General features: G+C 33.4%; 12 protein-coding genes and 1 non-coding gene across 17 annotated transcripts; 7 read left to right on the top strand and 6 right to left on the bottom strand.

Moving 5' to 3' along the window:
* Window positions 1–19,250: 19,250 nt before the first annotated feature.
* On the bottom strand, window positions 19,251–19,402 carry LOC123919150. Its single transcript, XR_006813068.1, has one exon. It is a non-coding gene; the product is annotated as a U4 spliceosomal RNA (small nuclear RNA).
* A 22,703-nt stretch (window positions 19,403–42,105) lies between these two features.
* LOC123913440 (adenine/guanine permease AZG1) lies at window positions 42,106–44,610 on the bottom strand. The gene has a single exon (XM_045964186.1). The coding sequence runs from the start codon at window positions 44,112–44,114 to the stop codon at window positions 42,324–42,326; it is 1,791 nt and encodes a 596-aa protein (XP_045820142.1). The 5' UTR covers window positions 44,115–44,610; the 3' UTR covers window positions 42,106–42,323.
* Window positions 44,611–49,826: 5,216 nt separating this feature from the next.
* LOC123913439 (phosphoglucan phosphatase LSF2, chloroplastic) lies at window positions 49,827–52,637 on the top strand. Its single transcript, XM_045964185.1, has 5 exons — window positions 49,827–50,585; window positions 50,752–50,957; window positions 51,269–51,439; window positions 51,670–51,881; window positions 52,334–52,637. Exons 1-4 carry the CDS (start codon window positions 50,306–50,308, stop codon window positions 51,871–51,873), a joined length of 861 nt encoding a protein of 286 aa, XP_045820141.1. The 5' UTR covers window positions 49,827–50,305; the 3' UTR covers window positions 51,874–51,881; window positions 52,334–52,637.
* A 1,163-nt stretch (window positions 52,638–53,800) lies between these two features.
* On the top strand, window positions 53,801–63,373 carry LOC123913438 (UDP-xylose transporter 3-like). The gene is made up of 8 exons (XM_045964184.1): window positions 53,801–53,839; window positions 60,789–60,915; window positions 61,223–61,407; window positions 61,508–61,575; window positions 61,879–62,011; window positions 62,377–62,538; window positions 62,630–62,902; window positions 63,278–63,373. Exons 2-8 carry the CDS (start codon window positions 60,795–60,797, stop codon window positions 63,371–63,373), a joined length of 1,038 nt encoding a protein of 345 aa, XP_045820140.1. The 5' UTR covers window positions 53,801–53,839; window positions 60,789–60,794.
* On the bottom strand, window positions 54,126–58,770 carry LOC123913436 (pentatricopeptide repeat-containing protein At1g79540-like). Of its 2 annotated transcripts, none has more exons than XM_045964183.1 (3): window positions 56,173–58,770; window positions 55,240–55,445; window positions 54,126–54,901 (listed from the first exon to the last, which is right to left on the bottom strand). In XM_045964183.1, exon 1 carries the CDS (start codon window positions 58,468–58,470, stop codon window positions 56,281–56,283), a length of 2,190 nt encoding a protein of 729 aa, XP_045820139.1. In that variant the 5' UTR covers window positions 58,471–58,770; the 3' UTR covers window positions 54,126–54,901; window positions 55,240–55,445; window positions 56,173–56,280. The 2 variants fall into 2 exon arrangements, with proteins under 2 accessions (XP_045820139.1, XP_045820138.1); XM_045964182.1 differs by having other exon boundaries at window positions 55,282–55,445; window positions 56,173–58,758.
* An 8,775-nt stretch (window positions 63,374–72,148) lies between the features above and the next one.
* On the top strand, window positions 72,149–76,046 carry LOC123913435 (UDP-xylose transporter 2-like). 2 transcript variants are annotated; one of them, XM_045964181.1, is made up of 8 exons: window positions 72,149–72,544; window positions 72,686–72,817; window positions 73,670–73,854; window positions 73,942–74,009; window positions 74,412–74,544; window positions 75,003–75,164; window positions 75,268–75,540; window positions 75,645–76,046. In XM_045964181.1, exons 2-8 carry the CDS (start codon window positions 72,700–72,702, stop codon window positions 75,750–75,752), a joined length of 1,047 nt encoding a protein of 348 aa, XP_045820137.1. In that variant the 5' UTR covers window positions 72,149–72,544; window positions 72,686–72,699; the 3' UTR covers window positions 75,753–76,046. The 2 variants fall into 2 exon arrangements, with proteins under 2 accessions (XP_045820137.1, XP_045820136.1); XM_045964180.1 differs by having other exon boundaries at window positions 72,220–72,553.
* Window positions 76,047–78,037: 1,991 nt separating this feature from the next.
* LOC123913434 (superoxide dismutase [Mn], mitochondrial) lies at window positions 78,038–81,448 on the top strand. The gene is made up of 6 exons (XM_045964179.1): window positions 78,038–78,467; window positions 78,586–78,632; window positions 78,723–78,848; window positions 78,967–79,023; window positions 80,248–80,325; window positions 81,091–81,448. Exons 1-6 carry the CDS (start codon window positions 78,146–78,148, stop codon window positions 81,181–81,183), a joined length of 723 nt encoding a protein of 240 aa, XP_045820135.1. The 5' UTR covers window positions 78,038–78,145; the 3' UTR covers window positions 81,184–81,448.
* Window positions 81,449–89,990: 8,542 nt separating this feature from the next.
* On the top strand, window positions 89,991–91,703 carry LOC123913433 (40S ribosomal protein S26-2). The gene is made up of 5 exons (XM_045964178.1): window positions 89,991–90,129; window positions 90,208–90,300; window positions 90,396–90,480; window positions 90,603–90,736; window positions 91,458–91,703. The coding sequence occupies exons 1-5, from the start codon at window positions 90,127–90,129 to the stop codon at window positions 91,533–91,535; spliced, it is 393 nt and encodes a 130-aa protein (XP_045820134.1). The 5' UTR covers window positions 89,991–90,126; the 3' UTR covers window positions 91,536–91,703.
* A 4,183-nt stretch (window positions 91,704–95,886) lies between these two features.
* Window positions 95,887–102,534, bottom strand: LOC123913432. Of its 3 annotated transcripts, XM_045964177.1 has the most exons (10): window positions 101,963–102,534; window positions 101,642–101,694; window positions 100,611–100,841; window positions 99,996–100,172; window positions 99,265–99,357; window positions 98,567–98,749; window positions 98,368–98,470; window positions 98,107–98,286; window positions 97,011–97,570; window positions 95,887–96,916 (listed from the first exon to the last, which is right to left on the bottom strand). In XM_045964177.1, the coding sequence occupies exons 3-10, from the start codon at window positions 100,812–100,814 to the stop codon at window positions 96,389–96,391; spliced, it is 2,028 nt and encodes a 675-aa protein (XP_045820133.1). In that variant the 5' UTR covers window positions 100,815–100,841; window positions 101,642–101,694; window positions 101,963–102,534; the 3' UTR covers window positions 95,887–96,388. The 3 variants fall into 3 exon arrangements, with proteins under 3 accessions (XP_045820133.1, XP_045820130.1, XP_045820132.1); XM_045964174.1 differs by lacking the exon at window positions 101,642–101,694 and having other exon boundaries at window positions 101,963–102,474; XM_045964176.1 differs by lacking the exon at window positions 101,963–102,534 and having other exon boundaries at window positions 101,642–101,887.
* A 21,232-nt stretch (window positions 102,535–123,766) lies between these two features.
* On the top strand, window positions 123,767–127,230 carry LOC123913431 (tRNA (guanine(26)-N(2)/guanine(27)-N(2))-dimethyltransferase). Its single transcript, XM_045964173.1, has 6 exons — window positions 123,767–124,685; window positions 125,272–125,472; window positions 125,566–125,665; window positions 126,129–126,329; window positions 126,420–126,482; window positions 126,879–127,230. Exons 1-6 carry the CDS (start codon window positions 124,135–124,137, stop codon window positions 126,987–126,989), a joined length of 1,227 nt encoding a protein of 408 aa, XP_045820129.1. The 5' UTR covers window positions 123,767–124,134; the 3' UTR covers window positions 126,990–127,230.
* A 3,112-nt stretch (window positions 127,231–130,342) lies between these two features.
* LOC123914977 lies at window positions 130,343–131,772 on the top strand. Its single transcript, XM_045966137.1, has 6 exons — window positions 130,343–130,346; window positions 130,748–130,797; window positions 130,874–131,224; window positions 131,327–131,459; window positions 131,557–131,639; window positions 131,746–131,772. Exons 1-6 carry the CDS (start codon window positions 130,343–130,345, stop codon window positions 131,770–131,772), a joined length of 648 nt encoding a protein of 215 aa, XP_045822093.1.
* Window positions 131,773–132,149: 377 nt separating this feature from the next.
* On the bottom strand, window positions 132,150–133,048 carry LOC123914976. The gene is made up of 3 exons (XM_045966136.1): window positions 132,977–133,048; window positions 132,498–132,848; window positions 132,150–132,398 (listed from the first exon to the last, which is right to left on the bottom strand). Exons 1-3 carry the CDS (start codon window positions 133,046–133,048, stop codon window positions 132,150–132,152), a joined length of 672 nt encoding a protein of 223 aa, XP_045822092.1.
* Window positions 133,049–134,474: 1,426 nt separating this feature from the next.
* Window positions 134,475–139,571, bottom strand: LOC123913430 (alpha-galactosidase 3). The gene is made up of 15 exons (XM_045964172.1): window positions 139,215–139,571; window positions 138,963–139,021; window positions 138,737–138,793; window positions 138,489–138,523; window positions 137,934–138,037; window positions 137,752–137,824; window positions 137,085–137,143; window positions 136,932–136,997; window positions 136,762–136,845; window positions 136,602–136,666; window positions 136,440–136,522; window positions 136,226–136,316; window positions 136,023–136,081; window positions 134,973–135,113; window positions 134,475–134,846 (listed from the first exon to the last, which is right to left on the bottom strand). The coding sequence occupies exons 1-15, from the start codon at window positions 139,421–139,423 to the stop codon at window positions 134,739–134,741; spliced, it is 1,293 nt and encodes a 430-aa protein (XP_045820128.1). The 5' UTR covers window positions 139,424–139,571; the 3' UTR covers window positions 134,475–134,738.
* Window positions 139,572–144,179: the final 4,608 nt, after the last annotated feature.

The raw sequence follows: 144,179 nt of genomic DNA, 5'->3' as shown, positions 1-144,179 counted from the left end.
AACCTCTCATCAAGTGTTTTTGCACTTTAGCCAAATACTCTGTACTTTTTGTATTTGCTCTCTTTAGGTTCATCTAAGAGCACTTGTATATTTTTATATACTTTTCTATTACTTAAGGAAACTTAAGCTTGTGTGCTTAAGTGTGAAGTCTCTTGCTTGTGTGCTTGAGCATTGTTGAGAAGTCTCTTGCTTGTGTGCTTGAGCAGGTGTAATCTTGTGTGATTATAGTGAACTCCCTTGGAAGTGCAAGGGGACTGGACTACTCTCGTTTTGTGAGAGGAACCAGTATAAACTGCTTGTGTGTTTTCTCTCTCTCTCTCTTGTTATTATTTGTGTTATTTATCCGCTGCTAACGTAGTTGAGTTAAGAACTTGAAAAAGTTTTAACTTAGCTAAAACACAATTCAACCCCCCCTTCTTGTGTTTTCACACCTTCAATTGGCATCAGAGCACCTGGTCTGTTACTTTCACTTAACAGTGAGACAGTAAAGATCTTGTGAGAACACTATGTCTGGAGGAGATGATAGTAGTACTAGAACAACCGGTGAAGCCGGTGAGGCCAGTGGAGCTGGTGGTGGTCCTAGAAATGCTTTTGGTTTTGACTACTTGAGTAATGAATCACATGAACATAGTGGCAACAGAAAAGCCCCTATATTCAATGGTGATGCATCATTATTTGAGTGGTGGAAAGAGAGATTGTATAGCAATATTACTGCTATTGATCATGAGTTGTGGGATTTGGTTGAGTTGGGAGTAACTTTTGAAAACTTAAATGAACATGGAAGGTTGTCCATTGAGCATAGAAAGTTACTCACACCAGCTAACTTAAAAACCTACACTAAGCATCATAGAGTAAAGGACATTGTTGTTGGTGCTATTAGACATGAGGATTATGTCAGAATAGAGAACAAGTCTACTGCTAAATCTATCTTTGATTCTATGTGTGCTACCTATGATGGTAATGAAAAGGTTCAAGAGGCTAAAGCTAGTCTTTTGATAAGGCAATATGAACTATTCACTATGCAACAAGATGAAAACATTGAGACTATGTTTACAAGGTTTCAAATCCTTGTATCTGGTCTTAAAGCTCTTAAGAGAAGTTATTCAACCTATGACCATGTTCAGAAGATTCTGAGGAGTCTTCCTATTGCTTGGAGACCTAAGGTCACTGCAATAGAGGAAGCTCAAAATCTCAAGACTCTGAGTCTTGAAGCCCTGATAAGCAATCTCAGAAGCCATGAGATGGTTCTGGATGCTGACTCAGAAACTAAGAAAAAGTCTAAGTCAGTGGCTTTACAGTCAACTAAGACTATTTCTAAGGCTTTTAAGACTCAGCTTCTTGATATTGAAGAAGAATCTTCTGCTGATGGTCAAGAGGATGAGATGAATGAGGATGAGTTTGCTTTATTCACCAAGTTTCAGCAATGGAACAGATTTAACAAAAGAAATTTCAGAGGTAACAGCTCCAGAAATTTTGTCAGCAAAAAGGATGATCAGAAGAACTGCTTCAACTGTAAGAAGCCTGGACACTTTATTGCTGATTGTCCAGAAATGTCTGCTAAAGACAAAAGCAAAAGATACAGCTCAAAGAAGCAACAATTCAAGAGTAAGTTGAGAAAGAGTCTGATGGCTACCTTTGAAGAGCTATCATCTGAAGAAGAAGCTGAGGAAGAAGAAGAGGCAAATCTAGCCCTGATGGCTTCAACTGACTCAGATGCAGACTCAGACGATGAATCAGAATCAGATTCAGAAGTAACTGATGAGGTATTTTCTGACTGCTCTAAATCTCAACTTATAACTGCACTTAACAAGGTCATTGAGAAACATCTCAGAGTGTTGAGTAAACAAAAAGTTTTTCAAGAAAAGCTTAACACTCTGACTGAACAAGCAGAACATTTTCAAGGTCTATATCAAGAAACTCTGAATAGAGTAAATGACTTTGAAAAGGGTTGTGCTGTTTGTCACAAACCTATTGATGAGCAGGAAATAGCTCTTCAACAGTTTGTGCATCTCAACCTTGGTAAGAGCAAAGCTGCTAATCTTGTTTATAATGTCATGAGACATAGAGGAGAGGGACTTGGCTATGAATATGGTAGAACATATTCAAAGCTGAAAACCTCTGCCAAAAAGGTTGGAAAATCTTGGGTTTACTATGTTGTACCTCAGAGTGAAGAAGGAAAGAAATTTGGTACTCTGGAAGATGAGGATAATAATCTGAGAGATTTGGGAAATGACAACTCAGAGGAACCAAGTTCCTCAGGATCTGGGAAGAAAAGCTCAGAAGATAAAAGCTATTCAGAACTTGACAGTATTAGTTCAGATGTTCTGAAGGTTTCAAAATCTGAGGCTTCAACTTCTGGAACCAGAGGAATTCTAGTTCATGAGAAAAGTCAACCTAAAGGCTCAGAAGTTTTTAAAAGAAAGTCAAACCTCAAACCTCAGAGGCAACATAGGACTAAGGATATTTATGATTCTAGAGTCAGTAAATATAACCAGTCAAATCAATGGACTGGTGATAAATACAAATTCTGGAATCATAAACAATCCAAGTCCTGGAATAATAACAAAACTCATACTAAGAAATATTTTCAAAAGAGTTATTATTCCAAACCAAAAACTTTCTCTCACACTCAACAACACAGTAAGCATTTGTGGACTAACAAGCGTGGACCCAGAAGATGGGTACCAAAAGCTGAAATTATGTATCATTCAGATTTACCAACTAGGAAAGGATATGTCCTACCTAAAGTATGGAAACAAGTCCTATGCAAAGGAAGAAGGGCTTATGTCCTTGACCAATGGCTGACAAGTTCTCAAGTTAACAATCAGAACTTGATAAATGAAGAGGAAGAATATTGGGATGACTTTATCATTAACTGTGATAAAGAGTTCCACCGTAGTGATTAAAGTTGTTTCTCATACAGCCTGCCACTAAAAGAAATATCATGAAACACTCATGGTATCTGGATAGTGGATGTTCAAGGCATATGACTGGTGACAAACAACTATTTTCCAAGCTGACTATGAAAGAAGGAGGATCTGTTGGCTTTGGAGGCAATCAAAAAGGAAAGATAATAGATACAGGTACAGTAGGTAATTCTTCCCTATCTATTAATGATGTTTGGTTAGTTGATGGACTTAAGCATAATCTATTGAGCATAAGTCAATTTTGCGACAATGGTTATGTAGTCATTTTTAATAAGGAATCATGTACTGTAACTAAACAATCTGATAACTCCATTATATTCAAAGGTCTGAGAAAGAACAATGTTTATAAAATTAATCTTTCTGATTTGAATGAACAAAAAGTGATGTGTCTTTTGACCTTGAGTGAAGAAAAATGGATCTGGCATAAGAGGTTAGGCCATGCTAACTGGAGGTTAATCTCTAAGCTTAGTAAGCTTGACCTTGTCAGAGGTTTACCTAAAATCAAATATCACTCAAACACACTTTGTGGTTCATGTCAAAAAGGAAAGATTACAAAATCTTCTTTTAAACCTAAGAACATTGTCTCTACCTCAAGACCATTGGAACTTCTTCACATTGATCTTTTTGGGCCAGTTCAAACTGCCTCTATCAATGGAAAGAAGTATGGATTAGTAATTGTTGATGATTACAGTAGATGGACTTGGGTAAAATTCCTAAGAACAAAAGATGAAGCTTATGATGAGTTTAGCATCTTCTGCAAACAAATTCAAAATGAAAAAGGCTACACTATTTTAAAAGTCAGAAGTGATCATGGTGGAGAATTTGAAAATGAACCTTTTGAAAACTTTTGTGAAAAATATGGCATTCTGCATGAATTCTCTTCTCCTAGAACTCCTCAACAAAATGGGGTTGTAGAAAGGAAGAATAGAACTCTGCAAGAAATGGCCAGAACCATGATGCATGAAACTAATGTAGCAAAGTTTTTATGGGTAGAAGCTGTAAACACAGCATGTTATGTTCAAAATAGAATCTATATCAGATCTAAGTTGAACAAAACTGCTTATGAATTGTTCAAAGGAAGGAAGCCTGATATTTCTTATTTTCATCAGTTTGGATGTACATGTTATATCTTGAACAATAAAGTCCATCTAAAGAAATTTGATGCTAGAGGTTATAAGGGTATTTTTATAGGATACTCTGAACGCTCAAAAGCATACAGACTGTATATTTCTGAAACACATACTGTGGAAGAAACTATGCATGTCAAATTTGATGACAAAGAGCCTGACCAAGTGTCAGAGCTTGTGGAAGGTTTGTCTAGATTTCAGGTATCAGAGGATCAATACTCAGATATTCCAAACTACTCAGAACATCCTTTCTCTGAAGAACCTCTGAATACAACAGTTCCTACAGACTCTGATCAACAAAGAACTGAAGCAACTGCTGAACCTGATGTTGATGAGTCTGAAGATGATGAGCCCCCAAGAAATACTTTCAAATACAAATCATCACATCCAGAGGAACTGATATTAGGCAACAAGGATAGTCCAAGGAAAACAAGATCTCAACTGAGAAATGAGGAATCATTAGTTGGTCTTATCTCAATGATGGAACCTTCAAAGATTGATGAAGCTCTGAAAGATGATGCTTGGATTGTAGCAATGCAAGAAGAGCTGAATCAATTTCAAAGGAATGATGTGTGGACTCTAGTGCCTAAGCCTTCACACAAGAACATTATTGGAACAAAATGGGTATTCAGAAACAAGCTGAATGAACAAGGTGAAGTGGTAAGAAACAAGGCTAGATTGGTTGCACAAGGTTATAGTCAACAAGAGGGGATTGACTATACTGAAACCTTTGCACCAGTTGCTAGACTTGAAGCAATCAGGTTACTTCTATCTTATGCTGTTAATCATGGAATAACCTTGTATCAGATGGATGTTAAAAGTGCCTTCTTAAATGGTTTTATTTCTGAAGAAGTGTATGTTAAGCAACCTCCTGGTTTTGAAGATGTCTCAAACCCAGAACATGTTTTTAAACTAAAGAAATCACTGTATGGTCTGAAACAAGCTCCAAGAGCTTGGTATGATAGACTCAGTAATTTTCTTCTTGAAAAGGGCTTTGAGAAAGGAAAGGTTGATTGCACACTCTTTAGAAAAACAACCAAAGAAGACATTTTAATTATTCAAATTTATGTTGATGATATTATTTTTGGTTCAACTAATGCTGCTTTGTGCAAGAATTTTTCTAAGATAATGCAGGATGAATTTGAAATGAGCATGATGGGAGAGTTGAAGTTCTTTCTTGGAATTCAAATCAATCAGAAGAAGGAAGGAACTTATGTTCATCAATCAAAATACACTAAAGAACTTCTGAAGAAATTCAATCTAGATGACTGCAAGATAATGAATACTCCTATGCATCCAACTACCAACATGGGCAAGTCAGATGATGAAGGAAAGGTAGATCAAAAGGTCTACAGAGGTATGATTGGTTCCTTACTCTATCTGACAGCCTCTAGACCAGATATTTTATTCAGTGTTTGCTTATGTGCAAGATTCCAGTCAGATCCTAGAGAATCTCATCTTACAGCTGTAAAGAGAATCTTTAGGTATCTGAAAGGAACAACTAATCTTGGACTTCTCTATAAGAAATCCAATGATTATGTGCTAAATGGATTCTGTGATGCTGACTATGCTGGAGATAAACTTGAAAGAAAATCCACAAGTGGCAATTGTCAATTTGTTGGTGAAAACCTTATCTCCTGGGCTAGTAAAAGACAAACTACTATAGCTTTGTCTACAGCAGAAGCAGAATACATTTCAGCAGCTAAGTGTTGCACACAACTACTCTGGCTAAAATATCAGTTAGAAGATTATCAGGTAAGCAGTAACAATATTCCTTTATATTGTGATAATACTGCAGCCATTCATTTATCTAAAAATCCTATCCTACACTCTAGAGCCAAACATATTGAAATTAAACACCATTTTATCAGAGATTATGTTCAGAGAGGCATTATAGATATTAAGTTTGTTGATACTGAAAATCAATGGGCTGATATATTTACTAAAGCTTTATCTGTTGAAAGATTTGAGTTTATAAAGAAACATCTGAACATGTTTTCAATCTCTGAATGAAAAATTGTTTTTGGCAATTAAAGTGTAAGAGGTTATGTATATCAGAACTTATGATTCAGAACATCTGAAACACAAGCTCTGAAGTACTTAACTCTGATAGAGAATTTTAAATAACTCAGAGGCTCTGAACTACTTAAGTGGGAAACGTTCAGTATTCACTGCTGAACAGTTGTCTATTAAAATAGCAGTTACCGAGTAATTTTCTGCTCGTGGTCTACGTGTGTCAGGTAGTGGGTGGTTAATGATGATTTTTGGTATTCAACTTTCTGTCAATTAGCGTAACTTCCCAAATTTGCTATTCTCATGTTAACTGTACTCATTTAAATAAACTTACACAATACACTTGCACACTTCTCACTTTCACAACCTACACCTTCTTTTCTCTCTAAACCTTCAACAAAAATTTCTTTCTCTCTCATTAGTTCCTACCCTTACCTAAACTTCATCATGGCTGGTTCTTCGTCTTCATCAAAGATTCCACCGTTCATGTTTAGACATCTTCAGATTGTTGGGAATGAGATGGAATTCCCAGAATCGCAACTAACGTTATTACCTGAGAAGATGGTCGACTTTGACAGTTTGAAAGAAAATGGGTATGATGTGAAACCGTACTTCTCTGCTCAAGGATGGAACAAGTACTTCGACATGTTGAATGGTCCTATCTATCCAGATCTTTTGAAGAAATTCTGGATGAAAGCAAGAGTTTTCTCTAAGTATGAAGCTAAGCAAGAAGAACTTGCCGCAATCGAAAGAAATCCTAGTCTGAAAGGAAAAACTAGGAAGGAGATGGGTCTTTTGGAGTTCACTGGTACACAGATTAGGTCTAACATCTGTGGTATCAATCTTACTTTTTCTCCAATTCACTTCAATGCGTTGTTGGGTTTGGACAACTCTGGTTTGGTGCTGGATGATTTCGAAAAGGATACAAGATTCAGAGAAGAACTTCTGCACAGGATGTGCATTGATATGAAGTTGAAGGGAAAGGTTAAAGGTTTGACAGATGAGTGCAGGGTTTTATTCAAGATTATCTTGTCAACTATCAGTCCAAGAGTTGGTGGTACTGATACTATCTCGTGGCCTCATCGTCATCTGATTTACTTTCTTCTGACTGAAAGGAAAGTAAATCTGGGTAAATACTTCTTTGAGAGGATCTGTGAAGCCATCTTCCAAAGCAAGTCTCAGAGGAAAACAACCATTGTTTATCCTAGATTGCTTTCAGATCTTCTGTTCCAAGGTCACATTGTTCAGAATCTGAAGAAGTTCTATCCAGAACTTATGGCTCAGAAGCTCTCGCCAGAAGTTCTGAATGCAAGCTTCTTAACAAAGATGCACTTAATCAACACCAAGCTGGTTCAACCTAAACAAGAATTTAGAGTTAGTCTGGAAGATCGCCTATATGTGGATGGATATCCAGTAATCTCTGAAATGGATGCTGAACACATCATTCAAGATTATCTGAAAGTCCTTAAGGATGAAGGTTATAATGTTGATAGGAGTATGGTCCCAAAGGCTCCAGTAAACATGTATAAGCCTAAGAGGAAACCAAAGAGGAAAGCTGATTCTCAGGATGAACAAGTTAAGCCAGATCTTCTTGTTCAGAAGAAGGTTAAGGTTGAGCAATCTTTGGCTGAACAGAGAACCAAGAAGAAACATGAGGATGCTGCTAACAAGGCTGCTGTAGCATCATCTAAAATGCCAATAAATATTGAGGAGGACAGCTCATCTGAAGAGTCTGAGTCTGAAGATGAGACTGAGTCTGATGAAGAGACACTTGCTGAAAGACTTCGTAGAAGACCTGCTCCTATTTCCAAAGATAAAGGTAAGTCTACTAAGTATGTCTTTAATGAAAATGAGATTGGAATAGGTTACACCAAACCTCTCAGAACTGTTTTACCAACCTCTGATATTCCAACATCTGATAACCCTCTATCTGAACTAGAAAAACATCTTGTCCAGACCCTCTTAACAATCAAACTTTCACCCAGAAGCCTTCATCACCTCCCAAACCTAAATCACCTCAACCTCAACCCCAAAACGAAACACCTACCATTCCATCATCTGAACCAAAATCACCTATTCCTGACACTAAACCAATCTCTCCCACAAAACAACCCTCTCCACACAAATCTCCTGAACCAACAGCTGAACACAAATCTCCTGAACCATCTCCTGAACATATTTACCCTGAATCAACTTCTGACATCTCATCATCTGAACCAACCCCTGAACCTCAACCTCAACCAAGTGCTGAATATGCTTCTCCTGAGCGTATTCATACTTGTGCCCCCAAGCCTTCAGAGGCAGAAGTTGTTCTTATTGACAACCCTGCTAATGACACACCCAACCTCTCTACCTTTCCCAATCCTTCACCCTCATCATCTAACCCTTTTTGTAATCTATCCACTCAGTTTCATGATAACTTATGTAGATTATCTAAGATAAAGGACAGGTTCTTAGTTTGTCCTTCTGATGTGGACCTAGAAGTATCAAGCATTAAGGCAAGGATTTGCAATGCTTTGGATGATGCTGCTGAAGAAATTAAGGCTGTTGTTGGTAAGAGGGATCTGGATGTGATAAGCTTCATGAGGGAGAGTATGGCTAGGGCTGCATTGAAAAGGTTAACCACTTTTAATCATGCTGAATCTGAACGTGCTAAGCTGGAAGCACTTGCTGATGCTGAACATCGTCTGAATGCTTTCAAAGTCATCTGGATAGACTCCAAGCTTTTTCAGAGTCTTGAAGATCAGAGGTCTGAGTCTGAAAGGTTAGAAGAAGCTGCTGCAAGAGTTGCCCAGTTGGCAAATGAGTTGCAACAAGAGGATATCTCAGAAGATGATGTGCTGGCTTCTCAGAATCAAGAGGATGTGCTGATGATTGACTATCCAGAGGAAGGTGAACCCTCTGATAAAGGCAAGGCACCTTTGGTTGAAGAACAAGCACCTGTGATTGAAGATCAAGCTCCTGTGCTGGCTAATCAGTTGCAGATATTTCAAGAAGCCCTGAGGGAACAGCAAGAAGGTTTAGAACGTCAAAGAGCTGCTCACGAGACATTGGAAACCAAGGTGGATGGTTTAGTTTCCAATGTGGGATCCTTGAATGACAAATTCGACCAACTCTTAGCTTTTCTTAAGAAACCCTAGGATTCTATGCACATTTTCTTCATATTTTTATGTTTTGCTTGCTTATTTTGTGATGCTTGTTTTCTCGATTATTTTCTGAACAATCTTTTGTCTGGTTTATATATTTCATGTTATTGCATTTATGTTTTGCTTATACTAATCTGTCTTTGATAAATAAGAACACACGATGCTTTTAAACGAAAATTTTCATTAATGCTTTGACAATGTTGAGTACATTGGTAAAAAGAAAAAGAAAAAGACAACCTAATCCTAATCAGATGGATAAAACTCAGAAGAAATCTCTGATTTCTCCTCAGCATCATCTGATGAAATTTCTATGGGATCTGGGTTTTGCTCTTGTTCTTCTTCTTCTTGTTCCTCTTCTGGAACATAGCTAGCTAAGAACTCAACATAGTCAGCATCATCTTCATTCTCTTCAGCTTCAGAATCTGATGAGATGATTATAATCTCAGCATCTTGTGGTATCTTGTTGTCTTCTTTATCTTTTTCTTCGTTTTCGCGTTTCTCTTCGTCTTTCTTTCTCTTAAACTCTGCGATGCGTAAACTAAATCTTTTCATTATTCCCAATCTCTCGTGCTTCACTTGTTTATTCTTGTTTTTACGTGAAGCAGGCATGTTAACTCGTTCACCTTTTTATAACCTTTTAAGCGCGTTGTTTTCTGTCTTTGATATTAATTCACCTTTGTAACAACCACTCTTCTTTCTTTGACTGTCTTGGTTATATAATTCTTTTTTACTTTTTGATAATGACAAAAGGGGGAGTAGTTACGCATTAATTGATAAGTGATAAGTTCAAAACTGAAACCACTCCTTTATCTCGCTTTTATCCGTTATGTTAAAAGTTGTTACTTTTAAGTTGTTTTACATATTTTAATGCGGAGACTAAGTTAGTTGAAACTAAAATAAATTTCATAAGTAAGGATAAGTTAAGAGTGCAATTTTAACTTAGCCTTATGAGACTTAGGGGGAGAGCTTGCAAACCTCTCACTTTGAAGAAAGATATGAAACTTGTTTTAATTTCAAACCATCTTAATCTTATACTAAATTAAAATATCATGGATAAAACATAAAGTTCAGACTTTATGAAGTATCAATCTTAGGGGGAGCTTGCAAACCTCATAAACCTAAGAGAAACATGATAAGTTAATTTAACAACAATTGTCAATTAATACTGATGTTTGTCATCATCAAAAAGGGGGAGATTGTTGGAACAAAATTGATTTAAAAATATTTGCCCCTAAATCTATAAAGGTTTTGATGATAACAAAGTATTAATTAACAATTGGAAGGACTAAAAATTTATTTTAAGTGCGCAGATATAAGCATCATATAAGCTCTGAGTGAAGTTCAGAGGATGTGAATTCAGAAGTTCACAAGCGCTCAGAAGATGTTGGACTTCAGAAGTTACAACATTCAGAGGATGAAGACTTCAGAACTTCTTGTCTGTCTAACAAGCTTCATCAACCTCTGAAGATCTCTTTGAAAGCTGTGAAGATTCCCTTTGCTAGTCAACTCTTCTACCAATGAAGAAAAGGACCTTTCAAGTCTGATCAGTTCAGCTACCTCTGTTTTGTCTGTCCTAACTTGAGAACGTGGGTCTTCAGTTTTGTTAGCTGAATAAGGAAAGTCTACTCTGCAGTAGTCAAAGTACCTGAAACTCTTTCTTAGTTTTGGATACAACCAAACTGCATCAAGACAGATTGCTTGAAGACAAAAGGTTATCAACTCCAACGGCTCCTTTTGCAACGACTCTTTTCTAGTGGTATATATACTAGAAGATTCAGCTACAACAAAAATAATTTTATCAAGAATTGAATGTGCGCTAAACAAACTCTGAACTCTGTGATATACAAGCTCTGAACCTCTCATCAAGTGTTTTTGCACTTTAGCCAAATACTCTGTACTTTTTGTATTTGCTCTCTTTAGGTTCATCTAAGAGCACTTGTATATTTTTATATACTTTTCTATTACTTAAGGAAACTTAAGCTTGTGTGCTTAAGTGTGAAGTCTCTTGCTTGTGTGCTTGAGCATTGTTGAGAAGTCTCTTGCTTGTGTGCTTGAGCAGGTGTAATCTTGTGTGATTATAGTGAACTCCCTTGGAAGTGCAAGGGGACTGGACTACTCTCGTTTTGTGAGAGGAACCAGTATAAACTGCTTGTGTGTTTTCTCTCTCTCTCTCTCTCTCTTGTTATTATTTGTGTTATTTATCCGCTGCTAACGTAGTTGAGTTAAGAACTTGAAAAAGTTTTAACTTAGCTAAAACACAATTCAACCCCCCCTTCTTGTGTTTTCACACCTTCAAGTAACTGTTGTGTTCAAAGATAATATGTGCAAAGGTTATCATGATGAAAATGGTTTGATATTCTCTACTCAAATGACTGCAAATAGAATGTTTCTAATTTCAGCACCAGTCATAATGCCAATGTGTATGCAATTTTCCAAACAAGAAAGAACTCAGTTGTGGCACAATAGATATGGACATTTGAGTGTGAATGGCCTGAAATTACTAACCAAACTTGAAATGGTCAATGGTTTGCCTGAATTAGAAGATATGGAAGGAAGATGCACGGATTGCTTGTCAGGCAAGCAACAAAGAGAAGCAATTCCAAAGCATGCAAAATGGAGAGCCACTGAAAAACTTCAACTGATACATTCTGATATCTGTGGACCTATAAATCCAAGCTCTAATGGAGGAAAAAGGTACTTTATAACCTTTACAGATGATTATAGTAGAAAGACTTGGGTTTATTTGCTGAAAGAAAAATCAGAAGCTTTTGAAAATTTCAAAAATTTTAAAGCATTAGTTGAAAATGAGAGTGGTAACAAGATACAATGCTTGAGGACTGACAGAGGAGGTGAATATACCTCCAATGCTTTTGATGAATTTTGCACCTCTCATGGCATTAAAAGACAACTCACTGCAGCCTACACTCCACAGCAAAATGGAGTGTCTGAAAGAAAAAATAGAACACTCTTGAACATAGTTAGAAGCATGCTAGCTAGTAGAAATGTACCAAAAAGGTTTTGGCCTGAAGCAGTAAAATGGAGTACACATATTATGAATAGAAGCCCAACTGTGTCAGTCAAGAATATGACTCCTGAAGAATGTTGGAGTGGTGTTAAACCATCTGTTGCACATTTCAGGGTATTTGGATGCATTGCTTTTGCTCATGTACCAGACAGTCAAAGGAAGAAATTGGACAACAAAAGCATCAAATGTGTTCATTTAGGCATAAGTGATGAATCAAAGGCCTACAAGCTGTACAATCCAGTTGATAAAAAGGTAATAATAAGCAGAGATGTTGTATTTGATGAATCAAAAGCATGGAATTGGGACAATAAGCTGAAAGAAAGTGATGGAAATGAAGTCCTAGTTGACTCTGATGAAATCACAGCTACTATTGATGAACCTGTTGAGCCTCAGGTTACTCATGATCCTCCCTTGTCCAGCTCAGATATGGACATTGGATATGAGAGCACAGATGCAGAAGATGAAAGTTCAGATGAAAATGGTAATCAACTGGAGCCTAGAGTAAGGAAGTTTCCAAGTCACTTCAAAGACTTTGTGATGGATGCAGAGATTGACAATGAGCAAGAATTGCAGAATTTGGCTGTCTATAGCAGTAGTGAAGATCCATGCACTTATGATGAGGCTTGTAAGCATCAAGTGTGGAAAGATGCTATGGATGCTGAGATAAAAGCTATAGAAGACAATAACACTTGGGAGTTGTCAGTCTTACCTGAAGGGATGAAAGCAATTGGAGTGAAATGGATTTATAAAACAAAGTATAATGAAATGGGCCAAATTGACAAACACAAGGCAAGATTAGTAGCTAAAGGCTACACTCAAAAGTATGGTATAGACTATAGTGAGGTCTTTGCACCTGTTGCCATATGGGAAACCATTAGAACAGTGCTAGCTTTGGCTGCAAGCAAGGGATGATGTGTCTATCAGCTAGATGTAAAGAGTGCATTCTTACATGGTGAGTTGACTGAAGACATCTATGTAGAACAACCAGCAGGTTATCTAAAGGGTGACAGTAAGCAGGTGTATAAGTTGAGAAAAGCTTTGTATGGACTTAAACAAGCCCCTAGAGCCTGGTATAGCAAGATTGAAGCTCATTTTTTAAGTGAAAAATTTGAAAAGTGTCATGTTGAACACACTTTGTTTGTCAAGAAGGTAGATAACAATGATGGTATTCTCATTGTTAGTATATATGTAGATGATCTGATTGTCACTGGTAACAATCTAGTTCACATCAATACCTTCAAGCAATCAATGATGAATAGATTTGCAATGTCAGATTTGGGAAAAATGAAGTACTTTTTAGGAGTGGAGGTTTGTCAAACTGATGATGGGATTTTCATCCATCAGATGAAATATGCTTCTGAGATACTAAGCAAGTTTGGCATGGAGAACTGTAATGCAGTAAGTAGTCCAATTGTGCCTGGTTGCAAGTTAGTGAAAAATGAAACAGGAAAAGCAAGTGATGAGAAAAGATACAAGCAGATAGTTGGTAGCCTGATGTATTTGCTAGCAACAAGACCTGATTTGGCCTTCTCAGTGTGTCTTGTAGCTAGATTTATGGATAGACCAACAGAGATTCATGAAGCTGCATTGAAAAGAATCCTGAGATATGTTAAAGGGACAGCTGGTTATGGAGTGTTGTACAAGAAAACTAGTGATGAACTGCAGTTAAGTGCTTGGACTGACTCAGATTATGCTGGAGATCTAGATGATAGGAAGAGTACATCTGGATATTTGTTTATGCTTGGAAGTGGTGCCATTTCTTGGTCTTCAAGAAAGCAGCCTATAGTAACTCTATCCACTACTGAAGCAGAATTTGTTGCAGCAGCCTCCTGCTCATGCCAGTGTGTTTGGCTTGGTAATGTGTTGAAGCATCTAAGGATAAGTCAGAAGAATACAACCATCATCAACTGTGATAACAGTTCTTCAATCAAGCTTTCAAAAAACCCTATTTTACATGGCAGATGTAAACATATTGATGTCAGATTTCACTTCCTTAGAGATCTTGCAAAGGATGGCATCATTGAGCTGGTTCACTGCAGAACTCAAGACCAGCTAGCTGACATTATGACAAAACCATTGAAGCTTGATACATTCTGTGACCTTAGAAGCAAAATGGGAATGGCAGATCTTGTGTGCTTAACCTGATGTTTAGTATTTTGTGTATAAACTGATTTTTAGTATTTGTGTTTGTAGAAATCAGTTTAAGGGAGAGTATGTTGATAGTTGTATATGTGTCCTTGGGCTTAGCTTGCATTGGGCCTAGTATGTGTCAAGCCCATTTGTGTTGCTTGTGTGCCAAGCTATATAAGTCAAGCTTTGTAATCACTTGTAATCATTTTTTGCTAATCAATGAGAAACAATAGAGTTGGTTACAACAAATTCTTTCAGTTACAACAAAATAAATGTCAAAGTTAACATTGAAGAAACAATTTTGCCTAAATCTAAAGAGTAAATTAATCGCCATTTTCCATTTTAATATTAAAATATTGATCTATTCAATAAAGATTGATTAGCTATAGGATGAACTTTATCTTGTTTGATCAAATTTCAAAGGTTCAAGGGAGCATCTCACCAAACTGATTGGATTCACATTGACAATTATTTGAAGATGAAATAGTCAAAATTCACAATTATCTCGCCCGTAATAGTTAAAGCATAACGGTATTGTAGATCGTTGTCACGCATTGCCACAACAAAATAAAGGCATTATATACTATATACTATTAGTTCTGCCTAAACACATAAGTAATTAAAATTGTTCTTCTTTTCTTCACTCCTCTCATAGTGTCATTAAAATCATTTTCTTCTTCTTCGTTTTCATGAACTTAGATCAATTGATAGGAACATCGTACTATATATACAAGAATCGATGTTCGAACTCTGACACTCCACTTATATATTTTTAGGTGGAATTTCTAACCTACTTATAAAAAATCTTTATCCTCTTCTTTTCTCCCTTCATTGAACCAAACGGATTCTACGTAGTACTATCACAAATCGTAAAATAACAAGTAAAGGATTATCATTAGTGCATAATAATTCAACTAAATCGGTTGTATGCACTATGCAGTAGTATTTTTCAAAAGAGAGTTATTGGCCGAGTAGATTTCTAGAAATAGAAGTTTGACTTGGTAAACTGCTTTAGAGTGTCGGTTTGTCACCTTCCTATTTTGGTGCGGAAGATAATATTTTATATTTCATTAATACTGGATAGCTTTTGAGAACATGGTCCAAAAGTACTTTTCAACTTTTAATACAGTAAAATTTTAAATTAATTTTTTCTGTGAGCATAATTCAATTGATAGGAGTATTGTATTTTCTTTTCTAATTTCTACTAGTGTCAATGGGCCAAAGTAATATATGATTTTACCCATGAACAGTGGCAGAGCTTGGATGAATTTTTCATTTGACTTCTTATTTTCATGCCCCGAATCTTTCACGCGCCCCCAATTTGCCAATTCTATCTCTCGCAACGTAAGATGCGAGTGTGTAAATAGAAAAAACCAGTTTGCATCTTAGAATGTGAACCTTATAAAATATAATTTTTTTTTCACCCTTCTTTCACCCCTACTTTATAAGATAGCGAACTCAATTCGCATCCCACAATGCGAACTGTTATTTTTTCTCTCATATTTTATGCCCCTAAATTTGCTACTTAAGTAGCAAGGGATGTATTTTTAAAATTTCCAAAGGCACGCGAAAACTGTCATCATGCAAAAAGAATAACTCTTCATTTTTGGGTGGACTAAAGAGCTATAACATATGGTATAAATAGTTATGCAATTTGTATTTTTAATTCATTCAAAAGAAAACTTTTTGCAAGTCTTAAGTTTCTTTTTTAATAGCAAACTAAGATACCGTTAATTTTTTTCTCTTTTTCTTTGGAAGTAGGAAGGTAGGCCAAATAATAATTTTTAAAAGCTAACAGTTTCTATATTTTAAGAAAAATTATAATATATTATCAAACATATTTTTTAACCCTGTTATAATTTTTGGTTGATATATTGATATTGATATTATATATTTTCAAAATAATTACACATGAGTGAAAGGCAAAAGGGCAACAAGCTGCGCCACTAATTCTTTTTGGATGGAAGAAATAATCCTTTTAAAACTACATCCATAGACCTAGGAGAGACAATATTGTTATGCATGATCCTTTGAACTCTTTTTAAAAAATCAGCAGCATCTGGTGCTAGGAAACCAAAGGAGTCAAACGCGAATGGTATAAAAGCGTGTTAATTGTCAGAACACTCTTTCTCGTGTTTGGCCACTTTGCTTGAAGCGGCTTTAAGGGCTGCTTGTCCCACGCTAAAATCCCCTGGTCTCAATCCCACAAGTGGGCAAACTCTAGTCAAGTCCACACAAACATGCTTCCCTCCTGTCCAACCGTCACTAGAACTCCGTCAGTCTAAGCGTCGATCTCCCTTCTTGTGGATCAGTCAAAAAGTTCACAGGTACCTTTTTCTTATACTAAAATAAAATAAAAACAATTTTTAACCTTTTTTTTATAAAAAATAAGATTTACCAAACAACTTTAATTTTAGTTTTAAAGCTATTATTTCTAATTTTATGGTTAAAATAGTTTTTACAACCATATAGTTCATAGGCCTGAAATCGATGTTGAAGGACCTTTAGGTAGGATCAAATAGTACTTTTTTTTTTTTAAGGAAGGATCAAAATACTTAATTATATTAGAAAAAGGACAAAGATATACAATGAGTACAAAACCCACCAAAGTTGAGAAACGTATAAAGGAGAAAGCATCCTCTCAAAAAAATTTCCTCAATTTATACATCTTAATCATTATCAATTTTTTTTCATATTTTTATAATTAAAATATTAACATATATTTTTGATCCAATAGTTTATATACAAACATTATTTCCTCAATTTCTTTTTCAAATGGAGAGAATCCATTCTCATCTCGTATAAAGGGTACTCAACTCATCCACCAGGGTAAAAAAATAAAGGATTAATTACAATTTTAGTCCTTTATCTTTATTTTATGTTTTAAGTTGATCATTTATCTTTTAAAAGTTTTAAGTTGTTCCTTATCTTTTCTGCAGGTTTCAAGTTGGTTCCTTCCATCAAATTTTTTACTATTACTGTTAAATTTGGACACGTGTCATCTTTCCAAGTGTGATTTCTGTTTGCCACGTATCCAAATTTAACGGTAATAGTAAAATAATTGACGGGAGAGACCAAAATGAAATCTGCAGAAAATATAAGGGACCAACTTGAAACTTTAAAAAGATAAGGGACCAACTTGAAATCTAAAATAAAGATAAGGGATCAAAAGTATAATTAAATCAAAAATAAAAGGAACTTATGTACTAATATAAAATTGATAGAAACCATTCACAAAAGATGGACCTTAGATGAAAAGATAAAACTATTTATAGCCTCTCAAATTTTCTAGACGATAGTATGTGCCAAATCAAAGTAAGTCCAGCCAAAATTTCTACCACCATACCCTCCACAACTAAATTGTATCACCAAAATTTTATGAGATAGCCAGGTTTTATGCAGAGCCAGCCTAAAATAATAAATAAGACAAGGCTTATAAAATAAATTTTTGTTGAGTTTAAGGTTTGGACCCATATAGGGAGGATACGATAAGAGGTCCTCATTTTAACTAACTAAGCTAGATAAAGATTTATAATTAACTTATCCTATTATATATTTAATTATTTATAGTTAAACTGAACTTTTTTTTTCTCGAAATAGAATACTAAATTTAGCTTTTCTAGTTATTTATTTGATCCAAAATTTTGACACAAATGCTTGATATTTTCTCTCCCCACCCTCCATGAATCTTTTATCCCCCCTGAATTTCCAATTTTGCCTTTGAAAAAACTTCGGTTCGTAGAAATCGAAGTTTTTTTTTGCCTTGAAAACAAATTTCGGTTTCTAAAAACCGAAATTTACTCTGAATTTGCGCTAAAAAAAATTCGGTTTCTGCGAACCGAATTTTTCTGCAAGGGCAAAATTGGAATATTGGGGGTATAAAAGATTCATGGAAGAGGGGAAGAGAAAACATCCAAATGCTTAGCTTGGGGTAACCAAAGAGAAAAATTATCTTCCTACGACTCTTTTTTCCCTCTCAAATTTTCATCTTTGTCCTTGAATAAAAATTTGGAACGCGTTTTTTGAAGTATTCCTAGTTCAAAAATTATTTTTAACTGTAAAAAAAAATTCAAAAACCACGTTCCGAAGTTTTTATTCAAGGACAAAAATGCAAATTTTGGAGGGTGGAGAAGAGTGTCATGGGGGGGGGATAGAATTCTTCAGCCAAAGAAGTGCTTTTAGGCCTAATAATATTGGGTTGGGCTAACTCATTCTGGACGTTTCAGTTTCCTTCTAAAACATTACTATTCACGCTCTCCTTTTCTATAATATACCCCTACGTAGTCTTTTCATATTGTTTTTCTAAAATATTTTTGTTTGAAAATTAGCTTCTGAAAGGACTTGATCGTTATTTTGTAAAAAAAAAAAAACTTGATCCTCATTCATTTTAACTATGATTGTTAAATTGGCCCAAAATTATTGGTTATAAGTTAGTTGTGGATGCCGCATACAAATCTATTTATGTGATTTGTTTTAATTGGTTGTCAAGTAAACACCTCAAATTATCAAGTGGTACGTAGGCCTTACCAATTTTTTTTTTATGTTACTTTTTTGTTTTTTTTTTATTCTAGTTTCGGTTTGTTACGTTTTTGTTTGAGTTAAATCTTGTAAATTCAAAAATTATTTTTTGAAAACTAATTCAAAAATTATTGATTTTACTCCTGCTATCACTTTATTGGGTTACATATTTTATGGGCTTATATATGATATCAGAGACTAAAAAAAAAATTAAAATTTACAGAGACTGGTTTAAACAAAATAACACTATATTTGTAAGATTAAAATCATATCTAAACCTTAAAATCATATTTTTTAAATTTTTGAACACGATTTATTTCTTTTTTTTAAGTTACGACCATATAAGACTTTTATTTTTTTATAGGGCTTTACCCAAAAAGGGAGCCCTTTCATAAATTCTCATAGGCCTAGGTATTACACTAGGCCCAAAGGGGGTTTGGAAATAGTTTTCAACCAGCAATAGACGCGCCTAGATTATTATCTCATTAGCTGCGTCATTATCCCAAGCGCAAAGATAACCATATAAGACTTTGAGCCTATTTGAATTTGCCTTATCTTTTAACTTATGAAAATAGTTTATACAAATAAATAAATTTTTATGTTAATTTATAAGTTTTTACTAATAAAAATTATTAATTATATCTTTATAAACATTTTTTTTTTCCATAAATTATCTTGAAAAACCTATAATAATACATAAAAATTTATTTATTTGCATAAATTATTTCCCATAAAAACTTATTTATAATAATATGCATCTAGATACTTGTGATCAACCCAGATTTTTTCCTTTGGTAAAAAAAAAAAAACATTATTTCTATTATTAAAGTTCCCAACAACGACATTAACTTATATGAGGTACGTACATATGTATTTTCCTAACCACATATATATGATAAAAAGCTCTTTTTTTTTTATCAATCGTGATAAAAAGCTCTGATTTGATACTTATCTGTATCAGATTATCATGTGCATGTTAAGCTTTTCCTACCAACAAATAATAGTTCATTCTACTGTTCTCGAATGTCAATATCATCACGTATGAGATACATGTATTTTCTTCAATTTTGAACATATCCATACATGATGTGATATTCATAAGTCATAAAGTCATAATAATATGGCAAAACTAAGCACAGATTATATATGATAAAAAGCAAAGCATAATAGTAATCTATAGGTGTCTGTCATTCAGGTTGTTCCCAATTCATGCTCTTATTACCACTTATCTTCTTTTAAGCTTATATACATATGTCATAGTCACTGGAAAGGCTTTAAAGTAGTCTTTCCCAGCATGCAGCTAGTTTATCGTGCTCGTGCAAAAGGTTTGTCCCAAGGACTTTTATGTAACTATTTTGTAATCCATAAGTTTTTTTACATTCAAAATTTGGTACTTGTATCAAGCACTTATTGGATCCACTAAAGAAAAAGTAAACACTTATTGGTTATAATATATGAGCACACATGCATGTGCTTTCTATAGTGGTAGACCAGTACTAACGGTTGTCGATGAAGAGTATAGGAAGTAAATACGGGAAAAGATTTTCGTCATTGACATGAGACTGTAGTAGAAACAAGCTTGTGAGTTGGAGTCTAATTTAAAGATGACTCCCGGGATAATTTAAAGCTTGTAAGATATTATGGACAATGTTACGTTCAATTGTGTTTAACATCTGTATTTCTAAAAGATGATTCGTCGTTGAAGTTTTAAACATTTTCAAATGTTGACTCAAACATTTTTAATTAAATATTGGTTAACGGTGACCAATGACCATAGTCCACGTTAAGATTTGCCTTATAAGCACTAGTCTATAACATGATCAAAATAGATTATTTATGCATGGTTTTGATGAGGATCAAATTTTAATTAGTCCATAGAGGTACTAAGATGTTATAAGTCCCACATTGACTAGAGATATGGTAATAGGTTTTAAATAAAGGTCCGTTACCGTGAAAACGGCCGCGACAAAAAGGTATTGGCGGCTACCGTTACCGTTTTTCACCGTTTTTATATGGTGAAAAAAAATCACGCCGAAACACCGTTACGGCCGCGACGAAACACCGATACAGCCGCAAAGAAACGCAATACGGCCGCGACAAAATGCTAATAGATAGATACTTCTATTTTTTCCAATAGAAATGCATAAAAATCATATTTTTAATACAAATATGAACATAAATTATAAAGTGTTATATCTTTTTAACTCTTTCCAAGTTCAAAACTTTACATTTATCTCATATTTAAGTTGTTATACATATATCATAGTACAAATAATTTTAATAAGATTTGTGCGATATTGTGATTAAAACCTTAACAGCCGTAAGAGCCGAAATCGCGAAATCCTTGACGCGACCGCGATCGTGACCGCGACCGCTATTTAAAACCTTAAAGATAGCCTTTATAAGTGTAGTGCAAACCTCAACTCTCAAGCTAGCTTTTGTGGTTGAGTATAGGCCTCACAAATTCTAATATGGTATCAGAGACTATCATAGATTCATTTGTTGTTTGTTATGGAGACCTCCCATATTTGGGCTACCCGTTGTTGTTGATTTCACGTTTCAACTTGTTCAGTTCTGGACGTGAGAGGGTGTGTTAGAAGTCCCACATTGACTAGAGATATGGTAAAGATAACTTTTATAAGTGTAGTGCAAACCTTAACTCTCAAGCTAGCTTTTGTGGTTGAATATAGGTCTCTCAAAGTCTAATATAAGATGCAAGGTCCTCTGATATTGATATTCCCTCTGTTCAATAACAGCTATGCAATAAAGATAAGGTTGGATTGGATTCCAAAATAATATGTAGAATAAATACTTTGCACGAAAATACTTTTAGCCACATTTTATGTAAGGGAAATTTTAGTTTTTTTTTAAAGTTCTGTAGGGAAAAATAACTTTTTTAAAATTGGATCTGCCTTTACATATTTGCATATAACAGAGTCTTTACCGTGACTGATACAGAGTATTGTGCCACATTATGTGAAATATTGAAATGTTAACTGGAATTAAGCATATGAATAAAAATCTGATTTGGCTTTGATAATGTTTTGTTGTGATGTTGTGAAAAAAATACTGGGTTTAGTGGTTCAATAACCTTTATAGATAGTTGCTCTTTGCCCCTTATATTGTTTAAACTAAAATAAAAATGCTACTTGAAAATATCTCCAAATAAGATTTGTATGGGAGATATTTTTCATTAACATCTATATATATAAATCCTAAATAGTTCTCCTATCACTAATCCTAACCCTAATTGTATTAACCAATCATAGCTTTTAAATCATTTTCTTTAAAAAAATTAACAATTGTAATTTTTTTTTATTTAGCCGCATGCCACATTACTTCTAATGATTTGTTGTATGCCACATTTAATCTCAAGCATTCATATGTCTTTTCATTTCTATTCATACACCATTATCATTTTCATATGCCCAATTTAATTACCAAGAAATCTAATGGTTTCTAATGAAAAGTTTTTTTTTGAAGCAATGAAAAGTTGTACAAATTTAATTTCATATAAACATCTATCTTTCCCATAGACATTATAAATATTTTTCTATTTATTTGTTTCTTTTTCAATTCTTTCCACCACCCGAGTCATTTGGAAAGAATTGATTTTCTTCTTTACCTATGCTTTTTTTTATCTTCCATTCATATTCACCTCTTCATCCTTCTTATTTTTTTCATTTTGTTCCTTTTTAACGTGTTTGCGCATGATATTAGGTAATAGTTCATTATTTTAACTATTTTTGTTTATTCCCTTAATTACTTGCATTCAACATATTTGCAGCAGTAGGTTTAATTCATATGCTTTGAATATCTGTAAAATCTTTTGTTTTGTAGATATACTAATTTACATTGGTTGATCTAACAAATACTTTATTTTAATTTTTGTCTAGGTAGATATTGTTATCATCATGGAAGTAGGATCTATTAGGGGTGAGCATGAACCCGAGACCCGACTCGAAACCGATATAACCGACAACACATTGAAGTATTCGGTCGGATGCGAGTCGGGTCTCGGGTCAACAAATTGCAAAAAACGGGCATGAACGGTTGCATACGTGCGGGTCTCTAAAATTCTATCTTTCTATAACCGAAACCGACCGAACAAACATTAAGATGCAAATTAATTTTTTTCCTTTTCTCCCTCTCAATCTCATATACTCTTCTCTTTGTTATTTTTATCCATCTTTGATATAAGATAAAAATGTTATATTTTACAAAGCTTATAATTAAAAATATGGTGATGAAGAAGGTGGGAAAAATATTCTAAAGATATAGACGGTCAGAATTGGGTCCAAATTAAATGGTTGCGTTTTTTATCGATTTAGTGATTTTCGGCCCGAACCCGACCGAAACCGACCGATGCTCAGGCCTAGGATCTATAATGTAATATTACTATTATGCAATTGCATTTATATATACTACTATTTATTTTGGGTTTGGAGTATATATTAAAATAGTGTATTGTTTTTTATTTATTTATTTATTTATACTTTTTAATGTTTGCATTATATATTTTTTGATTTTAATTTAGAGATTGATATACTTGATCTATATGTATACAAGATTTATATTATAATTATGTTTCTCCAAGCAATTGACACTGTTTATGCTTAATAAATGATTTGTTTGTTTGATTTTTGTTTACAAAGTTGGAAGAACTTGAAGAACTATGTTTGTACAAAAAAAACAACTTATGAACTATGTATGTTCTTGCCTAAAAAAAAAGTATTGTTCATGGTTTTTTTGTTTTTATTTCAAGTTTCAACTATAGGTCATTCTTCCTTCAATTATTTAAATTTTTTATTTATGTTTGCATTATATATATTTTGATTTTAATTTAGAGATTGATATACTTGATCTATATGTATACAAAATTTATATTATAATTGTGTTTCTCCAAGCAATTGATACTGTTTATGTTTAATAATTGATTTTTTTGTTTGATTTTTGGTTACAAAGTTGGAAGAACTTGAAGAACTATGTTTGTACCATAAAAACAACTTATGAATTATGTATATCCTTGCCTAAAAAAAAATATTGTTCATGGTTTTTTTTTTTAATTTCAAGTTTCAACTATAGTTAATTCCTCCTTCAATTATTTAAATTTTTTAGTTGATGATATATTATAAACAACAAATAACACACGTGCATCGCACGGGTAAGGGTCTAGTAGAAGATATCTCTCAATGTAACATGGAGATTTTAATCAATTTGGAGAAGCGAAGAAAACAACCGTACAAAGATGAAGACTAAAGATCAAACATCTGAGCCCAAAGTTGATGGGCCAGAAGTTATATGCTCCACACCTACTCAACCATCTTTAGCAATTATGTAATATTTTTATTTTTCCTAGCGGCGGATAGGCACGTCTTATGTTATGATGACTTATGTTATGCTGAATTTGTTAATAAAAGATTTTTGCTGCTCAAAAAAATCAAAGGTGTTGTTGGTATTATAAAAAGTTCACACTAAAAAAATTTGTATCATCTTTATATATAGATATAGATTTTTGGTAAGGATTCTGTACTATTTTTATGAGTGTAGTTTATTTACATGAAGAAAAAAAATTGTAACAAAATATTTAATATTAGAAGACATGCAAGTATACTCAAAATAATTGAGGTTGTGAAAAATAAAATGACAAATGATCATTATAAATTTGGGAATTTTATGTTATTCCTTATTTTATATATTTTTGAAATGGGTAACGATAAATAGTATTTTCGATATACTTATTAAACATTAAAAATAAAAAAATTAATATTGGTAAGATAATTTTTTTACACTTGTAACGTATTGAATACACTAGACGCTTACTCGTGCGATGCACGGGTCTTATGTTATGCTCTATTTTATATTATAATGTTAAAAAATTATTTGTATAAGTAGTAATTTCAAATTGAAATAATTGGTATTATCAAAATAATAGTAACAATAAAAGTTATCTAAATGTGATATAGATGTTAAATATGTGTTTATACATTTAAAAAACTTATTTATTTATACATCACATTTGAAGTTACTTTGGTATTTTCTTCGTTAACATTGGTTAGCAATATCTTTAACTCATTCTTTAAAATAACTTTGAAAATGACAACATATAATTGACCATGAAAAACAATTGACGTTGAATAAGGCACGATTATGAGTTGGATAAACTACTTTATTATTGAATTTGTCATTTATATTAATTTGAAACTCATTGGAGCAACGATAAACCAACTTAACTCATACTCAAAATCGAATATGATAAAAATCATGTGGTGCATACCAACCATTAGTATTTTTTTTTTTTTTACTAACATTAGGAAGTAGTCCTAACAATCGACCAACTGCTTATATACACAAAGAATAGACAAATTTTGAACATTAACTATTTTGAAAAAAAAACAATAAAATACACAAAATAATAAAATTTAAAAAAATTAAAATGGATAAAAACCCAAAATAATAATAATAATAATAATAATAATAATTATTATTATTATTATTATTATTATAATTATAATTAGTACCACACATTAAATGGATGTAAGTGATGTGGCTAAATGAAAGGTTTTGATTGGTTTGTGGATTAGGGTTTAGATAGACAATTGGACAACTATCTAGGATTTATATATATAGACTAGTAGAAGATATCTCTCAATGTAACATGGAGATTTTAATCAATTTGGAGAAGCGAAGAAAACAACCGTACAAAGATGAAGACTAAAGATCAAACATCTGAGCCCAAAGTTGATGGGCCAGAAGTTATATGCTCCACACCTACTCAACCATCTTTAGCAATTATGTAATATTTTTATTTTTCCTAGCGGCGGATAGGCACGTCTTATGTTATGATGACTTATGTTATGCTGAATTTGTTAATAAAAGATTTTTGCTGCTCAAAAAAATCAAAGGTGTTGTTGGTATTATAAAAAGTTCACACTAAAAAAATTTGTATCATCTTTATATATAGATATAGATTTTTGGTAAGGATTCTGTACTATTTTTATGAGTGTAGTTTATTTACATGAAGAAAAAAAATTGTAACAAAATATTTAATATTAGAAGACATGCAAGTATACTCAAAATAATTGAGGTTGTGAAAAATAAAATGACAAATGATCATTATAAATTTGGGAATTTTATGTTATTCCTTATTTTATATATTTTTGAAATGGGTAACGATAAATAGTATTTTCGATATACTTATTAAACATTAAAAATAAAAAAATTAATATTGGTAAGATAATTTTTTTACACTTGTAACGTATTGAATACACTAGACGCTTACTCGTGCGATGCACGGGTCTTATGTTATGCTCTATTTTATATTATAATGTTAAAAAATTATTTGTATAAGTAGTAATTTCAAATTGAAATAATTGGTATTATCAAAATAATAGTAACAATAAAAGTTATCTAAATGTGATATAGATGTTAAATATGTGTTTATACATTTAAAAAACTTATTTATTTATACATCACATTTGAAGTTACTTTGGTATTTTCTTCGTTAACATTGGTTAGCAATATCTTTAACTCATTCTTTAAAATAACTTTGAAAATGACAACATATAATTGACCATGAAAAACAATTGACGTTGAATAAGGCACGATTATGAGTTGGATAAACTACTTTATTATTGAATTTGTCATTTATATTAATTTGAAACTCATTGGAGCAACGATAAACCAACTTAACTCATACTCAAAATCGAATATGATAAAAATCATGTGGTGCATACCAACCATTAGTATTTTATTTTTTTTTACTAACATTAGGAAGTAGTCCTAACAATCGACCAACTGCTTATATACACAAAGAATAGACAAATTCTGAACATTAACTATTTTGAAAAAAAAACAATAAAATACACAAAATAATAAAATTTAAAAAAATTAAAATGGATAAAAACCCAAAATAATAATAATAATAATAATAATAATTATTATTATTATTATTATTATTATTATAATTATAATTAGTACCACACATTAAATGGATGTAAGTGATGTGGCTAAATGAAAGGTTTTGATTGGTTTGTGGATTAGGGTTTAGATAGACAATTGGACAACTATCTAGGATTTATATATATAGATAAGTTCCAAGATAAAATTTTAACCTAGGGAGTGTGGTTGAGCGGTTGGGGCTTGTCCTCCCTTAACCAATGGTCGAGGGTTCGATCCTCGCCTTGGATATGGAGCAACTTTAAATCTCTGGGCCAACTATATATCTCACCTTTTGAGGTGCCTCCAATCTAGCAAGGGGAATAGTCACTGCATTCGGCGGTGGATACCCTGGTCTCGACCAAAAAGTTCCAAGATAAAAAAAAATTGTTTTCATCATCAGTATCCGACTCACTAGCTGGACCGTCTAATCTAATTCGGAGTTAGTTCTGGCATCAAGTTGTTTGAGCCCTCTCTCAATCGCAGTTGCGGGGGATTAAACTGTGGTCCTCCTACCAAGTCCAGCGTCAATCACCACTGGACCAGCTAACGTCCGATAACTTTTTAAAAATTTTAAATTTGAGAGTTTGTGCTTACTTTCATATAGAAGAAATTATAATATGTTTATTAAGAGAGACTTAGAATTAAAATCCATTTTTTTAAGGAAAAAAATTATACAATTTCAATTAAAAAACGTTTTTAATTTTGAAGTTTACCCTTTGTGGTTATCACACGGTTCTGTTACCCTTTGGTGACAGTGACAGTACAAAAAAAACGTATGGTTTGAGTTGATCTATCGAATGAGAAACATTGAAAGCGTTGTTGAGCCCACATGTCCAGAAAATGATAAGAAATATCTGAAGAATAATAAATGAAAAAGGAAAAATATGTTCTCTCTCTCTCTGTCCCATTCAAGATAAATATATGAGGCACAGAATTGAATTTGTATCCCCACCACCACCACTCCAAGAGGATATGGTTGCCACCACTTCAAATGCTGAATTCAACTCTCTTAATTCACATCTCTAGTGATCTATTATCCTTCACATAAATTGGATGTATAACCTTCATTTAGTTTGATTCAAATGTTAACTAGTTTCGCATAAAATATAGACCTACCATAAATTGGATCCTGTCTGATCACCTTGTACAGAACTGTTTTTTTAATCTATCTATATAATTGCTTCAAAAAAATTAAAAAATTAAAAAATTAAAAAATTAAAAAATTAAAAATATAGACCTACCTATGACTGATCAAAAAAAAGTTCGTCACTCTTTTTCACATACACTACGAGAAAAGGTTACGATAGCAAGCCCCTCCTCGGCCAAAGAGCTTCCGGGACAAAGGGGTGGCGATCAATAATTTGTTTGATATTTAAGAGACTGACTCGTAATGTGTAAAAAAAAAGTGAGGAATTAGTGGAGATGTATACTTTGTATTTTGATCACATTTTTTTTTTAACTGTGATCATTATAATTGTTAGATATTAATTTGGATTTATACCATTTAAGCTTTTATATTTGTAGTTCAATAATTTTAAGTTTGCTATATATATTCTTCTTAGGAAAAAGATAAAGTGCACGACATAATTTGTCGTCTAAATTGCACGACAGAGTGTTTTCTACTATTTTATTTGCCTATTTTATTTGATTTGAATTAAAGTTATTCTTTCTAGTTTAGTTCTGCTACAAATTAATCCTAGTTCATGATTTATTTTGCTAATAAGTAATGCTTTTAAAATTTGATACGTGTACTTCTTACAGTTAAAGAGTTGGCTATTTGATCTTTATTACATTAAGAAAACTTTGCTTTGGACAGCTAATGACGGTGACGATGAGATAGCAACAATGTTTAGATTAACCTTACTTATTTTTACTATTTAGTTTGTTCTTTTTTTGTAATCAGATAAACTAGCATGAAGTTTGTGCATGTCGTGCAATGAGCGTGTCGTGCCGTATAGCACCGCTCTTCTTCTTATCACTCTTATTTTTATAAGTTATGTAATGATATTTTATTGAAACTTTGATCTTCTTCTTTGTCTATTTTGTAACCTTTTTTTCTTGCGTAAATTAGATAGCTCTGCATGTAATTGTAGGTATCTTTACGTAACTGCAGAGATTGATCTCTCAAATCTTGTAGAACTCAAATGAATGATATTTTCCTAAACGTTTTAACAGTATTACATGCTTAAGGCGGAGATCAAACACGAGGCATTGGTTAAACTAACTAGAAGAGACTCGCGTCATCTAAGTGTTCTTGGATTCTTTTGTAACTTTATTGATGAAGTAATGGTGACCCATCTGTTGGTTTTGGATCATTGATATGATGTTTTTCTCATTTACCCTGGTTCACTTGTAGTAGGGAAACGGGAGTGAATTTTGGTGTACCATTGAATAGTGATTATTGATGAATTTATCTTTCTTCAATAATTTGAATTTAAACGACTCAGTCCAGGAACGTGCAATTCAATGGTTTAAGTCAAACACCAAAAAAGTAATATATTGGAGATCTATTTAGAGCTCAATTTCTACTAAAATTTTCCACACTACCATACTCACTAATTTTGGTCTATAAAGAATATCTTCATATCTATTTTCAATTTTCACATCTTAAAATTGTTTTAGAATATCTATTTGATTTATTTTTATTTATTACCTAACAAAATGAAAATTTTATTCAGATAAAAATGAATTAGTTGAGAGAACAGTTAATATAATGGTCATATTGTTTACCTATTGAGTCTGAAGTTTGAAATATTTTGACCCCCTTTTCACCTTCAAATTGGAGGGTTAAAACTAAAAATACTATAATTAATCACAAAAAAAAAAAAAAAGAATAAACTAAAAAATTCTTATGAGAAAAACTAAACAGCAAAGGATATTTATGGTCTGCTTAAGTAGGACGAGAGGCACAAAGATCTCAAACTAAAATTGTACTAATTTTACATTAACCAAACAAATTTACTATGATTTGTTTTCATAATATATAGTTGGACAATGTAGCATATATAAATTAATTAATTAGGCACGGAAGCACTCACAAGCATAATCAATTAGGAGAAGCAGTGAACGTGCCCAATTGATGTTACATCCACAAGGTACAAAAAAAAAAAAAAAACTTGGACTTTTTTATGCTTTTTTCTTTTGTAGAAGGACCTGTTTTTATGCTCAAACCAAAAAAATCTAAAAGAGATATATGTAGGGTAAATTGAAGCGACTTGAAACCAACTTGTACTTCTTATAAACCACAATAACCTTTCACTAACAAAGCTAAAAAAATAAAAGGAAAAATAGCCTTTTTAATTTCTAGATATAATCCATTAGGGAGAGTGAAGTGCTAAACAAAAATAAAAATAGAACCTCCTAATTCCCATTTGCTTAAGGACCATTCAAACATGACAGCATAGGACAATGGGACCCAAGAATTAGAATAAATTAATAAATTGTTATGCTAATTGAATTTTGGGTTTGATCAAGAGTATTCCCTTTTTCTTGCTTTGTCTAAAGTTGGTAGGGATTCAGTGAAACCCTTATGATTAAGGAATATAAGAAATGTCTCGAGAGAAACTATTAAGGATCCCACTTAGACATGCCATAAAGCACATAATCAATTAAAGTGTGACTAATTAGTCATTAATTAAGTTCATAGAAAATAATAAGTTAAATAAGATGACGAGAGTCTCTTTTTAGTTAACTAAAGTCTTGAGTAGTTGAGTTTGATCTCTAACATATATCTTAAGGAAGTTTGTCGTTCATTTATGTTTCATATAAAACTCAAAATATTAATGAATGCAATTGTGCGCAAAAAATATCTGACTTACGGAAAAAATAAGATATATACATGGTATAGCATGATTATAATTAACATTATTAATTTTGGAAATTAAAGAACCTAATCACATCTTATGTTTGTTGCTTTCATGATTCTCATAATATTATCAATCACTATCACAGAATTTTCATAATGAAGATTTGTCTGAAGTATATATAGGCTATAATGAAAATCATTCTAAACTTGAACCTTTTGCATGTTATAGGCGATCAAACTTTAGACTTTAGAGGTCTGATGTGGGTATTAGCAAACTATTTTAATAGAGAAAGGGAAAATACTAATCATAAAATATTCCTTTTATACTTTTTACCGGCCCATATACTTTAGATTAATTTACTCGATTATCTTTGTCATTAATCGTTCATAGAAAATGTTGTAGTGGACAGTGGTTTGCCTATATTAAGCCAACTTGCATTCTGAAGATGAAATCATAGTTGTTTCGATTACTCTCACTTTAGATTTTATTTTATTAATTATGTTTATTATTTGAAACAATAAAGGGATTGAACTCTATAAGTCTTAGATTAATCGATAAATGTTGAAATTGTTTGGTTAGATATTTGTGGCATTATGGTTTTGAACTCAATATTTTTTTATTTGTGTGTGTGAATTTCATGTGATATTTATCATTCCATCCCAAAAGAATAATGAGAAACTAGCTAATTAATATATCAAATTAATGTGGCATAAAAATGAAATGAATTGCTATAAAAAAAAATGAAATGAATGAGTAAACATAAAAAGGATAATGAAAAACGAAATGATTTGGGTTGATATATTATAGTTCATGCCGCATACAAGATATATATATATTGGTATATACACATGCATTATAAAAATGTCACGTGAGCATAGCTCAATTGATAGAGATGTTTGTATATTAGTCGGGGTTCGAACTCGATCTCTCACTTATTAATTTTAAGAGGTGAATTTTTAGTCACTGGATAATTTGACAAAAATAAAATTGTATGGCAAAAGAAAAATTAAATGTATTAAGCTTAAATTCTCCATCTTTTAACTTGTGGCACCATTAGAGATTATGACATGCCATTTTGATCTCACATTAATATTAATTTTTTAGTGACTAATTATCTGCCTATATAATTTAGGTCATTTTAAAAACAAATTCATCAACAATGGCGCTTGGAGAGATCAACAAATTAGTTTGAGACTTGAATTTCTTAAGCAAATTAAGTTCAAATGAAGTGACATTGCCGTTACTTCAATTGTTGGAAAAAGTTAAACTATATTCCTTCTGATGGATAAAGGCAACGAATGTTAATTGTGTCTTTAAACTACTGTAGTTGATAGTCGAGTCTGTTTACTTGTTTGGACATAAGCTAATCTGGTAGATGAAGTCATCAATTGTTTGTACATGGTATATAAACCCTAAATCATGCGTACACTTCACTTGACACTCGAACAATTCACTCTATATATATTTGATTTGATGACATAAATTTAGGATTTAAATTCTCAATGTGATATTGAATTGGACTCTTTTAATAATATTGTTATTTAATTTGCTAATTGTTCCACATTATGTCCCTTTCATAGTGTGGCGGATAAGGTAAACATTATGGAGCTAGCAGCTTAAAAGTTTTGCACCTAATCCCACTGCTCTTTGAATTGGTGTTCACACCATTTTTTGTCAAAAAGGTTTGGCTCTACTCATGCATGCCATTAGTAACATGTTTTCCTCAGCTCATGATATATAATATATACACATCCTTTTCAATGTCTCTCCTAGTGAATGACAGTTTATATCCATCCATAATAAAGAGAAGATACAATCCTAGATACAGGCACAAGTTATGGAAGCTGACCATTGATCATTGCGAAATTTAATTAATTTTTTACGTGTTTGTTTCTATAGTGGTAAAAGATTTTTTGAATTATTAATTAAATTGGTTTTGTAAAATTAATTTTGGTTGAAAACAAGTTCAATGCAGAATAGTTTGTGTTTATAAGTATATTCATATAAAGTGAAATGTGTTGAATGTGTTGTTATGTTGTTGGAGATTGTTTGAAGTCCCACATTGCTTAGGTTCCCGGGATGTGAAGTGTATAAATATGTGAGGGCAACCTCACCCTTTGAGCTAGCTTTTGGGGTTGAGATCCAAGCATATTTAACATGGTATCAGAGCCGGGTTAAGGACTGCAATGTGGGCATTTGACCCAGGACCACGCTAGGCGTGAGGGTGGGTGTTGAATGTGTTGTTATGTTGTTGGAGATTGTTTGAAGTCCCACATTGCTTAGGTTCCCGGGATGTGAGCTAGCTTTTGGGGTTGAGATCCAAGCATAATTAACATGGTATCAGAGCCGGGTTAAGGACTGCAATGTGGGCATTTGACCCAGGACCACGCTAGGCGTGAGGGTGGGTGTTGAATGTGTTGTTATGTTGTTGGAGATTGTTTGAAGTCCCACATTGCTTAGGTTCCCGGGATGTGAAGTGTATAAATATGTGAGGGCAACCTCACCCTTTGAGCTAGCTTTTGGGGTTGAGATCCAAGCATATTTAACATGGTATCAGAGCCGGGTTAAGGACTGCAATGTGGGCATTTGACCCAGGACCACGCTAGGCGTGAGGGTGGGTGTTGAATGTGTTGTTATGTTGTTGGAGATTGTTTGAAGTCCCACATTGCTTAGGTTCCCGGGATGTGAAGTGTATAAATATGTGAGGGCAACCTCACCCTTTGAGCTAGCTTTTGGGGTTGAGATCCAAGCATATTTAACATGGTATCAGAGCCGGGTTAAGGACTGCAATGTGGGCATTTGACCCAGGACCACGCTAGGCGTGAGGGTGGGTGTTGAATGTGTTGTTATGTTGTTGGAGATTGTTTGAAGTCCCACATTGCTTAGGTTCCCGGGATGTGAGCTAGCTTTTGGGGTTGAGATCCAAGCATAATTAACATGGTATCAGAGCCGGGTTAAGGACTGCAATGTGGGCATTTGACCCAGGACCACGCTAGGCGTGAGGGTGGGTGTTGAATGTGTTGTTATGTTGTTGGAGATTGTTTGAAGTCCCACATTGCTTAGGTTCCCGGGATGTGAAGTGTATAAATATGTGAGGGCAACCTCACCCTTTGAGCTAGCTTTTGGGGTTGAGATCCAAGCATATTTAACATGGTATCAGAGCCGGGTTAAGGACTGCAATGTGGGCATTTGACCCAGGACCACGCTAGGCGTGAGGGTGGGTGTTGAATGTGTTGTTATGTTGTTGGAGATTGTTTGAAGTCCCACATTGCTTAGGTTCCCGGGATGTGAGCTAGCTTTTGGGGTTGAGATCCAAGCATATTTAACATGGTATCAGAGCCGGGTTAAGGACTGCAATGTGGGCATTTGACCCAGGACCACGCTAGGCGTGAGGGTGGGTGTTGTTATGTTGTTGGAGATTGTTTGAAGTCTCACATTGCTTAGGTTCCCGGGATGTGAAGTGTATAAATATGTGAGGGCAACCTCACCCTTTGAGCTAGCTTTTGGGGTTGAGATCCAAGCATATTTAACAAAATGAACAATAATTTGAAACTAATTAGAAAAAGTAAAATATAATCTTAAATTCAATTTTTTTTCTTTCAAGTTGTTTAGTGACTTAAATTTTACCCTTATATTTGGGTTTCGAACCCCAATCTTAATTTGCATATAAATTGTAATGTATCTATCAACTGAACTAAGTGAAGGAATTTCAAATTAAAGTCATTAGAACTAGAGAAATGTTATTGTCAACAACAAAAAAACTAGAGAAATTTTATTTGAACACCTATTTTTTGACAATTTTTTAGACACCTTTTTTCCTTTTATTATTGGACAAAAACAACAGAGAGAGGGAGAGTAGGGGAGAATAAAAACACAATGTGAGTATCATAAATTCATAATGAAAGTTGTCCAAAAGTTGTCAAAAAATAAATATTCAAATAATATTTCTCTTTTAAAAGAGGAAATTGATGAAGATCTTAAGAGCGTGAAGAGAATTATATTCTAGTAAATTTGAATGAACTTGTGTTTATTTTAATTTGTTTTGTTATAACTTTAATTTTAGTTTGTTTTAATTTGATATTATAATCAAATTTAGCCGATGCCATGTGTAAGTGAAAGTAATTTACTTCTTTAGTTTATTTCATGAAAATATATAATGCAAGTTGGACTTAGAGAGTGGGATGGGATTCTATGCACAAGTTAAGTGAGTCAAACTTTTCCCTACTACTCACAAGCTTGTTTTCATCATTGTAAGTTTTGTCTTTGAATCAATATATCACATTACATTTTATTTGATCTAGTGGTGAAATTTATTGATCAAATGGTGAAAATAAATTTATGCATGATAAATGACTTATCTCAATACTATTTATGCACCATAGATTTGGCCTAAAGAGTGGTCATTTGTGGGCATGTTAATTTATGGCAAGTCGTGCTTTAAGCAGCAACTTTGAATCTTAAATCAAATGAGTTACTCAACCTCATTTATTCATTTGATTATCTTCAATTTAACCATCATTTAACAATTTTATTTTTTTATGTTTTAAACTGAACTTTTGGATTGGACCAAACTCGATATCACATTCATTGGTGATCAATGCCACATTCATTAGCCTATACACATAACTCTTCACAACCTCACAAGAGATGCTTCACTTTAACATATGTTTTCACCTTAAGTTTATACTAGTATTAACTTGAGCGTTAGAGATTTTTTACGCGTACCACCTCTCCTTTTTGTCGATCTATTGATCTACCACTGTAAATTCTTTATTCCATTTTTTTTATTCTCATAAAAACAGTCGGTCTCCTACCATATTATTTTTCAATCGTGATTGCTATTTAAGATCTCCCACACCAAAATTATGTACTAGTACGAATAAAGTCCCAATTAGGTGCATATGGAAAAGAAATAGGTATGTGTGGGTTTGCTGCCACTTTATGGCTCTCACGTGTCCAATTAACAATGGTGTCATTTCTAGTGTTTTTTTTTTTTTAAACCAAAAGAGGTGGAGTCAAAATGCACACCACCCGAAAATATATTAAGCAAGCAAACTGGAAAAACAAAATACATGGAGGGGACAAAACCAAAACTCCATTAAAAGGAGCATAATCTAAAACAAGGTATACCTAACTTGTTTTTATCAAAACAGTCCCTAATAAACAAAGGAGCTTCTTGCCAATATGCTATCGAAATTAAAGTAAGACCATGGTTAGCCAGAAGATCAGCCACTTGATTCCCTTCTCTAAAGATGTGAGTGACAATGAAATTCATGGATTTTGCCAAGTGAAGAACATTTTTCCATCTGTTTCTTAAAGACCAAAAAATTGGTTTATCAGGATTTTGAAAAGCTGAAACAACCAAAGTGGAGTCAGTTTCAATCCAGATATTGTGCCAATTATTTTGAGAAGCAATTTCAAAAGCCCTCATTGCTCCACAAAGTTCAGCAAAGTAGGAAGTGGTAATACCTAGAGGTTCAGCAAAACCAAAAACGTAACTCTGCAGAATGATTCCTAAAAATACCTCCACAAGAGGCATTACCTGGGTTTCCATTTGATGCACCATCAACATTGCATTTTAACCAGTTCACAAGAGGAGGCAACCAGCAGACTTCTTTAAAATAAGTAGGTTTGGGCTGGTGAATATTAATTCTAAAAAACTTCAAGAAGTTGAAATCTCTTATAGAATTAGAGGAAGATTTGCAAGTGTTGTTACCTGTAAGAGTGGTATTAGCTATGATCATTTCTAGTGAGAATCCCACTAAACTATAACTATACATTCCTATTCAAAACAAGATCCTAACATTATATTCATGAGACTATAGCCTATATAGGAGAGGGCCTTTTTAAGTGAATTGATAATTTGACACAAAAACAAGAATATGTTCCTTAGCCTCATCCAATTTAATTCGTTTAATTAGCAATCAAATCATCAAACAGAATACAATCCAATTACATGGCAAGAAATAGATTGTGAGAATACATTTTTTGAAGCCAAACATTGAAATCTTGTAAGCAATGAGATTAGGAGAGAATTAATCGTGATGTTATTGTACGTTAGGAGTACGTGTTTAAGTGCTAATGTTTTTTATAATTTTATAGTTAATTAATAGAAGCATGCATTTTTGTTGCTTATTAAAATGAGATCCAAGACAGATGGATGGTATATAATCTGTGTTTGCTTTTATTAATTCCCCACTTTGAAGTGTTTGTCTACTTAAATTGTCGTGTTGGCACCGTGACACTACAAAGACATGGAATTTTTATTTTTATTTTTTTGAAGCAACAAAGACATGGAATGGAATGATGGAATTATTATTGAATAAAAGTGTGTTTTTTTTTGTCCTATACTATTGTATAGAGATAATTTTATTCGAGTAATGGATAACAAATATGGATCAGTTTTACAAAACACAAAAAGACTATTAGATAACACAAAAAAGACTATGATAACACGAAAAAGTTAACTTATAGTTTACTGGCGGCCAGACAGGCGCGAGCGTTCCACGCCTGCCTGTGTCTAACTTATGTCCAAAAAAAAGACATGTCTTATGTTATGGTGAGTTTGTTAATAAAAGATTTTTGCTACTAACTGGTTGCTTGATAAAATAAATTGTGTTTTGCAAAAAAAAATCGGTCTAATCACTTTTTTTAAAAGTTTTGTGTGATATTTGTTCTTAGAATTAATTGTTTGGTCTAATTTCAATTTTATAAATTGGCTTGCAAGATGAGAATTGTTTCGACTTATAAGCTCATGTTCAAGTCATCTTATGTATGATGAGAGACTCTTAACACAACACACACTCATGTTTGGCACTATTGGACTTTGTGCATGGATGTAAATTCTGAGTAGCTCGATAGTGAAAACCTGATAACATATGACCCAACGGATCTTAAAGAAGACTCTGATACAATCTTAAAATTGACTAACTCAATCCTATAAAACGAGTTTATAACGTGAAAATTGCATCTACTTATAAACTTATATTCAAATTTTTTTATATTCAATGCGAGACTTTTAACATCTATCTGTAAATAAAAGAAGAAAATAAATTGAATTGAGTTGGCTCCATTTAAGTTAAAGATAAGGTTATGGATCACCATGCTGTATTAATCCTTTCAATTCACAATGCGATGATGGGTTTTCAATCTCATTATTTATCTTCTTTTAATTGTTCTCTTTGTTTTCTCTCATGTCTTTTGCTCATAATTGTCCAATGGTTAGGTGAGTGGGTCATCTACTATTTTTGTTCAATACCATAATTGCTTGTTCTTATTATTTTGAAACGGCTAAAGCAAAAAAAGTATTCACAATTTTCTTTGAACAAATATCGTCAAGAAATACATAACAGAATAATTGGTGGAAGCAGAATATTGGTGAAAGAAAATTGATGTATTTGGTTAAAAATTTAGATCAAATATATCAACTTTGTTTGACCAATTTTCCCTTATATTTTGGGATAGAGAGAGTAATGTAATGTATTCACTTAATATAACATTTAAGCATTATAGTTAAGTAATGTATTCACTTCGTATCGAAAGTCAACGTCAATCAATTGCATATTCAATTAATGATTTGTGCGTCAATGTTACAGATCCGGAAGCATGGATATTCCGGTGACTTTGATTTTATCATATTAGTTGTAAGTAGTTTGCCGTTGTATCCTAGTATTAACTTGGATGTGTGAGTTTATTCGCAAATTCATCCTTTTTTATTTTTAGCGGTGTTGAATTTGTATTTTTCATCCGATGTATTCTATCATTATTGAAATGAATGAATGTTTTTCTGTAAAACAATAAAATAAAATATATGAGGAAAATTTTGGTGTTTCATTATTTAAGATCATCCAGCAATAAGATTCTTATGCTAGCAAGGAGAGTTAAATTTTTGTAATTAATTTCCACTTGACTGTTGTAAACACGTATCAACAATTGACAATTTGAGATATTAATAGATTAAATGAATTAAATATGGCAGTTGTTAATATGTTATATGTGTTTTGAGGACACTTATTAACAAATTAATTAAATATAGAATCCCTATGAATTCTTCGGTACACATATTATGTGGATGTGTACCGGTACACCGCTGATGTGGTTAACAAGTAATATAGTAATTAATGCAGATTTGTCACAAAAAAAAAAAATAATGCAGATTTTGTTTCTTTATTAAGTTTTTTATATTAAACACTACTTTTTAATATTGGCAAATGTATCATTGCACAATAAATCAAATCATGCATCATATCTTTCAACTTATATATGATTTTCAAGTTTTTTCAACAAATTCAAATATTTTAATATTATTCTAATATCTTATAAATAATATTATTTTAGTATTTTGTATTTTCTTGAAATTTAAAATATGATTTTAGTAACTTTTTTAATTATTCAAACAAAAAAACTTTTAAAATTATTAATATAATTGATCCAACTACGATTTTAATATTTCAATATTATTACCTTTCAATTTTTTTAATATTATTAGTTTATAAAGATTAATATTCCTTTACCAGTTAATCATTAATGCATATAATTATTAAAAAAATATTTCTTTTTTAGTAAAAAAAAACTTTAAATTTTTAATATGTTTATATATTTTATTGTAATATTGTTAATTTTCAGTGAGTCGTTATATTTTACAGGGTTAAATAAGTTTGTTATCGATACAAAATTACTAAATTTAATTTTTCATCTTCATAAGAAAATGTCATGTTTTGATCCCCACAAAATGTTTATGCATGCAATTTTGGTCATGTTGTAAAATTGATGTATATTTCTGATGATTTTGCAAATATGTATAGCGCATTATAAAAAGTTTGTCCAAAAGTAAGGAGCACAAAATTTGATTTCTAGGTCAAAATATTTGTTACTTTTATCTTGATATTTTGATTTAGAAAATTCATATTTAATTCATCTCATATTAAAAAATTCTAAAGTTTTGTAAATGAATTTTGATATTGTTCTAGACATGCTTTATTGTCAAAATTTAAATTCATAAGTTATTGTTAGTCCAATTAAGTGATATTGAACGACTTGATTGAGAAAAATTGAATTCCTTATTAAAGTAAGTATAATTAGTTAAGTTTGCATATGAACTACGTTTCAAGTTGAAGGGTTTGATCTAAATTTTTTTATTTCTTTTGACACAATTGACATTATTAGTTGAGACTTAATAGTCATTTCATTTGAACTAAGTTTTTTTTTAAGTCATAGTTAATCTAACTAGTTGAGGTTGAATTGTTTGATTTTAGAATATGAATTCTTAAGTGTTTCTCATTCCCACTTGGTCAAGTTGAATAGTGAGATTGAGAATGTTTGATCTCCTTAGTTTCTTTCAGTCTAATTGGTTGTGACTTAACAATTATTTCATAATAACTAGGTTTCTAGTGTAATAATTCGTCCAACAATATGAAATTGAACTGTTAGCTAGAATGTTGAAATTCAACTTTTTAAGTGTTTATCATTTCAATTAAGAAAAGCCCTCAAACTTATTAGGGAACTTCTATGGTACATATGAAAAAATTCAATCTACCGGTACATTAGATCAATTAATTAATAAATTAATAATTATTTATTAAATCAAAAAATTATTTGCCGATTATTGTATTTCAGAGATAATAATTTCATAAGAAAAGACACAATTTCAATGTTTTCAAGAAAATTATCCTTTATTACAAATATTTTCTAACCTCTCATTCCCTCCATCTACTTCGAACCAGACAGACCCTAAAGGAAAATGCTACTCCATCCGATCCTATAAGAAAAAGTTTATTTTTTAGATTCATTGTAAAATTGATGTATCTAGATAACATTATAGTCTAGATACATCAACTTTACATTAAATTTAAAAATAAACTTTTTCTTATATATAGGATCGGAGGGGGTATTTAGTAAGAATTTTTTGATGCAAGAAAGAGAAGAATGATACCCACAACATAAAACAAAAAAAAATCCAACCGCCAAAAATTGAAAAACCTCGCAATTGCATATATAAAATAAAAATATGAATTTTACGAAAAAATTGAAAGAAATGCTTCAAAATGAATGGTGCTATAAGTATAAAAAATAATAGAAATTGATGAAAAGCAAAAAAAATACACATATTAAAACCCTTTTGTCAATTTCACAAAAAAAATAAAAAACCATTTGTAAAAAAAAATAACCATTTTGAATTTTTTTGTAAATTAAAAATCTCATCTCATCTCTTTTTATTTTACTTTTTTTTTACAAAACATCTCTTTTTATTTTGACAAAAAGGCAATTTAGGAAATTTCTTTAATTTCCATTTTAAAATATTTTTGTAAATTAAAAGAGTAATTTAGGAAATTTCTATTTAAAGAAGTCTTGAAATTACATGTTAAATTATTATTACATGTGGACCAATTAAAATTATACACCTTAACAGTGTACCGGTATACATCCACATAAGATGTGTACCGGAGTGCTCACCTCATTATAATTTTATAATTGAGTAATTTAACTCAATTAATTAATGAGTTCACGAATTGTTCAGGAATTACAGCTAAACTTTGAAGAATTACTTGTTTCCTCTTCTCTAGAAATGAGAAGTTTAATACAAAAAAAATAAATATAATATCCTTGAGATATTGATCCAATATGTACAAGAATCCTCTCCCTTTTGAGGAGGAAAAGATAGGATGACTTTATACTAAAACTAAAAATAAAATATTAAAATAAATAGTGTCAAAGTATTGGATATAACAAGTTACTTAACTAATTTCAGTTAGTTAGTTAGTTTAGGTAACTGGTTGTACAAGTTACTTGGTTATTTATACTTGTCATAGGTTGTTAGTTAGTTATCAACAAACTAAGAATCTATATATAGAGTGTAAGTCATAATCAATTGTAACTTGATTCATTTTATCCAATATTGAATAAGATTGAGTTCTTCTTCTTCCTTATTCCTCTTTTCATCAATTCCGTTTTCTTTACTTCTCATCAATGGAGGTTATTGTTGTTTCCGCATCATTTAGGTCATATCTTTGATAAATACTGCAAAGAATAAATGAGAATAAACAAATGAACAAAAAAATAATAATAATGAAACAATAGATAATTGAAAGTTAAAGATCCAAATCTCCAAATAGCCGCACAAATGAGAACTCCTTTAAAAATATTTATCTGATTCTTAATACAAAAATAAAATCATTTTTTAAATATATCAATTTGTCAATATATCTAAAAAGTAAAAATGCGATGGAGTATAATCAAATGAGAGATGAATTAAGAAAGAACTACAGTAAAGTAATTTTAAATTTGGATAAATAATTTAAAAGCTGCTTAGGGATTAGGGAATATACATGGGGATCGAAGCCAAATATGACGCACTTTAAGCTTTAGAACAACAATTTAAATCCTTAAGTCAAAAACAAAAACAAAAAAAAAATCAAATAAATCCAAACATTTTCAAACTATGAGCTAATGATTAAGACATGTTTGGAAGCGACCTTCATATAAGTTTCTCATTTTCATTTTTTCCACATCGGAAAAATCAAAGTTGTGTTACTATACGCAAAAATAAAGCCATGTGCCATGTATTCACACCAGAATAATAATAATAATAAATCCTAAATAAATATTCAACCATGTGAAAATAAAATAAAAAATATCAACAAAACTAGAGAATAGTACCACATGAATATCACAAAAACGACGTAACCTATAGACTAAAGTACTTCAAGTTGTAGTGCTTTAGCATTTGGATTTTGTGAAGAATGTTGATTTTGAACCACTCCATTGACTTGAGGAGAATGAGAATTATTATTACTACCACTACTAGGCTCCTTTGTTGTAAGGTACCCAAAGTGCCCCAAAATCTCAATCCCCCAATCCCAAATGTTCAACACAATGTAAGTACCTATCCCACCAATAAGCCCATAAGCAATTGAATACGTCAAAGGCATAAGTATCATTGTCACAAACGCAGGTATTGCTTGTCTCATATCTTCCCAATCAATCTCAACCACCGATCTCATCATCAATACTCCCACTAAAATCAACGGCGGACCCACCGCCCACGCCGGAATTGAAGCCAACAACGGCGTAAAAAACAACGCCATAAAAAAATAACCTGCGACCGTCAATGCAGTGATCCCCGTCCGTCCGCCTTCTCGTATCCCCGTGGAACTTTCGATAAACGCCGTCACCGGTGAAGTTCCCAATAACGACCCCACAACAATTGACGTGGCATCTGACATAAACGCAAAATATTGACCCTCGAAATCGCCTTTCTCGTCGGTAAAACCCGCAAACCGTGCCATCGAGTACAATGTTCCGGTTGTGTCGAGAATGTCTACATATAAAAATGTTACCACAGCTTCCCAAAAATACCCTTTTCCTATGCTGTTAAAACTTAACGCACCAGCTGTAGTTTTTATTGTGTGTATGTCAACTACTTTTTTGAAATACTCGTGAGCCGTGTTACCCGCATCACTGTTAGGAAACGCCGTTACTTTAGTGTTTCTAAACCAAGAAACGGCGGTTACAAAAACGATGCCGTATATCATTGCTCCTTTAACGTTTTTCACTAAACAATACGCAATTATGATAAAGCCCACCAGGCCCAACCATAGTGTTGGGCTTTCCATTCTGTTTCGGAGACAAAATATATCTCCGGAAACCGTTCCGCCCGGGAGAAGACTGACTGTGCCGTTAAGCGCCGATATAACCGGAGCTAAGGAAGCCCGTGATGAGCTTGGGCAACCGCCGAGTGTTACTAAAGTGGAAGAGCTATACCCAACAAGCCCAATTCCTTGATTGTTTTGAAGCCCGATGAAAGCAAGAAAAAGCCCAATTCCAGCTGATGAGCTTATTCTAACGGGCTTTGGAACAAGTTTTGCTAATTTTGCTCGTAAACCGATTGAAGAAACGAATAAGAAAACCATTCCTTCGATGAAAACAGCTGCGAGTGCGTTTTGGTAGGAGATTGTACCAGAACCATGAAAGCCCACGACTGTGTAAGCAAAGTAAGCGTTAGAGCCCATACCCGGAGCAAGGCCCAAAGGAAGATTAGCAAAAGCACCCATAATGAAACAACCAATGAGAGAAGAAGCAACAGTGGCGACGATCAAGTCTTTTCGGGTTTTATCGAGACACGCGGCGTAGCCCGGGTTAACCGGGTCGAATTTACACGAAACATCGGGCTGAATGACATGAAGTGATGGGCCTGAACAGTTATTGATGGAAACTGAAGAGTCAGAACAGAGAGGAACACAATCTGAAACAGAGCATGTTCCACCGGAATCAGTTAAAATGGAAGCGTTGACGGCGAGGATATAAGCCATGGTGAGAAAAGTGGCGGTTCCGGCACGAAGCTCGGTGGTGAAGGTGGAGTTACGTTGGGAAAGCTTGAAATATTTACCTACTCTGGTTTTGGCTACGTAGGAGTTGAGACGAGAGATGGGCTTTGTGTGGGCTTGGTGGGCTGGAAGTGTGGGCCTTTGATGACCACCCTCCATTGGAATAGGAGGGAAAGAGATGAAGTTTTTTGTGTTGGTTGATGATGTCTTAGTTTGTTTGATTGTTTATATAGGATTTGGATAAATCAAGGTTTGATGTGTTTTGGTGTTTTGTGAGGAACAAAACAGAGACTAGAGAACAGAGAAATGAATGTGGCAAGGTTTGATTTGTGGTGTTTGAAATTTTATGTTTATGCTAAGTATAGATTCTAAAGAATGGGATCTTTCTAATATAGATAACTCTGTGTGTGCCAGCAGTGAGGGTATCAAATTTTTATTTTCTTGTTTTGTTGATAGTGATAAATGATAATTATTGAAAATGGTAGTAATTCCCTTGTGTTAAGGGACAATGGTGTAAACCGTTTGATCCTTTTTTATTGCATTTTTAATAGTTTCCTGTTTCATTTAAATTGAATCTCTTTATTATTTTTTATTAACATATTTGTAGCTTGAGATCCTGTAAAGATACCACCATTTAAATTGAATCTCTTTAACCGTGTTATTTCACTTGTTCTTTTAGAAAAAAATTGAAATAATGTACCAATAAACAAAACAAAAAATTGAAATATTTTTATGTCATTTTTCAACTATAGAATTTGTACCAAAAAACAACAATTATTTATATATTGTTCTGGACTGGCTAAGTCTCAATTGTTGGGGAAATTCTCCTCTTGGACCATCGAGCAGGGCCAATAGAGGAGCAGAGCAGCTCATGAATATATTCTACTCATCCTTAAAACATGTGCATCACGCATTCACTAATTTGATCATCGGAGCACCTAACTGGTATAAAATCTCCCTCCCATTCACCGGACACCTAAGAAGACTGTTTATTAATATATATCTCATTTTTGGCTTATTAAAAATATATACAAGAATAGTAGTATGCTCCCCACCAAAAAAAAAAAGAATAGTAGTATGCTATTGATTAATACTGATATATTGAATAATTGAGCAATAAATAAATAAATACGGTAAATGCTTGGAGAAATAACAACATATGAACTTCTGTTCTGTTTACACATGATGCATAACGGATAGTGTGCAAACACCACGTTCGTTGTTGTAGGCCTAATAATTTAGACAAATTTGACTTTTTGTTTGATTGGATGAATTTGACTTTGAACATATAAATGCACATGTTTCTTAAAAAAAAAAAAAAAAAACGAATTCTCAAAAAGTACTACTAGTAGCAGTTTTTTAATTTAAAAAATAAATAAATAGAAGCACTAGCTAAAACTCTTTAAGCAGTTAGATGACATGTAGATTTTTTCTATCTTAAGTTTTGGGTTCTATTTTTACCTTAGACATGCACCAGCGCGTTAAAACTTAAAACTATATCTGACTTACGCCCAAAAAAAATAGTAATATTACTCTTTTACATTTTTTTCCCATTTAATTAGTAATCTAAAAAAAATTGCACAATATTGTCATTTTTTAGCATTTGTTTAACTCCATTTAAATATTACTACCTGATGATCAAACTTTTCTTCCTGAAGCGTTAACAACTTCTTTTACGCTTATTTTGAAGAAGAATCACCCTCAATTTTTATCTAAATATCGTTCTATTTGTTTGATTCGGTGTCTTTACAATATATTCTATCTAAGTTGTTAGTACTAGATTGAAAAGTATTATGAAAAAGGCTTAATTAGTAAAATGGTCCCTTAAAGACATTTTAGGTTTCATAATGGTCCCTTAAAGAAAAAAAGGTCTGTTTTGGTCCTTTAAAGACATCTCTGTTTGCTACATTAGTCCTTTCCGTTAACTTTTAACACCAAAAGTTATTTTTGACTTAATGAGAACCATTGGATATTTTTGACTAAATGAGAACCATTGGATTTTGTAGATCTATGTATCTAATGATAAATCATCAACACCTATTTTTTCCCCTTTTCTTCATCATCTTCACTCATTTGTTCTTCAACACCTATCTAATGAAACCCAGAACAAGAACAAGAAACACAACTCAATCCATAAAATTTAAATTAAAAAACACATAAATTATTTCCGCCCATCAAACTGAAGAATTGAAATCCAAAAAAAAAAATCCCTCTTGTTTAGATCCGTTGCAAGATATGGAAACTTCTCATCCTCTAAAAATCATTCTTTTAGCTTTCAAGATCCGAAATTTAACGTAAATCAATGTTTACCCAGAAGAAAAAACCATGTAAAGAAGAAGAGATAACAAGTAAAAATTATATCAATACTTACCCAACAAAAAATGGATTCAAATTTGAAGCAAATCAATGGTTACCCATAAGAAAAATGCTTACCCATAACAAGTAAAGAAGAAGAAACATGTTCTGTATAGTTCTCAAACCATTCATATGTTTTTATTGTTTTTTTTATTGGTCTCAGAGACAAAATAACAAGGTTCAAACATTGACCCATACTTTTACTATCTTTAAATTGATATGCAATTTCTCTTTTATTGTGTTTTTTTATCAATTGAAACATTGTTCAAGGTTCGGGAGAAATTGGAGAAATTGAAGAGGGATCGATGGTGAAGATAACTCTTGTGATGATGAGATTTTCCAATTTTGGGGGTTGAACCGTCAATTGATGGATTTCCGGTTCTAGTAAGATCTTGAAAACTTAATGAATGGTTTTGAGAGGATAAATAACTTTCTGCCCATTAATTGTATTATGAAGATGATGAAGAACATCAAGAACAAATGAATGAAGAAGATGAAGGAAAGGAAAACAAAATTAGGTGTTGATGGTTCATCATTGAATACAATAGACCTATAAGATTCAATGGTGTTTATTTAGACAAAAGTATCAAACGGTTAAACTTAAAAAATTAAAGAGGTTTATGGTGGACCACTATAATGTTGGTCCACCTTATAATTTTGGGGTTAAAAATTAACGGAAGGGACCAATGTGATTAACGGAGATGTCTTTAAGGGACCAATCTGGACCTTTTTTTCTTTAAGGGACCATTATGAAACCTAAAATGTCTTTAAGGGACCATTTTACTAATTAAGCCTATGAAAAAGTTATCCTCAAATTGTCAATTGACTTTTTTTTACCAAAGAGATATGTTTTAGATGAGGTGGTTGTATTAAGTGAGATTACTAATTTAGCGAAGGCGGGAAAATATAGTTGTACTGTATGTTATCGAAGGTCGATTTTGGAAGAGCCTATGACACAATTAGCTGGAATTACTAGGTTTGCATATGGGTGTTGAGGTGGACGAGGGCTTGTATTTTTATAGTTTCATGTCGGTGTTGGTTAAAGTCCAAAAGATGAGTTTAAAGTGTGCAAAGGTTTAAGACAACAAAATTCTCCTTCACCTTTTTTGTTTTTAATTGTAGTTGAAATTTTAACTGGGATGGTTAAAAGTGTTAGATTTCAAGTGTTAGTGGTTAAGACTCACTTCAACTATGAATGAGAAAAATGTTGGATTTATAAGAGAGCTGACTCATTAACTTAATGTCTTAAAGTTTTTGGTAGAAATCAGAGCCGGCCGGCACACATGTGCGGGAAGTGCGACGGCATCGGGCCTCAAAATTTTGAGGTCCTATAATATTACTTATATATTATTTATACCCATAAAATATCAGATGTATATTAATAGGTTAAATTTTAGGTCCTAAAATAATAGTTATATATTATTAATGTTCATAAAATATCATATGAGTATCAATAGATTAGTTATCTATACTCGGAAATATAGTTCTAGTACATTTTAATCTTTGCATAAAATTTAATCTTAGATTAAGATGTTCCTTTTTGACGTTATATACAAAGATAATTATTTTGTATTTCTTGTTCTATTTGATTTAATGCAATTGGTTTAATATTGATAATTTATATGATTACAAGAATAAAAATGATTTTTTTTATATTATATACAATTTAAATCGATAATATTTTTTTAAAAAAAAATTATATTTTTTTTATTAAGGGGCCACTTTTAAATTTTGCACAGAGTCTCCTAAAACTCAGAGACGCCCCTGGTAGAAATGTGACATCTCCTTCTCTTGTGGTCTTGAAGCATTTGACCCGATATTTCTCTGAGCTTTCCCGGACCTCCGAAAAAAAAGAAGGCAGTAGAGGTTGATAAATTTCAAGTGTACAAGGTTAACACTTCAAAATCAAGAACTCCTTATATATTCGATTTTAACATTGATACATTAAGTAATTGTGTCCAAGCATGTAATTAGTTTACACAATTGTTTTTATAAAGTCAAATGATCTATGTGAAAATGCTTTAGCTTTGTTGGCTTTTGCATAATGCAGTCTGCACTACTTGGCCGCAAAAATCATCTCAAAGCATACAAATTTGTATTTTAGAGCCGTCTATATGCTCTTGTTGGCTTCCTTTTGTTTTCTATTTTTTTATGTCACTAGTTTTGCTTTTTTCTTTCGTCGGTTATATAAGAAATCTTTAATGAAAATTTATTTGAATCAACAATTTTAACTTTTCTCCATAGGTTCTCTCTACACGATGTAATCTTAGCCTTTGTTCGGTATTGTGGTAGATGTATAATGACGGTGATCATCATAATTGCAGTAGTTAGGAATGTCAAAAAAACTCAAACCCGAGAGACCCACCCGAACTCAAACTCAAGTCAACGGACGAAACTCAATTTGACTGAGTTTGAGTTTGGGTTCGGGTGACACCCGATAATATGGATGTGAGTTTGGTATCAGTCAAACTCACACCCGAAACTCACACACCCACCCGAAATATTTTATAGTTACCTATAATTACCACCCTTAGTCTCCCTCAATTTTCTTGAAAGACCTTAATTTTAGTTGTAATTTAATTTTTTGAAAGTCTATGTTGTAATTTCTTGAAAGTCTTCCAACCTTCTGCTGAAATTGGATTGAAGTCTTCCAATTTCAAAGACTATACCATTGATAGTGAATGCATTACTGAATTGAACAACACCACTAGTCTATCACGGTAGCATGGTTTCACACTTAAATTTGTATATTTTTTAGGCTTAAATTTTCACCAGTCAAATTTTCACACTTATTATATCTCTTCTTCAACTACTATGACAGCATATAAAACAAAATTCAAGAGGCTAATATATCACGTTTAGCCGAAATTTATAAGGACCAGATATATTTTATCTTGACAATTTTGTTTGGTACATAGATATAATAATATCGAAGTTTCTATGAGCATAATTCAGTTGGTAGATACATTGATATAATATTTAGGGATCGGGGTTCGAACTTTGATAAACTCACTTATTGACTACTAAACTAGAAAAAGACAAAATATGATATAAAACGGGAAAAGGAAGTTATATGAATCAAGCTTATAGTGCATAAATAAGATATATATTGCGCATCATACAAGTTGATTGGATCAATAAATCACACAATTGAAATGTGATATGCTAATATTAGTTCTAGCTTTAAGTTTCAAAAAATGAGAGATAACTAAATTCTAGCTTGTCAAAAAAACAAAAAACTGGTCCACAATTGAACCACACTTTTGAGAAAGTTCATATTAGAACCCAATCTTTAAGCCCATACTTTTTAAAAAAAAAACATTCTCTCAAGTATGGATTTATAAAAGAATAACTTATAGTATAAGTTAAAATTAGTTTTTACATCTCAACTTTTCTCCAAACACAAAAAACTTATAAAATCTTTCTTGTAAATTGAAAATAATAAACCTTTTCTAATTAAAAAGTTTTTATTAAAAGTTAGTTCAAACTATCTCAAGTGAAAGAATATACTAACTTCTATAGCATCTTTAGAGTCCTCTTTCAGCAAACCCACACAATGATCCTTTCATCTATTTCCTATTTGAACATTGCAACTTGAAGGCCATACAATTGCTCTTGAGGACACAACATTATTTAACATTCACTATTTTAGTAGATGAAATTAATGTGACTCTCATATCTTAAAAATATATTTTTGCATTTTTTATGAATTTTGCTAACGTGTATTCTAAGAACATATGTTAAGAAACTCCTAATTGAATTGTTATCTTAAAAAATACAATAATTTAATTTTCCAAAAATTGCATTCACAACAATCCAGGTTTGATTTTGTTAAAAATAAAAATCCAGGTTTGATTGATGTCCAAGGGCATTTTGGTCAAAACAACCTCGTTATCATCAATCATGTATCATCATATAATGATCATGATGATAGTAATAATCTAAGACACATGTGAGATACAGAAAAACAAAACAAGAGAATCAAACAAAGAAAAATGGAAAGTGTTAGTAACATTGGTTTTTCTTCAACATTCAGAGTTTCTTTGGAAACACAACTACTTACAAACCAGAGGAAACACAAATCTCCATGCACTTTTATGGTTCCTTTCAACTACTCTGTTAGGAAGAACAAAATCTGTTGTAAACTTTCAGAAAGTGGGATTGAAGAGAACCCTACCACCAAAAGGGTATCTAAATCTAAGGACATGATGGAAGAATACAATATAGCTATGAAGAAGATGATGAGAAACCCTTATGAGTATCATCATGATCTGGGTTAGTTTCATCTCTCTATCTCTATTTGTTTTGCCACTTGATCTGTAAATTTCCTGTTTGATATGCACACTTATATTTTGCAATTGATGTGAATGGAAGTTAAGAAAACCATTTGTTTTGCAATTGATCTCATTCAACTGATACTATCAGTGATGTCTAATTTCAGGTATGAATTATAACGTTATAACTGACAATTTGATTGTCGGATCCCAACCACAGAAACCTGAAGATGTAGATCACCTTAAGAAGGAAGAAGGTGTGGCATACATTCTAAACTTGCAACAGGATAAGGATGCTGAGTTTTGGGGAATAGACTTACAGTCAATAGTAAGAAGGAGTCGCGAACTTGAAATTAGACACATGAGGAGACCGGTAAGTAAACCCTTTTTTAGTATAACTATTGAGAATATATACAAAACATTATGTGATAATCTTGACAATGTTCACGAGGTGTCGGCTTAGCAGTGAGAATCTCCTCAAGGATGATTGTAAAATCATAATTAGTAGCTTAGTTTGCATTAGGAAATAAGGCTTTGAGTTGTCATGGCTAATAATCCCTATGCACAATTAAAGGATCATATACTTTTACTGCAATTGATACAATCTCAGAAAAGTTATTCTGACTCTCGTGATCTTGAGATAGTGCCCAGGTTCATTTACATTTTGTTTATTTAAATTATTAGGCAGTAGACTTTGATCCAAACTCTTTGCGAAGTGCGCTACCTAAAGCAGTTTCATCTTTGGAATGGGCAATTTCTGAGGGAAAAGGAAGAGTTTATGTGCATTGTACTGCAGGACTTGGAAGAGCTCCAGCAGTTGCAATTGCTTATTTGTTCTGGTTTTCTGACATGAATGTAAGTCTTAAACCTTCACATTATCTTGGAATCAAGAAAATATAATTGCTGCACAAAACATCTTGGTGATTAATAACTAACAAGGTTTTCCTTGAGCTGCTAAGAGTAGAAAAAACACAATTGCTTCTGATCAATTCGACCTTAACTGAAGTTCGTTAATTAATTCAATGCAACAACTTGATTGGTGCTAATTTTTCGCAAATGAATATGGCCTTTTATTTTTTGGACAGCTAAATGCAGCCTATGATCTGCTAACTTCAAAGAGACCTTGTGGACCAAATAAAAAAGCGATACGTGGAGCTACTTATGATTTGGCTAAGAATGATCCATGGAAGGAGCCATTTGAGAGTCTTCCAGACCATGCTTTTGGGGATATAGCAGACTGGGAGAGGAACCTGATTCAAGACCGTGTCCGTGCTCTTCGTGGAACTTGACAAATTAGGTATGTTTCTATTATTGAAAGAGTTTAATTTTGATACACTGTCAATGTAAAATGTTTTATGCTGTTAGTAAAACACAATCAATCATGTGTAATTTTAAAAATAGTTAAGATTAAAATCAAATGCTTTTAATGATCTGACAATTATAATTTTTTGATAGTGTAAAGAATATTTTCATTAACGGTGTATGTGAATTAAATCCTTGTAGAAATCAGATACATCAGTTATTCAATGAACCTGGAAAAAAAAAATTTGCTTATATATATATATATATATATATATATATATATATATATATATATATATATATATATATATATATATATATATATATATATATATATATATATATATATATATGAGACCAGAGGGAATATATTCTGTTGTATGTATCATGTATGTATATATGTATGTATGTGCTGCTAAGGTGCAATGATATACTTGTGATTGACAGGTTAATGCTTATGGATATTCCTACACAAGTTGTTGTCCTTGCATGATTGGTGCAAATTGCCATAATAGTGCTCAAAACTGGAGACATTTTGAAGCATATTTATACAGATATATAGGTATATTGCCTGTAACTGGTACAAAATATTCCATGTATTATTGATTGGAAAATAAATCAACTTTGTGGCTATGTAGTATGTATCATGATTGTAGAAGGTAGATTAGTAAATAATATTTGAGCCTTCCTCTTCCAGTGGTTTTAGTTCACAATAGAAACTATCTATAAAAATATATCTCTTTCTTTGAAACTCTCCTCCACATAAATATTTAAGATTTCAGAAATAGCCTCAAAATTTGCAAAATTATCTTCAGAATACTTAAGAGTTAAGATAGCAGCCACTCAAGTTCATGCATTTTTCTTAACAAAATAATACTAATATTGAAGACCACAAGTATTGCAAGCATGGAAAAGATAAATTTGGTCACATTATAAGTGTGGAGAAATGATGTTTGGGCATCAAAATTTTGTCGTCAATTGTTTTGTTTATCTGTGTTTTTTTCTTTTTTTTTCACTAGTGTATTTTTTAAATGTGTATAAATTATAAAGTGTAGAAAGTAAAAAGTAAGAGATATAGAGATAAACATATTTGTTATCAATTTTGTGATAGATTATGATATGCTTCACTTGACTTAGTCTCTTCTTTTTATTAAGAAGAAAAAGAAAAGACAACAAGAATACAATCTCTAAGCAAACAACTCCAAAAACATCAACAAGAGAACATGATGCAGGTGACTGAGAAACAAATGGTCCAAGATTTGAGCAATTCCTAACACATTTTTGTATAAATAATTGCACACTTTTAGTCAACCATCACATTTTATATTTGTCTTTAAATAATTTACCAACACATGTTAGCTTTGATTACAGAGACAACTCATGCAATGCAAGTGAATAAACCATCACATCTGAAACATTATACTACTAATAAAGTACAAAAGTAGTAACATGCTCTATAACACATTATTAGAGTCGCTTAATATCTATATGTACAGGTTGATAAAGAATCAAGGTCAAAACACTTTTAACAATACACTGCTATAATGGAAAGCAAGGGAAAGCAATAAGCAATGCATTCCATCAGAAAATCAAAGCCTAAAATACAACAGTTTCTATGTCTGCCTACCTATAAGACACAGACTCCAGCATAGACATCTAACATGACACAACACAGACATACAACAGTTTCTACATATTTATTTATTTATAAAATATGAGAATTAAAATATATGTGTGCATCTAAATTGAACAATTTGTTTAATGACAAAATTTTAAAACAAGATATAATATTCCTTCACTTTCATTCATTCATCTACTACTGAAAACAAGATCAAATTTTGTCATTAACTCCCTTATTGATCATCACTGCTTTGACACATATTTAACCCTCATAGATGTGTTTGATAAGTGTCAGATGTGTCAAAGTAAAAAAAAAAACGAAGGAAAAAAATTGTAAACACTTGTCTGAGTTGTCGGCCACAGAGACACTTAATCCAAGATGTATCCGTGCTTCAGAGCTGCTACTCTATCTGACTAAAAAAACCTTTCTAACCAATTGCAATACCTATAGTTTCCAATAAATGAATCAAAAGCAGCATTTCTTGCCAAGGTGGAAGCCAAAAGGTATAAACCCCCACCAGTGATCAACTAGTGAGCAAATGCAGTATAGTTGAACCTGGCTCAACTACAAAAGATCTCAAGTCCCACACTAGGATGTCAAACTCAGGAACAGGTGCAATCATATTAAATTTGAAGATCTTGTTAAGAAAGAAGACAACAACCAATAGCAAGGAAAAACAATAAAATTTTCCAGCTTGAAAGGCCTAAAACCACCTAATGCAGATTTTCATTACTTGGGTATAATTTAGAGAAATCTTCCCACTGAAGTGTGTTGTGTGAGCAAAAAAAATTCAGCTCCATCCATTGGAATAACATACAAGAATTACAATACATTATATATTATAAAATTGTCAATATGAGTTGATCTAAGCAAAACTGTCAATCATTTTTAGAATGACGTTGAAAGGAGAGTCGGTAGTTTCTTTTCTTGAGGAGAGTTCTGAGTAACTGGATATACCAGTTTAAGTCTCAGTTATTGTAGTTCGGGGAGGGAACATATCAAGATTGTTGTATATGAGATTGATAAAGGAGCATTTCTCTTGGCAGAGCAATATATTCTGATTCTTTCTAGGTTTCTCAATCTTTTTTCCTTTCTTTTCCTTTAATTCAATCTGAGAGGATCTATCAAATGGTCTGAACTTTCGAGGGAGGGTCAGTGTGTGTCATTATGATGCCAGAATGGAGGGATTGGAGACTTCTATGGGTTTGTCGAGGAGATGACCATGCAGCATATGACCCAAGTAGAAAGTGTGGCCACTGAAAAGATATCAAGACACTAAACATGGATGCAGTTGCTAGACATTTCTGTATGCCCCCAGAATGCGTTTAATATCGGTGTGTATATTTGTGCCTCCATATATGTCTGTCTTTTCTATCCATCTTTATGGTATTCAGCTGCAATGGCCACATTACATAAATCACATTTTAGCACTTCGAGCTACATAAGGTATCAACTACATCTGGCTTAAATACTTTTTTTTTATATAGTCGTCTGCCTTAAATTCTACTAATAAAAGAAAATCAGCATCAATAAATAGCAACTAAGTAGTATACAAGTAAACCTGGCATTTTGATACATGTTACAAATTACAATGAACAGGTAATAATGTCTAAACTTTACTAAGTTTTGATCCTTGCATGTTTAAATGTCAAAAGGACGTGGACATCGAATAGAAACCCCATGAAATGTACTATTACCTAATAGTGACTATCCTAAAGAAAGATGCCCTTACCTAATAGTTTATATTATGAGATATCACAACTGATGCCCTCACCTTCTTTACCGATATTTGCTTGAGTCTCTGAGGTGTAAACAAAGAAATATACTGAAGCATACAACAAACCGAAACACCACTAAAACACCTCAAATGAATGGTCTACAGGATGTGATGACAATCATGCGGAACGAGCACAAAAATTTGCCCTTTCAACGTCAGCCCTGCAAGAAGTTAGAGAAATTGTCAAGAATAACAGCATCAATAATGTCCCAACATCATAGAAACATTTTATACGTTGATGAATGTAACAGAAAATGATCTAACAACCAAAATAAATATTGCATTTTGTTTTTCCATTGGGGCAGCAAGCCCATATGGTCATTTCTCCATAAGCACCAAGAGACATCTTCATACAAGGAGTGCCCAAGGTGTGTCGAAGCAAAGAAAAGAATAAACTATTCTGGAAGACTTGTTTGAGTTGTCCGGCACATGTCATACAAGTGTCGGACACTGATCCAAGGAGTGTCGAAACAAAGGGGGGGAAATTTTGGGACACTTGAGTTGTCTGCTATGTGTCATACGAGTGTCAAACACCACAACAAGCCTAATCCTAGCGGTGTCTGTGTGCAAATGAAGAACCAAACGCACACTAAAGAAAGAAACATTGTGGGTATGGCATGTCAGAGAGATCAAGAGTCCAAGTGATATTGGATGTGCCTATTTGTTTGTACAAAACAACTCCAATCAGCCTTTAAAATCCTAAAGCAATAAAGAAAATTATCAAATATTAAGTGTTCAGATTCCTATCAATTCTAGGCATATCATTTCCTGGTTTAAAGTAAAGTTTTGAAAGTCATCAAGCAATAACATACCTCTCAATTGATCCTTGTACTATTTTATAATAACTAAAAATACATTATTTGAAATTCAACATACACACAGGGGTACCTTTGGTTCATCACAAAGTGTAGTGAGTCTCTTGTTTCCTAACTGGGGATATTCCCTGAAGAGCCACATAAGGAAATCCGTTCATCTGAATCAGTGTAATTTAATCCTTCAGAGAACATTTGTTCTTTGCTTTCTTTTTTGGTATTGGGGTATATGGTATCCAAAAGATGTCATCCTACCAATAAGATCAACTACCCAATCCTTATAATCTTTGGAATCAAGATGCTTGAGGAGGTGGTTACAAATTTTTGGCCTCAACATAAAACCTTTGTCAAGACTGTAGAGAAATATTTTTCTTGCTTCATATAGCCTACTTTTCTTACAAAGACCTTTGATCAAATGTACGCAACTTGTAGCGTTGATTTTGATATTGAACTCGTCAAGAACTGAGAATATAATTAATGCTTCGTCTACTTTTTCTACGTGACAGAATCCAATAAGTAGAATTGTGTATGGAGCTAAATTAAAATCTCTGGCCCTAAAGTCCAGTTCAAGTAAACCACGAATCACTTGTTCCAATTTTTCTCCGACTAAATATTCCTCTAGAGCACGGATTGAATCATTGTCCCGACTTGGGAGGCTCTTCAGATATTTGAAATAAAGATTAAATGCCAGCGAGACCTTGCTCTTTTTACACAACCGAGTCATAAGTGTTCTATAAACTGAAAGGGTAGGTTCACAGCCATCTTCCTGCATACGATTAAAAATGTTAAAGGCTTCCTCTTCGCTTTCAACTCCTTTAATAAGTGTCCCATAAGTAACACAATCGGGTGAGAGACCATTCTTTTGCAGTTCCTTAAAAAGGTGGCGAGCGCGTTGAATCTCACTAGCCCTACAACAGGCATTGATTAGAATGTTGTATGTAATAATGTCAGGCTTAACCCTACTATTGGTAAGAGTGAGAAACTCGTAAGCATTCAAAAATTGCCCGTCTTCACACATTTGCTGCACCTTTTTCTGGAGATCGGGACCCCTTAAAAATAACCAATATGTTCTCCTCATCTCCATATTGTAACACAAAAGGATTGCCTCCTCAAGTTTATGGGCTTTGCACAGTCCATTTATAAGCGCATTGAAGGTCACAACTGAAGGAACGAATCCAAGCTTCTCGATCCGATGAAATAATTCTTGTGCTTCATCAATCATTCCTCTCTTACACATTTCACATATGATAATCGTGTGCGTACAAACATTTTCCTTAGAAATCTCAAGACGAAGAGATTGCGCTCGATTCAAAAGACCTACATCACATAAACCTTTAATTATTGCATTGTAGCAATGAGCATCAGGAGTTAAACCTATCTGAGTCATCTCATCTAACATCCTAATAGCTTCACCAACCCTGCCCTCATCCGACAGACCACGTATCATAATGGCGTACGTAACAGCATCAGGCACAATGCCCTCCTTAAACATCCTTGTATACCACGCGTGTGCTTCACTATATCTCGTGGCTCTAAAAAATGCATTAATAAGAGAACAATAGCCATTTTGATTAAGCGAGAAACCATCTATCTTCATGGACCGTACAAAAGAAACTGCTTCATCTAACCTCCCCAGCTGACAATACCCATTAAGCAAAACATTACAAGAAACAACATCCGGCGGGTACCCATTTTCTTTCATCGTATTAAACCACTTATGTGCCTCATCCATATTTTTCGCCTGGCATAAACCATAAAGAACAGAGGTATTCGATAAAGCATCAGGAACAAGATTAACCTTTTGCATTTCATCAACCATCTCAAGTGCACCCTTAACATTACCACTTTTACAAAACCCATCAATCAACATATTATAAGTATAATCATTAAGAACAACATTGCATTTAACCATAGTATTATACAATGCAAAAGCAAGCTCAAATAACTGTTTCCTCAACACATCTCTCAAAATTGTGTTATATATATGAGCATCAGGAACAATACCCAATTCGCGCATTCTACCGAAAGTTTCTATAGCTTTATTGGTCTGACCCAAATGAGAATAAGACCTAACCAAAGCTCTAACAGAATCTGAAGTTAACAAAATCCCTTTTTTATTAAGAAGCTCAAGAGCTTCCCAGTAAATAGAATGCAAATTGTTACGGGCAAGAAAATCACTAACCAAATAATAGGGTTCATCGGTGAAAGTGTCGAATTTGAGTGCAACCCAGATGCAGAAACGAAGACCTAGTAAGTCGGAAGCAGCGGAAAATGATCGGGGAGAATTGTTGGGGGGTCGGCGGAAGCCGCCGCAGGAACAAGGTGGGATCGGAGTGAATGCTTTCTTGAACTTGGAGAAGGTCAAGGTCAACATTTCGGTTCTGGGTAGCTTCAATGAAGATTACACCGATCTGAAATTGAGTAGAGAAATCATCGAGTTATCCATGGACACCGGAGAGTAAAAAGATAACCGCGTTGGTGATAGAAATCATACATATGGTGTCTTTTTGAGTGAAATTTGTGAGTATTATTTAGTTGTGTTAGATGGAGAAAATGTAAGGTTTATCTGCTATGGTGGCGGTGGCTGACAAGAGTTTAGGGACGGCGGGTGACGAGTTTAGGTTTGTCAGTTATGTTTTTTCTTTTTGTTATATGGATGATTATGATCAAATATGTGTCGCCATCGATTTTGTAAAATTTAAATTTATTCGAGACTTGTGCACCATGCATCACATGAATCACTTGTTCATGTTAGACTTGGCCCTCTATACATGTGAGTTTGTAGGAAGATTATGTGTTACACAGGTTTTTCGACGGAGATTAGTCGTTGTTTGTTAATAGTGGTGGAAACTTTGTATTAATATTTTTGGGTATTCTGAAAATCAATATGTGATTATACTTTTTGTATTTTATATTTTTTGTTTTTTAGTGCAATAAACTGTGAATATTTTGAAAAGAGTTCAAAGAATTACGTATAGTGTGTATGCTAGGTCTTCAGATATAGTGTTTAAGATGATTGATTTTGTCATTCAAAAAAAATGTAGTTGCGCAGCTTGTTGTTCGATTATCTTTCAAGTATAATTATATTATATTATATATATATATATATATATATATATATATATATATATATATATATATCATATTTTATATTTTAAAAAAAAATCAGGATATCTCATTTATTCATATTCATATCAAAGGTGGAATGAATTTTATTAGTTATTGATGATTACGAGGAAAGAAAAATGTGAGCATATGCAATTTGCTTTTGTATTTATGTTCATGAAAATAAGTAAAAGTAAATCTTAAAAATGAAAAGATATAGTATTTTTTACTTATAATTTAGTATAGTAAAAAGTTTTTTTTTTATATAAATTGAGAAGGAGGAAGAATAGTAATATAGTATAATAATGACAATCATACGCATTAAATAAATTGTTTCGCTCTAATGGCGGAGCTATGGGGTATACTATCATCACTCCATGTAGCAATGGAAAAAGGGCTACCGTAAAGTTTATTTCGAGTCATATTCAACAGTTGCTATCAATTTTATTGAGAAGGGTTGTTCGCAAAATCACTCTTGTGCTTCTGTTGTTTTTTGCATCAATCGCCTTAAGATGCAGGAATGAGAGGTGGACTTCTGACACATAATACAGGCAGACAAACTAGGTTGCAGACTGGTTTGCAAATCACGCGTTAATTTTATCTACGATTATTCATGTTTTTAATAATCCCCCATCGATGTGTGTAAACCTTTTATGGCAAGAGTGTGCTGAAATTTATTTTAGTCGTAGAGTTTCGTTGTATGTTGGTCTAATGGCCCCCGTGTAACCAAAAAAAAAATGTGGAGTAACATTTTTTTTTGGTTGATAGACAAAATGACAAAGTCATTGAAAACCTACACACACAAAGTGAAGTGACTAATACTAGTAATTTCGATCCCAACATCTGATACTAGCAATTTCGATATTTCTACCGGTTGAGCTGGACTAATGTGCAGTAACATTATTACCACCTTATACGAAAAACTTAAAACAAAAGTAATACTATAATAGAGTAAAACATGACATTTTATAAGGATCATCAATTTTGAGGAAGAAAATTAAAAAGTGGGTAAAGCAAAACCATAAGTATTTTAGTAAAGTATCAATAAAAAAATTGACGATAATTATCAATTAGCTTTTATTTGTTTGGAACTAAAATTACACCATGACCTCTTATTCTTGTATCCTTTTTACAAACCGCAACAAACAAGAACATAACATAAACCACCACAATCATGGGCAATTTTCATTAACTTTTACAAACCTCAACATTTTCACTTTCTCCAATTTTTGTTTCATTTGGTTCGATTTCTGTTAACTTTTTCTATTCATTAATCGAACCACATTTTCTCCCTAATTCCTTCACAAATGACTATAAAATTTCATCACACAAAATCATAATTTGTGTCTATATAAAATTTTATTCTAAATCTTTTCTCGCAATTCGTTGAAAACCACACTCACACCCGTTTAAATTTGCTCATGTGAGTTTATGTTTCCTCAATACACTTGTTTATGGGTTTTGGCTAATCATGTTGTTTGCTTCAACATATATTTTTCTTGTTATATGTTTTCTTTTTCGTATCTTGGTGTTCGATAAATTTTGTGACTTTGTTGTTGGTGTTTTATTTTGTTTAGAATAACATAGTAGAAGATGGGTGACGGGGAAAAATTTCAGTTGGGAACTATTGGTGCGTTGAGTTTGTCTGTGGTGTCATCGGTGTCGATTGTGATTTGTAACAAGGCGTTGATGAGTGGGTTACATTTCATATTTGGTAAGTTCATAAAGGTTTTGATTGTTTCCAAATTTATTTATATGTTACGAATGTAAAATAGACCTCTGGATGCATTATGTTTAAGCTTTATTCTTAGGCAAAAGAGATATTGTGACATGATAACAACATCACTTCTTATCATAACTTGAAAATCTTGTATCCTACGTAATTGAGGTTTTCTCCTCGACATATTCAATAAATGTGAATGTCTATTTAAATTAAAATATTAATATTTAGAGAAAATATCAAATAATTTCTATCATCTAACAATGTAAAGTTCTAAAGATTTTAAAGCATACCCTTGCAGCTACAACTTTGACCAGTTGGCATCTCCTTGTTACATTTTGTTCTCTTCATGTGGCTTTAAAAATGAGATTTTTTGAGCACAAGCCTTTTGAGCAGAAAGCTGTGATGGGATTTGGAATTCTAAATGGAACTTCAATTGGACTTTTAAATTTAAGTCTCGGTTTCAATTCGGTTGGCTTTTACCAGGTTATTTATCTTTGTTTGAGTTATATTTTGTAAAACTTTTATTATTGTTTAAGAATATTTTCGCCATTTTTTTAATAAACTTTTTTATATATGCATTCAGATGACTAAGCTTGCAATAATTCCATGTACTATTCTACTAGAGATCCTTTTCCTTGGCAAGAAATTCAGGTCTCATTTAGTCTCCTATCATTGATATACATTTATTGTTGCACTATTATCCTTCCAATTACCTTTCAGTTACCTTGTTACACTGTAGCTGTTAACTTGAATTTCTACCATGGTGAATATTTTGATGAAAAAGATACATATGTTGGAAGAGATTAACTGAAAGGATAACTGTGCAACAAACACCTATTTATTACATAAAAAACTTAAAACATAATTGTTACAAACGTAAATCTCAAGGAATGTTTAGATGCATTTATCCTATTTTAAATTATATTAACTCGTCTTATTTTTCCACAATTACAGTAGAAGAATACAATTTTCCCTTGCAGTCCTCCTTTTGGGTGTTGGAATTGCAACAATTACTGATTTGCAACTTAATGCATTGGGATCTTTCTTATCTATTCTAGCAATAATAACGACGTGTGTTGCTCAAATTGTATCCTTACAGAAATTTTAAAATAACTATGAATATTTTTTGTAAAAATTGTGTTTGCTTGTTGTGCAGTGCAGTATTGCTTATTCTTACGAATTTATTTTTAATGCTAAACATGTTGCTAACTACATAGGGGGAAGTGTTATATAAATGCATTTTTTTGTCAAGTAGTATGGTAACTAGAATTATATTCTTAAGATGAATAAGTAGAGTGTTCAGGGTTCGAATTCTGATCCTTGCATATATTATGTGATGTCTCTATTAACTGAGTTATCTCACAAAGACTATATGTGAATGCATGTATTCCCTTCATTTGAACATTTGTGAATTTATTATGTTTTGTTAAGATCTTAATCAGCTCATTTCAGATGACAAATACCATCCAAAAAAAGTTTAAAGTTTCTTCTACTCAACTTTTATATCAATCATGTCCATATCAAGCAGCAACTCTATTGATAACAGGACCATATTTAGATAAAATTCTCACTGACCTAAATGTTTTTGCTTTCAAGTACACAACACAAATAACGGTGAGATTTAAAAGTTTTAGTGTACTTATTGACCAATTTAAACTCATCTCATTTACTAATTTATTTTCAATTGTTATTTTATGCATTGCAGTCTGTCATTGTTCTTTCATGCCTTATTTCTATCTCAGTAAACTTTAGTACATTTCTTGTAATTGGAAAAACATCTCCAGTCACCTACCAAGTTCTTGGACATCTTAAGACATGTCTTGTATTGGCTTTTGGTTATATTATTGTTCGTGATCCTTTTAGTTGGAGGAACATATTAGGAATTTTAGTAGCCATGATTGGGATGCTTCTATATTCTCACTATTGCGTAATTGAGAATCAACAAAAGGCAGCTGAAACTCCAATACAAGTATCACAGGTTTGTTTATTTACACGTCATTTGCATTTGATCTGCTAAAAAATAAGGGACTGAACATGACAACTTCAGTTGTACTGTTTTTTATTCTAAAATTGTTTCTGAAACTTGATAAACTGGGGACTATTGGACTGGACAAAAACTGCAATTTTTGTCTCTCATTGAACCACGATACAACTTTTTGTCCTCCGGACAATTTGTCTAAAATACCAAAATAATCTTGTGTCCAAAAAATATCGTACAAGACAAAATTTGTTCAGTACCTTAAATTTTGTCATGTGTTATGTCATGTATTATTTTGTCCAATACTTATATTTTGCGGATCGAACGATGATACAATAAATTATTTTGTGATTCTTTGTTATATGATGTTTGCAGACAAGAGAAGGTGAAACTGATCCTCTCATTAACGTGGAGAGTGGAAATACAATGTTGAACAAAAGGCCCCCTATTTGGAGCAAAGAAAAAGACTAACTTTATATATATGAGTATTTTAAATCACCACTAACAACATTATATCAACCTATACAGGAATTATATCCTTAGTACGACAGTTGTATAAACTCAAATATTAACTAACTACAGGGGTGAATTTATTCACTTGATACTATTAGTTTAGTATGTACATATTGGTAGTCAACCAACAATATATTAGTGGGGGAAAGAAATTCATGGTACTGGTCAGTCTAGGCAAAAAAAATTGGCTATGTTCATCAAGTACTTGTTGGATGTTTTTAACATCATTTCACATGTATATAAACATTTATATAAACATTTCAAATTTTATTCCTTACATTAGCATATAATAATGTAGCAAAATTTTAGTAAGACACTCTTTAGAGTACACTTTTCAACACGATACTTTCATTTGGTTGAAATTCACACGAGTTTCATCAACTTTACACGGGACTTACATAGCTTAATGTAGGGGTGTACGTGGGCCGGATTGGGTTGGGTTTGGCCAAAACCAAAACCCAAACCACATATGGTACTCCGGGTTGGGTTTAGTAAAATAACCACCCGTTATAACATTGGGCCGGGTTGGGTAAATCCACTAATTTCCGGGTTGGATTGGGTTGGGTTGTGGGTTACCCAAATTATTTTTCTATTTTTTTTATTAAATATCTAAATATTGAATCATCATAGTTTCTCATAAAAAATAACTCAATCAATGTATCTTCTTGAAAAATAGGGTAACTTTTTTTCACTATAAAAAATAATCACCCATTTTTTTGTGTAAATCTACTAATTTACGGGCTGGATAGCGTGTTATCTAAATGATTTTTTTGCTTTTTTTAATATCAAATGACTAAACCATGAATCACTATATTTGTTTATGAAAATTATTCAATTTTTTAAAATTTTTAAAAAATAATGCGAAAAGTTATCATATGTTATGAACTATTCCTAGAGAATAACAAGAATAAAGAAGAAGAGATGAATGAGAGAAAGAGAAGAGAGAATAGACTCTTGTATTGTTCTATTCAAGGTGTACATCACATTGTAACAAAGGGGTCCTATTTATAGGACACATTTAGGGGACAAGAAAACCTACACAATAATGGACATTCATTACATATTATTATTCATAACACTCCCCCTTGAATGTCCATCAAGGATATGTCTCGTTAAAATCTTACTAGAGAAAAAACCATTAGGAAAGAAAAAAAATCCTAGTGAAGGAAAAAGAGTACATATCATCTTTTATATGTGAACTGCCTCGTTAAAAACCTTACCAGGAAAACCCAGTGGGACAAAACCACGGTGAAGGGAAAAAGAGTGCAGAACATATATATTTATGTCTCCCCCTCATAAAAATAATTATTATACATGAGATGAAAAATCAAATAATCTTCTGTACTAGCTGCTCCAAAGTTTTACTAAAAGTTGACTCTGTAGAAAAATCTGTCATATCTTCTTTATTATACTCTTCTCTAAATTAACACAGCGTCTGATATTATCTTCATGTTTAGTTGTTGCAGGAACCATCATTTTGTAATAAAACAACGAATTTCTTGTATGTGTTGAATTACAGTCCTCGACAAAAACATCTTCTCAACTTGCTTGATGTAGTGCTAAAATCTTCACATGATTGGATGATATTGTTGTTTCTTTAAAGTATAAATAATTGTATGTTTTGCTTTACTTCAATATTTGGGTTGGATGAATAGGCAAAAATAAAATACTACGAAATTATAGCAAATATATTAGTGAGCTTAATTGAATTAAGATATGGTACTTCAGGACCAATTCAGATTGTTCATCATTTTCTTGAGGCATGACACATCAAATGACATTGCAACCATTTTTAGTATACAACAAATTAGATTTGTCAATGTCAAATTGTTTTAATAATTTTGCTATATAATCTTATTTAAATTATAAATTTAAATGAGAATATCTCATAAGCTCTTCGGGAGTCTAGATGATATTTTATCATTAATATAAGCCTCAGATATAAATAATTCATTGTCAAATATAACTAAATCCTTCAAGAATCATCATTATCAAGTGGGCCAGTCAAATACGTTAAAACACATATTTCACATGAATTGAGTATTTCAGATGCTACTCAACTTAATTAATTTTTGAATTCACTTCAGGTGAATATGCTTCTTGAAAATCAATGATTGACATTTATCAATATACTTGAATAACAATTCAAACTCTAAACATTTTGTTTTTATTATTTTTCTCTTGAAAACTTATTCATATCGATTTATCTCCATCTGCAGATGAAATGGACTACTGGTCCAAAAACATTTCGCTTTGCAAAGCTAGTTTAATTTTGTATCAATTGCGTCTATCTTATTTAGTCAATCATTTCATTGTCTATAATCCTTAATAGACTTTGATTTATGATCCTCATTGTCATTTATCACATATATAGCGCTTTATTATGTGCAAAAATATTGTCAACGTTGACTTCATCTCGGTTCCATCGTATTCCATTCATGACATAGTTTGTCGAGATCTCTATATTTTCGTAAATTACAGGTACCTGATAAGTTCTTCTGGAACTGGAAAATTAATTATGTCAAATACTATTTTCATATCCTCACTCGGGTCATCTTTGTTTTAGCTCCTTTTCTTATTTGAGGATTTTTATCTTTGGAACCGATTTGCTTACCATGCTTCACGCGTGGTTAGGAATCATTTGCAATATTAGATTGTCCAACAGGGACATTCATTTTTATTGGAGCATTAGCAGCTGTTGATTGATTTCATAAACTTTGCAAATGAGTTATCTTTTGAACTTCTGGTTCATATTGATTTCTAAGAGGATCAAAATAACAATTATTAATTTATTTCAAAACATTTCAATTGAACTTCTAGTTCATATTTTTAGCTGCTTATTATCTCCCCCTAATATTGGGAAAACTAATTCACCAATTGATAATCAGCCCATAAAACTGTAAAAAAATCTCCAATTATTGGCTCACTTTGGAGATTCATATAAAAATTATTTTCCCAATATTCTTTTACTACCCATTTAAATGCATTATATTGGAGCAATTGAAACGTACCCAACACATCCAAAAATGTATATATGGGAAAATATGTTTATAAACTAAAATTCAAATAAATTAGGGGAGAGCTTATGTATATAATAATTTGTTGGCATGATGCTATTCAATATCTCAACATACATGTTTGAATGTTCCAAACTATAACTTAGAATGGATCTTCAGGTCCATTATTTTTTTTTTGTTTGTATGAACATATTTCATAAGTTGTTTGGTATAAATTTCAATTAACATATGATATTTATCAAATACTTTCTAGAATAATATATATAAAATGATCTCTTAAAAATAATCTCACAAACTTCTGGTTGTGAGTTTATAACAAACATACATGTGACCATTTGGTTGATGCATCAATTCAAATTTTAGAAATCTAATCGGTCCACATGATCGGTGTATTGATTTACAAATATCACCTTATATATATTCTAAAAAAATAAAAGATGTTCATTTACTTAATTTATCAACTTCCTTTGGGAACTAGTAACACATAAAAATTATTAGATTGAATGAACTTCTGGCCATTCAATACATATCCATAGAAATTTTTCGCATCATAATAGACCAGAAATGACCCAACTGATCTTGTCAATGACAAAATTAATATGATTTATTTGTAAACTTCTGGTTTCCTTGAACATGTGCTTAAGTTGCCCTAATATCATAAGTACACCACAAACTAGAGATAAAAGTTGATAATATGTCTCGTAATATAGAGATAAAATATCTTTGTCATTTCTTGATTCAATATGATATTCATTTATGTGAATATCCTTCGGTAACAAATTTCTTTAAGACTTAAAATATAAAATACATTGGCAAAGTGTAACTTTGTTTCTCGATATAACAATGTATTTGCTCTTCTGGAGCTTCAATCAGTTTTGTACTATAAAACATAGGATTTAATTCCTTCCATTTTTTTTTTTTTTTTATGAATAGTAATATAGATACATACTTTCATGCTAACAAAAATATGTTTCAGCAAAAAAAATTCTTTTCGGTAGAACATAATAAAAAATAGTAATAATTTATTTGTTAGAGAATTAAAAGAGTAAACAAAAAAAATAGTAACAAAATAATATTTCTATTGATTTCAACGAAATAAGAAAATAGTAGCATTTAGATTATTTTTTTATTTGAAACCATAGTAGCATTTAGAATTAAAATCAATAAATTGATTTAAATAAGTAACCGAATAATTAAAATCAGTTTATATTTGCAAACTGTAACCGAATTATAATTATAAGTAAAAAAAAAACCTATTCAAAGCTTAAGGCAAAAAAAAAAATCAACATAAAATAAACTCAGAACTTAATGTATTCAAAGAAAAATAGCAAAATGTAAAGTGCCAACATAAATAAGGCTCAAATATATCATGTTGCTTTTCACATCACAAATGTGAATAACGTTTTAAAGTATTCACAAAATTATTTTTTCAAATTTGCTACTTCGGGAGCATATTCACGATACATAAATAATTTTTATGTTAATTTCCTTTAATTTAAGTCCAACTTATACTAAGATCAAATGAATCATATGGACTTTAATCATATTGTAAAAATGTAGTTCTTCAGGAACTCAACAATAAATCTCTATTTAGAATGGTCAGAGAAAATCACAATTTTACAATCTTTCAACAAGCACGTTCTAAATAAGTAGGATCCATACGATCATAATTGAAGTCACCTTAAATGAAATGAGTCTCGATATTTTTCACTTTATTTTTTGAGTAATCGTTCATAAAGATCAACAAAATTCTTTGGTGTATGACAAGTACAATACCAACGTCCTTTGCCTCCACAACGATAATATATATTTTCATTAGCTTTACTAATTTTCATTAGCTTTATATATTTTGTCCATGATAATCGTGTGTTATTACATTCACTTCTGGGAATGGAGTAACATCAGTGGGTTGGATTTCATTCACTTCTGGGAATGATTTTTCATTCATTTCTCATTGATACTATTATCAAATGATAAATTTAAGCAAATCAAATAGTAACTTACAGAAAGATGGTATATGAATGACATTAACTAATTGACATATGCATGGTATATGTAACGTATTGGAAATAAATTGGCATATAATCTTATAGTTTTAATTGTTTATGCCTTTTAATATGATGCGCACCAAATTCAAACATGAAATGTATACATCATGAGCAATATACAAAGAAGTATTCTATAAGAAAAATTAGCGCATGATATATGTATGTTTAGTTTTGATTATTATTATTATTACGGTAAATAAATAAATCCAATAAAAATTACAACTTGCTATGACTCTAAAAAAAATTGATAAAGTTATCCTTTAAGGATGCATGTATATTGAATTCTTCTGGAATTCATAAGAAATAATTTAATTTTTTCTTTTAAGTTCTTCGGGAACTATATATATAATATCGTTATAATGTAAAAATAATTCTTTATGCAATCCTTCAGGGATGCATATATAACATTGAATTCTTCATGAGTTTTTCAAGAACTCTATAATAGATCTTATCAGATATTTTCTACATCCTTCAGGGATGTGTCACAATTGAATTCATCAAGATTTCATGGAGAATACAATTTGAATTTTTAAGTTCTTCAATGAATGAAAAACAAAGATGTATCCATAATGAATTCTTCAGGAATTCGTGGGAAATACAAATTGATTTTTAAATTGTTCAAGAACTGTATAACAGATCAAATCAGTTATTTATCCAATCCTTAAAGGATTGATGTTCATTTTACTTATATCTATGAATCTTCAAAATTCATATTTTAAAAGATATTTTACGGTACTTTTAGAAGCTTATGCTTATGAATCTTCAGGATTCATATTTTAAAATTTCATCATACTATGAATCTTCAGGATTCATATTTTAAAATTTATCACACTATGAATCTTCAGGATTCATATTTTAAAATTTATCACACTATGAATCTTCAGGATTCATATTTCAAAAATTTCACCACGATATTTTTGGATCGTAGGTTTGTGAATCAATATAAAAAAAACGAGAAGAAAAAAAATCTGAAAAAATAGAATAAAAAAAATCATAGATAAAATAAAATTGTCACTTCCCATTGTTGTTATATCTTTCTTGAAAGGGGAGAGACTATCGTGCTGATAACGTGTTATAAACTATTCCTAGAGAATAACAAGAATAAAGAAGAAGAGATGAATGAGAGAAAGAGAAGAGAGAATAGACTCTTGTATTGTTCTATTCAAGGTGTACATCACATTGTAACAAAGGGGTCCTATTTATAGGACACATTTAGGGGACAAGAAAACCTACACAATAATGGACATTCATTACATATTATTATTCATAACATCATATTTGTTTATAAAAATTATTCAATCTTTTTTATTTTCGTAAAAAATAGTATAACTCATTTTCAATGTAAAAATATTTAATAATCAAATGAAAAAATCTTTAGTATTTTGATAAAAAAAATTCAAGAAACATAGCACTAGTGGGTTAGTGGGTTTTTTGGGTTGGGTCCGGTTTTACCCGAAACCCGATTTTTTTAATGGGTTTTTCATTTTTGAAATCCATATCCACCCACTTGCCCGACCCAACCCACTTTTTTGGGTTGGGTTGGGTGGGTTTGACCGGGTCGACCGGATTTGCCCAACCCATGTACACCCCTAGCTTAATGATTACTTTAATTAATATGAGGGAGTGTATTGGAAACATTGTGTTAGATAAAGTCTTATCAACACTCTTCGACATCTAATGACAATCTTAATTGCACTTTTCCTGCTTATATTGCTACAATCTATGGAGTTATCTTTAAAAGCTAAATTCAACATTGCCGGCGGATGGTGTGTTTATCCTTTTAACTGTATAGTTAAGTAATGTTATTTTGGTGGGTATAGATACTACTAGAGCATTAACTTTTTTCTTGTATTGATTGGATGTAGTACTATCTATACCTATCTCTTGGCGTGAGTTAAGTATCTTTTGTACTGTTACCTTTTATTATTAAAATTAATATAATTTTTTCCTGTTAAAAAAAAAATCGTTGGCGGAGGATGACATATTATAGGGTCTTCCTCTTCCCTTAATTCGTCACTAAGAAAAATGACGGTAAAAGGTTGCAAGCATCAAATCATAAACCATAGATGAACTTTAGAAAATGAACTCATCTCTTAAGAAACGAGAATGTATATTAATAATTTCGTAAACTATTATTATTATTGAGGAACAACAACTTAAGATAAAGTTAAATTGTTTTAATCCATATATTACTTTCGTAAACCGTTATAAAAAGTCGTTGAAAACAACTTATATAAAAATATATAAATTATTATCATGAACACCCTCTCTATTATTTATGTGAAACAAGTCCATAAAAAGTGAATCCAAATATAAATATGCACCTATAACGAAGTAAATAATCAAATCAAATTAGTCACTAACTTGAAACACTCTTAAATAAATTTTAAAGATTGTTAATATTTCAAAAAAAAGTCTATGACACTATTAAATAAACTGTCAAGCTTCAACTGGTTCCAATTTTTAACCAAAGCACTTACTATCAATTTAATCCCCTTATGTTAACCATTTACGTATGTCGATCAACTCCTAACATTAAAATCCAATTTTATTTCAAACTTCCGAAAAGACTAATACAAATAAAATTTGATAGAATCAATAATCTTTTTAAAATATTCATACGAGAAAACGTTAATTAGTTAAAGAACTTGATATAATAAAAAAAATCTTAAAATTTGTGTATTATACTTTTACTAAAAAATATAAAAGATATTATTTTCAATGTAAAACTTATTTATTTATATTTTCTCAACTCATTTACATAATCTTAATAAACTGTATTGAAAGTGCTACTAAGTGATGAATAAAATAAAGTTGGTTGTTTAGTTGAATTGAAGATAATCCGACAAAGAATATACAAGAAGTAGTACTAATAACATTCTTGAATGCAAGTCTATCATTTTAAAATAATAAATCTCACATAAAATAGTCCATAAATCTCAACTCAATTGGCAGAAATATCAAATTTGTTAGTATTGAATGTTATGATCAATGTTCGAACTCCGGACATCCAGTTTATATGTGTAAGTTTTCATGGCTTTGCTATTTCGTCTCTACAAGGAGTCTGTTTGTTTCAGCTTTAAAAAAATAGATTTTTTTTTTGTATTTTTGAAAATAGATTTTCTAAAATCGATTTTCAAAATATTACAAGTTTTTTTTACGATTGTTTTTTCTAAATTAAAACACTAGTTTTAACATTATATAACATAAGCACACATTATTGAAGATCAAAACATAGTCAAAATCACAATTTTTTCAAAAAGTTGTATTTCAAAAATGATTTTTATGAAAATATATTTGAAATAGCTTCAAAATTAAGTGATTTTTCGAAATTTTGATATCGAAAAAAAAATTCAATAAAATGATCAAATACCTAAAATCACATTTTAAAAATAACTATTCAAATCAAATTTTTATTTGAAGCTTTTATAAAAAGTTTCTTTGTAAATTTTTTTTACACAAAATTATGTAACACTACAAGAATCAATTTTAAAAAAATTTATACCAAATAGACCCAATATCTAATACGGAGTAGATTACTCTCTAAGGTTGCGGGATAGTATATCCTATCTATAAAAAAAAATAAAAGAAAAAAGAACATGCGTTGGATCCGTGTCTGGTGATGAAACGAAAGCCATTTATTATGCCAGATTACCAAACCATTTCCCATCACATCCCATGCGTTCATTTTATTTTTTTGTTTTTATTTTCATATATACACGTTCATTTTTATTACCAAAAAAACATATAATTTCTTTCATCACCGATTTATCTACACACACAACACAAGCGCGTACACACTAAAAAAAAAACTGTAGTGAATGTGTAGTAGCACTAAATTCACAAATCTCTCTCACTTTCTCTTCTCTTCTTCAATGCATCATCATCACAATGTTCTTAGCAAAATTCCAAAAACCCAAACTCGATCATAAATATTAATAATCACACCCCCCCCCCCTCCTTTTACTCATTCACCGACTTTGCTTACTTCACAACCTCATCACTCTTTATTATTCGATCTAAATCTCAAATCAATCACAAACCCCCTTTTCACTCATTTCTCGGTAAACAAGGTTTTTCTCTGATTATGTTTTTCAATTTTCTAATTATTCATATGTTGTTTCAATTTGTGACTTTCTGGATTGATTTTTAATTTTTATTTAATTTGTTCAAATTGAGTTTTTAATTTTGTTGAATTTGTTTAGGTATTTGAGCAAAGATGGGTGAAAGTGGTTTTCAGCTGGGGACTGTTGGTGCTTTGACACTTTCTGTTGTGTCTTCTGTCTCCATTGTTATTTGCAATAAGGCACTCATGAGCTCACTGCATTTCATTTTTGGTAAAACCCTCTTTTGCTTTTTTATGTTAATTACTATGAGATATTTGTTCTTTTACCCTCAATTCAGCCATTTTTTGTATGATTTGTTGTTAGAATTAAATGGTTTGGTATTAATCATCTGGTTCTCAGGGGAATGGGCTCTGGTAATCCAGAGTTCGGCTGCGAGGTAAGTAAAGTCTGGGTGAGTAACTCACTTAGGGTGTGCCTGTGGAAATTTTGGAATGAAAGTTACATTGTACTTGCTTGGTTGAATAGAAACATGAAAAGGTGGAAAATGAAATGAACTTCATTTTCACTTTTGTTCAACTATCATTTTCCACTAACTCAACCTATCACGTTCGTAGAAAAAGTAGAAGTATGAATTGGATTTGTTGAATTTTACAATTTATCATTTGGCTTTATGTTTGGAATGTAGTTTTAGATTATTGTCGTATTCATTAACCGTTACTGGACTAATCTATTTGTTGGTATCCCTTCTTTTTTAAAATTGAATATTGGACATTTGGAAGTATAGATTATTGTCGTATTCGTTAACCGTTACCGGATCTAGGATTATGTCCTCCTTCCTGAAACTGACACTGCAATTGAGTAATTGGTATAATATATAAGTTGCATGATAAAGAATAGCACTATTGATTCGTTTTTTAAAGTGCCTGAATAATCCATTAACATTGTCCACTAATTCATTTTCCAATTTTCAAACCTACTCATGAAGTAGGTAAATTTATCGCCTCATGAATGAATGTATGCAGATGGTTTAGGTTATTTCTCTGTTATAAGAAAATTTGAGCTTTCCCTTTTATATTCGGTGTATTGTCTGAGATTACAAGTTAAAATTGTTTTTTTATGCAGCTACAACTTTGACAAGCTGGCATCTACTTGTCACATTTTGTTCCCTTCATTTGGCACTCAAAATGAGATTCTTTGAGCACAAACCTTTTGAGCAGAAAGCCGTAGTTGGATTTGGGATTTTAAATGGAATCTCAATTGGACTTTTAAATTTGAGCCTCGGATTCAATTCTGTCGGGTTCTATCAAGTATGGTTTTTGTTTTGATTCTGTTTTTTTTTCACGTGTTGATTCGATTGTCGTTGACTTTGAACCTCTTTGATATTTGTATTCCAGATGACAAAGCTTGCAATCATTCCTTGTACTGTGCTGTTGGAGACCCTTTTTCTCGGGAAGAAATTCAGGTTTTATTTAGCTTCCTATCCGTACTATGATTTTAATGACTGTTTGTCGTTATATACTTGTCGTTATATCTTAATGGTGGCGCCATATACTTAAATATCTTAACGGTGTCGCCATATACTTAAATATCTTAACGGTGTTGCCATATACTTAAATATCTTAACGGTAAAGTATGTTTCAGTCAATAATTGTTTATTAACCTACCTATTTTTGTCCGTTTTCTTTTCTCGTTCTTGATTTTTCCACGTCCTCCCTGGCTCATTGTGTTGACCTGAATTATTATGGTATCCGGTAGTCATGCACTCTGATCATTTTTAATGCCAAGATTTGCTGCCTTTAATAGTTTTCCCATTAATTATAATTTGTGAACAATATTAATTGTTCTCTTATCATTGTCATTGCAGTAAAAGAATTCAATTTTCCCTATCTATCCTCCTTATGGGTGTTGGAATTGCAACAGTCACAGATTTGCAGTTGAATGCTCTGGGATCTTTCTTATCTCTTCTGGCGGTGATTACAACATGTGTTGCTCAGATTGTATCCTTGAAAATAATTAGTTTCCCTTAAATTTCATATCAATACTACGAAATGATTTTTGTGATAGATTGAGTAGAGCTATGGTATCACCAGTAAGTTGGTTTTTGATGATATAGTCTGGTAAAACTATATAAGGAAAGAAATGTCACGCATTTGCCTTTGGGCACTTGAAATGATGACATGTTCTAAGATACATGAAAGGCACAAAGGATTATCATGCAGGATATCCCCTACCCCATCTTTTTAACTCACGGGCTATCTTGAGCTCACTCTGCTTGTCTTTGAGCGAGTGCTGTTTCTTTATATAGAGACTCTCATTTATGTCATTTGATCACAATTAGGAGAAATTATCTCCTTATTTCACTTGAAAGGTTTACAAAAATGGTTGTCTGTTAATTTTTCATGGTTAATCAGCTTTTTTTTTCTTTGGTGTATTGTCCTTAATTAGCTGCTTTCAGATGACAAACACTATCCAAAAGAAGTATAAGGTTTCTTCCACCCAGCTCCTATATCAATCATGTCCATATCAAGCAGCAACCCTGTTAATCGCTGGTCCGTATCTGGATAAACTTTTGACCGACCAAAATGTATTTGGTTTCAAGTACACAACACAAGTGACGGTAAGAATTAAAAAGTATTCTTTAGCTTCTTTTTTTTTTTCTACATAGAAGATTCTCTTGATAGTTTTTCACGTCTTGTTCATTGTTTCTTTCTGTTTTGCAGGTTTTCATAGTTCTTTCCTGCCTCATCTCAATTTCTGTCAATTTTAGCACATTTCTTGTGATTGGAAAGACATCTCCAGTCACCTATCAGGTTCTTGGACACCTGAAGACATGCCTTGTATTGGCATTTGGTTATACTTTGCTCCAGGACCCATTCAGCTGGAGAAACATAATGGGTATTTTGTTGGCGATGGTTGGAATGATTCTGTATTCTTACTATTGCACTCTTGAAAATCAGCAAAAAGCTATTGAAGCTGCGGCACAAGCATCCCAGGTTGGTTTTACTTGACATATTTAACGAGTCTTGTGTCTCTGCACTTCACATTATCATTTACTACAAGAACATTCTGTGACAATATTTCCTCTGAATCTTTCCAGGCAAGAGAAGGTGAATCTGATCCTCTCATTAATTTGGAAAAAGGAAGCGGTGCTGTGACTGACAGTGTTGGACACAAGACCCCTGTATGGAGCAAAGACAAAGACTAGTATGCTTATGGCCTTTGTGAAATCATTGTTGAAAAACAGCTATAGTTTTTATAGAGGGTTAAAACCCATAAACCATGTGGAATTAGGAAGTACTGCCAAATCTGTCGTATTTCTTAGTCTAGCGTTTTGTGAATCGTTTCCCAACTATCGATATTAGGGAGTGCAGTTACATGGTCATGTCGCAATTCTATTGGCCACAAATATGGCTCATATTAGCAGCAGACATTTCTTGGTGATGTTTTCACATCATGTTACATTCATAATTTTATATACATATCCAAACCTTTTTTTTAATCTTTGCTTCTACTGTCTGTTTTACTTATATCTTCTCTTGATTGTGATGTTAAGTTGCTATCTTTCTATATCAAAAAATAGGGGCTACTTTTCAAACCCCCCACCTCCAACTTTTTTTTTTACCAATCAACCTCTCACATTTTTAAAATGCCACACATATTTTTGAAGTGTATTTTGGAGGGCATGATGGTATAAAATGTGTCATATAAAGTTCTGACTTCTGAGCTCATTTTATTTTCTGTTGGGACTCTGTTATTCCATATCTGGAATGTTTTGTTTTGGGAGCTGCGTTTCGCACAATTGCATGTACCCTTTGTTTTCTTTGTTTTCTGACTTTTTCAGCTTTCTCACACACTCATTCGGTCACTCCATATTATTTTTTCTCAAAATGCCTTTATCTAGGACTCATAGGAGTTATGTATACTTTTCTGGAATTATATTTCCTTTTTTGGAAGTTTGACTGATCATTCGCACATGGTTTGGCGGAGATGTAAACTACGACACATGTTTTTTCTTTCTCGATATGGTTTTAATGGATGCATCGGTGTGTATTATAGTATATTTTTTCTCCATTGATAGTTTTAATGGATGCATCTCGGTGGATAACTAATTAATAGTAATAAGTTAGCCGAAATAACAAATTTCAAAAATAAAATAAATTGAGATTTAACATAAAATTTAAAATTCACAGCTATGCATTCATTAGAAGTCCGTATCAAGAGATAAATGATGTTTGCTTCAAATGCTGTTGAGATTGATCTCAAAAATATTGTCGTGTATTTTGGTACCAAGATGATAATTAATGTACAAAAGAAAGAATCTTTTATTTTCAAGGACATCACATTATATATACACTAGCTTAAATTCGAATCCTGAACATTCCATTTATTCATCTTTAAGGTGAAATTTCTAGCCACTCGCTTATTTAACTAAAAAAATTCCATGAATATACAATTTTTTTTTAACAATATGATTGCTATACGAAGTTAATTGATAATTCAATTGTTTCTTTTTATGTATTCAAATTCACACTGAGTTACCAATATAACATGGCATAAGTGATAGTTACTTGAGTTTCCTTAACTATTGATTATGGGTTTGATCTCTAATCGGTGCATATAAAAAACATTTGTTAGATTTGAATATCTTAAATGAGTCTCAGTTATCTTGATGAGATTAGTGTATGCAGTTGCACGATAAATATACATTGGATGCATTTGATCTGTTAAAAACTAAGGGATTGAACATGACAACTTCAATTGTACTGTGTGTCATGTACTATTATGTTTTATACTATTTTATGTTATTCTATTCATTACTTTCATTTTGCAAATCTAGCGTAAGGGTGCTCAAATCCAAACCAACCCAATTAAAAACCGCAAACCGATCTAAAAAAACCGAAAACCACAAAAAAAATGAATAATTTTGGATGTATTTTGACGCACTTTTGTAAAAATTGCTGGATCGAATCGGATTTTGGATTGATTTTTCAAAATCGAACTAAATCACATACATATATTTTAATACTTATTTTTCTTTTTATTAGTATGAAGTTGGTTTTAATTTTTTTAGATGTTTTGTACTTACTCCAAATCTATCGTCCCTTGATGAATATTAAAACTAGAGTGTATAACGGCATGACTAGTGAGCAATCATAAAAATTTTATTGGTTCTTTTCTTTGTGCATAATGCTATTTGATTTCCTCTTGCAATTCAGAAAATATGGCTTTTTGAACTGTCATCCAAAAACCGAATCAAATTGCATGCTATTTTTTATTTGGATCGGATGATTTTATCTCATAACCGATCCAAACCAAACCGCGAACACTTTAATCCAGCGTACCTTTGATTTTTAAAAAATTCACACCGAGTTCATTTGCATGTTTATTGTTTATTTATTTATTATAGACTATTTACATTGCGGGTCAAATTATCCGGGACACCTGTTAGCACCATTTTTATTTATCATTATTTTTTTTTTAATGCAGTTATAGACAAAATATATTCCATTTATAAAGTCCACTCAACTCCATCGCCGTATCATCGAATCCTTCACTCTCCACTCCAGTGTTGTTTCAGAACCTGCATTATCATCAACTATGGCCGTTCGAACCCTATTGAGCAGAAAAACCCTATCCTCTATCTTCCGCAATGATCCAAAACCAATCGGAGCAGCAGCAGCAGCAGCATCAACTCAATCCCGTGACTTACATGTTTTCACCCTACCCGATCTCGCTTATGACTATGGCGCTTTGGAGCCTGTCATCAGCGGCGAAATCATGCAAATCCATCATCAGAAACATCATCAGACTTATATTACTAACTATAACAAAGCTCTTGAACAGCTTCATGATGCCGTTGGTAAAGCCGATGCATCAACCACCGTTAAGCTCCAGAATGCCATCAAGTTCAACGGCGGAGGTTTCTTTCTCTATTTCCTTTTTCATTTCTTCATGGAAATAAATTAGATTTGATTCGCGAATTCATAATCCTAGCTTAATTTTTAGGTTATTGTATGATTAATAGTCATTTACTGCAGGTCACATCAACCATTCGATTTTCTGGAAAAATCTGGCTCCTGTTCGTGTAAGTTAGTGCTTTCATTCTGTTTCATTCAAACCATTTTGTATTAAGTGGCTCTTTTACCTAATACTTCATTGAAATGATTTTGTACAGGAAGGAGGTGGTGAACCACCAAAGGATTCCCTTGGATGGGCTATTGACACGCATTTTGGGTCTTTAGAAGCATTGATACAAAAGGTTAATGCTGAAGGTGCGGCCCTTCAAGGATCTGGATGGGTGGTATGTTTTGTTGATTCTGAAATTTACAGCATTTATTCGAGTGTATATCATGAAGCTCAATGCCTGTATATTTTTTTAAATGCATGTTTTGTTTTAATCATCTACTCTGTATTGTCAGTGGCTTGGTCTCGACAAAGAATTGAAGAGGCTTGTGGTTGAAACCACCGCAAACCAGGTAAACTTCCTCTCTTCCCCTTCCACCTCCAACAAGCATCCCTATTTTCCCATGATGCTAAAAGGCAACATAGATCAGCCATGAATCATTTAAGAAAAAGGGTAGTAAATTAAGTCATCTCTTTGTTTTTGTTTGGCTACAATTTTGAGGGTTGTTAGCTAAATTTCTAGTTCTGGTTGTATCTTATTTCACACCATTCTAGATCCTTTCACCGTATATCACTATTACCACTGGTAATGATAGTTACATTAAATCAATGAGATCATATGTTGCTTGTTCTTGAATTTACGTGGCTCTATAGTCTGGGTTTGTTGTTTGAGACTGATATTTTTTATAGTCATATTTGATCCCTGCAGTTCTGTTCCTTGTATTGATTTTTCTATACCTTTTCTTATTTGTGTCGGGTCATGACATACATTTCAAAAAATGTATAGTGATTTGTGAAGTCCCTAGCCTACCACCATAAATTCTTCTATCTCCATCTAAAGAATGTCTTACCTGGTGGAGATGTATGCTATGAATATCAGACAGTTCATATAGCTGTGTACACCAACAAAGTTTATGTATCTTCCACAATCTGTTTTCCTCTCGTTTTTACATTGAACTTCTTTATGTTTCATCTCTAAGACAGTCAACCTCTTTTTATGAATTCTTGGTTCTCTGTGTCATTTCCATATTTTTTTAATGATCCGACTCTTTAGTTGCTAGTTGCTACACTTTCTTATTCTAGACCCAACCCCCAAATAATCAACAGGCCTCAAGTGATCATGTTCTCTCTAGCTCTACTTAACCACTATATCTCTGAATTGATATCTGATTTATAGTGGAAGGGGACTGAAGCTATCTGACATTATTCTTTTTTTTTCTTTCTTTCTTACATGTGATAACAGTTGTTTTAGCCATATCAGTTCAATTTTGATGTTGTTATAATGGTTATTAATTACAGGGGCTTGATTCCAATTTAAAATTCAGTGATATTGTTGGGACTTGGGATTTTTATAAACATTTTCCATATACAATTTTCTTATCTGGACTTTGAAATGTGGAGGCTGCAATGTTGATGGAATTTAGGATATAAAAAAATTGGTACTTGTTAACAGTTTTTCCCTTCCGTCACGCCCATTATTCTAAACTTCTGTAAATAATGTTTATCCGCTGTGCATATGTATGCATTGTTTCTGGTTCATTTATTTTCAGATGTAAATTTGAACATTTTATTTGCAGGACCCACTGGTTACTAAAGGACCAAGTTTGGTTCCATTGCTTGGTATAGATGTCTGGGAGCATGCCTACTACTTACAGGTAAAACTTTGGACTTGGTGGTTCGTTTGTTACAGCATAATTGCTGTGGTGGAATATCATGGCTGTTTATTTTCTCAGTGTGTTGATTATGACTCATGAGATGTCAAGAAATGTTGACTACTCTTTCCCATGGCACACACTCCTCCAGGGTTATTTCCCCTTTTTCTCCAATTCCTCTCTTGCATCTCTCTTCATACACCTGCTGCCAAATATTTCAATTTGACAGCTTAATTGATACAAGAATAAATCAACAGTTCACATAAGCTTGTTATGTTAAGAGTTCAGGTCAATGATATGTTACAAGTTACAACTTACAGTACAGTTTTTTTATTTTTCTCCTCCTATGTTGGTTAGGAGTTAGAATTTTTTAAGATTCACTTCTTCTCCCTCCCTGTTTCTTAACTCATTATATCTTGTGTGAGAAGTTGTAGATTCGGTTGTGCTATACCTCTCCTTTAGTGTTCAACAAGCAAGTCTTTTCTCACTAGGGAAAGTTGGTTATATAAATCAATTGAGGCCACAACGTCCCGTCATACATTAGGTTCAACATAGATTTTTTAGCTGCTCTTCACAACAAAGAAATATTAGACTTCATATTCAGCCCACTTCAATTCCTTAAGAGTGTAATTTAAAAAAAAAAATATTTAGCTCCTATCGTGCTATTCAACAATCGATATAAACACGCAGAACACTCTCTTTGAGATTCCTAGCCACACTAGTTTTCTAAGGAATTTCTCACGTATGCTTTTGTTTTTGTTATTGCAGTACAAGAATGTTAGACCAGACTATTTGAAGAACATCTGGAAGGTTATCAACTGGAAATATGCCAGTGAAGTGTATGAGAAAGAAAGCTCTTAATCTAAAGTGCTGCTTGGTGCGAAACTTGGAACAACAGTTTGCAGCGAGGTTAGAGATGGAATAAATGATGATATATAAGACCTTCCTTAGGGTGTAGGTAATTTTCTAAGAAATAACGGTTCATGTATTTTGCACTTTAGAACCTCGAGTGATATATGGCTGCATTCCTTGTAGTAACATGTGCCTGTGATGGGTTGCTCATGCCTTTTGGATTTTATGTTCAGACAAGACAATATGCAATTTTATTTTTTGCTTTTAGGGTGTACACCTTTTGCTTGAATGAGAGTCTTATGTGAAATTCTTGCTCGTTTACCAAGTTTCTTTTGTGTATGTTTGGTATTATTACGGTAGGTATGTGTGACTCACCGTTATTTTACAGAAGCCTACAAAGTGTAGCTTTTGGAAAACCACGCTGGATCGCCGTGATTCTGACATATCTACCGTGATACCAAACACACATGAAGAAGTTGGAGTTATCATTTTTTTTGGTTGGAATAGTTTATACAAAAATAATTATGTTTTCAATTTTCTTGCAAGAACGTTTTTCTTTTCTAAGATAAATTAATCAAGTTACAATGTGCTTCTAATACACATTAACTTATTTCTCTCTTTCTAAATTGCCAACAAGCCAACCAAACCATTTGTAAGCTTGATCGAACATCTTTACGAAAATCATAAACATGACATATTGCATCACATGATCATCGACAACATTCGACAGAAGACCATTAGCACCTAACCAATTGAGAACTTAACTCCAAAAAACTTGAGAAAAATTACAACAAAAAAAGAAGTGATTAGAGGTTTTCTCGACTTCACAACCACTGACATATAGTAAAGGATCCAAATGCACCATTTCGCGACAAACCATGTTATCTTTTATTGGTAATCTATTATTTAATAACCACTACGCAAAAAGAGACACCTTCAAAGGAACAATCTTGTTCTAAATAACATTTGGGTCATGCTAACCGGTAGGGGTGTACATGGGTTGGGCAAATCCGGTCGACCCGGTCAAACCCACCCAATCCAACCCAAAAAAGTGGGTTGGGTCGGGCAAGTGGGTGGATATGGATTTCAAAAATGAAAAACCCATTAAAAAAATCGGGTTTCGGGTAAAACCGGACCCAACCCAAAAAACCCACTAACCCACTAGTGCTATGTTTTTTGAAATTTTTTTATGAAAATACTAAAGATTTTTTCATTTGATTATTAAATATTTTTATATTGAAAATAAGTTATACTATTTTTTACGAAAATTAAAAAAGATTGAATAATTTTTATGAACAAATATAATAATTTTTCGCATTATTTTTTAAAATTTTAAAAAATTGAATAATTTTCATAAACAAATATAGTGATTCATGGTTTAGTCATTTGATATTAAAAAAAGCAAAAAAATCATTTGGATAACACGCTATCCAACCTGTAAATTAGTAGATTTACACAAAAAAATGGGTGATTATTTTTTATAGTGAAAAAAAGTTACCCTATTTTTCAAGAAAATATATTGATTGAGTTATTTTTTATGAAAAAAATATTATGATTCAACATTTAGATATTTAATATAAAAAAAATAGAAAAATAATTTGGGTAACCCACAACCCAACCCAATCCAACCCGGAAATTAGTGGGTTTACCCAACCCGGCCCAATGTTATAACGGGTGATTATTTTACTAAACCCAACCCGGAGTACCATATGTGGTTTGGGTTTTGGTTTTGGCCAAACCCAACTCAATCCGGCCCACGTACACCCCTACTAACCGGTGCCCCCGGGGCACTGGTTAAGGAAACCAAAAAAAGAAAGTTTTGAAAAGAAAAGAACATTTTTTAAACTTTTGAGGAGTTGATTGCACAAACTCCAATGCCAAATTACTATTTTTGCATCCTTAAACAGTGCCCGGGGGCACTGTGTAGCATTTTCCATAACATTTTTATGGACATCCAACACTATAAGAATAATGAGTTAAGAAATTATAAACTTTCACTAACAAAATAACTTGTATTAGGGTTTAATATGATTCCACTTCCACTAATTTGTGACATCAACCTGTAACAAAAAGTGATCCAAAGGAACACATCACTCTAACTCCTCACATGCAAACAAATTTCAACCCCATATCCACCCCTCCCCCCCACCCCCTCCGACATATCTTTGCCACCATAATATTTTTATCAACAAATAGACAAAAAGTCTAGTAAATCTAACATCAAGAGGTTCATCACCTAACCAATTATCTTTTCAAAAACGGATTTGCTCACCGTTACCAACTTTCCTACTAATGTTATTCTCAAACTAACGATCTACACTCAAATTTATCCTTTATCTAACAATAGATGCATCTTTCGACGACACATTCCTCCTACCTCCCCTCACAACACACACTCACTTTTAACCATCACACATGTTGCCGGGCGGTTCAATTTGGTCGGCTTGGACATTTTCTTGCATAAATCCCTGGACTTTTACTTGGATTTTGTGATGTATTAGTAGTTTTTATTTTTGACAAAAAAATAATATTAACGGGTTAAGTAAAACAAAACACTTATGCCATAACTAACTTCGAAAAGAAAAGAATTTTATAACTAACTTGCAAAAGCCAGTCTAGTCGATGAAGCTCTGCGATTCCCTCTGCTAGGGTTTGCGATTGATTGCCATTAGAAACCCTTCACGGCGATTCACTCTGCGATTCCCTCTGCTAGGCTTTGCGATTAGAAACGCGATTCACAAACTCAATACCTCTTCATCGCGATTTCTCTTTCTCTACTCGGTTTCCCTCCTCGACGATGATGCTTCTATCCCTGTCCGGTTAGGCTTCGTCACCGTGAGTGCTACCGCCGCCAGTGGTTGCCGGCCGCCGCGAGAGTGCAGAAGTTAAGCAAAGAGAAAGGATAACGATTGAAGGGATAACGATACTGAATCTCCAGGTTGTGTTATCTTTCAAATTCTTCCATGTTTGTATCTGTTCCGATTTAGGCTTTAGGGTTCATGTCCATGTTTGGATTGTCTCTCGGTTGCATCTTTTCCCTTTCGATTCAGTCTGGTTCCGCCGATCCTCTGTCTTTCGTTAAGCTTGCAACATAGGCAAAACATTCAAGGGGTTTTGCCAGGGTTATTGGAAATTATAGCAAGATAGCCACGGGGTCTTGCTAGGGATTTGGGATTGTCTCCTTTGTGAGAGTTGTTGGTTTATCTCTCCGTTATCGTGAGAGTTGTGCGTTTTTTTTTGTTTCCGTTTATTTTGCTCTGTCTTCCTGTCTGTCACGGTGTGCTTATTCTCCTGGCTGCGTTGTGTTTTCGCATTCGAAGAATTGTCTGGGTTATTATTGCTCTGTTCTTGTTCTGGTTTTTGTCAGGCTTCTGCGCTTGTTTTAACCATGGAAGCAACTCTAGAGAACCTTAATCTAGGCGAGGAGGAAGTTTTGAATTTCGAGTTGGAGGAGAATGAAACTGAACAAGATGATGTTAGCTTATGCTTAGTAGGTCGGTTTGTGCATGACCGCCCTATTAAGTTCAACGTCATGAAGGTGCGATTGGCTGAGGTATGGAGGCCGGTGAAGGGTATGTCAGTAAAGCAATCTTCACATGGTCTGTATTTGTTCAAATTCTTTCATCCATTGGATATTGAAGCGGTAATCAAGGGTGGGCCTTGGACTTTTGACAACTTCACACTGATTGTTGAAAGGTTGAAGGTGGGAGTTTCCCTATATGATATTCCGCTATTTCATGTCAACTTTTGGGTGCAAATTCATAACGTTCCAGTAGGAATGATGATTGAGAAGGTAGGAAAAGGGTTGGCAAACTATATTGGAGAATTTTTGGAGTATGATAAAAATAATAATACGAGCTTCTGGAGACAGTATATGAGGGTGAAGGTTCGGGTAGTGTTAGAAAACCATTAAAAATCGAGAAGAAGATTGCTGTGAATGGTGGTGAGGGAGGTGTTGTAAAATTCAAATATGAAAAACTCGGACTCTTTTGCTTTGTGTGTGGTATCCTTGGCCACTCAGAAGATAAGTGTGATGTTAAATATGCCATGGAAAGGGATGACGGGAGGCGAAGTTGGTCTAGCGAAATTAGAGCAGATGTCCGCCGTCCTGGTGGTCGTATGGACTCGCGATGGTTGCATGAGGAAGGGAGAGGTAGGGCCGATACGTTTACTGGAAGCCAGTCAAGGGGAAGTGCACCGAATTCTTCGCATTCTTCCCAGTCTCATTCAGAACGCCCAAGTGCACACGCTACAGAAAGGGAAAGTGAACCAGGGGTTAACTCTGTGGTGCTTCATGACAACAATGACATAATATCTACCCCGTCAATGGTAGCTAATAGACGAAATTCAGTTGTTCCCAATGAACCGGGTGTTACTAGGACTGTGGATACACCGCGTTTAGCCCTCTCGGCTAGATCCAATCTGAGAGAAAGTAGACAAATTACCCCATTGTTAACTGAAGTGGTTCACCCTGAGCAGATGGAAACGCATATGGAGAAAAAGCGCAGACGTGCTGAAGGCATAACTCTAGCAGCGACAGATGAGCATCTTAACCAGCATTTTTTATCGGCAGGTCTTGGCAGTTCCCAGGACTGCCGGGACTCATGAATATTCTTAGTTGGAATTGCCGGGGCTTGGGCGGCCCGAGTGCAATTCCTAATTTGCGGAAGCTTGCCCGAGAACATAAGCCGAATATTTTATTCTTGTCTGAAACATTATCTCATGCTAGACACCTTGAACCTATTCGGGTCACGTTAGGTTACGATTCTTGTCTGGCTATTGATGTGGAGGGGAAGAGTGGAGGTCTGGCGGTGTTCTGGAAGGATAATAGTAAATGTAGCGTCTTAAACTATTCGAGAAATTTTATTAATATACTAGTGGAGGATGGGCAGAAGGGGGAGTGGAGGTTAACATGTTATTATGGATATCCGGAGCGTAGTAGACGGAGACATGCATGGAATCTTTTGCGAGAGTTAGTTAATGTGTCCCCTGTACCCTGGTGTATAATTGGTGACTTTAATGATCTACTTTCACAGGAGGATAAAAAGGGCATTCACCCACATCCCAATTGGTTGTGTATGGGATTCAGACAAGCTATCGCTGACTGTAATTTAATCGATATTCCTCTTGCAGGACACCCATTTACTTGGATCAAAAGTCGAGGTACACCTCATGTTATTGAAGAGCGGTTGGATAGAGCTATGGCTAGTATGAGTTGGCTGCATCTCTTTCCTGACGTAAGACTATCTAACCTCTTGGCCTCACACTCAGATCACAGTCCAATTTTCCTTCAGTGCTCTCCTACTAGAACAGTCCGCTTCAATGGCTCCTTTCGGTTTGAGAATAAATGGCTGAAGGAACCGGATTTGGAAGAGATGGTGATTGATGGTTGGGGTGCGAATGACAATGTTGCGATAGTTGATCGTGTTGCTCGGTGTGCTAACAAGTTACAAAGGTGGGGCAAAAGGAAAAGAGTGAAGTTTAAACAGGAGATTGAAGAATGTGTCCGTGAGATGGAAGCGTTGATGGATAATCAAGGGGAGGTAGAGAGTAGGAGGTTTCAGGAATGCTCTAATAAGCATGCTACTTTACTGGTTTAGGAGGAGGGGTACTGGAAGCAGCGAGCCAAGATGCATTGGCTTCAAGAGGGTGACTTGAATACTCGTTTTTTTCATATGTCCGCTTCAGCTCGTAATAAGAAAAAAAAGATTACCAAACTTATGGATGACGCAGGTACTATAGTTCATACTCAAGAGGATTTGTGCGGGGTGGCGAAAAATTATTTTTATGCTCTCTTCAGAAATATAAGTGGTATTCATGAACCTGTGCTTAATCTTATCCAGCAAAGGGTGACAGAGGAGGATAATCAGTCACTTATGGCACCCCTGACCAAAATTGAATTACAACAAGCTTTATTTCAGATGCACCCGGATAAATCACCAGGTCCTGATGGTTTCAACCCAGCTTTCTACCAAAGGTTCTGGGAACATTGCGGAGATGATATTTTTGTAGCTGCATCTTCCTGGTTAGATAGGGGGTATTTCCCTTCTAGCCTTAATGAAACTAATATTTGTCTCATCCCTAAATGTGATAATCCCACTTCGATGAAAGACTTGAGACCTATTTCTCTCTGTAATGTCCTCTACAAGATAGTCTCTAAAGTGCTTGCTAATAGGTTGAAGCTTTGTCTGGATAAATGTGTTTCCCAGGGGCAGTCAGCTTTTGTCGAGGGTAGGTCGATCCTTGATAATGCCCTTATTGCTATTAAAGTTATACATGCTATGAAGAGAAAGACTAGAGGATATAGAGGTGAGTTAGCATTAAAAATTGATATTAGTAAGGCTTATGACAAGGTGGATTGGGGTTTCCTTCGTGGTATGTTAGTCAAAATGGGGTTTGGAGAGAAGTGGATACAATGGATGATGATGTGTGTGAGTTCTGTTAACTATTCAGTGCTTATGAATTTTGACAAAGTTGGTCCTATTACTCCGGGAAGAGGTTTACGGCAGGGAGATCCATTGTCCCCTTATTTATTTATTCTTGTGGCGGAAGGACTGACCGCTCTAATACACCAAGCTGTTAGTAGATGAGACATTCATGGTGTGCGAATCTGTCGAGGCGCCCCTGAAGTGTCTTATCTCTTGTTTGCAGATGATTGTTTCTTATTTTGCAGAGCTAATGTCGCTGAGGTGACCCAACTTTTAAGCATCCTACAAACTTATGAACAGACCTCGGGTCAGGAAATTAACCTGTCTAAGTCTGAAGTGTTCATTAGTCGCAATATGTCACAGGCGGCTCAAGCAGATTTAGCCGGTATACTTGGTGTGCGACATGTGTTGGGCACAGGTATTTATCTCGGCCTACCGTCTATGGTAGGTAGAAGTAAGAAGGCAATTTTTTCCTATATTAAAGATCGTATCTGGAAGAGGATAAATTCATGGAGAGGACGAGCCTTATCGAAAGCTGGAAAAGAGATTATGATAAAGTCAGTGCTTCAAGCCATCCCAGCATATGTTATGAGTATGTTTATCCTTCCTTCTTCTTTTATCGATGATATTGAAAAAATGATAAATGCCTTTTGGTGGGGAGGTGGCAATGGTGCTAGTAAAGGTATTCATTGGCTAGCATGGGAGAGACTTGCTTGCCCCAAAGATAAAGGGGGTTTGGGTTTTCGGAATTTTGAAGCCTTTAATATGGCTATGGTAGCGAAACAAGCATGGAAAATTTTACAAAATCCAGATACATTGGTGGCTAGACTTATTAAAGCAAGGTATTTCCCACGATCTACTTTGTTGGAGGCGTCCCTGGGCTATAATCCTAGTTTTGCATGGCGTAGTATCTGGAAAGCTAGACAGGTTCTGTTACTTGGGTGTAGGTGGAGGATTGGTGGTGGTGACAAGATACACGTCATGACGGATCCTTGGTTACGTGGGAATGGAGAACGCTGGATTCCTTCGCCTCAACCTGAAGGAATGTATAACTTATTTGTTAGGGACCTGATGGTAGATAATTATAAAGCTTGGAACGTGACTAAAATTCGCATGTTATTCCCAGTCCAGGTGGCAGAGAGGATTATTGCGACACCTCTCATTGGGTCAGTTTATGTGGATAAAATGGTTTGGGAGGAGGAACGAAATGGGTGTTACTCTGTCAAATCTGGGTACAAGCTTGCTATGAAGTGTATTTTCCGTAATGATAAATACCATGTGAAAGGTAATTGGAAAGAAATATGGAAAGCGCATGCTCCACATAAAGCGCGTCATCTTCTGTGGCGATTATGTAGGGGATGTATTCCAACGAGGCGTCGGTTACTAGAACGTCATGTTGATTGTGATGTTCATTGTCCATTATGTGAAGATGAGGTAGAAGATGATGTACACGCTTTTTTCACCTGCGCTTCTGCTCAATCCAGTTGGCAAGCAGCTGGACTGTCATCTGTCTTGGGTTCCGCAGCTTGTCAGCAAGGTAGTGCGGCAGATAGAGTGTTTGCCGTGTGTCGGAATGAGGATTACGCTACTATAGGTAGAGTGGCTATGCTGTTATGGAGCATATGGCAGAACCAGAATGATAAAATTTGGAACGATAATCTTAGAAGCCCAATCCAAATTGGCCGGGCTGCGTTTGATCAGTGGAACGAGTGGATTGCCGTCCATAAATTGCGAAGTAACGATGATCAGGATGATCCGCCTGCCAGCACCATTCGGTGGGAAAAGCCTCGTATAAGATGGTTAAAGTGCAATGTAGATGCAGCATTTTTTGTCGGTGCAGGTAGGACCGCGATGGGTGCTTGTTTTCGTAATCATTCTGGTGAGTTTATGGCTGGAATTACGCAGTGGCAGCAACTGACTTTATCAACAGAGGAGGGTGAAGCATGGGCACTATTGCAAGCTATGAATGAAGCTAAGAGTAGAGGTTTTGAAAGCGTCCAGTTTGAAAGTGACTCTCAAGTGTTAGTTGATGCTATTCGTACCAAACGGCGAGGCAATTCAGAGTTTCTCTCAATCGTTAATGAAATTATTCTTGTTATGTTATCAGGTGTAAACTTTGAAGTTAAGTTTATTAGGAGACAAGTGAATTCGGTTGCTCACAATTTAGCTAGGGCGGCCAATTCCTGGACTAGTTTCCATAGATTTGAGATTATTCCTTCATGTATTGAACTTTTGATAATTAATGAAATGCAGTAAGTTTGTTTGGTTCAAAAAAAAAAAAAAACTTCGAAAAGAAAAAAAATTAATTAAATATATATAAAAAATGACATAGGGGTGTTGAAAAGAATACGAGGGTTTTTATAAAACAATACGAGGGCGAAACTTAAAACCCAAAACATTTGGGGACATAATATAAACTATCCCTACCATATATATTAGTAGACAGTCACCAAAACTCACACTCACAGAACCCTAATCGTTGCGCTACAGATTGCCGCCGAACAACCTCCCAGTTTTGGCCACAATGGTTAGATCGGAATCCGAATCTCTCTAACTTTTCCAATCTATTATTCTCTTTCTCACCGTTTAATTTCTTCATTTTCAGACATTCAAGCGTAGGAATGGAGGTCGCAACAAGCATGGCCGTGGCCATGTCAAATTCATCCGTTGCTCTAACTGCGGCAAATGCTGCCCTAAGGTATTTCACTTTTTCTCAACTTCGAATTTCTGTGTTTGTTATTGTTGAATCGAAAATTCGAATTTATTGAATCGAATTTTTGTTTGTGTTATCAGGATAAGGCTATTAAGCGTTTTCTTGTGAGGAACATTGTTGAACAGGCTGCCGTTAGAGATGTTCAGGAAGCTTGTGTTTATGATCGTAAGCATTCTTCTTCACTTTTTTTTTTGTTATTGATTTGATTTGTAATTTATTGAATAAAATATTCTGTGTTGTTATTGATGATGATTTGATTGATTTTGTTTTTGATTTGTAAATTGTAGAATACACTCTTCCTAAGCTGTATGTGAAGATGCAGTACTGTGTTTCCTGTGCTATCCACTCTCATGTTGTGAGAGTCAGATCTCGCACTGATAGGAGGAAGCGTGAGCCTCCACAGCGTTTTGTTAGGCGCAGGGTAACTATTTTAACCCCTTGTTTCTCTTTGTTAAAATGTGTTTAAAATTACTGGTTAGCTTAACAGTTGCCTATGAAATATAATGTTGAGAGGTTTATGACAATAACAAAACTCAGATTTGGTTTATATAATCAGTGTTATAAAATAGTGCTGATGCTGAAATGATGTACCTTTATTGGAACAGTGGGTTAAAATAGCAGAATTGCGGCTTTCTTTCTGGTTATGGATATGATAACACTATAAAATTGATAACTAGTTTTAGGCATTAGGAACAATGTTGTGCTAACCTTACTTGAATGTGCTATGTTGATTAGACATTCTTTTACAGACTGTTCTTAATGTCGGTTTCTTTTCACCTTGTTTGACGGTTAGAGTCATTTGATGTTGTGATTGTGAATGCTAGTTATTAAATAGGATAGCTGTCTTCCTATGGCGAAGTCTTTCTATTATGTTTGTCAAAATGTTGCCCTTTGAAGTTCATATTTTGATTAGCCCCCCTTTTGGTGAAAGTTAGATTTTGTTGCCTGACCGAGTAGTAACTGTATTTGTATGTTTATATGATATATGTTTTACTTTTGGAGGATGTGCAGTTATTGTACGAAGGATTTTGGTTTTGTGGCTATGAAATTGTTGGAAGTGCTTGATCAGCTTCTATAATTCTTAACTATGATATTTATTTCATTTGGTGGTGTCTAATTTGTCTATTTGGTTCCTTTTCAAGGATGATGCGCCAAGGCCCGGACAGCCCGGCCAAGCTCCCCGCCCTGCTGGACCTGGAGCTGCCCCAGCCCGTGCCTAGAAGACGATAATCTGAATTTTGTTTATGTTGGATCAGTTTTCTATCCAGAACTTAATTTTTTATTCCAGTTTTGTGTAGCAACAATATATTATTGTCTAACTTTTATGCGTTCTTTGGCAATACTTACTTTGATCGTTTTGAATGAGAGTGGAACTTGATTTTTAATAATTGCCTAGAATGTTTGAGTAAGTGATATAATAGCATGAAGCCTTTAAATTAGAAAATTATAAAAGTTAGATGTGCCTTGCGCAAATAAAAGTGTCTGTCTTAACAGTTTTAAAAAATGATTCTTGATTGTGTTTTAACATGCTTTAGAAGTTCAACTATCTTCCTTGAGCATTTATTTATTTATTTATACATAATAGGAATGGTAGGACATTCCTTTTAATCCATTCTTCCACACATATAATCTAAAGCCATATGTGGCAGACTTGAATGACAAACATAAAGCTGATTCATATATTGTAGTTAGCATTTTCATTCATGCCGAGGACTGGCCAGTGGTTGTTCAGTGAAACAAAATGGTCTGGAAATAGTGATTATAACTCATAATCTATAAGTTTTTAAAACCATGTAATTATTGGCCGAGTGCAGCTGCCTCTAGATTGTTTTAATAGAAACTCTTTTTATTGGTATAGAATCTCTGTTGTGTTTTTACATAGTGAATTTTATTGGTATAGAATCTTTGTTGTGTTTATACCTAGTCAACTAAGGAAAGGCACAATACCAGTCACTTGATAACAACCACCCTTGTTTATAGCCTGTTTTGTTCCTTTCTACACGCTTACTGCTTCTTGCTTTTTAAATATGGGGTATTGCTTCCCGTCACGTTCTTATGCCTGGTCAACTTGCCCAAACTCTTGGTTCAAAACTTTTTAATACTCCTACTTATTTGTGAATTTCTATTTGCTCCCCAACTCTTGATTTTCATAGCTTGTCCCTCACTGTCAAGGATGTGTCTGCAGAAAACATGAACTTTTCAATAACAACTTTTGTGCCCTAGACTTTGAAGTTTGAACCAAATTTGCATTCTCTAGGGTTTGAACTTGTTTGGGACATGACGTTGTGCAGAAAACATGAGCTTTTCAATAACAAAATAACACATTGAGCTAAATTACTTTATCCCTCTTGAATCTAACTATGCACACTGATTTCACCAATGATCCTTGAATGAATATTTGAATAGATTCCACAAAGGTTGCGTCTTACTTGATTGAATCAAGCAGACTGTAGTCGGTGGTTGAATCAAAGCAGATATCTTAAATATTGATCCTCAATTAATTTTTTCATCCTTAACCTCAAACATCAAATTATTGATTTGGGGCGGAGGCTAGGATGGGAAAGCTAGGTAGGTCTCCCACCATGGGAAAGGCATGTGAACCGTCGGATGAGAGATGTTATGATGCACCTTCTGTACCGTAATTTCTTTTCCCTTTCACTCCCCCATCATCTCTGTCACACTCTCTGCAACTATTTTTTGTTCTTTTTCTTCGCCATTTTTTTTTTTCCTTCACCTCCAAATCAAAACTTTCATCTCTTAAATACAACACCTTATTCTAAGATCAAAGCCACACATTAATAATTAATAATAATGAAACACCTTATTTCATCTCTGTTTTTGAAAAGGAAAGGAGGTTGCAGTTTATTTAGAAGGATATGGTTATTTTTCCTTATTTACATGGGTTCCAATTATCTTTGGACAATTAAACTGGTGTTAGTGTCAAACGCTGTCTATGCTCTAGCACTCCTTGTGCTTTTGTTTTTCTCTAATGAAATTTTTTGCTGTTCCAAAAAAATAATGATAATTAAAAATTCAAAATAGTCCTTCTCTTTCTCTATTTCAATGTCTCCATCAAATTTTTCATCTTCATCAAATTTTGGTATTTTAATTTTTTTTTTCCATCTCTATTGAAGGTTTTTAGACTTCAGATCAAACCCAAATAAACCCACCAAATTATTTGAGGGTTTTCATTTTTCTTGCTAATTTGAATGAAATTAATAGGAGATTAAATCAATAATAATTAGTTTGAAGAAAGTAATTAAAAAAGAAGTGATTGTGAGGTAGAAGAAAGGAATGAGAGACACAACTAAGAAACAAAACACAGCAGCAATGAGAGAGATGATGGAAAAAGAGAGAGAGAGAGAGAGAGAGAGAGAGAGAGAGAGAGAGAGAAAAAGTATAAAATACAGTTGGTACATCATAACATCTATCATCTAACGGTTCACATGCCTTTCCCATGGTGGGAGACCTACCTAACTTTCCCACCCTAGCCTGCGCCTTGATGTGGATCGTAAGCAGTGAAGTTGCCTGCTGCCGTGTCTACTGCAGTTACATAAACCTTAGGATCAATCCAATGCATGTCATTTAAGATGAAGAAGTAAGATTAAGAAAACATAATGAAACCATTTCAGAACAATAAAAGATGATACGAAAGCCCCAAAATCTTGAGTAGGCATGACAATAAAACCCATACCCGCGGGTACTCATCCAAACTATACTCGCTTTGACGGGGAAAACCCGAGTTGACTGGGTTTGAGTTCGGGTTTGAGTTTTCCCCGATTTCAAAATATGGGTTTGGGGCGGGTAATGAGTACATTGATACCCATCCTGAACCCGCACCACTTATATTAAAAATTAGATTTCACCTCTTTTAAATTAAAAACGCTTGAACAATTTCTTAAATTACGTTCATATATTTATTTTTTATTTTAATTTGAGTATTAAACAAATCATTTTCTCTATTATTTTTTTTTTGTTTATTTAAAAAAGTATTGTTGAGAGAAAATAATTTTGGACATTTAACTTTTTTTTTAATAAAAAAATACTAAAATATAATCTAAATTCACATGGAAAGAGGCGTAATGAGATACCCGAAATCCAATGGGGATACCCGATCCCCGTTGGGTATGGGTTTAGGTTATCATTTTTATCCCCACTCGAATTTGGGATGAGTTTGGGAAACCCGAACTTTATGGGTTTGGGGAGGGCAAAACCCGTCCCCACCTCGCCCCATTGCCATGCCTTGAGCGTAAACAGAGATGGAGAAGCCAATTGGCGCACGTCGGCAGCGATGAGGATGAATATGCGATTCACTACAGATGGAGAAGTCACAATGATTGACCCTCAATTTTTCCCATTATACAAATGGGAAGAAGTTAATCAGCAAACGACGGCGAACATGGCCAAATCATGATTCACAGCAGCCAAAATCGAACCTTTTGACATATAGCAATTGGTAACATTATACAAAACATAGGTTTGATATAATTGTTGATTATGCTGCAAACATTTTGCTCTAATTTTTGGATTATGTTGTTAACTATTGAAATTCATTTGCTGTAGCTGTGTTGTGCTGTCTGTGCAAAATGAGGAGGGAAAAAAAAATTAAGAAAACTCAAGTGCAAACAAATCATTGTATAAAAAATGAGTTAAAAATTGATTAAGAGTGTTTAACAAAATAAAAATGAACAAGATGATTAGTGAATGTCCAGATGAAGAAAACAGTGTGATAAAAGAATGGAGGCGAAGAGCATAAGTTTGAAGATGTAAAGAAAGACTGTGCAAAAACAAAACAAAAAAATACGCAAGTTTTTGGATCCCATGTTTTTTCTCACATTTTTTATGTTCTTTTTAGTCTTAAATCTCAACCGGAAGTTTAATCAAATGGTTGATGTAATTGCAGCAGACACGGCAGCACACAACTTCGCTGCTGAGGATCCTAATTGCATCAACTATAAATCTTAGAAATACCACTATATATTTAAGATGATATGAATTTATGTGTTCCATGAAATATTGTTTGGGAGAACCTAAGATCGATTTGAGAAATTATTGTCAGACTTTACTTATCTCGAGGACGAACTTTGAATTACCAGACCATCTTTCTTGAAAATCAGAGGGTTAAAAACAAAAACAAAAAAATTATGTAAAAAAAAACTATCAGTGTAAATATTTTTAAAAGTAAAAGATCAAAACAAAAAAAAAAGTAATTTTTTTTTAACCGTTACCGAAAATTAAGTTAAGCATCCGAAGGAGCAATTTTTCCAAATTTTTTTATGTTGCTACAGAAGGCACGGCAGGCTCCCATGTGAATGAAGAAGTAGGAAAAATGGCTAGTGTATAAATAATTGATCAAGTGAATGGACAAGTTGTGTAGAAAAATTGAATGCATAAAAAAATTATTTGGCAAAATCATGCATGACACAAGATTTGTAAACAGAAGTAACAATAGCCAAGAATGACTAACTAGAGATGGATTTCATGCCACAAACAAATGCCCTGAAAAAATGTTCCCATCAAAGCTTGATATAATGTAAAAATGCATGCGATTCAATCATAGAAAAACCACCATTGAAAGAAAAAAAAGGTATCATAATTCATAACAACATGCAACCAAAAACAAGTCTTTGTCACTGAAGACAGACTTTTGGTTGTCAAAGATACATATTCATAGAGGTCTGAAGGTGAAATGTCAAAACATCATTGTGTTACATACATCATAACTTACTGTCACAAATCATGTACAACATATCACTGGACTTCAGAAGGAGAAAGGATACGGTACTGTTCTAAGTTCCAACAGAAATGTTAAACTCTTCCTACAGAAATAGGAGAGCAAGGGATATAAAGCCGAAAGGAAGAATAAAATTTGTGAACATCCTTACCAAAGACTTATTCCCATCAAGTCTATATCTCATCACAAGCAACCAACTATAGTTTCTCCCAAAATCTACAACAAAGGATGAATTGACTAATATCTTTGAGTTGGTATAGTCAGAGAAGATCCTGCAGTATAAAGCATCACACAAGAGGTTATCCTCCATATCCTACAAAACGCCTATAGGTTAAAATGTCAATTCATCTTCTCTTCGATCCGAGTACATTTCTCTTTCGCCTTCCCTGCAAGACTTGGAACAACTGGTGCAGCGCCTTGAGAGGATGAAACACTAGAATCCCCTTTCTGATCTTTTGTTCCCAAGCTCAGCTTTGTCAGTGGTTGCGAGCTACTGTAAGTTCCGAACTCAATAATTATTTGAGGCGGTGCCGATTTCTGGTCCTGCTCAGATTTTTGGGATGCTGAGGAGCTGGTGTTGCCAATGCATTTGAGAATAGGAAAATCATCATTTGAGAGCTCAAAAGACTTGGAATTATTATTATTATCATCATCATCATCATCCATATCAGTCTCAGGAAGAACCTCTTCTATTTGCTTTCTCTCGGATGATTCGGACGATGCATTATTATTGTTAGTATTATTATTGTTTTGACCATTCCCATGACCATTATTCCCAGGACCATTATTCCCATGACCATTATTCCCAGGACCGAATCTCCTTGGCCTGGAACTTCTTGCACGGGAATTCCAGTAGGTACTATGAGTCTGAGTCAGAAACATCCAAACATTTTGAGGATGATATAACGAGTAATCATAATATAATATAAATAAATAAAGTTTGAAAGCAATAGCAATTTACCATGTTAGGTATGTATGTGCCAGTTCCTCGCGATTTCCCTATGTCTTCAAGGCTAAAAGTTGGTGGAGGAGGAGGAGCATTTGGAGGAATGAATGTCTGTCTCGGGACATATAAGTCAGCCCCTCTATGATAATACATATACCAGTTTTGTTGTAGCGCAAGCAAATCAGCGTCAAATGGTAATGATGAGGAACTCGAATGTGCAACAGCATCAAATGGTATCAATGGGGAACTCGAATGTGCAACAGAATCAAATGGTATTGATGGGGAACTCGAATGTGCAGGGAGCGGCATGGCATGATTACGATATAACTGAACATACTGTAAGCCACCATAGTAGTTGTCACAATCTCCAACGAGGACAGGCTCTTCAGATTTTCCAGTACCAAATGCAGGAACGGGAACATCAATATCTGGCCTTTGTCCTTTCCCATTTCTATTCAAGGTATTCATGAAAAACACCTCAAGTGCTCCACCCATGCTTTGTCCTGGAAGTTTAAGGATCTCCTCAAGCCTTCGAGCACCGAAGGTAAGAGCGAATCTAATTCGATGTAAATTGCCTGCAGGAAGAAGGTAAAAAGTTTGACAAGTGTAAGTGAAGTATGCCTTTTGAAAAATGTAACCATTACAAATTTTAAATTGTTATACAACATTAATCTATGATTTTTTAGTCTCATACATAGAAAATTGAAGTCATCAGAGGAGCATATGTCAAATATAAAATGTTTGGTCCGAATGGAACCAGAATCGGATCCTTTAAGCAAGGTCACGGGTTTGATTGTCTGAAACTTGAAGATGAAAAAAACGTGGTTGGGAGGGGAGATCTCACTAAAGGTGCCCAACCAGGTTCCCCGACTGAGATTTGCCATGGCAAAGTCAGTGGATACTTCACGCCAAATACATGGTTAGCAAATATGTTTGTGTATTTCTGTAATGAATGATACTGGAGGAAGCCGTGATGCATTTGTCTATAGAATGCAACATTGTAGTGAGCTTAAAAATGTTTTCACACTAAAGTATGAAGTTGGCTTACAAGCAATGAATACAAATAAAAATATTCACTGTAATCAATTCATGGCTTAATGGGCAAAATTACCTTTGTTGACACTGCGGCCTAGATTGTTGTCATTTTTTAGAGGATCCAAAATGTTCATGAACTTGATGGAAAATTCACGGGGAAAAGTTTCAGATGCTTTTGGAACCGAGCACATATCCCTATAATTTTTAAGAAGCTCTTTACTGAGCAACAATCCACCTCGATCACATTCTGGTTTCTCTGCGATAAGCAAGTTGGTATCAACAATCCCATAAAGTCATTAATACATCCAATCGCTTATGCAGCCCCAGTAATACTTACCGACAATTTCGGGAAGGGAGGATAAGGCTTGTGGACCATCTATGGTGACATAATTCTTCTCCCAATCAAATGTGCTGTAGTAGTCCAAAAATCTGTACAGCACCTGCTAGTAGCAGCAGTTCAGTGGTTTTATTCCCTATGTAGATGTAAATACAAATGTTGATGGGTTAAAAATATATTAAAGGAAGACTTAACTCACCTCTAGAGGACCGTGCAATGATGAATGAAAACAATTGATAATATACAAAACTAATATTTCAACTGCATATGTTGACAGCAGGCCATGATGTGCACCAAGAATTCGGCTCTCATAATAGCACCAAGCTTTGACTAAGATTATACTGCGTTTGAAGACATGGTTTTTCCCGACAAATTCGTCAACCTAAGATTATTATTATTTTTAAACGAGAAAGTATTAGCAAAGCCTGAATATGAGCAAAATGCACGGGGTATAGAGTATAAAGAGGCTATATAAACAAGTAACTCAATGTTGAGTTTAGAGCACTACAAGTCGTTCTGACTGAATAGTGGCACACAAATTTAATAGATGGTATTTTCTATATGATCTTTAAGGACCCCAGAAACAAAGGTAATCAAGTAGTAGAAGCTGTAGGAAGGGAAGGGGCAGCAAAATCAAATATCAAATAAATATAAAACATTAAAGGAAAATGAGTAAAAAATTACAGCAAGAACCAGACATGACATATAATTTCTTATATTTACTACTTAGACTAATGACCACATAATAGTTGTACTTAAGTTAGTAATCAAGTTTCAGCTTTATATAAACTGTACAAATTAACAGTAACATGAATGAAAGTTAAGCTTATAGATTTTATGCTTATTCAACTCAGAGAACATGAACCAGTTGTAAATATTAGCAAAAACAAGATTTACCTGCTCCAGAAAGCGCAGAGCATAGAGTCCAGCCATCTGATTGAAAGAGATATCAACTGCTATATTTTTCACTGTGCATTTCACAACCTTAACCTGCAGTTCAACATCCAAACAATTAAAATCCTTTTAAGCTATTCCACGAACATGAATGACTACTTGGCTTGTAGCAGAACCCAGTATGCAGGCCTAGAAGAAATAGACACCTAACATGGTTGGAAGTGGTAATTGGAAATCTTAACCTTCCAATAATCAATAAAACTAGGAGGCTCCGAATAGTTTAATAATTAATCGGTCCAATCCTCCATCCTTCATTTTACAGAAAACATATGCATGCATTAAACACAAACATTAGCATTAATAGTTAGAAAATGGACTACTGATGTATGCATGGCACTTATCTTATCGGATTGACATAAATTGGATATAGTTGTCAGCTCTTTTGATTATTTCTACTAATTTTCCTTTCAACCTAAATAGTAGCAAGATCTAGAGTGACTATTCAGAATGTTCTAGAGGCATGGGTATATTTTAAGATTCTTCTGATTGCAGTGATAAAAGAAAATAAGAAATATATTATTGATGCTAGATTGCTAGATAAAGATATAAAACTTAGAAGCCAAAAATGCAAATGAAAAAGCTTAAAGGCAATTTCAGAGTGTAGATAAATGAAGATTCTAATAAATCCGAATTCAATAAGTAGAGCAGCTTAAATGGAAATTTAGTTTCTAAACCTGCGCACGGATGTGTTGTATGTCTTTTACTTTATATTCAAGGTCCTCTCCACTGCCTAGTAGATTGCATACTGCCTGTGGCAAATCCTCCTCTACACTTTCATGACAGAGAACTGTCAAGTCAATATCTCCATCTGGAAGATAGGTTTTCAGTGGGACTGATCCAAACACGAACACCTGCAGTTAGCGCACAAAAGATAAAATATTCATTTATGGACACCGCTGTAATGGTATATACATAATGAAACCAATTTGTTTTATGCTCCTTAAAAAAAAACATCAATAAATTTGAAATGGATTTCATTTTGGCTTGTTCAAAAAAAAAAAAAAAATTGAAATGGAGGCAAGTGCTTTTTAAAAGTTGTGTCAAATTCTTCAAATCAACAAATGTGAAATTCACCTCAATAATATTCAATTCAAGCATTCCTAATTTCTAACTTAGTTATCAGAATAAGACATAATTAAAAACCATATGTGCTGAAAACCAAGAAAATATGTAAACATTATGAAGTTTTACACTTTTCCAATAATATTCAATTCAAGCATTTCTAAATACATAACCCATTCCTACATGCGATGATTACAAGAATGAAAACTAAATCAAAAGATTCAAACCTCTCCCCCATAGTAGCCGCCAATGAGCCTCTTAACAAAATCAATAATCTTCTTTCTGTTCTCCTCAGAAACAACATTAGGTTGAACTATACATAGTATTTCCTGTGCCCTCTCTTCAGCCTTAAACCAAAGCTCCTCATCCATTGATATCATTGTTTGGTCACGCGAGGAGGACAGCAACAAATTTCCTTGTATAGTACCCATTGTAGCCAGTATCAGAACTCAGACGTCCTGCAAATAAAATGAAGATTAGATAACATATTCTACGAGTTGACTCAATTATACAAGAGTTTTTGTATAACATCTATTGTACAATTCAGCTCAAAAATTTAACAATCACTGTTACAAAACTCTTTTCCCTCCAATTCCAATGGAGGGTCAAAGGCCCCCACTTCAATCCCACACAAAGCCCATTTCTGTTCTGTGCAGGCCCATAGTTTCTTCCCTCATTGGTTGTTTCATCAATGGGCTTTTTCGCTACTCTTGCATTGGGCCTTGCTCCGGGAATGAGCTCTAACGCTTACTTCGCTTACACCGTCTGAGTTTTAACGGTTCCGGCACAATCTCCTACCAAAATGCACTCGCCGCGTTTTCATAATCGGTCTACCAGCAAAACTCGCTCCAAATTCCGTTCGATTAGACACAGTAAAATTTTTGCAGAATGAATGTTAACAAGGTTTCAATTTCTTATAATCACACCAAAAACCCTAATCCCAAACCAACAAAAACCGAAAAATATAATAAGCTACATTGATGTTTTATTAAAAAAATATTATTTTTAATTAAATAAGCTGCATTTCATCGTGAATGTAGCAAGAAGAATACACATCAGTGCAAGAACATCATGAATATTCCTTTAGAATTTCAAAGGCATGATACCATATACTCTAATCACTGATAAAAGTTCAATAATTTCACAAAATATATTCTTTTATAAAATGATAGATTGATATAAAGAAAATACATACACAATTTTTAAACACTCATATTTCACATGGGATTGAGATAATGTAAACTGAACAGAAACTTACCTATGAATTCACATAATGGAAGAAAACGAAAGGGATGGATATGAAAATTTGAACTGGAAACAATGAAGAGATGTTAAAAATTGGTTTCAATTTCAGATAATCACACCAAAAACGCTAAATCCCAAACCAACAAAAACCCTAGCCCCAAACCAAATCAGCAAAAAAATCAACCATAAATAATCTAAGCAATGAGAAAAATATAATACACTACATTGGTATTTTATTAAAAAATGCTATTATTAATTAAATAAATAAATTAAAAAAAAACTTTTAGGTCACAAATGAAATCTATTGAAAGTAATGAGAAGAGAGTGAATTTACCTCAAAAAAACATAATTTTTTTTTGCTTATGTGATGAACGCAGCTGAATTAGGAGTTGTTAATCTAAAACAAGTTATTAATCGCAATGAAGAAATAGAATGAGAAAAATCAAAATTCTAAGCGGAAAAATTCTCCACTTTCAGTAGCTTCTAACTCTGATTCTCATTTTCCGTCAAAAAAAAAAAAACTCTGATTCTCATTTGTCACAAAAATCTCTTTTACTTCTTTATATAATTTCAAAAAAGGAAAATAACCCAAAAATAATATAAGAACAAAGAAAGAAAAATGAGTCAAAAAAATAAAGAAAGAAAAATGAGTCAAAATTATAAACTTTCAAAAAAGATATTAAAAACACCATTTTTTAATACCTAAATTTATTTAATTTATTCATACAAATATATGTAACCGACATTTTCTTTTTCTTCATCAGTTTTTAAGATTAAAAAGATAAATTCGGTTACTCTACTTTCATCATCATTTCCGGGTCTTGCTCATATTGAATTGTGGGAATTGAACTTCATGATAGTAGTTGATGGATCCTTTGTATTTGTGTCACATGTTGTAAATTTTCCATTGAGTTTTTTTTAAAATGAGATATATATTACCACAACCGCCTCCCAGCACAAGACGTATCGAGATAGATTACAAAAATTTACAAAGATTCAGAGAAACAAAATCATAAACAAATCATACAAAGCACAAACAAAACATAAGACTAGACCATCAGCTATGATAGTTAGAAGCTAATGTAATACTCGTCGACTTCAACCACCTAAAAGAGAAAAATTTGATCTTGTCCAACAAAATATGGGGCGTGTCTGCAGATCTTGTGAACAATCGATGGTTTCGCTCCGTCCATACAACCCAAATGCAAGCAAGCAAATGGGCTGCAAAAATGATCGACGCACGCGAGAACCACCTGCTGAAGATGCAAACTGAACAAAATGATCACGCAGAGTAGTGAAATCCACCAAAGAAATACCAATCCACGAGCGCACTAAATCTCAAAGAGAACCAACTGTGCTGCAGGAGATGAATAAGTGATGGGCTGACTCGGCCTCTACACATCCAAAAACGCAAGAGTGAGTTGTAGAAGATAAAACACCTCGAGTAACCAGGTTTACTTTCGTGGGCAACCTGTCACGCAATAAACGTCAAGCGAAGATGGAAACCTTCAACGGAATCTGGGACTGCCAAATGAGGTTTTCGCAGCATCCATAGTAACCGAAGCAAGAGAAGTAAGAAGCTGATATGCTTCTCTAACGGAGAAACCTGTGACAGGATCATGGCGCCACTGCCACCTATCAATAGAATCAGCCTGCAAGAAAATGTTAAGAAGTAAAGACTGACACTCCCCCAACATTTCCTCCTCTCATGCCCTCAACTGTCGCCACCACTCCCACGCCTCCCCACCCTTACCCAACCCTAAAGAAAATATCTCTGCCACTGTACCCTCACTCCATTGAGGTTAATTGTGCTTACCCGAACAAACTATCCATGCTCTAGTTCCTGATAACATTCAGGAAATAATTACAATACTATATGACTAGTACTTGATAAAAATAATACTTTCTAAGTGTCACAGAGTAAAGAATATTTATAAAAATTTTCACATTGAAAATATGTGAGAATATGATATTTTAAAATATAATTTATCTCCAAATAAAATTATATAAAACATCTAAGGGTTTAAAAAAAATCCAAAATTTTAGCAAAATGTTGAGAATAACATATAAATTTATTTTGTAAGCAAAATAAAATATTGGGTCGAATTTTAATGAAGGGACAAGTGCAACCACTCGCCTACAACACGAGTAAGCAATCAGGATGAATGAAGAAATATCATCTTCATACTTTTTATCAAATAATAGCGATATAGTATTGTAAATATTTCATGAATTTTATCTGGAACTAGAGCATGGAGAGTTTGTTCGGGTAAGAATAATTCAACTCAATGGAAAATTTACAATTCCTAACGATGAAGCAAAATTTGCACTACTGGTCTACATGAGAATTGAGGTTTAATCCAGAAACTTCAACATGACATCTTCATGTAATAAAGCAAGAATTGCATATGTTCCTTTATTACATCACAATGTCATGTTGAAGTGTTTAGATTAAACCTCAATTCCCATGTAACCCAATAGTGCAAATTTTGCTTCAGTGTTAGGACTTGTAAATTTTCCATTGAGGTAAATTGTGCTTACCCGAACAAACTATCCATGCTCTAGTTCCTGATAGCTTTCAGGAAATAATTACAATACTATACGACTAGTACTTGAATCTTTACTCTTCTTAGTGTCACAGAGTAAAGAATATTTATAAAATTTTTCACATTGAAAATATGTGAGAATATGATATTTTAAAATATAATTTATCTCCAAATAAAATTATATAAAAACATCTAAGGGTTTAAAAAAAAATCCAAAATTTTAGCAAAATGTTGATAATAATAAATAAATTTATTTTGTAAGCAAAATAAAATATTGGATCGAATTTTAATGAAAGGACACGTGCAACCACGCACCTACAGCACGATTAGGCAATCAGGATGAGTGAAGAAGTATCATCTTCACCCGAAGACCTTTGGAACAGACACGTGTAACCACGAACCTACAAGGCGAGCAGGCAATCAGGATGAGTGAAGAAGTATCATCTTCATACTTTTTATCAAGTACTAGCCATATAGTATTGTAATTATTTCATGAATTTTATCATGAACTAGAGCATGGAGAGTTTGTTCGGGTAAGCACAATTCAACTCAATAAAAATTTACAAGTCCTAACGATGAAACAAGATTTGCACTACTGGTCTACATGGGAATTGAGGTTTAATCCAGAAACATCAACATGACATCGTAATGTAATAAAACAAAAATTGCATTTGTTCCTTTATTACATCACAATGCCATGTTGAAGTGTCTGGATTAAACCTCAATTCCCATGTAACCCAATAGTGCAAATCTTGCTTTAGTGTCAGGACTTGTAAATTTTCCATTGAGGTTAATTGTGCTTACCCGAACAAACTATCCATGCTCTAGTTCCTAATAGCTTTCAGGAAATAATTACAATACTATATGACTAGTACTTGATAAAAATCTTTACTCTTTTAAGTGTCACAGAGTAAAGAATATTTATAAAATTTTTCACATTGAAAATATGTGAGAATATGATATTTTAAAATATAATTTATCTCCAAATAAAATTATATAAAAACATCTAAGGGTTTAAAAAAAAAATCCAAAATTTTAGCAAAATGTTGATAATAATATATAAATTTATTTTTTAAGCAAAATAAAATATTGGATCGAATTTTAATGAAGGGACACGTGCAACCACACACCTACAACATGATTAGGCAATCAGGATCACTGAAGAAGTATCATCTTCTCCCGAAGACCTTTGGAACGTACACGTGTAACCACGCGCCTACAATGCGAGTAGGCAATCAAGATGAGTGAAGAAGTATCATCCTCATACTTTTTATCAAGTGCTAGCCATATAGTATTGTAATTATTTCATGAATTTTATCAGGAACTAGAGCATGGAGAGTTTGTTCGGGTAAGAACAATTCAACTCAATGAAAATTTACAAGTCATAACGATGAAACAAGATTTGCACTACTGGTCTACATGGGAATTGAGGTTTAATCCAGAAACATCAACATGACATCGTAATGTAATAAAACAAGAATTGCATCTGTTCCTTTATTACATCACAATGCCATGTTGATGTGTCTGGATTAAACCTCAATTCCCATGTAACCCAATAGTGCAAATCTTGCTTTAGTGTCAGGACTTGTAAATTTTCCATTGAGGTAAATTGTGCTTACCCGAACAAACTATCCATGCTCTAGTTCCTAATAGCTTTCAGGAAATAATTACAATACTATATGACTAGTACTTGATAAAAATCTTTACTCTTTTAAGTGTCACAGAGTAAAGAATATTTATAAAAATTTTCACATTGAAAATATGTGAGAATATGATATTTTAAAATATAATTTATGTCCAAATAAAATTATATAAAAACATCTAAGGGTTTAAAAAAAAAAAATCCAAAATTTTAGCAAAATGTTGATAATAATATATAAATTTATTTTTTAAGCAAAATAAAATATTGGATCGAATTTTAATGAAGGGACACATGCAACCACACACCTACAACACGATTAGGCAATCAGGATCATTGAAGAAGTATCATCTTCACCCGAAGACCTTTGGAACGTACACATGTAACCACGCGCCTACAATGCGAGTAGGCAATCAAGATGAGTGAAGAAGTATCCTCTTCATACTTTTTATCAAGTGCTAGCCATATAGTATTGTAATTATTTCATGAATTTTATCAGGAACTAGATCATGGAGAGTTTGTTCGGGTAAGAACAATTCAACTCAATGAAAATTTACAAGTCCTAACGATGAAACAAGATTTGCACTACTGGTCTACATGGGAATTGAGGTTTAATCCAGAAACATCAACATGACATCGTAATGTAATAAAACAAGAATTGCATCTGTTCCTTTATTACATCACAATGCCATGTTGAAGTGTCTGGATTAAACCTCAATTCCCATGTAACCCAATAGTGCAAATCTTGCTTTAGTGTCAGGACTTGTAAATTTTTCATTGAGGTTAATTGTGCTTACCCGAACAAACTATCCATGCTCTAGTTCCTAATAGCTTTCAGGAAATAATTACAATACTATATGACTAGTACTTGATAAAAATCTTTACTCTTTTAAGTGTCACAGAGTAAAGAATATTTATAAAATTTTTCACATTGAAAATATGTGAGAATATGATATTTTAAAATATAATTTATCTCCAAATAAAATTATATAAAAACATCTAAGGGTTTAAAAAAAAATCCAAAATTTTAGCAAAATGTTGATAATAATATATAAATTTATTTTTTAAGCAAAATAAAATATTGGATCGAATTTTAATGAAGGGACACGTGCAACCACACTCCTACAACACGATTAGGCAATCAGGATCACTGAAGAAGTATCATCTTCACCCGAAGACCTTTGGAACGTACACGTGTAACCACGCGCCTACAGTGCGAGTAGGCAATCAAGATGAGTGAAGAAGTATCATCTTCATACTTTTTATCAAGTGCTAGCCATATAGTATTGTAATTATTTCATGAATTTTATCAGGAACTAGAGCATGGAGAGTTTGTTCGGGTAAGAACAATTCAACTCAATGAAAATTTACAAGTCCTAACGATGAAACAAGATTTGCACTACTGGTCTACATGAGAATTGAGGTTTAATCCAGAAACATCAACATGACATCGTAATGTAATAAAACAAGAATTGCATCTGTTCCTTTATTACATCACAATGCCATGTTGAAGTGTCTGGATTAAACCTCAATTTCCATGTAACCCAATACTGCAAATCTTGCTTCAGTGCAGGACTTGTAAATTTTCCATTGAGGTTATTTGTGCTTACCCGAACAAACTATTCATGCTCTAGTTCCTGATAACTTTCAGGAAATAATTACAATACTATATGACTAGTACCTGATAAAAAATCCCTTTATCAATTTCATGAATAGTCAAGTTAATCTCAAATCAAAAGGTTAAGGGATCTTGCAAATCATGCGACGAAATACCAAAAAATTACAAGGTTTGAAATTAAATTTGATTTAAGTATCCAATAAAGTTTTTTTTTTAAAAAAAACCTGGGGAGAATTTGTGTTTCAAAATCAATCAACAATTGCTCCCATATGAATAAAATAGTGATCATATAAACCAAAAATAAAAATCTTAGAAGAAAACAAATACTCAATGTATCATGGGTTAAGGATCAATAAGTTTGACAAAAAAAAAAAAGGAAAAGCATTGTCAAATCAATAAATATATCAGCTTAACCCAATTCATCACATTGACATTATATCTATGATAAGAAGACCAACATATTAGGGTTCATAAAAAATTACACAACAACTATAATATGTATCTAGTTGGCTCTGATACCAAATACTGATGTAAAATTGTTGTACTTTAGCCATAGTAGATACAAAACTATAGAATCTACAAAGAACGTATAAAGAATGTAGTAAATCTGTACCTTGAAGAGATTTTAAGAGTTCTTGTACCTAAGGTAGGAGCAGCTTGCTGTTTAGTTCCAGTAATCAAAGCTAGGCTCTTAGTTGGCTATTCATAGATCTGGAGTTGTCCTCTATTGTTGATTTAGCGGCCAGATCTGATACATATTTCAAGGTCAGAGTATGTATTAACCCTAATGAGAGTATGTATTAACCCTAATGGTTGTGTAGTATTTATAGCCACAAAGACCTTTCAATGGACTTACATATGAGAACGGCCCAACCCAATTACAACCCAATTGAATTGATAAATATCCATTTATTTAAAGGTTGGTGAATAAGTATCTACTTATTTGAAGGGTTTTTTTTTTTTTTTTTTTGAGTTTTTTATTTAAAGGTTGGTGTGTAATTATAATTAGAATTTAATAGTTGATTAAAATTGCAAACAAATAATCTTTTGAAAAATTAAATTACTACAATCTTTTTGAACAAGAAATTATTACAATCTTAGAAAATCATTTAAAATCTTTGAATTACATTTAGTCAAAATATACTTGTTAAAATTGTAATTAAATTATATTATTATCTTAAATAATCTTCTAAAAAAATTAAATCATTAAAATCTTTGATTGTTTGGGTCAAAATAATCTTTTAAAATCATAATAATCAAAATTATATTATTATATTTCTTTTTTTGAAAAAATTTATTATATTACTTCATTGAAAAGTTTTGGGCCCTTTTGTGTCAAAAATAAATACTCCATTCGTTCCTTTTTAAGTGTCGCTTTTGACCACTGTATACGTGTCAATACATAATAACTTTGATCACTAATATTTTCAATTATCTATTATAAAAAATTGTAGAAATTTTATATTTTGAAAATATTCATCGAGACAAATTGAACAATATATTATTTGCTAACATTTGATTTTATATATTAATAAAAATTTATAGTCAAAATAGATTAGAAAATTGCTTTTTTCGCCCCCCATGTTCCTCTTAAACCCCCCAAAAATCCCAAAATAACCTTGAATTTGGGGGGTTTAGGAAGCTATGGATCCTAGGATCCGAAATATATTATGTGTGGTTCGTGGGATCCGAAACAAGCCAATTATAGATGGGAACACGTTTTTGGGGGGGGGGGGGGGGGGGGGGCGAAAATTGTGCTTATACGTTGGTTTGGAGTCTACAATCCAAAACCAATTATGTTCGGATTCTGCGAACCGAAATGGTCACGAAAATCACAGGTTTGGATCCTGCGAACCGAAATGGTCACTAAAATTACAGGTTTGGAGTGTACAGTCCAAAATCAAGTTTTCTGCAGAATTTTTTTACAGTTTTACAGGCCAACATTATGCATGTTCGGAATTTGCTCTTTTGCACTAAATTAAAAGTTAAAAATAACTATTGTCATTACATACGATAACTTCAAACATAATCAAATAAATCACAACTTCAAACTCTAAAACGTAAGTTACAACTTCAAACTTAAAAACAATTCAAGCAAAATGAGTTCGTCTTCATTTGGCTCCATCTTCATTTGTCTCTCACAACTACAGGATCATCTTCATTTGTTTCCATCTTCATGTCACCTTTTTCATTCTTCATGAGTTCGTCAAACTCAACCATCCGGTCCATAAATGTATCCTCCCAAGTCTCAGCCTCTGGCGCCCTATGATTTTTCCATTCCTTACAAGTTGGAGGCAGTGGACACCCAACCTTCAATTTAACATACACAAAATGGTTTGGAACCATACCAACACACATAATGCGTGCAGATGGATCCAACGGTGGACGTCCGCGCAGTGGAAAATAGGTTTCACAATAACCAATCTCGTGTTTAGTTAATAAAACTACAACGCGGTTGTAGGCCGTTGCAAGGATATGCCCCATATCTGATTTCACAATCACCATAGTAAATCCAGCTTTTATAGCCTCTTTTTTGCACCATTCGATCATCTCATCTCGGACCTTATACTTTTCACACTTAAAAAAATAATTGGCAGTGTTAACCAAAATATTTGCGGGTTCAACTACATTAGGTTGTGCAATGTCGGGTTCATCGATGTTCGGTTTCATTTCAAACGGAGGTTCGGCCATCACAAACCCTACCTATCACAATAAATTCAAAATTTTAAAAAGCTGTCCAGTTTGGCATGTGGGATCCGAAATGGGTTCGGATTGTATGAGCCAAACGCGACTGCGATCATAAAACCATGAAAATTGAAAAAATTAACGTTTTAAAGTGTTTATTACCTCTTGTATGACTCCGATTGAGTATTGCGCCCCTCTTTGAGTGAATAAACGTTGCTTTCAAGTCTCTGATACGCCAAAAAAATCGCACTAGCTCCAAAGCTCCCAATTGAGTGTCCAAGTGGTTATGAAAGTGCAACTTCTGAAATATAGGCTTTATAGACTCTATTCGGATCCTACACACCGAATATGAGCGTTTCCGGTTGGTAGAATCCGAAATGATGCAAAATTTTAAAAATCAAAACATTTCGGATTGTACAGTCCAAAATCAAGTTTTCCTGGGCAAATCATCAACGATGTACAAGTCAGGCATAGCCAGCCAATGACTTGTTTAAACTGGTTTCGGATTGTATGGTCCATATCAAACAAGTTTCGGCTTCCATACTCCAAAACCGTTAAAAATAAGGACGTTCGGATTGTACAGTCCAAACCCAGGTTTTCCTGGGCAAAACATCACGTTCAAGGCAGACATAACCAGCCAATTGCTTGTTTAAACTGATTTCGGATTGTATGGACCATAACAAACAAATTTCGGATTCTAGAGTCCAAACGCATTTATAGGGTCAAAATGGTCACTTTGGGGGGCCTTGGAGGAAACAATGGGGAAAAAAAAGCAATTTTCAATAGATTAAGTGAATAGTACAGTGATAAATAACAACATTTAAAAAGGAACGAATGAAGTCAATAATGGGCTTCTTTTTTTCAAAAAAGAATTTCATCCGTCATTTATTATTATTATTATTATTATTATTATCATTATTATTATTATTATTTTGAAAACTTGGTATCCGATCTTAGGACCGACTAATCCAAGGGGACCAATCCCACCGTCCACTTGCGGGGGCCGCATTTAAAGCCGAAGTTTTTTTGCTCTGTATGGACATAGCCCACTGAAATTGACACAAGGGGGAATCAAACCTGAGACCTTGAGAGAAACATACTCCAAAGACCCAAGTCAACATCACTAGACCAACCCCAAGTGGGTTCCATCATTTTATTATTTTAATCGTTGAATATCACTCATCATTTATTATTTTAAATCTTATTCAGATAAGCTAACCATGACCTAATCATTTTCCCTCTCTTTTTATTGCAGTTTTATATAAAAAAATTAATTTGTCTACAGTGAGAATCGAACCCGCATCCTTTTTTTTTGTTTACAATGAGTGGGAATCGAACCCATGACCTATAACATAGTACCCAAACCCCTCACCACTAGACCAAACCTAGTGGCTTCTCGAACCCGGATCCTTTGCCTACAATAAAGTTTTTCAACCACTAGAGTGTGTGCTTCAATTGTGATTAAAGTTAAAAATCCTAATATGTTAACCTAATATTAAATGCATTTATAATCTTCTCTTATCTCTTATATTCTAAGCTTATTCCGATAAGCTAACCCTAATAGACAAAATTACACTGCATGTCTTTTATCTTTTTTTTTTGTATCACTTTGGTCGTTTATCTTTTTTTGTAACATTTTGGTCCTTTATCTTTTTTTTTTGTAACACTATGGTCCTTTATTATTTTTTATTTGTAACATTTAGGTCCTTTATTTTTTATAAATAAATAAGATAAGGACCAAAGTGATACAAAAAAAAGGCTAAAACATAAAAAAGATAAAGGACCAAAGTGCTACAAAAGATAAATGATCAAAATGTTACAAAAAATAAAATAAAAGGACCAAAGTGTTACAAAAAAATAATATAAAGGACCTGCAGTGTAATTTTGTCATCCTAATATGTTAACTTAATATTAATTGCATTTATAATCTTTTCTTATCTTTTATATTATAAGCTTGTATACACAAGCAAACCCTAAACTCTAATTTGTTTTCCATGTTTTTCCTCCATTTTATCTTGCAATTTTTATTAAAAAATAATACAATTTTGTCTTGACTAAGATTCAAACCCGCAACCTTTTAGTGCAAGCCAATATTTCCAACCACTATGGCAAGTATACCAATTGTGATTAAAATTATGTGCAATAATTGATAAACACCATCAATTTTAAAAGTATATCATATCAAAATTATTTTTTGACGCAAATCATACCAAAATTATTGTTGACTATATTATTCATCACGAAATATTTTTATTTTCTTTCCTGATCAATGATTTTTTTTTCTACCGGATCATAAATTTAGAGAATAATTATCATGTGATATTTGGAAAGTTATTATCATGTGTGTTTTGGAAAGTTATTATCAAACTCAATTCTGCTAAATCAAATTTTTTTTTGCTATACAACCAAACACAACCATAGTCATGTCAAATCACATTCATTATTTTGATTTTAACAATGCAGATTTAATATTAACCGATGATCAATTGATACAATATGCATTAGCAGATATTGAGATGATGTTACGTAGTTGTGTGAAGAGTTTAAAAGATTATCCTCTAATGCCTTGAGCAGACACATCATTAGTTCCTGATATACAAAATAGTTTAATACACGACGAATTGAATTATAACAGACAATCATTAGTTGAGGAACATGTTAGATTGATGTCAACTATGACTTCAGAGCAACGTAAAGTATATGACACAATCATGACAAGAGTTAACGAAAACAAACCTGGTGTGTTTTTTCTTTATGGTTATGGCGGTACATGGAAGACATTTATCTGGAGGGCCATGTCAGCCGCATTACGCTCAAAAGGTGAGATAGTTTTAACAGTTGCCTCAAGTGGGATCGTTGCATTGCTTATACCTGGCGGTAGAACAACACATTCAAGGTTTTGTATTCTTCTAAGCATTACGCTCAAAAGGTGAGATAGTTTTAACAGTTGCCTCAAGTGGGATCGCTGCATTGCTTATACCTGGCGGTAGAACAACACATTCAATGTTTTGTATTCCTCTAAATGTTGATGAGTTTTCAACATGTACCATAGTTCCTAAAAGTCCTTTGACGCTATTAATACAAAAAGCAAAGCTCATTATATGGGATGAAGCACCAATGATGCACAAACACTATTTCGAAGCTGTTGATCGAACTTTAAAATATGTTCTCAAGTCAGTTGATGAAAAAAATAAACACATTTCCTTCGGTGGAAAAGTTGTTGTTTTTGGCGAAGATTTTAGACAAATTCTACCAATAATACCAAATGGTACATGGCCAGAAGTTGTTCATGCTACTATTAATTCTTCGGTTCTTTGGAATTTTTGTGAAGTTTTAACATTGAGTAACAACATGAGGCTTCTCGGTGGTGCTTCGAGTGCAGACGTTGAACAAAGACGATTGTTTTCTGAATGGGTTTTGGGTGTTGGCGATGGAGAAATTGAAGATGACAACGACGATGATTTAGAACTTGACATTCCATCAGATTTATTGATTCCAAATTCAGGTGATCCTCTTGCTTTTATCGTTGAAAGCACCTATCCCCAACTTTTACAAAACATGAACGATATAATGTATTTCCAAAATAGAGCTATACTAGCTCCTAAAAATTTAATAGTCGACAAAATAAATGATTATATGTTGGATTTAATTCCTGGTGAAGAAAAAACATATTTGAGTTATGATACTCCACTCACACAAAATGTAGACGATCAAACAGTGGATGATGTTCATACTCCCGAATTTTTGAACACGATTTCTACCTCGGGACTTCCAAATCACAAGTTGAGACTTAAAGTTGGAGTTCCAGTTATGCTATTAAGGAATTTGAATCAAAAATTAGGATTATGCAAAGGAACAAGACTTATTATGCGATTGGGAAAACATGCTCTTGAAGGAAAAATTATTTCATGAAGTAATATTGGTGATCAGGTTTTCATACCTAGATTTTCTCTGACACCATCTGATGTGAGAATTCCTTTTAAATTTCAACGGAGACAATTTCCTATAATGATTTCTTTTGCGATGACTATTAATAAGAGTCAGAGACAATTTTTAAAGCATGTTGGGATATATCTTCCGTCGCCAGTATTTTCACATTGTCAGTTGTATGTTGCAATTTCAATAGTTACTTTTAGAAAAGGATTAAAAATATTGATCATCGATGACGACGGTGAAGATACGACTAAGACTTCGAATGTGATCTATAAGGAAGTCTTTCGTAATATAACATAATTTTCTTTGAATGAATATTTATCCAAAATTATTGTTGAACTATCGTTTAATGTTACTCAACTTTTTTCATATACCTTACATTATTGGAATTATCATATCTTATTTAATCATTATATATATATATATATATATATATATATATATATATATATATATATATATATATATATATATATATATATATATATTATAGGTAATCAGACTCGTGCACCGCACGGGTTGATGTTCTAGTATATTCTAAGCTTATTCCGATACGCTAACTCTAAACCTAATTTTTTTTCCGCTCATTTTCCCTCTCTTTTTATTGCAGTTTTAAATTATAAAAAATAAAAAATTTGTCTACCGTGGGAATCAAACCCGGATTCTTTGCTTACAATAAAGTTTTTTTAAAATACATTTTAATATTACAATTTTTTTTATTACATATTAGGCTAATTAGACCCGTGCACCACACGGGTCGAAGTTCTAGTCGTTGATTAATATTCATCCATAAAATAAAATCCAACATGTATTGTGACTACAATGAACCCGAGAATACACACAAAAGACATAATTGATTTAGGGTCGGCATAAGGGTAATAACTCAAGCAAGGGCTTTAGGCTTCCGAAAAGAAAAAAAAAATATTAAGGAAAAAAGTCTCTTATGAGTCATAAGTTCATTAGTTTATGGTATGAAAAGACCTCAGAGAAAAACACAAAGGCCTTTGAGAAAACAAATTGTAAAATGAGACAACAACTTCGCAATTCTTAAAAAATTCAAACTACTATTTTTTACTTCATTTTAGAATTCACTTTAGGCCTTTTTAATGTTGGATCCACCATGAATAGATTACCTGACTGCAAAACCATCTATTCCAGAAAATTAAACTTTCCTACCCCTGGACTCATCTAAGTGAGTCTGCAGAGAGACATAAGAATTAGAAACCTTACTCATCTAACCTTTATTTGAATAGGTAAGATAAGATAAATATAAAAATACATATGCAACAAGTAACGACAATAACACAGAATGGGATAAGATAAATATACAAATCATCTCATCTCACGAATGATACACTAGGATCATATATAGTTGCATACATAGTTTGCTTAAATTCATGACAATATGTATACTAATTTGTATTAAATTAAACCAGCATATATACATAAGCATGCATCCATCATAATCCAAGTATATTCATAGTACTTACCAAATTCACTTACATGAATATTTTCTAAATCATGCATATCTAAAACCATATCTTAATTCTCATAAAACATCATGCATATATTGATACCATACATGAATTTAGAAGAGCAAAAATATCATAATAACTAATGTACCTTTCACCAAAAATTTAATATAGATCTAACAAATAACTAAGCAGCAGTTTTCATCTCTTCCAACAAAATGGCAGCCATTTATGAATAATACATAAAATCACAAATCAAACCTAAAGATTGTTAGACCTTGTATTGGGGATTTGTTGCAAATAACTTGAACAAGAATAAGATGAATTTGAATATGGTGAATGTTGCACATAAATTCCAAAGTGTGTATCACACTAAGCTTTAGGTTCAATTCGCCCTCCACCAGTTTATACAAACCGGATGCAAATGGGATAAACCGGTGAATCCCTTTCAGGATACTTTGAAAACCGGGATATGAATTGCACATTCATATCGAGCATATCAATCAATGATATTCTACAGAATAAAGTTCCATCAACTACTCTCGTGCACTAGAGAAAAGAAAAAATTATATACTTGGATGTGTTTTTCTACCTTATAGTCTCTCAATAGAGAAACTCATACTATTTGATGTAGAAAAGCAACCCTTGAAAAATATTCTGCAATGTTGGTATGAAACAATGTCTATAATTCACTCTTGTTCACAAAAGATTCTAAGACTAAACCAAAAGACACTGTTTTTCAAATTAATCATTGCATCCTTTTAAGTATAGTTTTGAAATTCTATGATTGCATGCAAAGAAGTTCCAGCTGTTCCATCTACACAATCATCATGTTATATAAATCATCTTCCTAACTTTTTTTTTTGTCAATTCAAGTAGCCTAGTGGTTAGAAAATCCATCTTAAAGGTGAATAAGAGTGCCTCGGGTTCGAACCCGGGCTCCTGCACATATTGTGCGAGGTCCATACCAACGGAGCTAAGCTCAGGAGACCCTAACTTTTCTATTTAAGAAAGAAATAAAAATCATTCGAAAGAAAAAATAGATAGATAGAGAAACGAACCCCATCTGAGGAGTTAGAGCCAAACCATTGCTTAGCTGAATAAAGACCATAGTTTGAATTGTCATAAATAGAGTGAAAGTTTGATCACAATATAAATAATTAATCTTTTAAGTTTTTTTCGTTTCATTTTGATCCCTTAAGTTATGAATGATGAACACTTTGATCCTTTAAGTTATAAAATTTAGACAATTTAATCCTCCTATTAGAGACCAAAATATCTTAATATTTATAATTTAAGGGATCAAAATATTCAAAATTCATAATTTAAAGGGAAGAAGTGAAACTTAAAATCAAGTTAAGAGAACAAAAAGGATAATTTAGTCCCTAAACAATTATATGGCAAAATCATGCATGACACCAACGATTTTAATAACAAAAGTAACAATAGCACTAACTAGAGATGGATTTCATGCCACAAACAAATGCACTGAAAAAATGTTTTCATCAAAGGTTCATGCCACAAACAACTACAAAACTTGACATAATATAAGGAGTATAGATATAATGCATACAATTCAAGCATTGAAAAACCACCATTGAAAGAACAAAGGTATCATAATTCATAACAACATACAACATTGCAACCAAAAACAAGTTTTTGTCATTGAAGACAGACTTTTTGTCAAAGATACAGAAGTCTGAGGGTGAAATGTCAACATTATTGTATCACATACAATACAACATAACTTACTGTCTTGTAAAAGACAAATATTATAAGAAAGGATACAGTACAACATAATGTACAACAACATCATTGTCCTTGTCCAAGTTCCAACAGAAAGGATCAACTCATTCTACAGAAAGAAGAGAGCAAGTTCCATCAAGTCTATATCTTATCACAAGCAACCAATTATAGTTTCTTCCAAAATCAACATCTGAAATAGAAAGGATGAATTGACTAATGTCTTCAAGTTGGTATAGTCAGAAAAGAACCTGCAGTAAAAAGCAACACACAAGATGTTATCCTCGATATTCTACAAAACGCCTAATTCATCTTCTCTTTGATCCGAGTACATTTCCCTTTCGCCTCCACAGCAAGACTTGGAACAACTACTGCAGCGCCTTGAGAGGATGAAACACTGGAATCCCCTTTCTGAACCTTTGTTTCCAAGCGCAGTTCTGTCAGCGATGCCGAATTCTGGTGCTGCTCAGATTTTTTGGATGTCAAGAAGCTGGTGTTGCCAATGCTTTGAAGAATAGGAAAATATTCATTTGAGAGCTCAAAAGACTTGAAATTATTATTATTATTATCTACCATGTTAGTCTTTGGAACAACTGGTGCAGCGCCTTGAGAGGATGAAACACTAGAACCCCTTTTCTGATCCTTTGTTCCCAAGCTCAGTTCTGTCAGCGATGCCGAATTCTGGTCTTGCTTAGATTTTTTTGATGATGAGAAGCTGGTGTTGCCAATGCTTTGGAGAATAGGAAAATATTCATTGGAGAGCTCGAAAGACTTGGAATTATTACTATAATTATTATCATCCATATTAGTCTTAGGAACAACTGGTGCAGCGCCTTGAGAGTATGAAACACTAGAATCCCCTTTCTGATCCTTTGTTCCCAAGCTCAGATCTATCAGCGGTGCCGAATTATGGTCCTGCTCAGATTTTTTAAATGTTGAGGAGCTGGTGTTGCCAATGGTTTCGAGAATAGGAAAATCTTCATTTGAGAGCTCAAAAGACTCGGAGTTATTATTATTATTATTATTATTATTATCATCCATATTAGTCTCAGGAAGAACCTCTTCTATTTTCTTTCTCTCGGATGATTTGGGCGATTCATTATTATTATTATTTTGATCATTCCCATGACCATTATTCCCATGACTGAATCTCCTTGGCTTGAAACCTCTTGCGCGGGCATTCCAGTAGGTACTTTGAGTCTGAGTCAGAAACATACAAACATTTTGAGGATGATATAATGAGTTATCATAATATAATATAAATAAAGTTTGAAAACAATATCAATTTACCAGGTCAGGTATGTATGTGCCTGTTCCTCGCGACTTCCCTATGTCTTCAAGGCCAAAAGTTGGTGGTGGTGGAGGAGGAGGAGGAGGAGGAGCATTTGGTGGAGAGAATGCATGTGACTGGGCATATATGTTAGCACTTCTATAATAATACATATACCAGTATTGTAGCGCAAGAAAATCAGCATCATAAGGTATTGATGAGAAACTCGAATGTGCAACATCATCAAATGGTATCAATGGGGAACTGGAATATGCAACATCATCAAATGCTATTGACGAGTAACTCGAATGTGCAACACCATCAAATTGTATAAATGGGGAACTCGAATGTGCAACACCATCAAATTGTATTAATGGGGAACTCGAATGTGCAACAGAATCAAACGGTGTTGATGGGGAACTCGGATGTGCAACGAGCGGCATGGCATGGTTACGATACAACTGAACATACTCTAAGCCACCATAGTAGCCGTCACAATCACCAACAAGGACAGGCTCTTCAGATTTTCCAGTACCAAATGCAGGAACAGGAACATCAATATCTGCCCTTAGTCCTTTCCCATTTCTATTCAAGGTATTCATGAAAAATACCTCAAGTGCTCCACCAATGCTTTGTCCTGGAAGTTTAAGGATCTCCTTAAGCTTTCGAGCACCTAACTTAAGAGCGAATTTAATTCGATATAAATTGCCTGCAGGAAGATGGTAAAAAGGTTGATAAGTAAGTGTAAATGAAGTATGCTTTTGAAAAATGTAACCATTACAAATTTCAAATTGGTATACAACACTAATCTTTGATATTTTAGTATCATACATAGAAAATTGAAGTCATCAGAGGAGCATATGTCAAATATAAAATGTTTGGTCCGAGTGGAACTAGAATCGGATCCTTTAAGCAAGGTCACGGGTTTGATTGTCTGAAACTTGAAGATGAAAAAAAAACGTGGTTGGGAGGGGAGATCTCACTAAAGGTTCCCAACCAGGTTCCCCGACTGAGATTTGCCATTGGCAACGTCAGTGGATACTTCACGCCAAATACATGGTTAGCAAATATGTTTGTGTATTTTTTTAATGAATGATACTGGAGGAAGCCGTGATGCATTTGTCGTTAGAATGCAACAATGTAGTGAGCTTAAAGATGTTTTCACACTAAAGTATGAAGTTGGCTTACAAGCAATGAATACAAATAAAAATATTCACTGTAATCAATTCATGGCTTAATGGGCAAAATTACCTCTGTTGACACTGCGGCCTAGATTGTTGTCATATTTTAGAGGATCCAAAATGTTCATGAACTTGATGGAAAATTCACGGGGAAAAGTTTCAGATGCTTTTGGAACCGAGCACATATCCCTATAATTTTTAAGAAGCTCTTTACTGAGCAACAATCCACCTCGATCACATTCTGGTTTCTCTGCAATAAGCAAGTTGGTATCAACAACTGAAGATTGATAATAAACAATCCCATAAAGTCATTAATATATCCAATTGCTTATGCAGCCCCAGTAATACTTACCGACAATTTCGGGAAGGGAGGATAAGGCTTGTGGACCATCTATCGTGACATAATTCTTCTCCCAATCAAATGTGCTGTAGTAGTCCAAAAATCTGTACAGCACCTGCTAGTAGCAGCAGTTCAGTGGTTTTATTCTCTATGTACCGCGCAATGATGAATGCTGAATAGGTTAAAAAAATATTAAAGGAAGACTTAACTCACCTCTAGAGGACCGCGCAATGTTGAATGAAAACAATTGATAATATACAAAACTAATATTTCAACTGCATATGTTGAGAGCAGGCCGTGGTAGGCACCAAGAATTCGGCTCTCATAATAGCACCAAGCTTTGACTAAGATTATACTGCGTTTGAAGATATGGTTTTTCCCGACAAGTTCATCAACCTAAGATATTTTTTTTTAAACGAAATAGTATTAGCAAAGCCTGAATATGAGCATGCACGGGGAAAAGAATATAAAAATGGAATTTAAGCTTATAGATTTTAAGCACATGGTATATTGAACTCATAAGAGAACATGAACTAGTTATAAATATTAATTAGCAAAAGTAAGATTTACCTGCTCGAGAAAGCGCAGGGCATAGAGTCCACCCATCTGATTGAAAGAGATATCAACTGCTATATTTTTCACCGTGCATTTCACAACCTGAACCTGTATTCCAACATCCAAACATAAAAAAGGAAGTCTTATAAATTTGAGAGATATCAATTTTCTTAAAAACATTAAACACCGGTATCTTGGTATCGATCTAACAGGCCAAGATTGTTATAAATCAGAATTCAATAAGTATAGCAGCTTAAATGGAAATTTAGTTTCTAAACCTGCGCGCGAACGTGCTGTATGTCCTTTACTTCATATTCAAGGTTCTCTCCACTTCCTATCAGATTGCAGACTGCCTGTGGCATATCCTCCTCTACACTTTCATGACTGAGAACTGTCAAGTCAATATCTCCATCTGGAAGATAGGTTTTCAGTGGGACTGATCCAAACACGAACGCCTGTAGTTAGGGCACAAACAATAAAACGTTCATTTATTTAATGACACCACTGTAATGGTAATATACATAATGAAACCAATTTGTTTAGGTTTTTGCTTACGTTAATTATTATTCACTCACACAGACATATATAATTTATTTTCAATTTTTTTTTGATTCGTTGATATTTATTATTTCCACACAATTTTCAACCTGTTGCATCGAATATACAATTTTATTATATAATTGTTTTGCCTACGTTTATATTTTGTTGCATGTGATTAATTTGTTTTATATAATTTTTTGCCTTTGCCTATTACGTTAAAGGTATATATATAAATTTTTTTTTATAAGATTAAATTTTAAATTTTTGTGTGCAGTTTAATTTTTATAAATTATTTATTAGATTCAATCAACCATCAAGATAAAAAAAAATTAACATCAACAAATAATTACATTTGTGGAGTTTCGAGTCTATTGAGTTCTTATATTTAAATATTTATAAAGTGAATAATTTTAAAATTATGAGACTCTTATAAATTATAAGGATAAAAAAGTAATTTAATTATATCATCACTCTCATCCCCTCGTGAACCAAACATATTTTCAATTAAAATCTCTCTCCTCCCCCTCCCCTTCCCTCTTTTGAACCAAACACATCTGCAATTAAATTTTTTCCCTCCCCTCCCCTTCTATCCCCTCCCCTCTATAAAAATCACTCCCCTCCCCTTCTACTCTTTTGAACCAACCAGACCAGGTTTTGAAATTATAAGGTACAAAACATCAATAAATTTGGAATGGAAGCAAGTGCTTTTTAAAATCAACATATCATATGTTCATCAGAGAAAACAACTAATTGTGAAATTCACCTCAATAACATTTAATTCAAGCGTTTCTAATTTCTAACTTAGTTATTAGGACACAAAATTAAAAACCATGTGTGCTATGTAAACATTATAAAGTTTTACACCTTTCCAATGTATGGGGAGGGAAGTGGTGGGGGCTTAAGGTTTGACATCGGCAAGGGACAATATTTTGTGGCATGCTTCCAATACTACGAAGTATCATCATATGAACTGGAACAAAAAGTTTTATTATCGGGTCAAGGTACGAGGAAATTCATGGTGTGAAGGAAACTATTAGGTTTTTATATTGAGTTAAATTCATCCTTACAATAACAGCTTGTGAGATTAGGGATGCATTTTTCAGGTCACATTTCATCGGATTTGGATTCTCTCCAATTTTCCCTATATTTTATCTTGTTTTGCTTAATTCAATGGTTGATTATCTCTTTTCCTTCATATATCAACCATCAGATTAAGCAAAAGAAGAAAAAATATGAGGAAAAATGGGAGAGATCCAAATCTCATTTCATCTAATGTGGGACAGAGCAGATTTGAATTCTCTGCAGTCAGGGAATCATGCAGTCATGTAGTCAGAGTGTTGTAGACTTTACGATTGAGATCATATGGTGCAGGTTAATAACTCAGAAAATAAGTAAAAACTATATAACATATCGGATGACTGAAATCACCCTGTAGTCACTATTTGTCTACAGGGAATCCATTTCCAATGTGGAACTCTTAGCACCCATGCCTCAAACCCAAGATTTTACATCATGAACATGACCCAGGTAACCCGATAACGGATGCCCATGGATCTTGGATCGACTCTAATGTTTGCAAAACTAATTTGTAAGGTGAGGGGTATCTCACTTATAAACACTCTTTTAGGTCATACCTCATGTAATGTGACATTCTTAACAAAAATAAAACACACTAAAAAAAAAACACCCAACTAATTCCGTAGGAGGTAGGAAAGAAAGCAAGTTGATTAAAAAAAAAAAAAATTAATACATAAACCTCTTTTACAATCAAATGTTGCAAGTATGAAAATTGAATCAAAAAATTCAAACCTCTCCCCCATTGTAACCTCCAATCTGCCTCTGAACAAAATCAATAATCTTCTTTCTGTTCGCCTCAGAAACAACATTAGGTTGAACTATACATATTATTTCCTGGGCCCTCTTTTCAATCATAAACCAAAGTTCCTCATCCATTAATATCATCTTTTGGTCACACGAAGAGGACAATAAAAAATTTCCTTGTACAATACTCATTGCTGCCAGTAACAAAACTCAGATGCCCTATAAATAAAACAAAGATTAGGTAAGACATTCTACAAGAGTTGACTCAATTCGTACCCAAAAACCCTAACTTTAAACCTAACCCCAAATCAAATGACCAAAAACCATTTTTTTTTCAAGCAAAAAATCAACCATATACTAAATCATCTAAACAATGAGAAAAACATAACAAGCTACATTGATGAATGAAAAATAATCAAAAATTATTTTTTAAAATTAAATAAATAAATAACCATATACAAGCAAAAAATGAACCGAAAAATTATTTTTTTTCAAGCAAAAAATCAACCATATACTAAATCATCTAAACAACGAGAAAAACATAACAAGCTACATGATGAATGAAAAATAATTAAAAATTATTTTTTAAAATTAAATAAATAAATAACCTAAAATCACCCCTTTCACAACAAATCTTTAGGTCACTGATAAAACTAATTGAAACCGATAACAAGAATTTAGCTCTTTTGATTATTAAAAAATAAAAATAAAATTAGCATATGATAAAAAAACCTAAAAACATTAAAAAGTTTTCAATTTTTTTATGAAGGCAACTAGATCAGAAGATCTTAACCTAAAACAAGTTATTAACCACAAAGAAGAACGAGGAAGAAACCAAAATCCTAAGCGAAGAAACTCTCCCCCTTCAACAAGCTCCACATTTTTCCATCCGCGATTAGGTTTTTAGCTACTAACTCTCACTTGCTTTAGTCAAAATCACTCATTTTGCTTCTTTATATAATCCCAAAAATGAATAAAAAAAACCCAAAAATTAGATAAGACCAAAGGAAAAAAAATCAATTTTTTTCAATTATAAAATTTAAAAATCTCATCTTTTATTTAATGTATTCATACAAAGTGTTTTCTCTTTCTTCATCGGTTTTTATGAATAAAAAGACAAAATTTCAGTTACTTTTCTTCCATCATCATAATTTTCCGACGCAATGTTATTAACTCTTGCTTTTTCTCCTCATTTTCCGCAAACCCAATGTTGTAATTTTGTTCCTGGAAATGGGTTCCAAGTTGAACGTGGTTTGGAGTTTGATACCGGCGGTGCATTTTACCGGCGAGAAAGTGCTACCGGAAGAGACCTTGGTGTACTTGCAGCTTCTTTGCAGAAGAAAGTTAATGGTAGTTTGCGTGTTCTTGATGCTCTTTGTGGTTGTGGGATTCGGTCAGCGAGGTATTTGAAGGAAGCTGAAGCTGATTTTGTTGCTGCTAATGATGGAAATGAGTGTTATGGAAAGACCATTGTGGATAATTTGAGTAGAGTTTGTGTGAAAGAAGAGAAAAAATGGGTTGTTACTCATTTAGAAGCTAATAGAGTTATGACAGATTATTATGTTGAGAAGAGTTTCTTTGATTTTATTGATATTGATTCTTTTGGTAGTGATTCTTCTTTTTTGAGGTCTGCTATCAATACATTGAAATATGGTGGCTTGTTATATGTCACTTCAACTGACGGTTTCTCTTCTGGTGGACACCGTCCTCATCAGTAAGAATAGTATTTTCTTTCTCAGTTTCTTTTTTTGTTATGTTTTGTTTTGTTTTGTTTGGTCTGGTTTTGAAGAGAAACAAAGGTTGCAGATGTGCCTTCAATGGCATTATGTGTTAGGAGTCCCACATCGAGTATATCAAAGTGCTCAATGTGGTACTTAAGTGCTAGTCTTTTGGGTTGGACTCTGCTCATGTGGTTAAGTCCTAACAATTGGTGTTTTCGTTGAGAGTTGGACCACGGAAAGGGCTACCTATAGGCTGGATTTAGGTGCTCCATCGAATCCTGATAGAGTGAAAGCCGTCGTGGACGTTGGCTCTTAAAGGGTGTTGGCAATGTTAGGAGTCCCACATTGAGTATATTAAAGTGCTCAATGTGGTACTTAAGGGCTAGTCTTTTTGATTGGGCTCTGCTCATGTGCTTAAGTCCTAACATTATGATTGCATCGTCAATGTTTGAGACCTTATTTTAAACCTCTTGGTGTATCTTGACTGTCTTTTATTATTGTTGTGCTGTTTGATATGTTTAGTGTAATAGGTTATTGTATATTTGCATGTTGTGTTGTAAGTGACTTTTTATTGTTTAGTTCTTTAGCTGCTTATGGAGCCTATGTGCGCCCTATGCCATATTCGAATGAGATTGGTTTGCGGATGCTTATAGGTGGGGTTGTCAGGGAGGCTGCTTTGTTGGGGTACCATATAACTCCCTTGTTTTCGTACTATGCTTATCATGGACCTGTTTTTCGGGTCTTGCTCAGATTGAATCGTGGGAAACTTCATGATAGTAGGTGATGAATCCTTGTGTTTGTGTCACATCTTGTGTTGTTACCATTTGATTGTGATGTAGTTCTTATTTATTACTTCTATTGTGATTGCCATAGGCATTATGGTTTTATTGGCCATTGTCACCAGTGTGGAAATTCTCATGAATTTTCTTGGGATCAACTTGGTCGGATGAGTTGCTCCTGCAGCGTGTCAAAGGTATGGTGTGTTTTGTTTGAGACTAACTCGTCAAGGTTTTTTAATGTCTATTTATTTACAAACTATCTTTGTAAATTATAGCTAGTGTTGGTAAGGAATATTGCTAGATAATAACATCACGGATTAATGTGATAACTTGTGTATGTTATCTAATCCTAAATTCGTATTTAAACTTTTGTTGCATATAACATGCGCAGTTCCAAGTATGTTAATTGTTTTTCCCTTCTGAATCTGCTTTTACTTGGTAACTTTAAGTTATTAATACAACTAAGAGGTTAGAAACCGCCCTTTTGGATTTGTATTTTTCACACTTTTATATTGTTTCCATTTCTGTCAGTTGTTTTCATGAATGATTTATGGAACAAGAATGAGGAAAATTGTTGAAACTTGTCTAATCAAATTACACAAAAAATGTTACTTCCTATTGATTGTATACAGTACCCTATTTCTTTTCATTTTTTAGGTTTCAAACTCCCTTAAGGTATCAGGACCTCTTTGGACAGGGCCTCTTCATGATGCAGCATATCTTACGGACATGTTAGATCTGGCCAAGCAGTGGGCATGGATTGGCTGTGATGGTAAAGACAGTCTTGAAAAGCTTATAAAATTGATGGTGGATGAAAGCGACCCCAGGTTGCCATTTGGGTTTATCAACTTGGATGAGGTGATTCTTATATCTTTGTTGCATTGTAAATATTGTTAGCTACATTGGTGAGAATAATGAGTTATGGTATTTTTACGTGTATTTACTCAGATGGCAAGCCGTGCAAAAATCAACACTCCACCTCTGAGGACCTTGATGAGCGCCATGCAGGAGGTACTCTAAAAAATGCAACAAACTTCATCTGTTTGTTTAGGTCTTAGGTGGAATTTTCTTTTGCTGCATGGTATGACGTGTGTAAGTGGTTAGATTTTATGGTTGTCATGCCGAATGAATTATAGCATGTTTGGAATCACGTGAGAAAGACATCGAGCGCACATTTATTACAAAGCTTGAATTCCTAGATTTACAAAATTCACGGCAATGACATATCGTGACGCAAGAAACGAGACATGAATGTACATCCAAACATATAATGTTATCATTGTCGATCTGTTTACCATGTTTGACTTAATGAAATACTGAATCATACATACTTCATGTAATCGTGTTGACTCTAGATGAAGCTTTAGAAACCGGACATTCACTTACCTTGTACTTGGTTTATTGCAGAAGGGTTATGCTGCCAGCAGGTCTCACATAACATCAAACGCAATTAAAACAAATTGCTCCATGACAGAATTCATTAAAATAGCCAAAGAACTACAGCAGGTATCTGTATGACTGTCTCTTATTGGTTTCGACTCTGAAGGTTCCTCTGAGCATGCCTCGTATCGATGAAGTTCCATCCCAGGATTTGCCTTACCATTCAATGGTTAATGTTCATATGTGTAAAAGGTCATATCTATTCTTTTAGTTGTATCAAAAATTTTGTTAAGCAATAATTATTTTATAATTTAATTGACAATTGTATGTGCCAATGACATCATTCTAAGTCTACCCACTATTGATGCTCATTGCTCAAGATTCAAGTTTTCAGAAATTCTAATTATTTTGTACAAATGAGATTATGGCATTTCTTTTTTTGGTTACAGAGATTATGGCATTTCTAAAGGAGGCTTCTTTGGACTCTTTGAAATTCAGATGAAAAAAATATTTGTTGTGCGAGATTAACCCTCTAAATAGATTTCAAAGATATTGAGAGATTAGTCTCTCCGATTACGTATGGCAAATGCTCGAGTTTTGCCAAAAATAATTAGCTAAATTAGTTCCACTTTGAAATCTCATTTAAAACAAAAACAAAATCTTCGAACAATAACAAGGATTCTCCATATTTTGCAGATGGATTCTATTTTTTTGAAGAAGCAAATGTTTTTTTAATTGAAGAGATGGATTCTATTTTAATAAACGACATCAAAAAAATCAACACTCCACCTCTGAGTGGGAAATTTTTTTCATTTTAATAAACGACAATCTTTGTTTTCAATGCATCAGTCAGCTTCATCACCGTTGATAACGTAATTGTCAATAAATTTAATACTACAGTTAACACATTTTTATCAAATCTACAATAAGCTTTCTTAATTCATGTTATATACTCAATGAAGTATTATATTTAGTGACGGAGATAGTTTGAAGTTAACCACTAACCGACTTGTGGTTCTCCTTCCTTCCTCGACGTTTCATCGAACCTTTATCTTCCTAAGTAAAACATTTCTTTACACAACCAAAAAGCTCATGGTGGTTTGGGTATTCGGCGCTTAATTAATATGAATAAAGCTTGTTTAATGAAATTAGGCTGGGCTCTTCGAACTGGTCAACAAGCTCTGTGGATTGATGTTGTGAAAGGTAAATATGTGAGACAAAATTCAAGTATTGAAGATCCCATTGTGAGAGCGCAAGACTCTACTTTGTGGAAGAGTTTGTCTACTGCTTTACACAATTTTCATATGTATGAATTTTGGACTATTGGTGATGGGGCTACTGTGAATGCATGGAGTGATCATTGGTTATTATATGGGAGGCCAATAAAAGATCTTGGCATTGTAATACCTCACGAATTGCAAGGTTGGAAGGTGAAGGACTTAGTGGATAATAATGGGGTTTGGAAAGTAGATGATCTAAGTACATGGTTGCCTCAAAATATAATAAACAGATTATTTGCTATTGTACCACCAAAAAATGTTGCTGCTGCGGACAGGCTAGCTTGGAGAGGCACAACAGATGGAAAATTCAGTATTGCTTCAGCATATACAATGCTTTGTAATTTTAATGATGACGAGTGGGATGTTGTGTGGCGGCGGGTTTGGCGCCTGCAAGTTCCGGAGCGAGTTCGTAGCTTTATATGGTTGGTGAAACATGATCGTTTACTTACAAATTATCGCAAGAGTAAGATGAATGTTTGTACACCTTGGTGTAAGCACTGTGTGGATACAGTTGAAGATACCATGCATGTTCTTCGAGACTGCCCTTTAGCCAAAGTAATTTGGTGTAATTTGATGAATGGCTTAGCAGGAGCTACTTTTTATGCTGCTAACTTGCATGATTGGATAACTATGAACCTGCAGCAAGATCTTGGGAGAGTGAAGGCAGGTATTTGGAGTTGTGTGTGGGCAGTCGGGTGTCATTTTCTTTGGCTTTGGCGTAACAGAGAGGCTCATGGAGATGAGCGAGTGAGGCCGAGTCAACCGTGGCGGGTGATCATGAACTGGGTTCATCATTATAAGCGAGCCAATGTTTCGCAGATAGCATCGCATATAACAACTAAGGAGGTAGTACAAATTGGGTGGAATGGTCCGGAAGGAGATTGGATAATGCTCAATACCGATGGTGCTAGTAGGTGCGGTAGCACTGCTGGATGCGGGGGACTACTAAGAAACTCGGGTGGTCAATGGCTCGGGGGTTTCTCACATCATTTGGGTCGGTGTAATGCATACATTGCAGAGTTGTGGGGGGTCTTTGATGGTCTCACGTTTGCATATGATAGAGGTTTCAAAAAGATTGCGCTGCATATCGACTCTAATGTTGTGGTACACACTCTTCAAAGCGACAAGGATGGAAGTGTTGTTGGATGGAGAATTATTCAAGAAATTAGACGGTTACTTGGTATGGATTGGGAAGTTAAGATTTGTCACTCTTATCGTGAATCAAATGCTTGTGCTGATGCTCTTGCTAATTTGGGGTGTGATCATGAGCCGGGGATGCGTGTGTATGAACAATGTCCTATGAGTCTGAGCTCATTGTTGTTAGCTGATGTTATGGGGATAACTACCCCTAGAGTCATCTCGCTATAGTTACTTTTCTTTTGGGCTTTGGCCCCTTTTGTATCCAAAAAAAAAAGTAAAACATTTCTTTTTCTATATCCAAAAGGAACATTTTTTATATTTTTTTTCTTTATTAATGTTATGGAATAAGATTTTAGTCAATAGGCTCTAAAAAAGAAAAAGATTTTAGTCAATACATACTAATTATTTTAAAAAAAAGTTTAGTCAATACAATATTAATTATTTTATTAATATTATACCAAATAATTATATAAGTCAACAAAACAATTAATACCGTCTAAAAGTAATAATATCTAACCAGCTTTAAAAAATGTAATGACTTATGAATACTACTTAATTAAAAAAAAAAAAAAAACTTTTTTTTTTGGGTACAAAAACAAGGCAGCATCTATCATGCACCCCCAAAAATGGGGGTTTACAGTGCACCCAGCCTTTTTTACTGCGGTCCCACCTCAATTTAATATCTGATTATTTTAAGTAACAATGCAAGATTATGTTTATGTCCCTGAATCATATTTTCACTTTTCTCTTTCTCTTTCTCTTCGTCTTTTTCTTTCTCCGAGGAAGAACGATCCTCTTCTCCAACGATCCTCTTCTCCACCCACACCACCGACGAACTCATCTTCTCTTCTCCGCTCACCCCCGACGAACTCATTTTCTTCAGAGGTCGATTTCTAATTCTTCTGCGTTTGTTAATTTCTAATCTTTTTTTTTATTGAAACCCTAATTTTCTTCAATTCTATTTCGAATCCTGCGTTTGTTCTCATTCTTTAGGTAAAATTTACAGAAATCCAACATGAATAGATCACGTATTTCAGTAGAAGCTCCTAAGCGATTGCCAATTACCGACAAATGGGTGAGTTTCTCATTTTGGTTGATACAACTTTTTTTCCTTTTGCTTTTCATCTTATTTTGTCATTATAATTATTGTATTCATTTTTGTGCTGGATACAAATGGAATTCAAAGCAGAAAAGTTTTACTATTCCTATAAAAGGATGAGACATGAGTGTAAGTTTAAATTGAAATCTACTTTTTTATCAGAATTTGTTTTGTTTTATGATGTACTATGTAGTAAAATAAATATGTTGATGACCATTATTTATTTGAGAATGTTTGGAGTACTCATGAGTTCTGAATGTGCTATAGGATTTTTAAGAAATTGTGTCCAATAGCTATATCTAGTATGCTCACATTATAAGTAGATTGTATTTAAAATGAATAACCTAAGTATTTTGCTTATCTTATGTTAATTGTAGCATCTTATGGAAATGACGAGGATTTCCATGCTGCATTTTATGAAGGAAAGGTAATGTTACCAAATAAGTAGTTTGTAGTTGGAAATTTAAGAATTCCTTAATCTAAATTGCAATTGTTTTTGACAGGACAAAATCTATTTTCCTACTTGTTGGTATCAAAGACATGCTCCCCGTATTGGGGAAACTGTAGTAATCAAAGATGAACATGGGAACAACGTTATTGCTTTTGTAAACAAAGGTGACAAACCATACCTAGAGTTTAACCAAACAAAACTCAGGTTGATGTACCAGCTAACAGTTTTTGGTTTAATTAAACTAAAGTTAGTTGATGAAAATAAGTTTGAGATGAAAGTTATGGGACATTACCTAGGAAAAATAGACACAAACGATCCAGCTAAATATTATGGTCATTGGGGTTATGATCCAATGTGGATTTTGGAGATTTCTGAATTCATGGCAACAGAAGGGAAACCTTTGGTATTTACCTACTTCAACCACATTGTACCTATTTATTTTATTAATTTTTATTCTAAATTATGACTAATTGAAGTTTTTGATTCGATACATTTATTGATGTAGATGATACCTGACTCCGTGGTGGATATCATTTACCACGACTCAGTAGCTTATGAGCTTGAGGTGTCCATCTCCGAGACAACTGAATGCTATACTTGGGAAGTGCAACATACGAGTGTTAATTTTCTAATAGCGGGTAGATGGGTCGATTTTTTAAAGAACCAAGTCAAAAAAGGGATTAAGAAAATGTTTTTCTACAATGATGGTGCAAAATCTACCGTGATTTTGAGAAGTACTGATGGCTGCTGGGCTTGGAGCTGAAGCTGGTATAGTTAGGCTGTGGGGATTTGTGTTTAGGAGTTATTATTCCCTTTTGGTTTGTAATTAAGCTAGTTGGAACTTGTATGGTGTTGCACTGTCATCTAACTTAGTTGTTTGTGGTTTAGGATTTATTTTTCTTATTTAATGTTTCTGCTATGTAGTATATGGAAGCTACTGTTTGTGCTTGACCATTTTGAATTAAAACTTTGTTGTTATAAATCAAATATCTATATAGCTATTAATGAAAACATGATTTGCCGATAAACTTGTTGCACCTCAAAATATAAGATAAACATAATACATAAGAGTTGTTATCTTGGCAAACAATACATAGAGTTGTTAAATTAGAAACGGATGATTACATCAAATGCATATTAAATAGTTAAAGTAGTTGTAGACAAAATCAAATAACATACACAACCAAATTACATTCAAAACAACCATCATAAATAGTTAAAGTAGTTGTAGACAAAATCAAATAACATACACAACCAAACTACATTCAAAACATAACTAAACTTACCTATCAAGCATACACCATATCATAAATAATTATTACATTGACTTAGATTTTGACAACTTTCATCAAATTGCTATTTGCTTTGTTGACAAACTTAAGGTTGAGCACATCTCCAGCAACAAATCCATTTATATTAATGAAATTCTTCCAACCTGTACCAATTTTTGTGTACTCTTTATTTCTAGAATTCCTCAGCACAAGTTTGCAAGGTACCTCATCACCTTGAGGACCATAGAGAACCACACTATCGAATCCAGAATTCCTTATGTAGGTAGCAAAGTCTTTGTTTAAGGACTGCATTAATTAACCGTGAAAATTTAAAAAGATAAATCTATAAGACTAATGCATGCATGTGAAAAACAAAAAGACATAGTATAATGTGGTAGTACTTACCAACTGAGAGACAGAAGCAAGATAAGGAGTGAGTGTGACATTAAATGTCACAGGATCAGCAGCAAAGTGATAATAACTATGGTAAGTAGGCAACTTGTTTGGATTAAACTCTTGATTTAGAAAATCAAGTATAAAACGGTTTTTACCCACATAAGTCATGACTAATATTCTGTTTCTATCAATTCCATAATGAGCTCTCATTTCTGACCACCCACCAACAATAAGAGGATGTTGAATTGATCGATTGAACTTAACTTTCAAGGAACGGTTTTCTCTATCAAACACAACAACTTCTTCTTCAAGTTCATGATAAATCTTTTCAATAATTTTCGGACTCATTTCACCATATGGCTACATGACAAATTATATTGCAAAAAAAGAGGAATCAATGAATCATTTTTTTTTTCTTCCTTTCAAGAGGTAGGAAAAGGAAAATGAATGGATCATAAATGATATATAGTAAGAATAAAAGTTTGTACCTGATCAATGATATAAGCAGTAACAAATTTTCCTTTGTTCTTAACCTCAACTTGTCTTGTTGATGGAGCCATTGTTTGAGGCTGAGGTTCAGGTAAAACTGAATTCAGAGCAACACTAACCCTAAACCTTTATGAACAATTTCAGGTGGTTTAATATTTATACTAAGAATGAGCAATTTCCTATTCTACAAGACCTTTATGAGCAATTTCCTATTCTATAAAGAGGAATTTAAACAACAAACCTTGATATTTTGTAAAGAAGGAGACCGATTCTTTGCTCAACTGAACCGTGAAATTGCAGAGAAATTGAAAGAAATTGAAAGATTTTGTGGTCGAGGGAAACGCGATTTCGATGATTAATCACCCATTGATGCAAATCTACTCAAAATCAGAATTGCTTTGTGAAGGTCGAAGATGAAGTAGATGAAGCTTTCTCGTTTTTTTTTTAAGGAAGATGAAATTCTCTCGTTGGGAGTAGAGAACAAGCGAAAGTGAGAAGAAAGGGCAAAACCGTAATCACATAAAGCTTTTCAATTTTTTGATTTTTCAATATTCAGGTGGGCCCACGGTAAAACAGTGAAAAAGTAGGGGTGTAGCAGGGGATGCATGCTAAAAGGGTGCATGATAGATGCTGCCCAAAAACAAAAGTAAAACATTTCTTTATGAATGTTATTGAATAAGTTTTTAGTCAATACATACTATCAAAAAAAAAAAGTTCAGTCAATTATTTTTTTTTGTTGCAATCAGTCAATAAAATATTAATTACATGTAATAAATATTATTTTATACCAAATAATTACAGTATAAAAGTCAACAAAACAAATAATACCGTGTAAAAATAATAATATCTAACTATATCTAAAAACACATCTCCATTGACCAAAAATAAAAAATACATCTCATTCTACTTTATGCAAGATGAATGTTCAAACAAATTTAAATCTGTGATGTCAAGTTTCAATCTTTCTTTTCAAAATTTCATGTGATTTCTTACCTGCAACTTTTATATTTTGTTTTCTAATTTATTTAATAACTAAAACAAATAACATATTCTTACATCCTAAACTCCTAGTAATATTGCATATTTGGATGCCGAGCTTAACTCAATTGATAACATCATATTTTATATACAACAGGTAGAATTTAAACACCAAACACTCTATTCATCTTAAGGGTGAAATTCTAGTTATTAGTAAATTTGAAAGAAAAAAAACGTATTGCACATTTCCACTACAGTAGAGAACTATGAAACCGATGTTGCAACATTTTAATTTTAATATTATATATGCAACTTATTCTTTTTAAAAAAATATTTTAAATGAATTATAAAACGCCTTAGAAAAATTATTTAAAAATATGATAAAATATAAATTATATCATACAAAAATGCATTATAGGGATGTTGGGTAGTTCAAGGTCAAGGACGTATATAACATGCATAACCACAAAGAAAAAACCAAACCAAACCAAACAATCTCTAAATTACTATCATGCTACCTTTTTCCCAAAATCTTCATATCATACATACCTTGTAAAAACATCATAAATCCATCCGACTCACATTTTGGACATAAATCATGTGATCATGATTTATGAGTATATATAGTACACAATTTATTTGAGATGGAAGATTTACATTCTAGTTATAGTAACAACAAATGATTTAGAAAATAAACAAGCAGTGGTTCATGTAGTTGGTGAAGATGCTGCCATGTCCATTTTAGATTTACAGATGAACCAAAACCTTATGAAGTATGAGCTACTATACAGAATAAGATGCTGTAGATGGAGTCAAAATGTACAACTGTGAAGCATGAGAATCAACTTGAGCACTGATTGATGACACTGCAGCTCCATTTATTACCTTGTGCTGCAAGATAGTGAAGGACAAAAATGTTTTTGAGATAACTAGTCCTTAAATAGGTAAAACATTTAGTCCAATAAGAACAAATAGAAAGGTTTCCTAGAGCATTTTTACACAAATAAATGAGATTACCTGCCACAAATCCCTAACAGAAACATGAATTCCAGATTCAAGCCCAAGTGCTTCCCATGAAGCTGTTATATTGGCAGCTTTTGAGCATCGATTCCATAGAGCAACGGCCAAACGATTTCCTGATAAAGGACCTGCCCATACCTGTAAGTAGACATGTAAAGTTAAGGCCAGCATTTTTCAAGCTCCATATAGTAATATTATAACTTTAAGCTGAGTATAGGCTAGCTACTAACTTCTATAATAGGAGATTTTCAATTAAAATAAGTTTATGGCCAGTTGCGGAAAAATCATTTCAGACTTCTAGATATTTATGGATTAGTTAAATGAGATAGCTTCTGAAATGCTGTTTAAAAAATTCATAGTTTTTGTAAAATTCGTATACACACAGATTTATATATATTTCTGATGTGTTCATTGAGAGTTTTATCAAAACTGACTCTTAGCCAACATACTTTTGACCTGTTTGGATCGACTTATTTAAGCTTATCTACTAATATAAACACTCGTGAGACTATTTGGAAGAGCTTATGGAAACGTCCTATGACATGTCCTTAAGTTATTATCAGCTTATTTCCATAAGCTCTGCTTGATAATTTTTAAAAATAACGCATAGCTTATATGAGAACAGTTTGACTTATTTTACCTTTTATTATAGATATAGCTTATACATAAGCATTTATGCTGTAAGTACTTAATTAAGTTGTTTATCCAAAATAAATAGGAATATATGATTTGTAATTCTGAAGTAGCAATACAATACAGTCTATACGGATGGTCTAAATCTATATAATCAATCACACACAAAATGCATAACATGTTAATGATCTTGATTCTTTTTTCAGTTGCGTCTAAGAATATATATAATTTCAAAGACAAGATTACATGTTTTGCATAGCTTATGTTTTAAAAGGTAACAGAAGTACGATAGTGAAAGTATTTTCATCCAAGACGAAGATGAATGCAAGTTCCGTGATCCAGAAAGACACCATCAGAACTATGTACCGTGATTACAATGAATCTGAGAATACAACAAAAGACATAATAGATTACCTGACTGCAACCATCTATTCCAGAAACTTGAACTTTCCTTCCCTGGACTCCAAGTGAGTCTGCAGAGAAACATAAAAATTAGAAACCTTTTTCGAGTAAGATGAATAAATAAATAAAATACATATGCAACAAGTAACAACAATAACACAGAAAAGCAATATGCATCAATTTGATAAAAAAAAAATAGAAAGAGGTGATACAACCTTGATTTATAGCAATGACTTCTTTATTGGTTAAAATCTCAAGTGTTTCAGCAGTCATATTTCTTACATCGCAACCAATCAATAGAGGAGCCTGCACACACAAGTTCACAATTTTTAAACATGTAAAAATTCAGGTATAGTATTTGCATCATTAGGCCATGTCAAGTTCCTACACTACGAGGGAGGAGTGACAAATAGGAATTAAAAGAAACACCTTAGCTAAAGCCCAGATGCTGAAGTGAGCACGGTATTCCTGGTAAGTCATGCCACCATTGCCAACTTCCAACATATCTGGGTCTGTCCAAGAACCGTAACATGAGCGATTAGTAAGAAAACTTCTATATTTTCAACTAAATTTCAAAAAAGTTAAGTGTACCGTTCCATCCTCCAGGACCCGCATATGAAGCCCACTTGTCATTAAGATCAGCAATAGTTGTCATGCTAAACACAAAAAACATCATTCTCAAAATTATACTACATTATAAACAAAAATGATAGTTGATTAAAACTCCATAATCCATATTGATGTTATTAACCTTGCCCACGTATCATTGATGTCATCGGTTGTTCGCCAACTGTTACCAACCTTGCCTGCCCATAAAGCAGGATCGTCAACACCCCTGCGAAAACGAAAGTATAGTGGGATGATATCTGTCATGCTATCAGTAAGTAAACTCATAACCAAAAAACAGACATGCCTTATTACCATTCACAGATTGAATAGAAAATTTTACGTCCCGTTTCATTGAGGGCATCGCGCATAGGTGGATATCTGGAATACATGCAACCACATTGATTTAATTTATATGGACAAGTTATTGTTGCTTGTGCAAACACCGAGACAGAGATGATAACAAACCGTTTTTTTGGAGGGATGCCCAGATTGTAACAATTGTCGTATTTCAAATAATCTACGCCCTGGTAAGATAATAGAATGGGGTGAAATTCATTAATAAACTACAGAAAAATGTGACTCGGATGTTTTTTTATAAAGTCGTGGTTCCAAAAAGCACCTCGAGATGAATCTACTAATCACAATATAAAAACAACCATCAACATATTAAAAAGGGTGCCAATTATAATTTATAGTTAAATTTACCAGGCAATGAGACTAATTTTTAGGTATCACTTCACTATTAAATGACACAAATTTCAACCATATCAATGATTGAGAACTGTATAAGACATAATTTTTCATATGAACATTAAAAGAATTCCATTAAATGTCTGAACATCATATCTGGTCCAAATTTGGTGTTTATGATGTTCCAAATCAGAACTTCAAATCCAAAGGGCTGTTTTATTTCCTTATAAAACAAATTAATTTGACATAAAGATATATTAGGCTGAAGATCTAGATTATTTAAATCAGATTTAATTTGAACCTGACGAAACTCTGTAATGCACGCATAGAAGAGAAATGAATTAACACTACTTCTATTCTTAGGAGCTTCACAAAGTCCATGACACATGAAGCGTATCTATGACGCTTTTGCAAATTATGAAAAGAGATATTAGAGTCTAACCCAAGAGGCAAATAAATCTGCATCATCATGTTCGTGGAAAATAGATCCTGGTCGAACTTGACATGTAAAAACCCTAATAACAGTTGGAAGTGAAAAAAAATCAGTTAGTTGCAATGAGCATGGGATTAATATATTTTAGAATGAGTAAAAAAATCTGCCGTAATTTTGCGAAAGTAGCCTACCCTGCATCAGAATATATGCCAAGCTTGAGTCCCTTTCCATGCACATAATCTGCAAGTGCTTTAATTCCTGACGGAAATGTCTTAGGATCAGGGACAAGGTCACCCTACATTTCCAAATAAAAAATAGTAAGGAAAAACATATATTTATTGAGAGAATATTTTGAATAATTGACTCTTAACCGTTTCATTAAAACAACTAAATGACTAGTCCATATAGAAAATGAATAGCGCATGTATTCACGTATAAGATTCACGCATTCCTGCTAGATTAAACATCAAATACAACAAACACACCAGCATATTGGAAGTATAAATGAAGTATTCAAATACATACGCATAATAGTTTCTTAAATATATCCGAGGACATGCTATCTATATCAATTTTCTGCAATACCACTTAGCCAAAACATAACAGATGACAATGGAAACAGCTTTTCCGCATCCAATTGAAAGTCAAAATAGACAACACTGAAAGCCGACAAGTATATGCGACAAGAGAAGATAATAGCACTAAAGTTTATCCCGTGATATTGAAAGTAACAGAATTTAACTGACCTTCAAATTTCTTGTCACAGAAGACCAGCAGTCATCTGCACATCATAAATTGTAACATCAAATACTTAAGGAAGATGACCTACGTATAGAATTTGAGTAAACCGGCAATTTAGTCCCTAAAGTATATAAAAATCCGTCAATTTAGTCTCCAACATCTTAATTGCAGCGACTAAATTGATGGATTTTATATACTTTAGGGACTAAATTGTTAGAATTTTCATTTTGGACATACAATACAAGATCAGTACCTATATTGACGTAATCATAGCCTAACTTAGCCAATCCAGTTGATATCAGTGCATCAGCTGTAAAAATATTATAATACATATATCAGTAAAATAGACATGAATTACAAAGGGAAATTTTACCACACAAAGTTATAATAATAATAAAACATTCAATATAAGTATAGTGAATTTGAAGTGATGGTTTTACAACTAGCTTAGTACTAGGTAAGGAAGAAAACAATAGTACCTGTTTCCTTAATAACTGTTTCATTTATATTGCATGCAAAGAAGTTCCAGCTGTTCCATCTACACAACAACACCAAATCATCATATGTCACATAAATTATCTTCCTAACTTTTCTATTTAAGGTAAAAAAAAAAACATCATCCCAAAAACGTGACTATTTTAAAAAAATAAAATAAAATTCATGATGAATTGAATTGAATTGAATGAACCAGAAATGTTTTTTCATCAATTGAAAGAAGAAAAGAAACAAACCCCATCTGAGGAGTGAGAGCCAATCCATTACTGAGCTGAAAAACACCATAGTTTGAAGTGTCATAAATATTATGAAAATTTGATCTGAAAAAGGGTTTTCCGTAATTTTGCAAGAGAGGCACAATTCTTGCTGCTGAAACCGAAAGTGAGGAAATAGAAAGGAAGAGAATGATGAAGAAGTGAAGAAAAACAGTATTATTCTTCGCCATTAGTATTAGTAGCAGTTACTTAATTATGATGTTCTTGAAAGTGTGAGAGATTGTGAAGACGCAGAAACACGATGGTGAGGAACAAGTGTCTGGAAGACAACCAAAGTATTCAAACTTACTTTGTTTGTTTCTGAATGACTTGGCAGTTGACACATACATGTACTACTTCATTATTTTAAATTACTATTATTATTTTTAGTTTTTTTTTTACCTCATTATTATTTGAAGTTATTAAGACAAATTATCATGTTGAAATGGCTTAATTAGTAAAACTAAAATAGTCTCTTAAAAGACAATTTTTTTGTTTTAGATTGGTCCCTTAAAGAAAAATAATGTCCAATAGGTCCCTTAAAGAAGAAAAAAAAATTCGAATAAGTCCCTTAAAGACATATCCGTTAATCAGTTTGAATAGGTACCTTAAAGACATATCTGTTAATCAGTTTGGTCCTATTCAGACCTTTTATTAGGGACCAAACTGATTAACGGAGATGTCTTTGAGGGACCTATTCAGACTTTTTTTCTTTAAGGGACCTGTCCAAACTTTTTTTTTTTTTTTTAAGAGACCAATGTGAAACCAAAAATATCTTTAAGGGACCATTTTACTAATTAAGCCTATTGAAATTTATATAAGGTTAAATAAGTAAATCGTCCTATAGTTTTCCATAATTTTGTTTTTAGTTTCTAAATATATTTTTTCTACTTTTTTGGTCTCAGAAATAGTTTTCATTCAACTCGTGCATATCATTCAAAATTTTAAATTTTTCCTATGGTCACACATTATATCTTACAAAAGTTTAATTTTTTTAACAAAAAAATAATTTTTTTGTTGGCCCTAATTTTCATTCACGAGCTTATTTTTCATTGAACAACTCGTGTATATCATTCAATTTCTAAAATTTAAGCGGTAAAAAATATGTTTGAGTTCTAAAACTTATGAAGAGCATCTCCCAGTCCAGCCACTATGAGCTATGTGAGGCTAATGAGTCAATTTGGTCCATTTGGTTTATCCACTCATTTTATTTTCTTATTCCACTTGATATATTTTTCAAACTTATCTATTTTATGAGAATGATTAGATGTAATACAATTTTACACAAAACTCGATCAAGTTTTTTAAAGACTCTCTTGGAGATTAAAATACCATGATGGTTTTGCTAAAGTGCTTCCCCGTGTTCAATCCGATCACCATCCTATTATTGTTCTTTATGAAGGGGAGCCTAATGAAGGGAGAAATCGACCTTTCAGATTTGAAGCTGCTTGGAATACTCATGAGAATTTTAAACAGGTCCTTCAGGAAAATTGGAACAGGGGAAGAGATTTGGTGTTTCTCTTAAACAATCTCACTGATAATCTAAAAGTCTGGAACAAAGAGGTTTTTGGAAATATTTTTAAAAGAAAGAAGGAGCTTTTGGCAAGACTGAATGGGATCCAGAACAGTCTAAATTATGGTTATAGCAATTTTCTCGAGTCTCTGGAAAAGGAGCTTCAAGATCAACTCGCGACTACTTTGTATCAAGAAGAATGTCTATGGTACCAAAAGTCAAGAGGGAAATGGATTGCTGATGGTGACCGAAATACGAAGTACTACCACTCAAAAACAATTGTTAGAAGACGTCGTAACAAGATTGTTTCCCTTAGAAATGAGACAGGAGAATGGATTGAGGATCAAGAAAATCTCAGCAACATGGTAAGGAATTTCTACCTTAATTTATATCATGAAGACAAGCCAGTCCGCGACCCTGTTGTTTCATGGACGACTTACCCTCAGAATCTTGAGACCGAACATCACAAGTTGAGCTCCCTAGTGCATTACTTAGAGTGTAAGCAAGCCCTTTTTGATATGGGCCCTTATAAAGCCCCTGGTGAAGATGGATTTCCTGCATTCTTTTTCCAACAAAACTGGGATATTGTTGGTGGCTCTGTGTATCACTACGTGAATCAGGTGTGGTCTAACCCTTCACTTATTTCTTCAATTAATAATACACTACTTGTTTTGATTCCTAAAGTGGATAAACCCGAGTTTATTTCTCAATTTCGTCCTATTGCTTTATGTAATGTTGTTTATAAAATTATTACAAAAGTGATTATTAATAGAATCAAGCCCCTCTTGGATGGCATCATCTCCCCATATCAATCGAGTTTCATTCCGGGGCGTACTATTCATCATAATATTGTTGTGGCCCAAGAGATGATGCATTCTATGGCTAGAATGAAAGGTAAAAAAATGTTTATGTCCATTAAGATTGATCTTGAAAAAGCGTACGATCGTCTTAATTGGAACTTTGTTGAGAAGTGTCTGACTGATTGTAAGTTTCCCCCTAAGCTTATTAATATTATTCATCATTGTATCACATCCACTTCTTATAAAATTTTATGGAATGGAGATAAAACTGACACTTTTACCCCTACGAGAGGCATTCGACAAGGGGACCCTTTGTCCCCTTATTTGTTTGTGATTTGTATGGAACGTCTTTCTCATATTATTTCTGATCAAGTGGAGGCTAACTATTGGAAACCTATGTGTGCAGGTAGAGCAGGGCCTAAAATTTCCCATCTTCTTTTTGCTGATGATCTTCTTCTTTTTGCAGAGGCATCTATTGAACAGGCCCATTGTATTATGCATTGTCTGGATATGTTTTGTGAGGCTTCGGGTCAAAAGATTAACAACCAGAAAACTCAAATTTTCTTCTCCAAGAATGTTGATGAGGAACTCAAAAGTGATATTGTTCAACATACGGGTTACACACCAGTTATCAATTTTGGTAAATATTTGGGAGCCAACATTGCTCCCGGGAGGACTACTAGAGGAAAATTTAACCACATTATTGGGAAAATACAAAACAAATTGAGTGGTTGGAAACATCAGTGTCTTAGCTTTGCTGGAAGACTCACTCTCACCAAGTCTGTTCTTAGCTCTATTCCTTATTATCACATGCAATATGTCAAACTCCCAAAGACTATATGTGATGAGATGGAAAAGATTCAAAGAGGTTTCTTGTGGGGTGATACTGATCAAACTCGAAAACCTCATTTGATTAACTGGGAGGTTTGTTGTTTGCCAAAAATTAATGGAGGGCTTGGCATTAGGAGTCCTCATCAAATGAATGAAGCTTTCCTTATGAAAATGCTTTGGAATATGATCAATAGTCCAAATGATCTTTGGTGCAAAGTTCTTTATAGCAAGTATGGAAGAAACACCGATCTTCGAGTTTCTATGAACATGCAACCCTACGATTCTCCTTTATGGAAAGCCTTGGCAGGTATCGGGGATCAGTTTCGATGCCATACTGTTTGGCAAGTGGGGAATGGACAACAAATAAATTTTTGGCTTGATAAATGGATGCCTAATGGACACTCTCTGATGAATTTTTCCACTCAGCAAACCATTGATACGACGCTTACAGTAAAAGATATTCTAACTAATATGGGAGAGTGGGACATCAATTTTCTCACCACTCATCTTCCTCACACCATTGTGAACCAGTTGGTGGCTATACCGGCTCCGAAGGATACAGATGGCCCTGATTTGCTAGGGTGGGGTGGCACAAGTACTCGTCAATTTACTGTGCAAAGCGCATATAACCTTCAGCGAGGAAACAATATATCGATTGCGGGAAATTGGAAAAGTTTGTGGAGTTGGAATGGACCCCATAGAATCCAAACCTTCTTGTGGATTGCTACTCATGAGCGCCTCTTAACGAACTACAGAAGAAGCAAATGGGGGAATGGAATTTCACCCACTTGTCCTTCTTGTGGGAATGATGATGAGACAATTATCCATGTTTTAAGGGATTGTATACATGCAACCCAAATTTGGATCCGACTAGTGGCTTCTAATCGTATTACTAACTTCTTTTCTTTGTCTTTGTCTTGCAGGGACTGGATCTTCGATAACATATCAGGAGCACACAATAAGGATTGGCAGACTATTTTTATGGTAACATGTTGGTACTTGTGGATGTGGAGAAACAAGAGTATCTTTGAGGAGGGTTTTCGCCGCCCCAGCAACCCAACTCATGTGATTCTCAAGATGGTTACTGAGATAGATAGATGCAAGCAAGCTCATGTGAATGGAAGGCCTCAACAAAAAGATACTATTTTTATTGGGTGGAAGCAACCTCAAGAAGGATGGATTAAGCTCAATTGCGATGGCGCTCATAAAAGCTCAATAAACCTGTCAGGGTGTGGCGGTCTCCTTCGAGATAGCTATGGTAATTGTTTGAGCAGTTTTGCGCGTAAAATTGGCTCATGCGATGCGCTCCATGCTGAGATGTGGGGCATGTACATCGGAATGAATTTAGCTCGTAGGCAAGGAATTACCCATCTTCAAGTAGAAAGTGATTCGAAGATGTTGGTCGACATGGTAACAGGAAACTGCAACGTTAACAGAAATATTCCTACTTTGATCAAGCGTATTCGTGATCTCAAGAACATGAATTGGCATGTTCAGTTTAACCATACATGGCGAGAAAGAAACAGATCAGCTGATTGGTTAGCTAATTTCAGTCTAACTTTGAATTCTTTTGATTTGCATGTTCTAGAGAGTCCTCCTAGAGAACTCCAAAGTCTCATTTTTGATGATGTATCCGGCGCCTGCATGCCTCGGAGTGTTCGCGTAGTGTTCTAATTTCTTTTTTGGGCTCTGCCCTCTTTTTGTAACCAAAAAAAAAAAAAAGATGTAATACAATTTTATTATTTTATTATATACTAGTTAATAAATTAAAAATTATTTCTTCTATTGAACTAAATTTGTAAT

Source organism: Trifolium pratense, linkage group LG3, assembly GCF_020283565.1.
Source record: "Trifolium pratense cultivar HEN17-A07 linkage group LG3, ARS_RC_1.1, whole genome shotgun sequence".
Classification (NCBI taxonomy): Eukaryota; Viridiplantae; Streptophyta; class Magnoliopsida; order Fabales; family Fabaceae; genus Trifolium; species Trifolium pratense.
This window is presented reverse-complemented; position numbering and strand designations above follow the sequence as displayed.

Coding starts and splice junctions, on each gene's coding strand:
- LOC123913440 (XM_045964186.1), bottom strand. CDS start 44,114: ATGGAGGGTGGTCATCAAAGGCCCACACTTCCAGCCCACCAAGCCCAC.
- LOC123913439 (XM_045964185.1), top strand. CDS start 50,306: ATGGAAAGTGTTAGTAACATTGGTTTTTCTTCAACATTCAGAGTTTCT. Junction 50,586..50,751: donor TGAGTATCATCATGATCTGG/GTTAGTTTCATC, acceptor GTCTAATTTCAG/GTATGAATTATAACGTTATA. Junction 51,440..51,669: donor TCTGGTTTTCTGACATGAAT/GTAAGTCTTAAA, acceptor TTTTTTGGACAG/CTAAATGCAGCCTATGATCT.
- LOC123913436 (XM_045964183.1), bottom strand. CDS start 58,470: ATGTTGACCTTGACCTTCTCCAAGTTCAAGAAAGCATTCACTCCGATC.
- LOC123913438 (XM_045964184.1), top strand. CDS start 60,795: ATGGGTGACGGGGAAAAATTTCAGTTGGGAACTATTGGTGCGTTGAGT. Junction 60,916..61,222: donor TGGGTTACATTTCATATTTG/GTAAGTTCATAA, acceptor ATACCCTTGCAG/CTACAACTTTGACCAGTTGG. Junction 62,903..63,277: donor CTCCAATACAAGTATCACAG/GTTTGTTTATTT, acceptor TGATGTTTGCAG/ACAAGAGAAGGTGAAACTGA.
- LOC123913435 (XM_045964181.1), top strand. CDS start 72,700: ATGGGTGAAAGTGGTTTTCAGCTGGGGACTGTTGGTGCTTTGACACTT. Junction 74,545..75,002: donor CAACATGTGTTGCTCAGATT/GTATCCTTGAAA, acceptor AGCTGCTTTCAG/ATGACAAACACTATCCAAAA. Junction 75,165..75,267: donor AGTACACAACACAAGTGACG/GTAAGAATTAAA, acceptor TCTGTTTTGCAG/GTTTTCATAGTTCTTTCCTG.
- LOC123913434 (XM_045964179.1), top strand. CDS start 78,146: ATGGCCGTTCGAACCCTATTGAGCAGAAAAACCCTATCCTCTATCTTC. Junction 78,633..78,722: donor AAAATCTGGCTCCTGTTCGT/GTAAGTTAGTGC, acceptor GATTTTGTACAG/GAAGGAGGTGGTGAACCACC. Junction 78,849..78,966: donor TTCAAGGATCTGGATGGGTG/GTATGTTTTGTT, acceptor CTGTATTGTCAG/TGGCTTGGTCTCGACAAAGA.
- LOC123913433 (XM_045964178.1), top strand. Junction 90,301..90,395: donor GCGGCAAATGCTGCCCTAAG/GTATTTCACTTT, acceptor TTGTGTTATCAG/GATAAGGCTATTAAGCGTTT. Junction 90,481..90,602: donor GGAAGCTTGTGTTTATGATC/GTAAGCATTCTT, acceptor TGTAAATTGTAG/AATACACTCTTCCTAAGCTG.
- LOC123913432 (XM_045964177.1), bottom strand. CDS start 100,814: ATGGGTACTATACAAGGAAATTTGTTGCTGTCCTCCTCGCGTGACCAA. Junction 99,358..99,995: donor TACAACACATCCGTGCGCAG/GTTTAGAAACTA, acceptor GTTGAACTGCAG/GTTAAGGTTGTGAAATGCAC. Junction 97,571..98,106: donor AGGCCGCAGTGTCAACAAAG/GTAATTTTGCCC, acceptor TTCTTCCTGCAG/GCAATTTACATCGAATTAGA.
- LOC123913431 (XM_045964173.1), top strand. CDS start 124,135: ATGTTATTAACTCTTGCTTTTTCTCCTCATTTTCCGCAAACCCAATGT. Junction 124,686..125,271: donor GGTGGACACCGTCCTCATCA/GTAAGAATAGTA, acceptor TTTATTGTTTAG/TTCTTTAGCTGCTTATGGAG. Junction 126,330..126,419: donor GGTTTATCAACTTGGATGAG/GTGATTCTTATA, acceptor GTATTTACTCAG/ATGGCAAGCCGTGCAAAAAT.
- LOC123914977 (XM_045966137.1), top strand. Junction 131,460..131,556: donor TGTTAATTTTCTAATAGCGG/GTAGATGGGTCG, acceptor GATTTTGAGAAG/TACTGATGGCTGCTGGGCTT. Junction 131,640..131,745: donor GGAGTTATTATTCCCTTTTG/GTTTGTAATTAA, acceptor TCTGCTATGTAG/TATATGGAAGCTACTGTTTG.
- LOC123914976 (XM_045966136.1), bottom strand. CDS start 133,048: ATGGCTCCATCAACAAGACAAGTTGAGGTTAAGAACAAAGGAAAATTT. Junction 132,849..132,976: donor CTGCTTATATCATTGATCAG/GTACAAACTTTT, acceptor TTTGTCATGTAG/CCATATGGTGAAATGAGTCC. Junction 132,399..132,497: donor TTGCTTCTGTCTCTCAGTTG/GTAAGTACTACC, acceptor TAATTAATGCAG/TCCTTAAACAAAGACTTTGC.
- LOC123913430 (XM_045964172.1), bottom strand. CDS start 139,423: ATGGCGAAGAATAATACTGTTTTTCTTCACTTCTTCATCATTCTCTTC. Junction 137,825..137,933: donor GGCATATATTCTGATGCAGG/GTAGGCTACTTT, acceptor AACTGTTATTAG/GGTTTTTACATGTCAAGTTC. Junction 136,667..136,761: donor ATCAATGATACGTGGGCAAG/GTTAATAACATC, acceptor TTTTGTGTTTAG/CATGACAACTATTGCTGATC.